The 144,179-nt window shown below is 50.8% G+C and overlaps 1 protein-coding gene across 4 annotated transcripts; it reads right to left on the bottom strand.

The window, feature by feature from the left end:
* Positions 1–63,812: 63,812 nt before the first annotated feature.
* Positions 63,813–130,454, bottom strand: LOC119971992 (src substrate protein p85-like). Of its 4 annotated transcripts, none has more exons than XM_038808417.1 (14): positions 130,363–130,454; positions 127,299–127,428; positions 112,745–112,855; positions 109,467–109,521; positions 91,842–91,952; positions 90,556–90,666; positions 84,605–84,715; positions 83,084–83,139; positions 78,484–78,553; positions 78,040–78,188; positions 71,936–72,196; positions 65,858–66,020; positions 65,572–65,643; positions 63,813–64,589 (listed from the first exon to the last, which is right to left on the bottom strand). In XM_038808417.1, the coding sequence occupies exons 1-14, from the start codon at positions 130,437–130,439 to the stop codon at positions 64,453–64,455; spliced, it is 1,614 nt and encodes a 537-aa protein (XP_038664345.1). In that variant the 5' UTR covers positions 130,440–130,454; the 3' UTR covers positions 63,813–64,452. The 4 variants fall into 4 exon arrangements, with proteins under 4 accessions (XP_038664345.1, XP_038664346.1, XP_038664347.1 ...); XM_038808418.1 differs by having other exon boundaries at positions 71,936–72,193; XM_038808419.1 differs by lacking the exon at positions 130,363–130,454 and adding an exon at positions 127,603–127,628.
* Positions 130,455–144,179: the final 13,725 nt, after the last annotated feature.

Below are 144,179 nucleotides of genomic sequence, written 5' to 3'. Positions count from 1 at the left end.
GACCCCACTGACCTCACTGTCCCCACTGACCCCACTGACCCCACTGTACTGACCCCACTGACCTCACTGACCCCACTGCACTGACCCCACTGACCCCACTGCACTGACCCCACTGACCCACTGACCCCACTGACCCCACTGACCCCACTGCACTGACCCCACTGACCCCACTGACCCCACTGACCCCACTGACCCCACTGACCCCACTGACAGCACTGACCCCACTGCACTGACCCCACTGCACTGACCCCACTGTACTGACCCCACTGTCCCCACTGACCCCACTGCACTGACCCCACTGACCCCACTGACCCCACTGCACTGACCCCACTGACCCCACTGACCCCACTGACCCCACTGCACTGACCCCACTGCACTGACCCCACTGACCCCACTGCACTGACCCCACTGACCCCACTGCACTGACCCCACTGCACTGACCCCACTGACCCCACTGCACTGACCCCACTGTCCCACTGCACTACCCCACTGACCCCACTGACCCCACTGACCCCACTGCACTGATCCCACTGACCCCACTGACCCCACTGCACTGACCCCACTGACCCCACTGACCCCACTGCACTGACCCCACTGACCCCACTGCACTGACCCCACTGACCCCACTGCACTGACCCCACTGACCCCACTGCACTGACCCACTGACCCCACTGACCCCACTGCACTGACCCCACTGACCCCACTGACCCCACTGCACTGACCCCACTGCACTGACCCCACTGACCCTCACTGACCCCACTGCACTGACCCCACTGACCCCACTGACCCCACTGCACTGACCCCACTGACCCCACTGCACTGACCCACTGCACTGACCCGTTGACCCCACTGCACTGACCCCACTGACCCCACTGACCCACTGACCCCACTGACCCCACTGCACTGACCCCACTGCACTGACCCCACTGACCCCACTGCACTGACCCCAGACCCCACTGACCCACTGCACTGACCCCACTGCACTGACCCACTGCCACTGACCCCACTGCCCCACTGCACTGCCCCCACTGACCCCACTGACCCCACTGCCCCCACTGACCCCACTGACCCACTGCACTGACCCCACTGCACTGACCCCACTGCACTGTCCCCACTGCACTGACCCCACTGACCCCACTGCACTGACCCCACTGACCCCACTGACCCACTGCACTGACCCCACTGCACTGACCCCACTGACCCCACTGACCCCACTGACCCCACTGACCCCACTGACCCCACTGCACTGACCCCACTGCACTGACCCCACTGCACTGTCCCCACTGCACTGACCCCACTGACCCCACTGCACTGACCCCACTGACCCCACTGACAGCACTGACCCCACTGCACTGACCCCACTGACCCCACTGCACTGACCCCACTGACCCCACTGACCCCACTGACCCCACTGACCCCACTGACCCCACTGCACTGACCCCACTGCACTGACCCCACTGACAGCACTGACCCCACTGCACTGACCCCACTGACCCCACTGACCCCACTGCACTGACCCCACTGACCCCACTGACCCCACTGACCCCACTGACCCCACTGACCCCACTGACCCCACTGCACTGACCCCACTGCACTGACCCCACTGCACTGACCCCACTGCACTGACCCACTGCACTGACCCCACTGACCCCACTGACCCCACTGACCCCACTGACCCCACTGCACTGACCCCACTGACCCCACTGCACTGACCCCACTGACCCCACTGCACTGACCCCACTGCACTGACCCCACTGACCCCACTGACCCCACTGACCCCACTGCACTGACCCCACTGACCCCACTGACCCCACTGACCCCACTGCACTGACACCACTGCACTGACCCCACTGCACTGACCCCACTGACCCCACTGACCCCACTGACAGCACTGACCCCACTGACCCCACTGACCCCACTGACAGCACTGACCCCACTGACCCCACTGACCCCACTGCACTGACCCCACTGGCCCCACTGACCCCATTGCACTGACTCCACTGCACTGACCCCACTGCACTGACCCCACTGACCCCACTGCACTGACCCCACTGACCCCACTGACCCCACTGCACTGACCCCACTGACCCCACTGCACTGACCCCACTGCACTGACCCCACTGACCCCACTGCACTGACCCCACTGCACTGACCCCACTGCTCTGACCCCACTGACCCCACTGACCCCACTGACCCCCACTGCACTGACCCCACTGCACTGACCCCACTGCACTGACCCCACTGACCCCACTGACCCCACTGACCCCACTGCACTGACCCCACTGGCCCCACTGACCCCACTGCACTGACCCCACTGACCCCACTGACCCCACTGCACTGACCCCACTGACCCCACTGACCCCACTGACAGCACTGACCCCACTGACCCCACTGACCCCACTGACCCCACTGCAGTGACCCCACTGCACTGACCCCACTGACCCCACTGACCCCACTGCACTGACCCCACTGCACTGACCCACTGACCCCACTGACCCCACTGCACTGACCCCACTGCACTGACCCCACTGACCCCACTGCACTGACCCACTGACCCCACTGCAACTGACCCCACTGACCCCACTGCACTGACCCCACTGACCCCACTGCGCTGACCCCACTGCACTGACCCCACTGACCCCACTGCACTGACCCCACTGCACTGACCCCACTGACCCCACTGCACTGACCCCACTGCACTGACCCCACTGACAGCACTGACCCCACTGACCCCACTGACCCCACTGACCCCACTGACCCCACTGACCGCACTGACCCCACTGACCCCACTGACCCCACTGACAGCACTGACCCCACTGACCCCACTGCACTGACCCCACTGACCCCACTGCACTGACCCCACTGACCCCACTGCACTGACCCCACTGCACTGACCCCACTGACCCCACTGCACTGACCCCACTGCACTGACCCCACTGCTCTGACCCCACTGACCCCACTGACCCCACTGACCCCACTGCACTGATCCCACTGCACTGACCCCACTGACCCCACTGCACTGACCCCACTGCACTGACCCCACTGACCCCACTGACCCCACTGACCCCACTGCACTGACCAACTGCACTGACCCACTGCACTGACCCACTGCACTGACCCATTGCACTGACCCCACTGCACTGACCCCACTGACCCCACTGACCCCACTGACCCACTGCACTGACCCCACTGCACTGACCCCACTGACCCACTGCACTGACCAACTGCACTGACCCCACTGACCCACTGCACTGACCCCACTGACCCCACTGCACTGACCCCACTGACCCCACTGCACTGACCCCACTGACCCCACTGCACTGACCCCACTGACCCCACTGCACTGACCCCACTGCACTGACCCCACTGCACTGACCCCACTGACCCCACTGCACTGACCCACTGAGTAACCCATTGTAATAACATTTACGTGGTGTCTATAATGTTGGAAACCATCCTAAAGCGCTTTACAGTAACTGATCCAACAAAAATGGTCAGCGATCCAAAGAAAGAAACATTAGCACAGGTGACAGAAAAGGTGTTTGAAAGCATTAGGTGTTCAGGAGGGTCTGAAAGGAGCAGAAGGAGGTGGTGGATTGGCTTCAGGTAAGAAATTCCAAAGCTGGATACGGTCTAGCTGTTGGCATGATAGCCAACAGCGTGGCACGTGTGCAACGCTCTGGAGTCTAGAATCGGAAGGATTCTGATTTAAATCTACATTCAATTGAAAAAATCTGAGTATCAATTGCTCTACTGTGTCAGTTCACATTGCACCCTTGACATATTTAATATGTTAATACAAGAAGTTATGAACAGGAAGCAGCTGTTACAAATTGGAGTGGAGCTTTGTGCCATCTATAGTTATTATTAAGTTCATAGGATGCAATTAATTGTTGAAAAATCTATTGAGAAACAATTTAACTAAAAAGCAAAACATTGCTGGAAACCTCAAAATGGAAAGAGAACTTACAGAACCCCTGCACAGGGAGGCTCAGTGCCGACTGACCCACTCTGTGTATCCTGCTGTTCTTAATAGTGTAACAAAAGGTATTGAAAAGTGTTGATACTTGACAATAAGTAGACAGACTTTAATTTACAAGACAGCAAAAAAGTTGTCCACAAAACCAATCCAGAAAATTATAACCAGCCGAATTTATTCTTCATGTGAGCCTATACAATAAAGTGAAACTTGTTGGCACGTGGAGGAGTTAAGGCAAATGGCACAGAGACAAAACCAGGCAAGTACATGAAGGAGAAAGTAATAGAAGGGGATGTTTCATGGATTTAGAAGATGGGATAGGATATGGAGCAAAAACAGCAACTCAAAATTTGGATTGGATTTGTTTTATTGTCACATGTACTGAGGTACAATGAAGGGTATTGTTCCACATTGAGTCCAGACAGATCGTTCCATACATGAAAAAACATAGGACATACATAAAGACACAATGTGAATAGATAGACACAGGAATCAGGTGAGTATTTGATAAAGCTTCCCATGGTAGGTTGATGGAAAAAGTGAAGTCGTATGGGGTTCAGGGTGTACTAGCTAGATGGATAAAGAACTGGCTGGGCAACAGGAGACAGAGAGTAGTGGTGGAAGGGAGTGTCTTAAAATGGAGAAAGGTGACTAGTGGTGTTCCACAGGGATCCGTGCTCAGACCACTGTTGTTTGTGATATACATAAATGATCTGGACAAAGGTATAGGTGGTCTGATTAGCAAGTTTGCAGATGATACTAAGATTGGTGGAGTTGCAGATAGCGAGGAGGACTGTCAGAGAATACAGCAAAATATAGATAGATTGGAGAGTTGGGCAGAGAAATGGCAGATGGAGTTCAATCCAGGAAAATGCGAGGTGATGCATTTTGGAAGAACCAATTCAAGAGCGGACTATACGGTCAATGGAAGAGTCCTGGGGAAAATTGATGTACAGAGAGATCTGGGAGTTCAGGTCCATTGTACCCTGAAGGTGACAACGCAGGTCGATAGAGTGGTCAAGAAGGCATACAGCGTGCTTGCCTTCATCGGACGAGGTATTGAGTACAAGAGTCGGCAGGCCATGTTACAGTTGTATAGGACTTTGGTTAGGCCACATTTGGAATACTGCGTGCAGTTCTGGTCGCCACATTACCAGAAGGATGTGGATGCTTTAGAGAGGGTGCAGAGGAGGTTCACCAGGATGTTGCCTGGTATGGAGGGTGCTAGCTATGAAGAAAGGTTGAGTAGATTAGGATTGTTTTTGTTGGAAAGACGGAGGTTGAGGGGGGACCTGATTGAGGTATACAAAATTATGAGCGGTATGGACAGGGTGGGTAGCAACAAGCTTTTTCCAAGAGTGGGGGTGTCAATTACAAGGGGTCACGATTTCAAGGTGAGAGGGGAAAAGTTTAAGGGAGATGTGCGTGGAAAGTGTTACACGCAGAGGGTGGTGGGTGCCTGGAACGCTTTGCCAGCGGAGGTGGTAGAGGCGGGCACGATAGCATCATTTAAGATGCATCTGGACAGATATATGAACGGGTGGGGAACAGAGGGAAGTAGGCCTTGGAAAATAGGCGACTGATTTAGATAAAGGATCTGGATCGGCGCAGGCTGGGAGGGCCGAAGGGCCTGTTCCTGTGCTGTAATTTTCTTTGTTTTTTGTTCTTTGTTCATACAGAGTGTAGTACTACTCAGTAGAGAAGATGTGTGAAGAGATCAGTTTAGTCCATGAGAGAGTCATTCAGGAGTTTGGTAACAGCGGGGAAGAAGCTGTTTTCTAACCTGTTGGTGCGTTTTTTCAGACTATTGTATCTCCTGCCCGATGGAAAAGTTTGGAAGAGAGAATAACCTGGGTGGGAGCAGTCTTTGATTATGCTGCCTGTTTTCCCAAGGCAGCGGGAGGTATCGACAGAGTCAATGAATGGGCAACGGGTTGGCAAGATGGACTGGGCGGTGTTCACGACTCTCTGTAGTTTCTTACGGTCTTGGGCCGAGCAGTTGCCATACCAGGCTGTGATGCAGCCCGATAGGATGCTTTTAATGATGCATCTGAAATGTTGGTAACAGTCAATGTGAACATGCCAAATTTCCTTAGTTTCCTGAGGAAGAATGGGCTATTATGCTTTCTTAGTCAGAGCATCGATGTGGGTGGACCAGGACAGATTGTTGGTGATGTGCACACCGAGAAATTTGAAGCTGTCAACCACCTCAACCTCAGCCCCATTGATGCAGACGGGCTGGTATGATGCTTTGCTTTTTAGGTTTGCAGACATGGAGGGAGAGATTTTTGTTGTTACACCACTCCACTATGTTCTCTATCTCCCTCCTGTACTCTGACTCATCGTTGTTCGAGATCTGACACACTACAGTCGTGTCATCAGCAAACTTGTAGATGGATTGGAGCCAATTTTTGCCACACAATAGTGTGTGTACAGGGAGTAGAGTAGGGGGCTAAGTACGCAGCCTTGCGGGGCCCCGGTATTGAGGACTATCGTGGAGGAAGTGTTGTTGTTTATCCTTACTGATTGTGGTCTATGGGTCAGGAAGTTGAGGATCCAGTTGCATGGGGAGGAGCCAAGCCCTAGGTTTTGGAGCTAAATTCTATGATTCTATGACCCGAGGGTTCCCTTTCAAGAAGGCTGTTACGACTTTGGAAGCTGTGACGGGGAGTATGCGTGTGACCGGTGTTGCTGGGGCAGTTCACAGCGGTTTGATGGTTTCCTGCTTAAACTGAGCATAGAATGCATTGAGTTCAATGGGGAGGGATATGCTGCTGCTGGAAATTCTACTTGTGATGAATGTATAATATAAATTCACACTGTATATCACTGTGTCCTTGTGGGCTCCATCTGTGAGCCATTGCATGGCTCTGCCCACAGGGGGAGATGAGGAGCATGTACAGGGCATTGACACTGTATAACACTGTGTCCCTGTGGGCTCTACCCAAGTACAGGGCTCCGCCCTTGGCTCCGCCCATGGCTCCACCCACAACCGGAAGTATAAAGTGCTGCGGTCTTGCGAGCCTGCTGTCAGTTCAGCTAGTCGCAGGCAGGCTCAATTGTAAGTCGATTAAAGCCACAGTTTACTTCTACTCGTGTCCTTGAGTGAATTGATGGTCGCATCAATTTAATCGACTTAAAAAACTACCATGGAATCAGCCCTCAAACCTGATCGACTGGAACTTGATCCACAGGCCGCAGAAGCGAAGGAAATATTTCTACATTGGCTTCAGTGCATCAAGGCCTACCTGGCTGCGTCGACTACCTCCGCTGTTACTGAAGAGCAGAAACTCAGTCTTCTACACGCACGGGTGAGCCATCGTATTTCTACTCAACTTGATAGTACCGACTCGTACACCGAGGCCCTCGCGATATTCGACCGCCTGTACGTGCGGCCTGTAAATGAAGTTTACGCGCGGCATATCTTTACTACCCACTGCCAGCGTCCCGCAGAGTCGCTAGAGAACTACCTGCGCGATCTAAAAGCTCTTGCATGGCAATGTAACTTCCAGGCTGTAACTGCCTCCCAGCATATGGAACTCGCTGTCCGTGATGTGTATGTTGCAGGGGTCTGGTCCAACTACATGCGCCAGCGTCTCCTCGAAAAAGGGGCCCAGAACCTGGAGGACACGGTAACGCTAGCAACCTCGCTGGAGGTCGCTTTTCAAAGTTTAAACTCGTTCCCAGCCGACCACGCGACCCCATCGTGGACCCCCGACCAGAGACTACCCCGGGCCTGCGCCGCGCAGCCACCCGCCCACCACGGAGGGCTATCGTGCCACTTTTGCGGCCAGCCAACGCGACCTGCAGCAGCTGCGGGCGGAACGGACACTTTGCTAAGGTATGCCTGGCTAAAACTAAACCCTCAAACTTTACCGCTATCCAGAATAATCGCCCCTCCAACTCACAGGCCCGCAGACCCCACAATGTGGCAGTGTGTCTGCCGACTCCACCTCCGCACGACATGTGCGACTCATGGGGGCCGCCATCTTGGCAACCCTCCCCCATGCGGCTGGCCACGTGCGATCCATGGGGGCTGCCATCTTGGGCGCCATCTTCCTCGCTGCCCGCCACATGCGATCAACGGGGGCCGCCATCTTGGCCATCACCCGATATGCAAATCGACGACTACAACCTCCGCGGACAGTGATCACGGGACCGCTCCAGCACCGCTGACCACGCCACCGACTACCCGCAGCTCAGCGCAGTCACTTTGGACCAGTCGCGGCCAAAGCACCTCAGAAGCTCCATGATGTCCGTTCAAGTCAACGGATACAAGACACCGTGCCTCTTCGACTCCGGGAGCATCGAGAGCTTCGTTCACCCAGACCTGGTAAAACGATGCTCGCTCCCGATATTTCAGCACGGCAAACTATCTCCCTCGCCTCGGGGTCGCACTCTGTCCAGATACAAGGGCGCACTGTTGCAACACTAACGATACAGGCGGCAACTACTCTAACTTCCAATTATATGTACTCCCAGACCTCTGCGCCCCTCTCCTACTCGGACTTGATGCGTACCCCCTCCCCCGGATTGCAGACATGGTAAATCAGGTCGCCCAGTACGGCATCTTCTCCACGGTGGATCTGAAGTCTGCATACCACCAGCTCCCAATCCGCCCGGACGACCGCCACTACACGGCGTTTGAGGCAGACGGCCGCCTCTTCCATTTCCTCCGGGTCCCCTTTGGCGTCACGAATGGGGTCTCGGTGTTCCAACGAGCAATGGACTGAATGGTGGACCAGTACGGGCTGCGGGCCACGTTTCCATACTTGGATAACATCACCATCTGCGGCTATGACCAGTGGGACCACGACGCCAACCTCCACCGATTTCTCCAAACCGCCCAAAAACACAACCTCACATACAATAAGGAGAAATACGTTTTCCGCACAACCAGACTAGCCATCCTCGGCTACGTCGTGGAAAACGGGGTCCTAGGACCTGACCCTGACCGTATGCGCCCCCTCTTACAACTCCCTCTCCCTCACTGTTCCAGGGCCCTCAAGAGGTGCCTCGGATTTTTCTCCTACTACACCCAGTGGGTCCCCCAGTATGCGGACAAAGCCCGCCCACTATTTAAGACCACACTCTTCCCACCGTGAGCCGAGGCCCGCCGGGCCTTCAACTGCATCAAGGAGGACATTGCCAAAGCTGCCATGGGGGCGGTGGATGAATCCGTCCCCTTCCAAGTAGAGAGCGACGCCTCAGAGGTCGCTCTCGCCGCCACTCTGAACCAGGCAGGCAGGCCAGTAGCGTTCGTCTCCCGAACCCTCTCTGCTTCGGAACTTCGACACTCCTCAGTCAAAAAGGAAGCCCAAGCCATTGTGGAAGCCGTACGGCACTGGAGGCACTACCTCGCAGGTAGGAGGTTTACCCTCATCACCGACCAGAGATTGGTGGCCTTTATGTTCGATAACTCGCAGCGGGGCAAAATTAAAAATGACAAAATCTTGAGGTGGAGGATCGAACTCTCCATCTATAATTATGATATTGTATACCGTCCTAGGAAACTCAACGAGCCCCCAGATGCCCTGTCCCGCGGCACATGCGCTAGAGCGCAAGACGACCGATTACAGGCAATCCACAATGACCTCTGCCACCCGGGAGTCACCCGGCTCACCCACTACATCAAGGCCCGCAATCTGCCTTTCTCCACTGAGGAGGTTAAAGCCATCACCAGGAATTGCCCGATCTGCGCAGAGTGTAAACCACACTTCTATAGACCAGACAAGGCCAACCTGGTAAAGGCATCCCAGCCCTCTGAACGACTGAGTATCGATTTCAAAGGGCACCTTCCCTCGACCAACCGTAATGTTTATTTCCTTAACATTATAGACGAATTCTCCCGCTTCCCCTTTGCCATCCTGTGCCCCGATATGACCTCCCATACAGTCATCAGAGCCCTGCACAGTGTCTTCACCCTGTTCGCTTTCCCCAGCGACAGGGGTTCGTCCTTCATAAGCAACGAGCTGCGTCAATACCTGCTCGACAAGGGCATCGCCTCGAGCAGGACTACCAGCTATAACCCCAGGGGGAACGGGCAGGTGGAGAGGGAGAACGCGATGGTCTGGAAGACCGGCCTACTGACCCTATGGTCCAGGAAATGAATGAAAAATGAAATGAAAATCGCTTATTGTCATGAGTAGGCTTCAATGAAGTTACTGTGAAAAGCCCCTAGTCGCCACATTCCAGCGCCTGTCCGGGGGGAATCTCCTGACCTCCCACTGGCAGGAGGTCCTCCCCGACGCGCTCCATGCAATTAGATCCCTCCTGTGTACGGCCACGAATCAGACTCCTCACGAGCGATTATTTGTTTTCCCTAGGGGCACTACCACGGGGGCCTCGCTTCCATCTTGGTTGAGGACACCGGGCCCTGTCCTCCTTCGGAAGCACGTCCGGACACATAAAACAGACCCGCTGGTAGAGAGGGTCCTACTACTACATTCAAACCACCACTACGCATTTATCGAGCACCCTGACGGCCAACAGGACACCGTTTCCCTCCGGTTCGTGGCGCCTGCAGGATCTACCACCACCACTACCACTACCGCCGAGGTACCCCTCACACCACACCCCACCCGACCCCCCACGCCCTGCGCCCCTGCACCTACAGGTTTCCTGCGCTCCCTTTCACCCGTCATACCGGTCAGGAACGAAGCTCGGAATGGACCGCCCCCCCCGGAGTCCACCCTCAGATTCACACCGGACATCAGCACACAGCCATCCGAAGTGGCTGCAACCCCGGTGCTCCGCCGGTCCCAGCGAACGATTCGAGCACCGGACCGACTCAACTTATAGACCCGTCACCCCCACCGGACTTGATTTTTTAACAGGGGGTGAATGTGGTGAATGTATAATATAAATTCACACTGTATATCACTGTGTCCCTGTGGGCTCTGTGGGCTCTGCCCATGTACAGGGCTCCGCCCTTGGCTCCGCCCATGGCTCCACCCACAACCGGAAGTATAAAGTGCTGCGGTCTTGCGAGCCTGCCGTCAGTTCAGCTAGTCGCAGGCAGGCTCAATTGTAAGTCGATTAAAGCCACAGTTTACTTCTACTCGTGTCCTTGAGTGAATTGATGGTCGCATCACTACTCAGCTTCGCTTTGTAGCTAGTTATGTTGTTCAAGCTTTGCTACAACTGTCGAGAGTCCACATTGTTAGTCTGTGACTCTATCTTAGCCTTGGCATCCCTGATGGCTTTGTGGCCAAATGGTTTGTTTCTATGCTATATATTCTGAGCTATATATTCTGAGCTATATAGTCTGTGTTATATATTCTGTGTGCTATACATTCTGTGCAATATATTCTGTGCTATACCACAAGATCATAAGAGCAGGAGCAGAATTAGGCCATTCAGCCCATTGAATCTGCTCCGCCATTCAATCATGGCTGATATTTTCTCATCACCATTCTCCTGCCTTCTCCCTACAACCCCTGATCCCCTTATGCATTCTTTGTGATATACATTCTTTGTGATATACATTCTATGTGCTGTATATTCTATGTGCTATATATTCTTCCATGTCAGATTTGAAAACAAAAGTGTCCTACATTCTGCAAACATTTTTTTTACACACATCAAAGATTTTTAAAATCACAAAATATGCATATCCTGACATTACAAATCCAGCTAAGTGTTGCTGGCGCCTCTAAAAGCATGTCAAAACATTTCCTCTTGGCACCTACCAAAGAGCAGACTGCAGCATCTTTAATGTTTCTGATGTGTTTATCAAAAGATGAAATGCTTTCACGGGTGAAGAGGATCTCTTCATCTACCGGACAACTAGTGGCAGGGTCGGACACACCCCGATCATTTCCATAATTGCTAGAAGATGCCATAAATCAGTCCGCGCCTCACACTCTATTGTTGTCAATGAGGCATTTCCTCTCTCCTGCGCTCGCCATCTTGTTCCCGTTATTCCTTCGCAGGATACGAGAGTAGGTGGGAAGGCCAGGCCTCACCCTCATTGCCCCTGAGAAGGTGGTGGGGAGCTGTGCCTCCTTGACCACTGCAATCCATGTCAGGTAGAAAATTCCAGAATTATGACGCATTGTCGGTGGAGGAACAACAAAATAGTTCCAAATTAGGATGATGCTTTGCCTGGAGGGAAAGGTGGAGTTGGTGGTGTTCCCATGGCTCTGCTGCTCCCATCCGTCCAGGTGGCAGAGATCCCAGGATTTGGAAAGTGCTGTTGAAGGAATCTTGATGAGTTGCTGCAGTGCACCTTGTGTATTCTCCGCACACTGCTGCCACTATGTACCGCTGGGGGTAAATCTTTAAGGTGATGGTTACGGTGCCAATTAAGTGCCCTGGATGGTATTGAGTTACTTGTTGGAATTGAACTGGTCCAGGCAGCTGGAGAGTATTCCATCACACTCATGCTTCTTGGCTGTGTGGGAATTACCAATCGAATGGCAGTTTGGGTGACAATATTGGCCCATGCCCAAGAGGAACAATAGTAAATTCAAACCGGCAAATTCATTTGATGCTGGACGTTAACAGCCAATAATGCCAACATTGTCCAGCCCCCTGTTTCTAATTATTTTGGCTAATGAGCTTGCCCATGCATCACCCTGGTTTTCAACCCCCCCCCCCCCCCCCCCCCCCCCCAGCCCCACCATGGCTCAGCCACTCCCCTTTCTCTGTAATCTATTCCATCCCAGGGCAGCACAGTGGCGCAGTGGTTAGCACTGCTGCCTCACGGCGCCGAGGTCCCAGGTTCGATCACGGCTCTGGGTTACTGTCCGTGTGGAGTTTGCACATTCTCCCCGTGTTTGCGTGGGTTTCGCCTCCACAACCCAAAGATGCGCAGGGTAGGTGGATTGGCCACGCTAAAATTGCCCCTTAATTGGAAAAAATGAATTGGGTACTCTAAATTTAAAAAAAATAAAAAAAATCTATTCCATCCCCACACAGGTAGCTCCACTCCCCCAATTCCAGCTGCTTGAGAATCCCTCATTTTAAGCGCTCCCCCATTGGTGGCAGGGTCTTCCACTATCCCGACACAAAACTCTGGCATTCCCTCCCGAATACGTTCTGCCCCTCTGTCTCCCTCTCTCCCTGTAAGACCCTTCTTAAAATCTATTTCACTGACCAAGTTCACGCTCCCCTGTCCCAACAACACCTTATGTGAGGCAGTAGTAAATTGTGTTCTGTAAGGCTCCTCTCGGATTATTTTACTACTTTAAGGGCTCTATATGAATACAAGCTTCTGTTATAATTGATGTTAGAATTGAGGGTGGCACGGTAGCACAATGGTTAGCACTGTTGCTTCGCAGCCCCAGGGTCCCAGGTTCGATTCCCAGCTTGGGTCACTATCTGTGCGGAGTCTGCACGGTCTCCCCGTGTCTACGTGGGTTTCCTCCGGGTGCTCCGGTTTCCTCCCACAAATCCCAAAAGACGTGCTGTTAGGTGAATTGGACATTCTGAATTCTCCCTCAGTGTACCCGAACAGGCGCCGGAATTGTGGCGACTAGGGGATTTTCAAAGTAACGGCAAAGTCAACGTTTGTGCCTGTGCTTGCGAGCCCCTGAAAAACTGGCATTTGCATTGATTTCAATATAATTAGTGGGGTTTGGACACAGTGGGGCTGGATTTGGAGGCTAGGTGCCGACGGCGGCGTGGGAACTGTGGCGTTTTACGGTGTCAAAATTGGCACTGAAGGCTAGTAGCCATGCCGAGTGAAACCCCCGGCTCCCACAACATAAACGGCTGGAGAATGGCCGGATCCGTGGCTGCGCATGTGCACGGCAACGACCTGAAGCCGTCGCGCCGTAAAACATGGCACCGGCCGTGCGCGGACCTGACCTGCCAAATAGTGACCCCCGGACACCTGCTGGCCGCCCTGACCTGCCAAATAGTGACCCCCGGACACCTGCTGGCCGCCCTGACCTGCCAAATAGTGCCCCACTGGACACCTGCTGGCCGCCCTGACCTGCCAAATAGTGCCCCACTGGACACCTGCTGGCCGCCCTGACCTGCCAAATAGTGACCCCCTGGACACCTGCTGGCCGCCCTGACCTGCCAAATAGTGCCCCACTGGACACCTGCTGGCCGACCTGACCTGCCAAATAGTGACCCCCCTGGACACCTGCTGGCCGCCCTCACCACTCCCACCCACCCTCGTGGAAGCCTCCGCCAGCCAGCAGCATGGTCCTGCCCAACTGTGGCGGCGCTGGACAGAGTCCGCAGCCGCCACCCCGCGTTCCTGACATCTGAGAACACACGTCCCCCACGAGGTCGGGAACGCGGAGCGTCGGGGGAGGGCCTTCAGGTGACGCACCCACGCTGTTCCAACGGTGAAATGAAATGAAAAAATGAAAATGGCTTATTGTCACGAGTAGGCTTCAATGAAGTTACTGTGAAAAGCCCCTAGTCGCCACATTCCGGCACCTGTCCGGGGAGGCTGGTACGGGAATCAAACCGTGCTGCTGGCCTGCTTGGTCTGCTTTAAAAGCCAGCGATTTAGCCCAGTGAGCTAAACCAGCCCCTATCTAAATGAGCTATTAGGCTGGACTCTCCCAGCGCCCGGGGAACTAGGCTGGACCCTCCCAGTGCCCGGGAACAAGGCTGGACCCTCCCAGCGCCCGGGAGCTAGGCTGGACCCTCCCAGCGCCCGGGAACTAGGCTGGACCCTCCCAGCGCCCGGGAACTAGGCTGGACACTCCCAGCGCCCGGGAACTAGGCTGGACCCTCCCAGCGCCTGGGAACTAGGCTGGACCCTCCCAGCGCCCGGGAACTAGGCTGGACCCTCCCAGCGCCCGGGAACTAGGCTGGACCCTCCCAGCGCCTGGGAACTAGGCTGGACCCTCCCAGCGCCTGGGAACTAGGCTGGACACTCCCAGCGCCCGGGAACTAGGCTGGACCCTCCCAGCGCCTGGGAACTAGGCTGGACCCTCCCAGCGCCCGGGAACTAGGCTGGACCCTCCCAGCGCCCGGGAACTAGGCTGGACCCTCCCAGCGCCCGGGAACTAGGCTGGACCCTCCCAGCGCCCGGGAACTAGGCTGGACTCTCCCAGCGCCCGGGAACTAGGCTGGACCCTCCCAGTGCCCGGGAACTAGGCTGGACCCTCCCAGCGCCCGGGAACTAGGCTGGACCCTCCCAGCGCCCGGGAACTAGGCTGGACCCTCCCAGCACCTGGGAACTAGGCTGGACCCTCCCAGCGCCTGGGAACTAGGCTGGACACTCCCAGCGCCCGGGAACTAATGACTGCTCTTGGGAGACCTCAGCAGGTCTACTGGGCCACACAAACGTGGACCTGGCATAACGGCACCTGGGGGGGGGGGGGGGGGGGGGGGGGGCGCGTCCCCAAGGCCATTTGTCAAAAGTCTTAAAAATGACAGCCCAATCTGGGAGTCATCATCCTGCATTAGCGAGCTGAGTTCGTCAGTGCAGGAAATTGAAATGAAAACGGCTTATTGTCACAGGTAAGCTTCAAATGAAGTTACTGTGAGAAGCCCCTAGTCGCCACATTCCGGCGCCTGTTTGGGGAGCCTGGTACAGGAATTGAACCGTGCTACTGGCCTGCCTTGGTCTGCTTTCAAAGCCAGCTATTTAGCCCTGTGCTAAACCAGCCCCTGTTATTGTAAGTGCCGCTTCGACGGCATTCCTCACTGAAGCCACAAGAAACAGCAAAGTGCCGTTGAAGAGCAGGGTCTGTCTCAGCGCTGCCAGGAATCACCCCACTATTCAACACGCCCAAAACGGGATTCGTTTCTGTCCCGTCCTTGGTCTCCGAACGGAGAATCCTGCCCAATGTGTATAATTATCCCCGAGAGCTTGGAGATTCATACTTGGAGAGAATCTTTTATAAATAATTCTCGGTATGTGATAGATTGGCCCGCCTTCTTTACCATTGTAGACCATGTGGTAAAGAATTCCCATACTTCTGAAAGGTACACAGTTTCAGCTCTCCCCGTGTGTGCGTGGGTTTCCTCCGGGTGCTCCAGTTTCCTCTCACAGTCCAAAGATGTGCAGGTTAGGTGGATTGGCCATGATCAATGCTCCTTGACGTGCAGGTTAGATTATGGGGTTATTTGCACAGGGCGGGGAGGGTGGGGGAGGGGAATGGGTGTAGGATGGGTCGGTGCAGACTCGATGGGCCAAGTGGCCTCATTCACTGTAGAAATTCTATGATCAGTATTTTCAAGCAATGACTAGAATGGAAGAGCAATATATTTCCAGGTAGCGATAGTGTGGGAGTTGAACGGGAGGGATGTTTAAATGTTAGTTATGTATTCATGAAGTACAGAATTAATTCAGATTAATTCTCCAAGGTTCCTTCATTGATCCACTTCAAGTTGTGTATAATATAATTGATTAAATGAAACCACTATTGTCCAGCCAGTTAAATTTATGTCGTTGTAATTTAAACTGCTTTTCAAAAGAATGCGCTTTCAGTATTGATTAATGGAAACTGCCTTAATTCTTCCTCTGAGGCAGTTTCAGCTGAAACTAATCTGGTTGCTGCTGCAATTCCTGTATCAAGGAAGAAGAGAACAAAGAACAAAGAAAAGTACAGCACAGCAACAGGCCCTTCGGCCCTCCAAGCCCGTGCCGACCATGCTGCCCGACTAAACTACAATCTTCTACACTTCCTGGGTCCGTATCCCTCTATTCCCATCCTATTCATGTATTTATCAAGATGCCCCTTAAATGTCACTATCGTCCCTGCTTCCACCATCTCCTCAGGCAGTGAGTTCCAGGGATCCTACTACCCTCTGTGTAAAAAACTTGCCTCGCACATCTCCTCTAAACCTTGCCCCTCACAACTTAGAACATAGAACATAGAACATTACAGCGCAGTACAGGCCCTTCGGCCCACGATGTTGCACCGTCCTGTGAAACCCTTCTAAAGTCCATCTACACTATTCCCTTATCGTCCATATGCCTATCCAATGACCATTTGAATGCGTTTAGTGTTGGCGAGTCCACTACTGTTGCAGGCAGGGCATTCCACGCCCTTACTACTCTCTGCATAAAGAACCTACCTCTGACATCTGTCCTATATCTATCTCCCCTCAATTTAAAGCTATGTCCCCTCGTGCTGGACATCACCATCAGAGGAAAAAGGCTCTCAATGTCCACCCTATCTAATCCTCTGATCATCTTGTATGCCTCAATTAAGTCACCTCTTAACCTTCTTCTCTCTAACGAAAACAGCCTCAAGTCCTTCAGCCTTTCCTCATATGATCTTCCCTCCATACCAGGCAACATTCTTGTAAATCTCCTCTGTACCCTTTCCAATGCTTCCACATCCTTCCTATAATGTGGCGACCAGAACTGCACACAATACTCCAAATGCGGCCGCACCAGAGTTTTGTACAACTGCAACATGACCTCATGGCTCCGAAACTCAATTCCTCTACCAATAAAAGCTAACACACCGTACGCCTTCTTAACAACCCTCTCAACCTGGGTGGCAACTTTCAGGGATCTATGGACATGGACACCGAGATCTCTCTGCTCGTCCACACTACCAAGAATCTTACCATTAGCCCAGTACTCTGCCTTCCTGTTATTCCTTCCAAAATGAATCACCTCACACGTTTCTGCATTAAACTCCATTTGCCACCTGTCAGCCCAGCTCTGCAGCTTATCTATGTCCCTCTGTAACTTGTAACATCCTTCTGCACTGTCCACAACTCCACCGACTAGAGTGTCATCTGTAAATTTACTCACCCATCCTTCTACGCCCTCCTCCAGGTCATTTATAAAAATGACAAACAGTAACGGCCCCAAAACAGATCCTTGTGGCACACCACTAGTAACTGGACACCAGTCAGAGCATTTCCCATCAACCACCACTCTTTCTCTTCTATCAGCTAGCCAATTTCTGATCCAAACTAAAAAATCACCCTGAATCCTATGCCTCTGTATTTTCTGCAATAGCCTACCATGGGGAACCTTATCAAATGCTTTACTGAAATCCATATACACCATACCAACTGCTTTACCCTCATCCACCTGTTTGGTCACCTTCTCGAAGAACTCAATGAGGTTTGTGAGGTACGACCTACCCTTCACAAAACCATGTTGACCATCTCTAATCAAATTATTCCTTTCCAGATGATTATACATCCTATCTCTTATAAACCTTTCCAAGACTTTTCCCACAACAGAAGTAAGGCTCACTGGTCTATAGTTACCGGGGTTATCTCTACCCCCCTTCTTGTACAAGGGGACAACATTTGCTATCCTCCAGTCCTCTGGCACTAGTCCTGTAGACATAGATGACTTAAAGATCAAAGCCAAAGGATCAGCAATCCCCTCCCTAGCTTCCCAGAGAATCCTAGGATAAATCCCATCCGGCCCAGGGGACTTATATATTTTCACACTTTCCAGAATGGCTAATACCTCCTCCTTATGAACCTCAAGCCCTTCTAGTCTAGTAGCCTGTATCTCAGAATTCTCCTCGACAACTTTGTCTTTTTCCTGTGTGAATACTGACGAAAAATACTCATTTAGCACCTCTCCTATCTCCTCGGACTCTACGCACAACTTCCCACTACTGTCCTTGACTGGCCCTACTCTTACCTTAGTCATTCTTTTATTCCTGACATACCTATAGAAAGCTTTAGGGTTATCCTTGATCCTACCTGCCAAAGACTTCTCATGTCCTCGCTTGGCTCTTCTTAGCTCTCTCTTTAGAGCCTTCCTAGCTAACTTGTAACTCTCAAGCGACCCAACTGAACCATCACGTCTCATCTTTACATAAGCCTCCTTCTTCCTCTTGACAAGTGTTTCAACTGCTTTAGTAACCCATGGTTCCCTCACTCGACCACTTCCTCTCTGCCTAACAGGTACATACTTATCAAGGACACGCAGTAGCTGTTCCTTGAACATGCTCCACATTTCCATTGTGTCTATCCCCTGCAGTTTTCCTCTCCAGGCGATGCATCCTAAGTCTTGCCTGATCGCATCATAATTGCCTTTCCCCCAGCAATAACTCTTGCCCTGCGGTTTATACCTATCCCTTTCCATCGCTAAAGTAAACGTAATCGAATTGTGGTCACTATCACCAAAATGCTCACCTACCTCCAAATCTAACACCTGTCCTGGTTCATTACCCAGTACCAAATCCAATATGGCCTCGCCTCTTGTTGGCCTATCTACATACTGCATCAGGAAACCCTCCTGCACACATTGGGCAAAAACGGATCTATCTAAAGTACTCGAACTATAGTTTTTCCAGTCAATATTTGGAAAGTTAAAGTCCCCCTTAAACCTATTCCCCCTAGTAATTGGCCCCTCTACCCTGGGGAAAACTCTCTGATGATCCACTCTGTCTATGCCCCTCATAATTTTGTAGACCTCTATCAGGTCGCCCCTCAACCTCCGTCATTCCAGTGAGAACAAACAGATTATTCAACCGCTCCTCATAGCTAATGCCCTCCATACCAGGCAACATCCTGGTAAATCTCTTCTGCACCCTCTCTGAATCCTCCTTGATTTCTGTCAAGGCCTCAGCAATTTCCTCTCTAGCCTCCTTCAGTATTCTGGGGTAGATCCCATCAGGCCCTGGGGAACTTATCTACCTTAATATTTTTCAAGACGCCCAACACCTCGTCTTTTTGGATCTCAATGTGACCCAGACTATCTACACACCCTTCTCCAGACTCAACATCCACCAATTCCTTCTCTTTGGTGAATACTGATGCAAAGTATTCATTTAGTACCTCGCCCATTTCCTCTGGCTCCACCCATAGATTCCCTTGCCTGTCCTCCAGTCGGCCAACCCTTTCCCTGGTTACCCTCTTGCTTTGTAAAAAGCCTTGGGATTTTCCTTAACCCTATTTACCAATGACTTTTCGTGACCCCGTCTAGCCCTCCTGACTCCTTGCTTAAGTTCCTTCCTACTTTCCTTATATTCCACACAGGCTTCATCTGTTCCCAGCCTTATAGCCCTGACAAATGCCTCCTTTTTCTTTTTGATGAGGCCTACAATATCTCTCTTTATCCAAGGTCCCCGAAATGTGCCGTATTTATCCTTCTTCCGTACAGGAACATGCCGGTCCTGAATTCCTTTCAACTGACATTTGAAAGCCTCCCACATGTCAGATGTTGATTTACCCTCAAACATCTGCCCCCAATCTAGGTTATTCAGTTCCCGCCTGATATTGTTATAATTAGCCTTCCCCCAATTAGCACATTCACCCTGAGTGCGGTTTATAACTTCGTCAATGACAGTAGTGCAGAAATTACATCTTGCGAAGCCAGAGATGTGGATGGAGCCAGACAAGACCCAAACCTCTTCATTGTTCACATGAAGCTGCCATACTCAGTTGAACCAGCAGAGAGAGTCTGCTTGTGTCTGAAGACACAGGAGGCGATTCAACAGAAACATTTCCAAGTCTGATTTTGGCTGTGTTTGGGCGGGGTGAATCGCGACCACAGCATTGGTGAGATCACGGCCCATATTCAATGGCACTTTGTGCCAAAAATGAGCCCTTTCGAGTGTCTCGCCATTACTGGCTGTCTCACCGTCTGATTGGCCAGACCCGTGCCTCAGCATCTCGCCGCTAACAAGGAGGAGCTGCGTTTAAACGCTCCCTCACCACTCACTCCCAATCAGCACACACGCACGGCAGCGCGCACATCTACTCCTTGTGTCAGGGATGCCGACCTAGACAAGCTTCTCGATACAGTTGATGTGAGACGGGACATCCTGTTCTCCCGAGGGGTCGGAGGACCAGCAGCAGGGTCAGCATTGCCACCTGGGAGGCAGGGGTAGCGGCGGTCAGTGTGGGCAGCGTGACCAGGAGGACCACCCTCCAATGAAGGGAGAAGACCAACGACCTCCACTGAGCTGCAAAGGTAAGTTACCACCTCTCCCCTGGCATCAGTCCCGTCTGCCACCCCCCAGATTCCCAAACACCCCTCCTCCCCCCAACAATCCACTGGCTGACACCTCGCACCCTCCCCACTTCCGATCTTCTGTTCCTCAGAACCTTTCGACACCCACCAACACAACCCCGTCATGTCCAGGTGCGGTGCCCACTCATGCCATTTGGTATAGATTCCCGCTTACCCGTCAAGCGTGCCGCTGACAATGCCCTCTCTTTGTTCCCGCAGGAGAAGATAGCCCATAATAATTGGGAAAGGGCCAAGATGGGTTGGAGTCCCAGAGATTCGAGTCCTGTCCTTCTGTGAGGAACGGGTTCTGGAAATCGCGGGGTTGACCGAGGAGAGAGCGGTCACCGACAGCGAGGTTGGCCGGCGAGGATCCACTGCACCTTCACCCAGGCGACCTGTCTCAAGTCAGTTGTTCATGCCAGGCAAAATGATCCTTCCCTCTCATTGGCCAAATATGTCACATTGGCGATGTGCCAGTTACCAACCCCACCGATGCACAGGCACACACCTCTGTGGGCAACAATAGTAGACAGGCTCCTGGGCACAATCTGGTGAGCAGTACACAGCTGCTGATGCACATCAGGTGGAGGCAAGAACATTCCAGGGAGTCGGAAGTCTGCTGGATTCCAGGATTCAGCTGGGTCCCAGTCAGATGCCGAGCCTCTGAACACAGTTCTCCCAGAGCTGATACAGAGGAGAGGCCAGATCTGTAAGATTCAGGAGGGGATGTCAGGTACATTCCTGCAACCCCCAAGGCCTATTGGAAGCGTCCCAAAGTAGGAGATTGTGCCAACAATGCATGGCACCCAAGCCAACACTGCTAGGGTGGCGACCACAGTGGAAAACCTGTTGCATGATGTCCACGTTTTGAGTGGTGGTGTCCAGGCCTGGCTCAGTCTGAGAGAATCATGGCTGAGGGCTTTGACATCATGTCCCAGTCGCTGAGGGACATGTCACAGACGCAGGTGGACATTGCCGACACTCCAGAGCGTTGTCCAATCACTGAGGGGCATCGCTGAGGGTGTCGACACATGGTGCACACAATGGGGAGCCACCAGGATTGGCAGCGCCAGCTGACTCAGACTTTTGGAGCTCATTCCAGCTGCCCATCTATCTCATGGAGTCTCCCAGGACCCCAAAGACACCGTCAGGAAGGAGGAAGCGCTGGAGGCCAACCAGGGGCCTGTCGCCAAGGAGACGATGGCGGTCTTCATTTTGTCCGAATCCACCAACCCCCACCCTCTTGTCACAGGCAAACCTCAAGGGCACTGGGCAGAACAGGGTGGCACAGCATCGGTTACACCGGTAAGTCGGCCAGGGGCTGTCGGCTCCAGGCCCTCCAGAGGACGTCTGCCAAGGACATCAAAGGTCACAGGGTCCACCACCTGGGGACACACCTAGATGTAGCAGCAGACCACAAAATATCAGGAAGAATGAGGATCACTGAGTGGGCACTGGGAGGGAGGGGGGGGGGGGTGATTGTAGCTAGTGGGAATAGAAATCTATCCGAGTGAAATGTTCACTTTTAAAACATGTCACACCTCATGTACGTCACTTTAATCTTCACAATGGGCCTGTCTCCACCCCCACCCACTGATGTCCTCTGCTCCCCACCCGGTGCAGACCCCGTTCAGAGGGTGGGTGTGAGCCGCTGTCAGCAGAGAAACAAGAGTCAGACTTTGGCAGAAACTGAGGAGCAGCAGAGCTTCTCTCACAGCGAGTGATCGTCACTCTGCTGCCTCCGATAGTGACCCACCCACAGCGAGTGATCGTCACTCTGCTGCCTCGGATAGTGACCCACCCACAGCGAGTGATCGTCACTCTGCTGCCTCCGATAGTGACCCACCCACAGCGAGTGATCGTCACTCTGCTGCCTCAGATAGTGACCCACCCACAGCGAGTGATCGTCACTCTGCTGCCTCTGATAGTGACCCACCCACAGCGAGTGATCGTCACTCTGCTGCCTCGGATAGTGACCCACCCACAGCGAGTGATCGTCACTCTGCTGCCTCAGATAGTGACCCACCCACAGCGAGTGATCGTCACTCTGCTGCCTCTGATAGTGACCCACCCACAGCGAGTGATCGTCACTCTGCTGCCTCGGATAGTGACCCACCCACAGCGAGTGATCGTCACTCTGCTGCCTCAGATAGTGACCCACCCACAGCGAGTGATCGTCACTCTGCTGCCTCGGATAGAGACCCACCCACAGCGAGTGATCGTCACTCTGCTGCCTCGGACAGTGACCCACCGACAGTGCAACACAGGCCCGTCACCCTGGAGTGACCCACCGACAGTGCGACACAGGCCCATCACCCTGGAGTGACCCACCGACAGTGTGACACAGGCCCATCACCCTGGAGTGACCCACCGACAATGTGACACAGGCCCATCACCCTGTGGGATGTTACACAGATCCTGGGAGGGGCGAAACACGATGGCTGGGGAGGGGGGTGGAGGGGGGGGGGGGGGGGGGGGGGGGGGTGGGGGGGGGGGAATGATTGGGAATGAGGAAGGGAAATCGGGGGGGGGCAGAGTTGAGCTAGCAGACACAATCTCGACCGAGGAGCATCAGAGATGACGAGGGCCTCTCCCATCATCCTCGTATATCAGACTATCATCATCCTCTCCATCTCCCTCTCCATCCTCCTCTCCATCCTCCTCTCCATCATCCTCTCCATCCCCCTCCCCATCCTCCTCTCCATCCCCCTCTCCATCCCCCTCTCCATCCTCTCCATCCCCTCCATCCCCCTCTCCATCCTCCTCTCCATCCCCCTCTCCATCTCCCTCTCCATCATCCTCTCCATCCTCCTCTCCATCCTCCTCTCCATCCCCCTCTCCATCCCCCTCTCCATCCCCCTCTCCATCCTCCTCTCCATCCTCCTCTCCATCCCCCTCTCCATCCCCCTCTCCATCCCCCTCTCCATCCTCCTCTCCATCCCCCTCTCCATCTCCCTCTCCATCCTCCTCTCCATCCTCCTCTCCATCCTCCTCTCCATCCTCCTCTCCATCCTCCTCTCCATCCACCTCTCCATCTCCCTCTCCATCCCCCACTCCATCCTCCTCTCCATCTCCCTCTCCATCCTCCTCTCCATCCTCCTCTCCATCCCCCACTCCATCCTCCTCTCCATCTCCCTCTCCATCCTCCTCTCCATCTCCCTCTCCATCCTCCTCTCCATCCCCCTCTCCATCTCCCTCTCCATCCTCCTCTCCATCCCCCTCTCCATCTCCCTCTCCATCCTCCTCTCCATCCTCCTCTCCATCCCCCTCTCCATCCCCGTCTCCATCCTCCTCTCCATCCCCCTCTCCATCCTCCTCCCAATCCCGCTCTCCATCCTCCTCTCCATCCTCCTCTCCATCCCCCTCTCCATCCCCCTATCCATCCTCCTCTCCATCCTCCTCTCCATCCTCCTCTCCATCCTCCTCTCCATCCTCTCCATCCTCCTCTGCATCCCCCTCTCCATCCCCCTCTCCATCCCCCTCTCCATCCCCCTCTCCATCCCCCTCTCCATCCCCCTCTCCATCCCCCTCTCCATCCTCCTCTCCATCCCCCTCTCCATCCCCCTCTCCATCCCCCTCTCCATCCTCCTCTCCCTCTCCATCCCCCTCTCCATCCTCCTCTCCATCCCCCTCTCCATCCCCCTCTCCATCCCCCTCTCCATCCCCCTCTCCATCCCCCTCTCCATCCTCCTCTCCATCCCCCTCTCCATCCTCCTCTCCATCCTCCTCTCCATCCCCCTCTCCATCCCCCTCTCCATCCCCCTCTCCCTCTCCATCCTCCTCTCCATCCCCCTCTCCATCCCCCTCTCCATCCCCCTCTCCATCCCCCTCTCCATCCTCCTCTCCATCCTCCTCTCCATCCCCCTCTCCATCCCCCTCTCCATCCTCCTCTCCATCCCCCTCTCCATCCCCCTCTCCATCCCCCTCTCCCTCTCCATCCTCCTCTCCATCCCCCTCTCCATCCCCCTCTCCATCCCCCTCTCCATCCCCCTCTCCATCCTCCTCTCCATCCGCCTCCCCATCCCCCTCTCACTCTCCATCCTCCTCTCCATCCCCCTCTCCATCCCCCTCTCCATCCCCCTCTCCATCCCCCTCTCCCTCTCCATCCTCCTCTCCATCCCCCTCTCCATCCCCCTCTCCATCCCCCTCTCCATCCCCCTCTCCATCCCCCTCTCCATCCTCCTCTCCATCTCCCTCTCCATCCTCCTCTCCATCCTCCTCTCCATCCCCCTCTCCATCCTCTCCATCCCCCTCTCCGTCCTCCTCTCCATCCCCCTCTCCATCCTCTCCATCCCCCTCTCCATCCTCCTCTCCATCCCCCTCTCCATCCCCCTCTCCATCCACCTCTCCATCCCCCTCTCCATCCCCCTCTCCCTCCTCCCCTCCATCCTCCTCTCCATCCCCCTCTCCATCCCCCTCTCCATCCCCCTCTCCATCCTCCTCTCCATCTCCCTCTCCATCCTCCTCTCCATCCTCCTCTCCATCCCCCTCTCCATCCTCTCCATCCCCCTCTCCATCCCCCTCTCCATCCTCCTCTCCATCCCCCTCTCCATCCTCTCCATCCCCCTCTCCATCCCCCTCTCCATCCCCCTCTCCATCCCCCTCTCCATCCTCCTCTCCATCCCCCTCTCCATCCCCTCTCCATCCCCCTCTCCATCCTCCTCTCCCTCTCCATCCTCCTCTCCATCCTCCTCTCCATCATCCTCTCCATCCCCCTCTCCATCCTCCTCTCCATCCTCCTCTCCATCCCCCTCTCCATCCTCCTCTGCATCCTCCTCTCCATCTCCCTCTCCATCCTCCTCTCCATCCTCCTCTCCATCCTCCTCTCCATCCCCCTCTCCCTCACCATCCTCCTCTCCATCCCCCTCTCCCTCTCCATCCCCCTCTCCATCCCCCTCTCCCTCTCCATCCACCTCTCCATCCCCCTCTCCCTCTCCATCCCCCTCTCCATCCCCCTCTCCCTCTCCATCCTCCTCTCCATCCTCCTCTCCCTCTCCATCCTCCTCTCCATCCCCCTCTCCATCCTCCTCTCCATCCCCCTCTCCATCCTCCTCTCCATCCCCCTCTCCATCCCCCTCTCCATCCCCTCTCCATCCCCCACTCAATCCCCGTCTCCATCCCCCTCTCCATCCTCCTCTCCATCCCCCTCTCCATCCTCCTCTCCATCCCCCTCTCCATCCCCCTCTCCCTCTCCATCCCCCTCTCCCTCTCCATCCTCCTCTCCATCCCCCTCTCCATCCCCCTGTCCATCCCCCTCTCCCTCTCCATCCTCCTCTCCATCCCCCTCTCCATCCCCCTCTCCATCCCCCTCTCCATCCTCCTCTCCATCCTCCTCTCCATCCCCCTCTCCATCCCCCTCTCCATCCCCCTCTCCATCATCCTCTCCATCCCCCTCTCCATCCTCCTCTCCATCCTCCTCTCCATCCCCCTCTCCATCCTCCTCTGCATCCTCCTCTCCATCTCCCTCTCCATCCTCCTCTCCATCCTCCTCTCCATCCTCCTCTCCATCCTCCTCTCCATCCCCCTCTCCATCCTCCTCTCCAGCCCCCTCTCCATCCCCCTCTCCCTCTCCATCCCCCTCTCCCTCTCCATCCTCCTCTCCATCCCCCTCTCCATCCCCCTCTCCATCCCCCTCTCCATCCTCCTCTCCATCCCCCTCTCCATCGTCTCCATCCTCCTCCCCATCCTCCTTTCGACTTTGGAGGGCAAGCAGACCACCGCTAAATGGGAGACACGGGGATGTGGCGGGGGGGCGGGGGGGGGGGGGGGGGGGGGGGGGGGGGGTACTCCACAGAGCAGCCCAGGGTCCAGACACCGGAACCGCATTTTCATCAGGACAATGCACTGCTCAATGGGAGCGCAGGTGGCAGTGTGGGCCTCATTGTAACAGGTCTCTGCCTCGATCTGAGCCCTCTGCACCGGCATCACCAGCCATGGCCTCACCAGGTATCTCTTGTCCACCACGAGCCAAGCTGTCATCCTGGGGTGGTCCTTGGATCTCCATGTTCCCCAGGATGTTGCCGTCTTGCACGCTCCCTGGGCGATGGCAGCAAATCCTGCAGGCCGGGCACCTTGGTGGGCCTGGCCCACCTAGAAGGTGATATGGTTGGTTGCCCAGGCATACAGAGCACCGTAACCTCCCGGATACACCTGCTCGGGCACTGGAATCGGTCCTGTGGCAGAAACGTTCAGGGCAGCAATTGCCCCCACTGCCACTGGGAGCGGGTGTCCTCCACCTCCATGATGGCATAGGACTGCGCAAAATGCGGATCTGATGCCTCGGCCGCTCCAGTGGGGCCGTGCAGGGCACCCCCCAGGAGGGTCGCCCACATTGCAGTGGTCCACTGTGCCCTCCACAACCTGGCACAGCAGTGGGGCAACATGCTGGAGCTGGAGGATGAGGAACATGTGGCCACCGAGGAGGAGGAAGAGGTGCCAGACCAGCAGGGGCTGGAGGAAGATCCCGGAAGGATCCGGAGAGCTAGTCTGATGCCCCGAGACGGGCAGCAACGATGTTCCAAATGCTTGACATTTTTTTCCCCTTTCGCTATTCCCATTCGATCAAGAATAGCCCATGTTAAATGATAGCACTGATTACTGGCAACTAGTTACAAATACCGTCTGATATATATGCTGCACAGGTTATAATATTCAGGGCAGCAATGGCATAATGTAGTTTGCAGGCACCCCATAGGTGACCCCTCTGCAGTCCGCAAAGAGATTGTTGATGCTAAAGACCTCCCTCCGGAGCCCACTGGGGTGGGAGAGGGGTAAGACTGAGGATGTTGCCAGTAAGTGTAGGACTTTGACCTAGCACTGCTTTCACATCCTGACCTAATTGGCGAGAATCTGGAATCCCGCCGAGAATCTTCAGGCTTTGCAAATAGGCCGTGGTTTAAAAACACCAACAGGTCCATTTCTGACCTGACACAGCACTGATTGAGAATGATCAATTTATTAATCTTTTTGGATTATTTCTTGAATTTTAAGATGAAGATTTGCTGCCAACATCTGCACAGAAAATGACCACTTTGTGGAAATTTAATGTTCTCGAGCTTTCCTCCTGAACTCAGAAAGCTCAAATATTCCCCCTACAGGCCATATACTGCATTACAGCACAGGCCATATTCACAATCTCCAACTATCTGAATCTCGCTGGAAATGTACATACACCTTCAGACATGAATATGTTTACTTTTGATTGTGGGTTATTTGAGGGATTCAATGCAGGATCTGATCACTCTCACAGCAAAGTCTCAACACTTGGACACCTAAAAATATATTAGTGTCACAAGTAGGCTTACATTAACACTGCAATGAAGTTACTGTGAAAACCCCCTAGTCGCCACACTCCGGTGCCTGTTCGGGTACATTGAGGGAGAATTCAGAATGTCCAATTCACATAACAGCACGTCTTTTGGGACTTGTGGGAGGAAACCGGGGCGCCCGGAGGAAACCCAGACAGTGACCCCGAGCCTGGAATTGTACCTGGGACCCTGCCGCTGTGAAGCAGCAGTGCTAACCACTGTGCTACCGTGCTGCCCATGCAGCACAGGATTTATGAAGGGTAAATAGTGTTTGACTAATTTGGTGCCGTTCTTCAAAGATGTAACAAGCCAAGTGGACAATGGAGATCCTGTAGATGTAGTAAATCTCAAGGCATTTGATAAAATGTTGCACAAAACGTTAATACACAAGTTAAGATCACATGGGGTTCAGGGTAATTGATGACCTTGGATAGAAGACTGGCTGACCAACAGAAAGCAGAGAGTCGGGATAAATTAGTCTTTTTCTGGGTGGCAAGATGTGACTTGTGGGGTGGGGGGGGGGGGGGGAGACGGGGGGGGACGGGGGGGGGGGGGGGGGCACAGGGTTCCGTCCTTCGGCCCCAATAGAAGGTTCAATAGCCAAATTTGCAAATGATACTAAAATAGCTGGGATGGTAAGTTGCAATCAAGAAATAAGAAATTTACAAATGGATATAGATATGATAGATGAGTGGGCCAAAATTTAGCAGATGGAGTTTAACGTGTGAGGTTATCCATTTTGGGTTGGAAAATTAGAAAGGCAACTTCTTATCTAAATGGAGAAAAGCTGTGGACAGCACGGTAGCACAGTGGTTAGCACAGTTGCTTCACAGCGCCAGGGTCCCAGGTTCGATTCCTGGCTTGGGTCACTGTGCGGAGTCTGCATGTTCTCCCCGTGTGTGCGTGGGTTTCCTCCGGGTGCTCTGGTTTCCTCCCACAGTCCAAAGATGTGCAGATTAGGTGCTTTGGCCATGATAAATTGCCCTTAGTGTCCAAAAATGTTAGGTGGGGTTACTGGGTTACGGGGAATAGGGTGGAGGTGTGGGCTTAAGTAGGGTGCTCTTTCCAAGAGCCAGTGCAGACTCGATGGGCTGAATAGCCTCCTGCACTGTAGATTCTATGATTCTAAGCTTCAGACTACTTCGGTGCAGAGGGATCTGGGTGTTCTTGTGCATAAATCACAGATTAGTATGCAGGTACAGTGGTAATAGGAACATAGAAAATAGGAGCAGGAGGAGGCCATTCAGCCCTTCGAGCCTGCTCTGCCATTCATTGTGATCATGGCTGATCATCCAAATTAGTAACCTAAACCCGTTTTCCTCTGCCCCCCCTTTGCCCTAAGTACTATATCTAACTGCTTCTTGAAACCATAGAATATTTTGGCTTCGGCTACTTCCTGTGTTAGCAAATTCCACAGGCCGACCACTCTCTGGGTGAAGAAATATCTCCTCATCTCTGTCCTAAATGGTCTGTCCCGTATCCTCAGACTGTGACCCCTGGTTCTGGACACACCCACCATCGGGAACAAGAAAGGCAACTGGAATTTCGGCATTTATTGCTAAAGGAATATATTAACCAGCCTTTCTGCCTTCAGAGACCAATGGACAAACACACTAAGGTCCCTTTGTTTCTCGGAACTTCCCAGTGTTAGGCCAAAGGCTTTGGTGAAATCCATGTAAACCACATCAACTGCACTACCCTCATCTACACACCTGATCACCTCCTCAAAAAAATCAATCAAATTTGTTCGGCATGACCTCGCTCTGACAAAGCCATGCTGAATATCCCTGATCAAACCTTGCATTTCCAAATGGAAAGAGATTCTCTCCTTCAGAATCTTCTCCAATTGTTTCCTTACCACTGACGTGAGACTCACTGGTCTGTAGTTCCCTGGCTTATGCCTACAACCCTTCTTAAATAGTGGAACCACATTAGCTGTTCTCCCCCGTGGCCAGAGAGGAATTAAAAATTTGGGTCAGAGTCCCTGAAATCTCCTCCCTCACTTCCCACAGCAGCCTGGGACACAATTCATCCAGACCTGGAGATTTGTCCACTTTTAAATCTTCCAACACCTCCAACACCTTACCACTCTCCATGTCAATTTCCTCAAGAAATTCTCAGTCTCTCTGCCGGAGTTCTGTACCTGCCTCCTCATCGTCTTGGGTGAAGACAGATGTGAAGTATTCATTCAACACCCTACCAATGTCCTCTGGCATCATCCACAGATTTCCCCCTTGGTCCCTAATTGCTCCTACTCTTTCCATGGTTATCCTCTTCCCAGTGATATACCTACAGAATATTTTGGGATTCTTCTACTTTACCAGCCAGAGTTTTCTCATATCCCCTCTTTGTCCTCCTAATCGCTTTCTGAAGCTCTATCCTGCACTTTCTGTTCTCCACTAATGCCTCCACTGATTTGCTCTCCTTGTACTTGCTCAAAGCCTGTCTTTCCTTCTCATTGTACCCTGAATGTCTCTAGTCATCTGGGCTTGTTACTCCTTCCTGTCACCCTAAAGGGAACATATTGGGCCATTACCCTTCCCTATTTCCTTTTTGAATGCCCCCCACTGTTCTTCTGTAGATTTCCCCATAAGTAACTCTTCCCAGTCTACCTTGGCCAGCTCCCGCCTTATTTTACTAAAACTTGCTCTCCCCCAATCCAAAACCTTCTTTTGCAAGTTGTTTATTTCTTTATCCATAACAAATTTAAATTGCACCATCTTGTGATCGCTATCACTGAAATGCTCCCCCCATCTTCACCTGTCTGGCTTCATTCCCCAGAATTCAGTCCAGCACTGCACCATCCCCTATTGGACCCTCCATATTGACCTAAAATATTCTCCTATATACATTTTAAGATCTCCACTCCATCCAAGCACCTTACAAGATGCCAATCTCAATGAAAGTTGTTATTATTTATGCACACATCTGCGAATTGCGCACATAATTGCTCCTCAATTTCTCACTGACTATCTGGGGGTCTATAATAAACACCTAGTAATGTGGCTGTACCTTTTATATTCCTAAGCTCTACCCACAAATCTTCATTTGATGCCCCCTCCAAGATCTCATCTCTCTTTACCGCAGTAACTGACTCCTTAACTAATAATGCAATGCCTCCTCCTCTTTTACCCCCTCCTCTATACCCTTGGATGTTGAGCTGCCAAAACTGCCCCTCCCTCAACCACGTCTCTGTGATGGCCACTACATCACAATTCCATGTGCCCATCCTCGCCCATAACTCATCCGATTTACCTGTGACACTCCTGGCATTAAAGTACAGGCCATCCAGCCTTGCCTTCTGCCCTTGAAACTTAAGACAGCTGTATTGCCTCTGATTGCTTTACTGTATTATGGGGTGTCCCTATTCAGCTGACGGTCGGCGTCCCCTCCTCCCTGTCAAAAACTTCTCCCAACAGCACCGGCAAACCCACTGGAAAGGATGTTAGTCCCCCTCTGGTTCAGATGTAAACCGTCCAATGAAATGAGGAGAAATTACTTCCCTCAAAGGGTTCCGAATCTGTGGAATTCACTAACCCAGAAGGCAGTGGATGCCGGCAATTGAGTAAATTGAAGGAGGAGGTCGATGTTTAATTAGAAATGGGTTCAAAGGTGATGGAGAACGGCAGGAAAGTGGGATTGAGGGCCAGATGATATCAGTCATGATCACATTGAATGGTGGAACAGGCTCAAAGGGGTTGCATTGTCTACTCCTGTTCCTAGTTCTTTTGATCTACATCTTAAACTGCCTAAAGTCCTGAACTTTTCATACTTTTTTTATTAAATCATGGGATGTGGATATCGCTAGCACTTGTTGCCCATCCCAAATAGCCCTTCAACTGAGTGGCTCGCTAGGTCATTTCAGAGGGCATTTACATTGCTGTGGATCTGAAGCCATGTGTAGGCCAGGCCAGGTAAAGCCAGCAGATTTCCTCCTCAAAAGGATATTAGTGGTTTTTATAATAATTATTTCATGGTCATCATTTGACTTTTAGTTCCAGATTTTTTTACTGAATTCTAACTTCACCATCTGCTCTAGTGGGATTCAAACTGGGGTCCCAGAGCATTATATTGGCTTACTAATTCAGTGAGAATACCTCTGTACCATCACCTCCCTATACTCATACAGTGATGGAATATTCTTCACTAACCTGGATGAATGCAGCCCCAACAACCCTCAAGGTGCTCAACAGCACACAAAACAAAACAACCTAACCATCACCTTTAATATTCATTCCTTCACCACTGCCAACACAAGGTGGCAGCAGCACTGCGTACTATCTATCAGATGCCCCGCAGAAACACCACAAGATACACTGTAGAATCTCACAAAATTGGCTCGGTGGCAGACAACCTGCGGACTGAGATAAACCAGGGCCTTCTGAATCCCCGAGCCAAAGCGGAGATTCAGCTGCACTCTTCCAGAAGCGTGGGGGTGACGAGATCAGGAGCCATTTTACCCAGGCCCGGCAAGACTTCCTTTGGCCTCATGAAAATCTTTGTTGTGGTCACCACATTTCTGTACATGGGCACTCAGATCAGCAAGAGCTTCGCCTCGCTACTGGAGGAGCACGGCATCTTCGTTCCAATCGATCACGATGATCATTAATTGCTTGTTGATGGCTGTTTTTGTGATTGGAAGGCTGTTTCCAGTGGGGTTGTACAGGGCTCAGTACTGGGTCTCCTGCTCTTTGTTGTATATATTAACAATTTGGATGTAAATTGTCATAATATACACCAGTATATCATGGTGCAGACACACACTGATGGACACACACAGGGACCAATCAACATGTACAAACACCGCAGCCAATCACCAGTTAGAATACACACACTATAAAGGCAGAGGGCATCACGGTTCCCGCTCATTCTGGGTGCTGCCTCTGAGTGTAACAAGAACTCATCCAGCCCAGCACAGACTCACACCACGTGCTGAGAGAATCAACTGGTTCGGACAAGGCTTAGGTCTCTAGTTTAAGTTAGCATCATTTAGACCCGTGGTCATTGTGTGTTAGTTAGTTAGAAGTTAGTTAATAAAATTGAGTTGAACCTTCATCAGTGTTGGAAGTGTCTGTTCATCTCTCAAGTCTTCACTAGCCAACACTTTGGGGGGATGATCAAGACGTTTGCAGGTGACACTACAGTTGGCCAAGTGGTCGATAGCTGGGAGGATAGCTCTGGATGGAAGGGAGATTTCAATGGACTGGTCAATGGACAGAAAAGTAGCAAATGGAATTCAGCCCAGGGAAGTGTGAGGTAATGCATTTGGAGAGGTCAAACAAGGCAAAGGATTGCACAATAAATGGGAGGATTCTATGAGGTGTAAAGGAAGTGAGGGGACTTGGAATGGATGTTTACAGATTCCTGAAGGTAGCCGGGCAGGTCGATAAGGTGGTTAAGAAGGCAAATGAAATTCTATCAGAGGTATGGAATATAAGAGCAGGAAGGTTATGCTGAAATTATATAAACACGAGTTAGGCCACAACTTGAGTACTGTTTGCAGTTCAGTCACATCATTACAGAAAGGATGTAGCCATGATGTGGAGATGCCGGTGTTGGACTGGGGTGAGTCTCACAACACCAGGTTAAAGTCCAACAGGTTTGTTTCGAATCACTAGCTTTCGGAGCCCAGCTCCTTCATCAGGTAAGTGAAGGATGTCATTGCATTAGAAAGGATACAGAGGAGATTTCATAGAATCCGTACAGAATCATAGAAACCCGTGGCGGCATGGTGGCATAATGTTTGACACTGCTGCCTACGATGCAGAGGACCCCGGTTTGATCTCAGTCCTGGGTCACTGTCCGTGTGGAGTTTGTACATTATCCCTGTGTCTGCGTGGGTTTCACTCCCACAACCCAAAGATGCGCAGGGTAGATGTATTGGCCACCCTAAATTGCCCCTTAATTGGCAACAAAAATAATTGGGTACTCTTAATCTATTTTTTAAAGTCAGAGAATCCCTACAGGGTAGAAGGAGGCCATTCGGCCCATCGAGTCTGCACCGACCCTCTGAAAGAGCACCCTACCTATGCCCAATCCCATACCCTAACTCTGTAATCTGACCTGCGGCAATTTTTCACGAACAATGACCTAACCCGTACATCTTTGGACTGTGGGAGGAAACCAGAGGACCCGGAGGAATCCCACGCACACACGGGGAGAACGTGCAGTCTCCACACAGACAGTGGCCTGAGGTCGGAATCGAACCCGGATCCCTGGCGCAGTGAACCAGTAGTGCTCACCGGGGACCCAGGCACTGTGAAGAAGTAGTGCACAGCGGGGACCCTGGCAGTGTGAGGCAGCAGAGTTAACTCGGGACCCTGACACGCTGAGGCAGCAGTGCTAACCCAGGACGGTACCACTGTGAGACAGCAGTGATAACCTGGGTCCCTGGCACTGTGAGACAGCAGTGTTAACCCGAGTCCCTGGCACAGTGAGACAGCAGAGTTAACCCGGGTCCCTAGCACTGTGAGACAGCAGTGTTAACCCGGGTCTCTGGCACAGTGAGACAGCAGAGTTAACCCGGGTCCCTGGCACTGTGAGACAGCAGTGTTAACCCGGGTCTCTGGCACAGTGAGACAGCAGAGTTAACCCGGGTCCCTGGCACTGTGAGACAGCAGTGTTAACCAGGGTCCCTGGCTCTGTGAGACAGCAGTGTTAACCCGGGTCCCTGGCTCTGTGAGACAGCAGCGTTAACCCGGGTCCCTGGCTCTGTGAGACAGCAGTGTTAACCCGGGCCCCTGGCACTGTGAGACAGCAGTGTTAACCCGGGCCCCTGGCACAGTGAGACTGCAATGCTAACCCGGGTCCCTGGCACTGTGAGACAGCAGTGTTAACCCGGGTCCCTGGCACTGTGAGACAGCAGTGTTAACCTGGGTCCCTGGCACAGTGAGACAGCAGTGTTAACCCGGGTCCCTGGCACTGTGAGGCAGCAGTGTTAACCCGGGTCCCTGGCACTGTGAGACAGCAGTGTTAACCCGGGTCCCTGGCACTGTGAGACAGCAGTGTTAACCCGGGTCCCTGGCACTGTGAGACAGCAGTGTTAACCCGGGTCCCTGGCACTGTGAGGCAGCAGTGTTAACACGGGTCCCTGGCGCTGTGAGACAGCAGTGTTAACCCGGGTCCCTGGCACTGTGAGACAGCAGTGTTAACCCGGGACCCTGGCACTGTGAGACAGCAGTGTTAACCCGGGTCCCTGGCACTGTGAGACAGCAGTGCTAACCCGGGTCCCTGGCGCTGAGGGACAGCAGTGTTAACCCGGGTCCCTGGCACTGTGAGACAGCAGTGTTAACCCGGGTCCCTGGCACTGTGAGACAGCAGTGTTAACCCGGGTCCCTGGCACAGTGAGACAGCAGTGTTAACCCGGGACCCTGGCACTGTCAGACTGCAGTGTTAACCCGGGTTCCTGCCACTGTGAAACAGCAGTGTTAACCCGGGTCCCTGGCGCTGTGAGACAGCAGTGTTAATCCGGGTCCCTGGCACTGTGGGACAGCAGTGTTAATCCGGGTCCCTGGCACAGTGGGACAGCAGTGTTAACCCGGGTCCCTGGCACTGTGGGACAGCAGTGTTAACCCGGGTCCCTGGCACTGTGGGACAGCAGTGCTAACCCGGGTCCCTGGCACTGTGAGACAGCAGTGTTAACCCGGGTCCCTGGCACTGTGAGACAGCAGTGGTAACCCTGCTCCCTGGCACTGTGAGGTAGCAGTGTTAACCCGGGTCCCTGGCACTGTGAGGCAGCAGTGTTAACCGGGCCCCTGGCGCTGTGAGACAGCAGTGTTAACCCTGCTCCCTGGCACTGTGAGGCAGCAGTGTTAACACGGGTCCCAGGCACTGTGAGGCAGCAGTGTTAACCCGGGTCCCTGGCACTGTGAGACAGCAGTGTTAACCCGGGTCCCTGGCTCCGTGAGGCAGCAGTGTTAACCCGGGCCCCTGGAACAGTGAGACAGCAGTGTTAACCCGGGACCATGGCACTGTGAGACAGCAGTGTTAACCCGGGTCTCTGGCACAGTGAGACAGCAGAGTTAACCCGGGTCCCTGGCACTGTGAGACAGCAGTGTTAACCAGGGTCCCTGGCTCTGTGAGACATCAGTGTTAACCCGGCTCCCTGGCACTGTGAGACAGCAGTGTTAACCCGGCTCCCTGGCACTGTGAGACAGCAGGGCTAACCCAGGTCCCTGGCACAGTGAGACAGCAGCGTTAACCCGGGTCCCTGGCTCTGTGAGACAGCAGTGTTAACCCGGGTCCCTGGCACTGTGAGGCTGCAGTGTTAACCCGGGCCCCTGGCACTGTGAGACAGCAGTGTTAACCCGGGTCCCTGGCACTGTGAGACAGCAGTGTTAACCCGGGTCCCTGGCACAGTGAGACAGCAGTGTTAACCCGGGTCCCTGGCACTGTGAGACAGCAGTGTTAACCCGGGTCCCTGGCACTGTGAGACAGCAGTGTTAACCCGGGTCCCTGGCACTGGGAGGCAGCAGTGTTAACACGGGTCCCTGGCGCTGTGAGACAGCAGTGTTAACCCGGGTCCCTGGCGCTGTGAGACAGCAGTGTTAACCCGGGCCCCTGGCACAGTGAGACTGCAATGCTAACCCGGGTCCTGGCACTGTGAGACAGCAGTGTTAACCCGGGTCCCTGGCACTGTGAGACAGCAGTGTTAACCCGGGTCCCTGGCACAGTGAGACAGCAGTGTTAACCCGGGTCCCTGGCACTGTGAGACAGCAGTGTTAACCCGGGTCCCTGGCACTGTGAGACAGCAGTGTTAACCCGGGTCCCTGGCACTGTGAGGCAGCAGTGTTAACACGGGTCCCTGGCGCTGTGAGACAGCAGTGTTAACCCGGGTCCCTGGCACTGTGAGACAGCAGTGTTAACCCGGGACCCTGGCACTGTGAGACAGCAGTGTTAACCCGGGTCCCTGGCACTGTGAGACAGCAGTGCTAACCCGGGTCCCTGGCGCTGAGGGACAGCAGTGTTAACCCGGGTCCCTGGCACTGTGAGACAGCAGTGTTAACCCGGGTCCCTGGCACTGTGAGACAGCAGTGTTAACCCGGGTCCCTGGCACTGTGAGACAGCAGTGTTAACCCGGGTCCCTGGCACAGTGAGACAGCAGTGTTAACCCGGGACGCTGGCACTGTCAGACTGCAGTGTTAACCCGGGTTCCTGCCACTGTGAAACAGCAGTGTTAACCCGGGTCCCTGGCGCTGTGAGACAGCAGTGTTAATCCGGGTCCCTGGCACTGTGGGACAGCAGTGTTAATCCGGGTCCCTGGCACTGTGGGACAGCAGTGTTAACCCGGGTCCCTGGCACAGTGGGACAGCAGTGTTAACCCGGGTCCCTGGCACTGTGAGACAGCAGTGCTAACCCGGGTCCCTGGCACTGTGAGACAGCAGTGTTAACCCGGGTCCCTGGCACTGTGATGCAGCAGTGTTAACCCGGGTCCCTGGCACTGTGAGACAGCAGTGTTAACCGGGCCCCTGGCGCTGTGAGACAGCAGTGTTAACCCTGCTCCCTGGCACTGTGAGGCAGCAGTGTTAACACGGGTCCCTGGCACTGTGAGGCAGCAGTGTTAACCCGGGTCCCTGGCACTGTGAGACAGCAGTGTTAACCCGGGTCCCTGGCACTGTGAGACAGCAGTGTTAACCTGGCTCCCTGGCACTGTGAGACAGCAGGGCTAACCCGGGTCCCTGGCACAGTGAGACAGCAGCGTTAACTCGGGTCCCTGGCTCTGTGAGACAGCAGTGTTAACCCGGATCCCTGGCTCTGTGAGACAGCAGTGTTAACCCGGGTCCCTGGCACTGTGAGACAGCAGTGTTAACCCGGGTCCCTGGCACTGTGAGACAGCAGTGTTAACCCAGGTCTCTGGCACTGTGAGGCAGCAGTGTTAACCCGGGTCCCTGGCACTGTGAGACAGCAGTGTTAACCCGGGTCCCTGGCACTGGGAGGCAGCAGTGTTAACACGGGTCCCTGGCGCTGTGAGACAGCAGTGTTAACCCGGGTCCCCGGCACTGTGAGACAGCAGTGTTAACCCGGGTCCCTGGCACTGTGAGACAGCAGTGTTAACCCGGGTCCCTGGCACTGTGAGACAGCAGTGTTAACCCGGCTCCCTGGCGCTGAGGGACAGCAGTGTTAACCCGGGTCCCTGGCACTGTGAGATAGCAGTGTTAACCCGGGTCCCTGGCACTGTGGGACAGCAGTGCTAACCCGGGACCCTGGCACTGTGAGACAGCAGTGTTAACCCGGGTCCCTGGCACTGTGAGACAGCAGTGGTAACCCTGCTCCCTGGCACTGTGAGGTAGCAGTGTTAACCCGGGTCCCTGGCACTGTGAGACAGCAGTGTTAACCCGGGACCCTGGCACTGAGGGAGCAGTGTTAACCCGGGTCCGAGGCACTGTGAGACAGCAGTGCTAACCCGGGTCCCTGACACAGTGAGACAGCAGTGCTAACCTGGGTCCCCGGCACTGTGAGACAGCAGTGCTAACACGGGACTCTGGCACTGTGAGGCAGCAGTGTTAACCCGGGTCCCTGGCACTGTGAGACAGCAGTGTTAACCCGGGTCCCTGGCACTGTGAGGCAGCAGTGCTAACCTGGGTACCTGGCAGTGTGAGACAGCAGTGTGAACCCGGGTCCCTGGCACTGTGAGACAGCAGTGTTAACCCGGGTCCCTGGCACTGTGAGGCAGCAGTGTTAACACGGGTCCCTGGCGCTGTGAGACAGCAGTGTTAACCCGGGTCCCGGGCACTGTGAGACAGCAGTGTTAACCCGGGACCCTGGCACTGTGAGACAGCAGTGTTAACCTGGGTCCCTGGCACTGTGAGACAGCAGTGCTAACCCGGGTCCCTGGCACTGTGAGACAGCAGTGTTAACCCGGGTCCCTGGCACTGTGAGACAGCAGTGTTAACCCGGGTCCCTGGCACTGTGAGACAGCAGTGTTAACCCGGGTCCCTGGCACTGTGAGACAGCAGTGTTAACCCGGGACCCTGGCACTGTGAGACTGCAGTGTTAACCCGGGTCCCTGGCACTGTGAGACAGCAGTGTTAACCCGGGTCCCTGGCACTGTGAGACAGCAGTGTTAACCCGGGTCCCTGGCACTGTGAGGCAGCAGTGTTAACCCGGGTCCCTGGCACTGTGAGACAGCAGTGTTAACCCGGGTCCCTGGCACTGTGAGACAGCAGTGTTAACCCGGGTCCCTGGCACTGTGAGACAGCAGTGTTAACCCGGGTCCCTGGCACTGTGAGACAGCAGTGTTAACCCGGGTCCCTGGCACTGTGAGACAGCAGTGTTAACCCTGGTCCCTGGCACTGTGAGACAGCAGTGTTAACCCGGGTCCCTGGCACTGTGAGGCAGCAGTGTTAACCGGGCCCCTGGCGCTGTGAGACAGCAGTGTTAAACCTGCTCCCTGGCACTGTGAGACAGCAGTGTTAGCCCGGGTCCCTGGCACTGTGAAACAGCATTGTTAACTCGGGTCCCTGGCACAGAGACAGCAGTGTTAACCCGGGTCCCTGGCACTGTGAGACACCAGTGTTCACCCGGGTCCCTGGCACTGTGAGACAGCAGTGTTAACCCGGGTCCCTGGCACTGTGAGGCAGCAGTGTTAACCCGGGTCCCTGACACTGTGAGATAGCAGTGTTAACCCGGGTCCCTGGCACTGTGAGACAGCAGTGCTAACCCGGGCCCCTGGCACTGTGAGACAGCAGTGTTAACCCGGGTCCCTGGCACTGTGAGACAGCAGTGTTAACCCGGGTCCCTGGCACTGTGAGACAGCAGTGTTAGCCCGGGTCCCTGGCACTGTGAGGCAGCAGTGTTAACCCGGGTCCCTGGCACTGTGAGATGGCAGTGTTAACCCGGGTCCCTGGCACTGTGAGACAGCAGTGTTAACCCGGGTCCATGGCACTGTGAGACAGCAGTGTTATCCCGGGTCCATGGCAGTGTGAGACAGCAGTGTGAACCCGGGTCCCTGGCACTGTGAGACAGCAGTGTTAACCCGCATCCCAGGCACTGTGAGACAGCAGTATTAACCGGGGTCCCTGGCACTGTGAGACAGCAGTGCTAACCCGGGTCCCTGACACAGTGAGACAGCAGTGCTAACCCGGGTCCCTGTCACTGTGAGACAGCAGTGTTAACCCTGGTCCCTGGCACTGTGAGGCAGCAGTGCTAACCTGGGTCCCTGGCACTGTGAGGCAGCAGTGTTAACACGGGTCCCTGGCGCTGTGAGACAGCAGTGTTAACCCGGGTCCCTGGCACTGTGAGACAGCAGTGTTAACCCGGGACCCTGGCACTGTGAGACAGCAGTGTTAACCCGGGTCCCTGGCACTGTGAGACAGCAGGGCTAACCCGGGTCCCTGGCACTGTGAGACAGCAGTGTTAACCCGGGTCCCTGGCGCTGAGGGACAGCAGTGTTAACCCGGGTCCCTGGCACTGTGAGACAGCAGTGTTAACCCGGGTCCCTGGCACAGTGAGACAGCAGTGTTAACCCGGGACCCTGGCACTGTCAGACTGCAGTGGTAACCATGCTCCCTGGCACTGTGAGGTAGCAGTGTTAACCCGGGTCCCTGGCGCTGAGGGACAGCAGTGTTAACCCGGGTCCCTGGCACTGTGAGACAGCAGTGTTAACCCGGGTCCCTGGCACTGTGAGACAGCAGTGTTAACCCGGGTCCCTGGCACTGTGATGCAGCAGTGTTAACCCGGGTCCCTGGCACTGTGAGACAGCAGTGTTAACCCTGCTCCCTGGCACTGTGAGGCAGCAGTGTTAACACGGGTCCCTGGCACTGTGAGGCAGCAGTGTTAACCCGGGTCCCTGGCACTGTGAGACAGCAGTGTTAACCCGGGTCCCTGGCACAGTGAGACAGCAGTGTTAAACTGGCTCCCTGGCACTGTGAGACAGCAGGGCTAACCCGGGTCCCTGGCACAGTGAGACAGCAGCGTTAACTCGGGTCCCTGGCTCTGTGAGGCAGCAGTGTTAACCCGGGTCCCTGGCACTGTGAGGCTGCAGTGTTAACCCGGGCCCCTGGCACTGTGAGACAGCAGTGTTAACCCGGGTCCCTGGCACTGTGAGACAGCAGTGTTAACCCGGGTCCCTGGCACAGTGAGACAGCAGTGTTAACCCGGGTCCCTGGCACTGTGAGACAGCAGTGTTAACCCGGGTCCCTGGCACTGTGAGACAGCAGTGTTAACCCGGGTCCCTGGCACTGGGAGGCAGCAGTGTTAACACGGGTCCCTGGCGCTGTGAGACAGCAGTGTTAACCCGGGTCCCTGGCACTGTGAGACAGCAGTGTTAACCCTGGACCCTGGCACTGTGAGACAGCAGTGTTAACCCGGGTCCCTGGCACTGTGAGACAGCAGTGTTAACCCGGCTCCCTGGCGCTGAGGGACAGCAGTGTTAACCCGGGTCCCTGGCACTGTGAGATAGCAGTGTTAACCCGGGTCCCTGGCACTGTGGGACAGCAGTGCTAACCCGGGTCCCTGGCACTGTGAGACAGCAGTGTTAACCCGGGTCCCTGGCACTGTGAGACAGCAGTGGTAACCCTTCTCCCTGGCACTGTGAGGTAGCAGTGTTAACCCGGGTCCCTGGCACTGTGAGACAGCAGTGTTAACCCGGGACCCTGGCACTGAGGCAGCAGTGTTAACCCGGGTCCCAGGCACTGTGAGACAGCAGTGCTAACCCGGGTCCCTGACACAGTGAGACAGCAGTGCTAACCTGGGTCCCCGGCACTGTGAGACAGCAGTGCTAACACGGGACTCTGGCACTGTGAGGCAGCAGTGTTAACCCGGGTCCCTGGCACTGTGAGACAGCAGTGTTAACCCGGGTCCCTGGCACTGTGAGGCAGCAGTGCTAACCTGGGTACCTGGCAGTGTGAGACAGCAGTGTTAACCCGGGTCCCTGGCACTGTGAGACAGCAGTGTTAGCCCGGGTCCCTGGCACTGTGAAACAGAATTGTTAACTCGGGTCCCTGGCACTGAGACAGCAGTGTTAACCCGGGTCCCTGGCACTGTGAGACACCAGTGTTCACCCGGGTCCCTGGCACTGTGAGACAGCAGTGTTAACCCGGGTCCCTGGCACTGTGAGGCAGCAGTGTTAACCCGGGTCCCTGGCACTGTGAGGCAGCAGTGTTAACCCGGGTCCCTGGCACTGTGAGATGGCAGTGTTAACCCGGGTCCCTGGCACTGTGAGACAGCAGTGTTAACCCGGGTCCATGGCACTGTGAGACAGCAGTGTTAACCCGGGTCCATGGCACTGTGAGACAGCAGTGTTAACCCGGGTCCCTGGCACTGTGAGGCAGCAGTGTTAACCCGGGTCCCAGGCACTGTGAGACAGCAGTGTTAACCCGGGTCCCTGGCACTGTGAGACAGCAGTGCTAACCCGGGTCCCTGGCACTGTGAGACAGCAGTGTTAACCCGGGTCCCTGGCACTGTGAGACAGCAGTGCTAACCTGGGTACCTGGCAGTGTGAGACAGCAGTGTTAACCCGGCATCCCATGGCACTGTGAGACAGCAGTGTTAACCCGGGTCCCTGGCACTGTGAGGACAGCAGTGTTAACCCGGGTCCCTGGCACTGTGAGACAAGCAGTGTTAACCCGGGTCCCTGGCACTGTGAGACAGCAGTGCTAACCCGGGTCCCTGCACAGTGAGACAGCAGTGCTAACCCGGGTCCCTGTCACTGTGAGACAGCAGTGTTAACCCTGGTCCCTGGCACTGTGAGGCAGCAGTGCTAACCTGGGTCCCTGGCACTGTGAGGCAGCAGTGTTAACCCGGGTCCCTGGCACTGTGAGACAGCAGTGTTAACCCGGGCCCCTGGCACTGTGAGACAGCAGTGTTAACCCGGGTCCCTAGGCACTGTGGGGCAGCAGTGTTAACCCTGGTCTCTGACACTGTGAGACAGCAGTGTTAACCCGGGTCCCTGGCACTGTGAGACAGCAGTGTTAACCCGGGACCCTGGCACTGAGGGAGCAGTGTTAACCCGGGTCCCTGGCACTGTGAGACAGCAGGGCTAACCCGGGTCCCTGGCACAGTGAGACAGCAGTGTTAACCCGGGTCCCTGGCACTGTGAGACAGCAGTGTTAACCCGGATCCCTGGCACAGTGAGACAGCAGTGTGAACCCGGGTCCCTGGCACTGTGAGGCAGCAGTGCTAACCCGGTTCCCTGGCTCTGTGAGACAGCAGTGTTAACCCTTCACCCTCGCACAGTGAGACAGCAGTGTTAACCCAGGTCCCTGGCACTGTGAGACAGCAGTGTTAACCCGGGTCCCTGGCACTGTGAGGCAGCAGTGTTCACCCGTGTCCCTGGCAGTGTGAGACAGCAGTGTTAACCGGTTCCCTGGCACTGTGAGGCAGCAGTGTTAACCCGGGTCCCTGGCACTGTGAGACAGCAGTGGTAACCCTTCTCCCTGGCACTGTGAGGTAGCAGTGTTAACCCGGGTCCCTGGCACTGTGAGGCAGCAGTGTTAACCCGGGTCCCTGGCACTGTGAGACAGCAGTGGTAACCCTTCTCCCTGGCACTGTGAGGTAGCAGTGTTAACCCGGGTCTCTGGCACTGTGAGACAGCAGTGTTAACCCGGGACCCTGGCACTGAGGGAGCAGTGTTAACCCGGGTCCCAGGCACTGTGAGACAGCAGTGCTAACCCGGGTCCCTGACACAGTGAGACAGCAGTGCTAACCTGGGTCCCCGGCACTGTGAGACAGCAGTGCTAACACGGGACTCTGGCACTGTGAGGCAGCAGTGTTAACCCGGGTCCCTGGCACTGTGAGACAGCAGTGTTAACCCGGGTCCCTGGCACTGTGAGGCAGCAGTGCTAACCTGGGTACCTGGCAGTGTGAGACAGCAGTGTTAACCCGGGTCCCTGGCACTGTGAGACAGCAGTGCTAACCCGGGTCCCTGGCACTGTGAAACAGCATTGTTAACTCGGGTCCCTGGCACTGAGACAGCAGTGTTAACCCGGGTCCCTGGCACTGTGAGACACCAGTGTTCACCCGGGTCCCTGGCACTGTGAGACAGCAGTGTTAACCCGGGTCCCTGGCACTGTGAGGCAGCAGTGTTAACCCGGGTCCCTGGCACTGTGAGGCAGCAGTGTTAACCCGGGTCCCTGGCACTGTGAGATGGCAGTGTTAACCCGGGTCCCTGGCACTGTGAGACAGCAGTGTTAACCCGGGTCCATGGCACTGTGAGACAGCAGTGTTAACCCGGGTCCATGGCACTGTAGACAGCAGTGTTAACCCGGGTCCCTGGCACTGTGAGGCAGCAGTGTTAACCCGGGTCCCAGGCACTGTGAGACAGCAGTGTTAAACCGGGTCCCTGGCACTGTGAGACAGCAGTGCTAACCCGGGTCCCTGGCACTGTGAGACAGCAGTGTTAACCCGGGTCCCTGGCACTGTGAGACAGCAGTGCTAACCTGGGTACCTGGCAGTGTGAGACAGCAGTGTTAACCCGCATCCCAGGCACTGTGAGACAGCAGTGTTAACCCGGGTCCCTGGCACTGTGAGGCAGCAGTGTTAACCCGGGTCCCTGGCACTGTGAGACAACAGTGTTAACCCGGGTCCCTGGCACTGTGAGACAGCAGTGCTAACCCGGGTCCCTGACACAGTGAGACAGCAGTGCTAACCCGGGTCCCTGTCACTGTGAGACAGCAGTGTTAACCCGGGTCCCTGGCACTGTGAGGCAGCAGTGCTAACCTGGGTCCCTGGCACTGTGAGGCAGCAGTGTTAACCCGGGTCCCTGGCACTGTGAGGCAGCAGTGCTAACCTGGGTCCCTGGCTCTGTGAGGCAGCAGTGTTAACCCAGGTCCCTGGCACTGTGAGGCAGCAGTGCTAACCTGGGTCCCTGGCACTGTGAGGCAGCAGTGTTAACCCGGGTCCCTGGCACTGTGAGACAGCAGTGTTAACCCGGGCCCCTGGCACTGTGAGACAGCAGTGTTAACCCGGGTCCCTAGCACTGTGGGGCAGCAGTGTTAACCCTGGTCCCTGACACTGTGAGACAGCAGTGTTAACCCGGGTCCCTGGCACTGTGAGACAGCAGTGTTAACCCGGGACCCTGGCACTGAGGGAGCAGTGTTAACCCGGGTCCCTGGCACTGTGAGACAGCAGGGCTAACCCGGGTCCCTGGCACAGTGAGACAGCAGTGTTAACCCGGGTCCCTGGCACTGTGAGACAGCAGTGTTAACCCGGGTCCCTGGCACAGTGAGACAGCAGTGTGAACCCGGGTCCCTGGCACTGTGAGGCAGCAGTGCTAACCCGGTTCCCTGGCTCTGTGAGACAGCAGTGTTAACCCTTCACCCTCGCACAGTGAGACAGCAGTGTTAACCCAGGTCCCTGGCACTGTGAGACAGCAGTGTTAACCCGGGTCCCTGGCGCTGTGAGGCAGCAGTGTTAACCGGTTCCCTGGCACTGTGAGACAGCAGTGTTAACCGGTCCCTGGCACTGTGAGGCAGCAGTGTTAACCCGGGTCCCTGGCACTGTGAGACAGCAGTGTTAACCCGGGTCCCTGGCACTGTGAGACAGCAGTGTTAACCCTGGTCCCTGGCACTGTGAGGCAGCAGTGTTAACCCGGGTCCCTGGCACTGTGAGGCAGCAGTGTTAACCCGGGTCCCTGGCACTGTGAGACAGCAGTGTTAACCCGGGTCCCTGGCACTGTGAGACAGCAGTGTTAACCCGGGTCCCTGGCACTGTGAGGCAGCAGTGTTAACCCGGGTCCCTGGCACTGTGAGACAGCAGTGTTAACCCGGGTCCCTGGCACAGTGAGACAGCAGTGTTAACCTGGGTCCCTGGCACTGTGAGACAGCAGTGTTAACCCGGGTCCCTGGCACTGTGAGACAGCAGTGTTAACCGGGTCCCTGGCACTGTGAGACAGCAGTGTTAACCCGGGTCCCTGGCACTGTGAGACAGCAGTGTTAACCCGGGTCCCTGGCACTGTGAGGCAGCAGTGTTAACCCGGGTCCCTGGCACTGTGAGACAGCAGTGTTAACCCGGGTCCCTGGCACTGTGAGACAGCAGTGTTAACCCGGGTCCCTGGCACTGTGAGACAGCAGTGTTAACCCGGGTCCCTGGCACTGTGAGACAGCAGTGTTAACCCGGGTCCCTGGCACTGTGAGACAGCAGTGTTAACCCGGGTCCCTGGCACTGTGAGACAGCAGTGTTAACCCGGGTCCCTGGCACTGTGAGACAGCAGTGTTAACCCGGGTCCCTGGCACTGTGAGACAGCAGTGTTAACCCGGGCCCCTGGCACTGTGAGGACAGCAGTGTTAACCCGGGTCCCTGGCACTGTGAGACAGCAGTGTTAACCCGGGTCCCTGGCACTGTGAGACAGCAGTGTTAACCCGGGTCCCTGGCACTGTGAGACAGCAGTGTTAACCCGGGTCCCTGGCACTGTGAGACAGCAGTGCTAACCCGGGTCCCTGGCACTGTGAGACAGCAGTGTTAACCCGGGTCCCTGGCACTGTGAGACAGCAGTGTTAACCCGGGTCCCTGGCACTGTGAGACAGCAGTGTGAACCCGGGTCCCTGGCACTGTGAGGCAGCAGTGTTAACCCGGGTCCCTGGCACTGTGAGACAGCAGTGTTAACCCGGGTCCCTGGCACTGTGAGACAGCAGTGTTAACCCAGGGTCCCTGGCACTGTGAGACAGCAGTGTTAACCCGGGTCCCTGGCACTGTGAGGCAGCAGTGTTAACCCGGGTCCCTGGCACTGTGAGACAGCAGTGTTAACCCGGGTCCCTGGCACTGTGAGACAGCAGTGTTAACCCGGGTCCCTGGCACTGTGAGACAGCAGTGTTAACCCGGGTCCCTGGCACTGTGAGACAGCAGTGTTAACCCGGGTCCCTGGCACTGTGAGGCAGCAGTGTTAACCCGGGTCCCAGGCACTGTGAGACAGCAGTGGTAACCCTGCTCCCTGGCACTGTGAGGTAGCAGTGTTAACCCGGGTCCCTGGCACTGTGAGACAGCAGTGTTAACCCGGGACCCTGGCACTGAGGGAGCAGTGTTAACCCGGGTCCCAGGCACTGTGAGACAGCAGTGCTAACCCGGGTCCCTGACACAGTGAGACAGCAGTGCTAACCTGGGTCCCCGGCACTGTGAGACAGCAGTGCTAACACGGGACTCTGGCACTGTGAGGCAGCAGTGTTAACCCGGGTCCCTGGCACTGTGAGACAGCAGTGTTAACCCGGGTCCCTGGCACTGTGAGGCAGCAGTGCTAACCTGGGTACCTGGCAGTGTGAGACAGCAGTGTTAACCCGGGTCCCTGGCACTGTGAGACAGCAGTGTTAACCCGGGTCCCTGGCACTGTGAAACAGCATTGTTAACTCGGGTCCCTGGCACTGAGACAGCAGTGTTAACCCGGGTCCCTGGCACTGTGAGACAGCAGTGTTCACCCGGGTCCCTGGCACTGTGAGACAGCAGTGTTAACCCGGGTCCCTGGCACTGTGAGGCAGCAGTGTTAACCCGGGTCCCTGGCACTGTGAGGCAGCAGTGTTAACCCGGGTCCCTGGCACTGTGAGATGGCAGTGTTAACCCGGGTCCCTGGCACTGTGAGACAGCAGTGTTAACCCGGGTCCATGGCACTGTGAGACAGCAGTGTTAACCCGGGTCCATGGCACTGTAGACAGCAGTGTTAACCCGGGTCCCTGGCACTGTGAGGCAGCAGTGTTAACCCGGGTCCCAGGCACTGTGAGACAGCAGTGTTAAACCGGGTCCCTGGCACTGTGAGACAGCAGTGCTAACCCGGGTCCCTGGCACTGTGAGACAGCAGTGTTAACCCGGGTCCCTGGCACTGTGAGACAGCAGTGCTAACCTGGGTACCTGGCAGTGTGAGACAGCAGTGTTAACCCGGCATCCCATGGCACTGTGAGACAGCAGTGTTAACCCGGGTCCCTGGCACTGTGAGGCAGCAGTGTTAACCCGGGTCCCTGGCACTGTGAGACAGCAGTGTTAACCCGGGTCCCTGGCACTGTGAGACAGCAGTGCTAACCCGGGTCCCTGACACAGTGAGACAGCAGTGCTAACCCGGGTCCCTGTCACTGTGAGACAGCAGTGTTAACCCGGGTCCCTGGCACTGTGAGGCAGCAGTGCTAACCTGGGTCCCTGGCACTGTGAGGCAGCAGTGTTAACCCGGGTCCCTGGCACTGTGAGGCAGCAGTGCTAACCTGGGTCCCTGGCTCTGTGAGGCAGCAGTGTTAACCCTGGTCCCTGGCACTGTGAGGCAGCAGTGCTAACCTGGGTCCCTGGCACTGTGAGGCAGCAGTGTTAACCCGGGTCCCTGGCACTGTGAGACAGCAGTGTTAACCCGGGCCCCTGGCACTGTGAGACAGCAGTGTTAACCCGGGTCCCTAGCACTGTGGGGCAGCAGTGTTAACCCTGGTCTCTGACACTGTGAGACAGCAGTGTTAACCCGGGTCCCTGGCACTGTGAGACAGCAGTGTTAACCCGGGACCCTGGCACTGAGGGAGCAGTGTTAACCCGGGTCCCTGGCACTGTGAGACAGCAGGGCTAACCCGGGTCCCTGGCACAGTGAGACAGCAGTGTTAACCCGGGTCCCTGGCACTGTGAGACAGCAGTGTTAACCCGGGTCCCTGGCACAGTGAGACAGCAGTGTGAACCCGGGTCCCTGGCACTGTGAGGCAGCAGTGCTAACCCGGTTCCCTGGCTCTGTGAGACAGCAGTGTTAACCCTTCACCCTCGCACAGTGAGACAGCAGTGTTAACCCAGGTCCCTGGCACTGTGAGACAGCAGTGTTAACCCGGGTCCCTGGCACTGTGAGGCAGCAGTGTTCACCCGTGTCCCTGGCAGTGTGAGACAGCAGTGTTAACCGGTTCCCTGGCACTGTGAGGCAGCAGTGTTAACCCGGGTCCCTGGCACTGTGAGACAGCAGTGTTAACCCGGGTCCCTGGCACGGTGAGACAGCAGTGTTAACCCTGCTCCCTGGCACTGTGAGGCAGCAGTGTTAACCCGGGTCCCTGGCACCGTGAGGCAGCAGTGTTAACCCTACTTCCTGGCTCTGTGAGACAGCAGTGTTAGCCCGGGTGCCTGGAGCTGTGAGGCAGCAGTGTTAACCCGGGTCCATGGCACTGTGAGGCAGCAGTGTTAACCCGGGTCCCAGGCACTGTGAGTCAGCAGTGCTAACCCGGGTCCCTGACACAGTAAGACAGCAGTGCTAACCTGGGTCCCCGGCACTGTGAGACAGCAGTGTTAACCCGGGTCCCTGGCACTGTGAGACAGCAGTGTTAACCCGGGTCCCTGGCACTGTGAGGCAGCAGTGTTAACCCGGGTCCCTGGCACTGTGAGACAGCAGTGTTAACCCGGGTCCCTGGCACTGTGAGGCAGCAGTGTTAACCCGGGTTCCATGGCGCGGTGAGGCAGCAGTGTTAACCCGGGTCCCTGGCACTGTCAGACAGCAGTGTTAACCCAGGTCCCTGGCACTGTGTGACAGCAGTGTTAACCCGGGTCCCTGGCACTGTGAGACAGCAGTGTTAACCTGGGTACCTGTGTCACACTGCTGTCTCACAGTGCCAGGGACCCGGGTGAACACTGCTGTCTCACAGTGCCAAGGAACCGGTTAGCACTGCTGCCTCACAGTGCCAGGGACCCGGGTTAGCACTGCTGCCTCACAGTGCCAGGGACCCAGGTTAACACTGCAATCTCACAGTGCCAGGGACTCAGGTTAACACTGCTGTCTCACAGGGCCAGGGACCCGGGTTAACACTGCTGTCTCACAGTGCCAGGGACCCGGGTTAACACTGCTGTCTCACAGTGTCAGGGACCCGGGTTAACACTGCTGTCTCACAGTGCCAGGGACCCGGGTTAACACTGCTGCCTCACAGTGCCAGGGACCCGGATTAACACTGCTGTCTCACACTGCCAGGTACCCAGGTTAGCACTGCTGTCTCACAGTGCCAGGGACCCGGGTTAACACTGCTGTCTCACAGTGCCAGGGACCCGAGTTAACACTGCTGTCTCACAGTGTCAGGGACCAGGGTTAACACTGCTGCCTCACAGTGCCAGGGACCCGAGTTAACGCTGCTGCCTCACAGTGCCAGGGACCCGAGTTAACACTGCTGTTTCACAGTGTCAGGGACCCGGGTTAATACTTCTGCCTCACTGTGAGGCAGCAGTGTTAACCCGGGACCCTGGCACAGTGAGACAGCAGGGCTAACCTGGGACCCTGGCTCCGTGAGACAGCAGTGTTAACCCGGGTCCGTGGCACTGTGAGGCAGCAGGGCTAACCCGGGTCCCTGGCACTGTGAGGCAGCAGGGCTAACCCGGGTCCATGGCACTGTGAGACAGCAGTGTTAACCCGGGTTCGCTGGCACAGTGAGACAGCAGTGTTAACCCGGTTCCCTGGCACTGTGAGACAGCAGTGCTAACCCGGTTCCCTGGCACTGTGAGGCAGCAGTGTTAACCCGGTTCCCTGGCACTGTGAGGCAGCAGTGTTAACCCGGGTCCCTGGCACTGTGAGGCAGCAGTGTTAACCTGAGTCCCTGGCACTGTGAGGCAGCAGTGCTAATGAGTGTGCTGCCGTAAGGATGCTGCCAGGACTGCGAGGAAAGATGTGATCGGCTGCGTTTGTTCTCATTGGAACAGTGAAGGCTGAGGGGAGGTTTGTTTGAGATGTGGGAAATAGTGAGGGGCCTGGATGGAGCGGATGGGAATGGCCTGTTTACCTTCACAGACAGGTCGGTGACGAGTAGGAATGGATTTAAAGTGGTTGATGGAAGATTCGAGGGGAAGATGAGGAACAACTTTTCACCGTCTGAAAGGGTAATAGAGGTCGAAATGCTCAGCTCATTTCAAAGGTGCCTTGATCAGACCTGAAGGGCTGTAATGTGCTGGGCTACATACCAAATTCTGCAGAGTGGGATCTGGTTGAGTGGCTCGTATTCTGACCAGTACAGACATGATGGGCCAAGTGGCCTCTTCCTGTGCCGTATACCTTCCATGATTCGATTGGCCTTGGCCATCCTCAGAATGAATTCAAATCCTTTTCAGATTTTAGAAGCAGGAATCTGAACCAGAGGAATTTCCAGGCCCATATTTAATTTTGCTCGGTGTCCCCTATTCTTGCGATTGAGCTGTCTTGGTTACGAACTGCAGAGGATCTCTCAATGAATCCATGAACTGGATGCAGCAATGAATTGTACTATTCATAATCAGAAGCTTAACTGAGGGAGGCGAGGTGGATCTGACCCTTACTATTGTCCATCAATCATTGACCAACACGCAAAGCAGTCCACGTACTGATCTCTGAGCGATGATATTTGCTGCAGTTTCCGTCTTGGGTGGTAACGGTGATTTGGGTGTATATTGTGTCCAGGATTGTGCCAGTTTTGCACATTTGCATATCCGGCGCTGAATGAAAATAATGCCACGTACCTGTGTAACTGGACCTCTTTTGGGAATGATTTTTTTTTAATGTTGCTTCAGAAATATTCCTTGATGTATTTAAGACTAGCAACTTGGTACAATTTGATTAACACGGCTGAAAATGATTTTGTCATCAGTATCTATTTATTTTAAACGACTGAATATGATTGGTAAAGCTCTACGTACCATTGATTAGCTATACTGGTATGCAGCAACCTTGGAGACACGGCAGTGCGATCCACACACCCCTCCACCACCCCCACCCCCACCCCCCCCCCCCCCCCCCCCACCCCCCGCACACGCACTCCCGTCCATCCCCAAGGACTTTGCCAGCTCCCTGCGGTGGTATAGTGTTGAGGATTAGCAAAGCTCTGGATATGAAATGAGGCAGTTCAAACAAGCCTATGAAGGTTTGAGCATGAAGTTCAAGCTGCTGTAGCTCCTCAATGCTGTCTTCCAGGATAGACCTCTGCACTACCCTGAGAGCTGAGGGGTGGAGGTAGGTAGAAGCTAGGCTTAGGGGATTGTGGAAGAGCTCCTTCTGATTCACAAGAAAATCCTCAAAACATTGAGCATTTGAACTTTCCTGAGCATTCCTCTTTAGCTCTGCTTCTTCAGCGATAAAACAAATAGAACATAGAACAATACAGCACAGAACAGGCCCTTCGGCCCACGATGTTGTGCCAAACCTTTGTCCTAGATTAATCATAGATTATCAGAATTTACAGTGCAGAAGGAGGCCATTCGGCCCATCGAATCTGCACCGGCTCTTGGAAAGAGCACCCTACCCAAGGTCAACACCTCCACCCTATCCCCATAATCCAGTAACCCACCCAACACTAAGGGAAATTTTGGACACTAAGGGCAATTTATCATGGCCAATCCACCCAACCTGCACATCTTTGGACTGTGGGAGGAAACCGGAGCACCCAGAGGAAACCCACGCACTCACGGGGAGGATGTGCAGACTCCGCACAGACAGTGACTCAAGCCGGAATCGAACCTGGGACCCTGGAGCTGTGAAGCAATTGTGCTATCCACAATGCTACCGTGCTGCCCTTAAGAACAAATTAATCTGCACTCCATTATTCTACCGTAATCCATGTACCTATCCAATAGCCGCTTGAAGGTCCCTAATGTTTCCGACTCAACTACTTCCACAGGCAGTGCATTCCATGCCCCCACTACTCTCTGGGTAAAGAACCTTAAATTTATGTCCTCTTGTAATGGTTTGTTACACCCGGGGAAAAAGTCTCTGACTGTCTACTTTATCTATTCCCCTGATCATCTTATAAACCTCTATCAAGTCGCCCCTCATCCTTCTCCGTTCTAATGAGAAAAGGCCTAGCACCCTCAACCCTTCCTTGGAAGACCTATTCTCCATTCCAGGCAACATCCTGGTAAATCTCCTTTGCACCTTTTCCAAAGCTTCCACATCCTTCCTAAAATGAGGCGACCAGAACTGCACACAGTACTCCAAAAGTGGCCTGACCAAGGTTTTGTACAGCTGCATCATCACCTCACGGCTCTTAAATGCAATCCCTCTGCTAATGAATGCTAGCACGCAATAGGCCTTCTTCACAGCTCTATCCAATTGAGTGGCAACTTTCAAAGATCTATGAACATAGACCTCAAGATCTCTCTGCTCCTCCATATTGCCAAGAACCCTACCGTTAACCCTGTATTCATATTTGTCCTTCCAAAATGGACAACCTCACACTTTTCAGGGTTAAATTCCATCTGCCACTTCTCAGCCCAGCTCTGCATCCTATCTATGTCTCTTTGCAGCCGACAACAGCCCTCCTCACTATCCACAACTTCGCCAATCTTCGTATCGTCTGCAAATTTACTGACCCACCCTTCAACTCCCTCATCCAAGTCATTAATGAAAATCACAAACAGAAGAGGACCCAGAACTCATCCCTGCAGTGCGCCACTGATAACTGGGCTCCAGGCTGAATATTTGCCTGTAAGGCAAGACCTACCCCTCACAAATCCGTGCTGACTATCCCTAATCAAGCAGTGTCTTTCCAGATGCTTAGAAATCCTATCCCTCAGTACCCTTTCCATTACTTTGCCTACCACCGAAGTAAGACTAACTGGCCTGTAATTCCCAGGGTTATCCCTATTCCCTTTTTTGAACAGGGGCACGATATTCGCAACTCTCGAATCCCCTGGTACCACCCCTGTTGTCAGTGAGGACGAAAAGATAATTGCCAACGGCTCTGCAATTTCATCTCTTGCTTCCCATAGAATCCTTGGATATATCCCGTCAGGCCTGGGGGATTTGTCTATCCTCAAGTTTTTCAAAATGCCCAACACATCTTCCTTCCTAACAAGTATCTCCTCGAGCTTACCAGTCTGTTTCACACTGTCCTCTCCAACAATATGGCCCCTCTCATTTATAATTACTGAAGAAAAATACTTGTTCAAGACCTCTCCTATCTCTTCAGCCTCAATACACAATCTCCCGCTACTGTCCTTGATCGGACCTACCCTCGCTCTAGTCATTCTCATATTTCTCACATATGTGTAAAAGGCCTTGGGGTTTTCCTTGATCCTACCCACCAAAGATTTTTCATGCCCTCTCTTAGCTCTCCTAATCCCTTTCTTCAGTTCCCTCCTGGCTATCTTGTATCCCTCCAGCGCCCTGTCTGAACCTTGTTTCCTCAGCCTTACATAAGTGTCCTTCTTCCTCTTAACAAGACATTCAACCTCTCTTGTCAACCATGGTTCCCTCACTCGACCATCTCTTCCCTGCCTGACAGGGACATACATATCAAGGACACGTAGTACCTGTTCCTTGAACAAGTTCCACATTTCACTTGTGTCCTTCCCTGACAGCCTATGTTCCCAACTTATGCACTTCAATTCTTGTCTGACAGCATTGTATTTACCCTTCCCCCAATTATAAACCTTGCCCTGTTGCACGCACCTATCCCTCTCCATTACTAAAGTGAAAGTCACAGAATTGTGGTCACTATTTCCAAAATGCTCCCCCACTAACAAATCTATCACATGCCCTGGTTCATACTGTGTTACAAATGGAGATTTATTAGTTAGCTGTTAGCACTTTTTTAAACGGTCATTTTTATTAATTACTTTTTTTTTAAATTAGCAATTTATTGCTTTGATATTGTTTTTTATTTTTTAGGTTTTCTTTGTACCTATATTTTTTTAATTCATATTTAATGTTGTGTCAAACTAGATCTCAGGCAGCTGCTGCTGGGTTTCTTGTTGAAGGGGAATTGGGAGGCTCACGTCTGCTTACTTTCTGGAGGACCAGCAAAAGGAGTTATTTTTGCTCCATTTGAGGCAGGAAGTGTTGGAAATGCTCGGCACGTCTGTCAGCGTCTGTGCCGAAACCGTTCATCACAACGAATGCAATCAATGAGTGTACCTGATGAAATAACTTGGTTTCTGACAGCCCCGTGGTAGGGATTGCCCCTTCTGTGTTTGGGGAGGATGATATCTGGGAGGGGGGGTGGCAAAGAGTGCTCCTGAGACTATGGTGGTTGTTGGGATGGGGGAGGGGGGGGTCCTAACGTGCACGTGGCCGGGGGCGGTTCAGCACCCGTGCTGATCGCAGCATCTTTTAATCAAAGCGCCCCATTCTCTGTGGAACCCGCCTCGCCTCCTCCATCAGGCCCATCCCACTAGACTGCTGGCGTTAACCCCACCCACTGATTTTGTTTTCTCAGAAAGGTTAAAGATCTGGAGTGAAAACTGGTCTGTACAGCTGCAGAGCCCGACACTTTGAAAAGAAACGGGTAAAATTCCGCCCCATTTCCAATGGCTGATGGATCAATAATTAGATGACCCAGATTTAAATTGGCTAAAGAACCAGAGGTGACATGAGGAAAAATTGGTTCCTGTGGTCAGGATTTGGAATGCACTCCCTCCCTACCTACTCTTGTGGTGGCGACAGACTCAAATTAGCGTCCAAAAAGAAAATTGGAGAAAGCAATCATGGGGAAGAGTGGGTTGGGGGCAGGGTTGGTGAGAGTGGCAGGATTTAACTTCCAAACTGGCACAGACTTGATGGGCCGAATGTCATTCTCCTGTGCAGCACAATGCTAATTTCTAGGGAGCCAAAGTGCATCACAAAGGGGCTGGGTGGAGGTTGTCGAGAGTTAAAGGTGGGGCGGGAGTGGGGAGGGGGGAACGGGCAGAAATAAAGGGCCTGGACACAGAGGCACCAAGGCCCATGGCTTCACACCCTGCCCCTGATTGTGTGTCACGCCAGCGATGACTTGCACTGAAGCAAGGCTCTGGGCCAATGTGTATTTGCTTTATTAGGTTGGGCCTCACTTTAGCAATCTGTTTGGCCTGAGCTGAGGCAATGTTACTCTTTCAAATGATGCAGTAATATTGGCATCAACTGACCGGGAAACTATTTTTGCTTGCACTGTAAATAGTGCAATCTTAAAGAGGGTGCAGAAACAGAGGGAGCGGAACATATAATCATCGCTGCAACTGACAGGCCAGGTTAACAATGCTTTTAAATAAACTATATGTGACCCTTGAGGGAAGCATAAAACATTGGTTATGGACCAGCCTGGCACTCGGGCACTCTTGTCCTGGCACCCTGGCAGTGCTCGTCAGCTTGGCATTGTCACCTGGGCCAGTTGGGCAGTGCCCACATTACAAGGGAGGGCCAGGAAGTCACCTTGCACTTACCCTGACCACCCTGGGGTCTCCTGTGGCCTGGGAGATCCCCTGGGTGCCATTCCGCCAGGTCCACGTTTGTGTGGCAGACACATCGCAAGTAGTTTTCTGAGCTACTTCTGCGGGCGGCGTTTAATCCCACCCCTTTTAGCCAGAGCTCCGACTCTGACGTCTCGCGGGTCTCCGATGTCTCGCTGTTGTGAGGTCCGCGGCTGGCCCCTCCCGGGATTCTCCCGCCGGGTTGTGATCTCGCTTGAGAATCACGCCCACGGCCATCAAGAAGGCACATGGGATACTATTCTTTATTAGCAGAAGCATAGAGTATAAGAGCAGGGAGCTTCTGATGGAGCTGTATGAAACGCTGGTTAGGCCCCAGCTGGAGTACTGTGTGCAGTTCTGGTCTTTCCAGGAAGGAAGTGATTGTACTGGAGAGGGTGCAGAGGAGATTCACCAGGATGTTGCCTGGCCTGGAGCGTTTCAGCTATGAAGAGAGACTCGTTTTCCTTGGAGCAGAGAAGGCTTAAAGGGACATGATTGTGGTGTACAAAATGATGTGGGGCATAGGGAGGGTGGATAGGAAGGAACTTAGTGGAGGGATCAATAACCAGGCGGCATCAATTTAAGGTGAGGGACAGGAGGTTTGGAGGGGATGCGAGGGGAAAACCTTTTCACCCAGAGGGTGGTGGGAGCCTGGAACTCGCTGCCTGAAAGGGGGGTGGAGGCAGAGACCCTCATAACATTGAAGAAGCATTGAGATGTGCAGTTGAAATGTCAAAGCAAACAAGGCAACGGACCAATGGAAAATGGAATTAGAGTAGATAAGTGATTGACGGCTGGCACGGACAGGATGGACTGCTTTTCGGGTTGTTAAAAACTCTTATTCTTGACCAAGGTTGTGGGACTGAATTGGATTTGACAGTGTAAATAGGGAGAAGGGTTGGGAAACAGCTGAGACAGACTTAGGGTTTTTTTTATTCTTCCGTAGGATGTTGCCATCGCTGGCTTGTCACCTGTCCCCATTTGCCCCTGAACTAAGTGACTTGCTGCACAATTTCAGAGGGCAGTTAGGAGTTAACCACACTGCTGTGGGTCTGGAGTCACGTGTAGGCCAGACCGGGTAAGGGCGGCAGATTTCCTTCCTTATTGAACCAGGTGGGTTTTTACGACAATCGCCAATGGTTTCATGGTCACAGTTACTGAAACCAGTTTTTCAATTCCAGATTATTAATGGAATTTAAATTCCACCAGCTGCCGTGATGGAATTTATAATAATTTTTTTAAATTTAAGAATGCCCAATTATTTATTTTTCCAAGTAAGGGGCAATTTAGCATGACCAATCCACCTACCCTGCACATCTTTGGGTTGTGTGTGGGGGAGGGGGGGGGGGGGGGGGGAGAGACCTATGCAGACACGGGGTGAATGTGCAAACTCCACACGGACAGTGACCCGGACTGGATCAAACCTGGGTCCTTGACTCCATGCGGCAACAGTGTTAACCACTGCACCACTGTGCTGCCTGCTGGAATTTATTATAATCTTTATTAGTTGAAGTTACTGTAAAAATACCCGAGTCGCCACATTCTGGCTCCTATTCAGGTACACAGAGGGAGAATTCAGAATGTCCAATTCACCTAACAGTAAGAGGAAACCGGAGCACCCGGAGGAAACCCACGCAGACTCGGGGAGAACATGCAGACTCCGCAGACAATGACCCCAGCCGGGAATCGAACCTGGGTCACTCGTGCAGTCATGTTACTGTGTTGCCACCACCCATCCCTGTTAAAAGAAACAATAGGAGGAGGCTTCTGTTTTACACACAGTGAATTATAATGACTTGGAAAGCACTGTCTGAAATGATGAAGGAAGCATATTAAAAAATAACTTACAAAGGGCTTTGGATTATACTTGAAGGGATCAAATTTGCAGAGCCAGAATTTTGTAGGTTTGGGGGGGGGGGGGGGGTGGAGTTGGAGGTATGCTGGAGGGAACGCTGCACTGTTCGATGCACTGTCTTTCAGATGAAACATTAAATCGAGGTCTGCTCTCGCTCGGGCGAGAGTAAAATTCCCACACCACTATTTCAGAGAGTGAAGGAGCTCTCCCCAGTGTCCCGGCTAATATTTACATACAATCAACATCACTGAAACAGCTTATCCAGTCATCATCAGATTGCCTTTGTTGGGAACCTGTGCAAATTAGCTGTCATTTCTTACTTTACAACAGTGACTACACTTCAGAAAGACCTTCGTTGGCTGTAAAGTGATTTGTGCAATGCCAAGGTCATGAAAGGAACTATACATAGATGCAAGTCTTTTCTCAAAACGAGAATCTGAGGTGAAGGCCTATTATACCGATGAATATAAAGTTTGAATAGTGGTTGAGAAAGTACTTCAACAGAAAGCACCGTGGAAATGTTCAACTTAAAACAGGGAGAGGCCAAGGAAGAGGTAAATTCTACTCATTAACCAGATTTCAGTGTTAACCTACATTCTACATAGAATTGCTGCATCTGGAACAAACTTCGCAAAATCAACGTGTCATCTTCCTCAAGATAAATGGTACCAAAGAAGAAGAAGCTTAGATTATGGCATTTCAGCAATGGATCAATAGACTTTTAAGACCAGAAATAGTCTTGCATCCTGGGTTATACAATGAAAGTTTGGATGTTCTTTGGCTCAGTAGTTCAAGGATATGAATTCAGTGATTCCAATATTCTAGTGTGCCAGCAGATATAAAAATGCAAAGCCCTTGGAAACTACAGCAACAGCAGCCACCATCACAGAATCGTACAACCATCATCAATCACTCTGCACATGCAGATGTAACCGCCTTGACAGATGGTAAAGGAATTATTAAAAGATCACAACTTCCCAGCTCTAATGTCAATTGACAGCAGGGCTGGCAAAGGTTTTGACTAAAAGTAGAGGCAGATTGTACCAATATTAGCACTAACAGAATAAGACTCATCCTACCTCTGGAGTCCACACATTAGCACAAAGCACTCAGTCTAGCTGCACGAATCTGTAGCAGAGATTGGCTTCCAATCACGTAGCAATTTCCTTCTTTCTGATGAATGTTTCCATTAAGTCCGTGAAATTAAAAAGGTTTAGTGGCCTCGAATCTAATTTTGAAAATGAGACTTTTATCTATAAATTTAAAATTTTAGATGTGTCTGGAATGATACTTGAGCCCAGCGAGAGAATGCAAAGGAAACGGGGCTTTATGGTAAAATAAACAATTGGAAATTTAAATTTAAAGTGCTTGGAGTGGAAATAATAATAATAATCCAAGCAGTAATAATGACTTATATTCATACCGTGCCTTTAATGTAGGAAAGCCAGCATTCACTGCCCAACCTGAATTGCCCTTCAACTTTCAGAGGGCATTGAAGAGTCAACCACATCGCTGTGGGTCTGGAGTCACATATAGGCCAGACCGGGTAAGGACGGCAGATTTCCTTAAGAGCATTAGTGAACCAGATGGTGTTTTTATGACAATCAACAATGGTTTCATGATCAACATTAGACTTTAGTTCCAGATTATTTTATTTTTAAAAATAAATTTAAGAGTACCCAATTAATTTTTTCCAATTAAAGGACTAGCGGGTCAAATCCACCTACCCTGCACATCTTTGGGTTGTGGGGGTGAAACCCACGCAGACACGGGGAGAATGTGCAAAACTCCACACGGACTGTGACCCAGAGCCAGGATCGAACCTGGGACCTTGGTGCCGTGAGGCAGCAGCGCTAACCCACTGCCCCACCGTGTTTCCCTAGTTCCAAATTTTTATTGAATTCAAATTTCACCAACTTCCATGGTGGGATTCAAACCCCAAGTCCCCAGAGAATTATCCTGGGTCTCTGGAGTGGTAGTCCTGTGACAATCAATGCCCACTAAAAGGCCTCATCCGTGCTCTACGGGTATGAGCCTGGAGGTGGGTAAGGGACTTGCCAAACAGAGAGCACAACAAATTATTGACCGGGGAGGTGGGGAAGGTCAACGGCAATTAGGTACCCAACATTTGAAGGTGGCAAATGGGATGGGGGGGCAGGGGCATATGCTTAGAGCCCCCCCTCCCTTGCTACTGACCCACTCTCCCAAAGTCCTCACCCTGCAACCCTCTTCCCAGCATCAACCGTTTGTACTACAGAGCCAAAGACTCAGGTTGGTGTAGTACCAACCAATGCCACCAACATCCCAGTGGCACTGCTAAGTACAAAAGAGTTGCCGGCCTCATATCAAAGAACAAAGAAAAATTACAGCACAGGAACAGGCCCTTCGGCCCTCCCAGCCTGCGCCAATCTAGATCCTTTATCTAATCCTATCGCTTCCACAAGATCCCGCCCATTAGGATCGATGACCAAAAGCTCAATCGAACAGGAGTATCTTCAGAAATTGAAAGGTGGTCGGGTTAAGGGACGAAAGTCCAGAGTTTAGAACTCGATTCTAATTTAGAAATAGTGACAATCATTGTCTAAGGTTTGTGTTTTCTCTACCAAGCAGTAACTCAAAAAATCCTCCGAATACTAAAGATTACTGAAAGGCAGGATTTCGGAGAAAGAGGTTTCCTACTTTAGATCAGTCCGAGTGAGCAGAGACCTTTTTTTCAGTTTTTAATCTGGCCACTGCTCAGTTTTCCAGGAGAGGGTGGAGGAATCCGAATTCAGCTGAAATCTTCAATAACGTGTCGATGAGAGCTACAATGGTGCCATTAAGCACCAGATTCAACACAGGTTTGCAAACAGTGACACTGCCAGAGTACCACAAGCAAATGAGTCATCACAGAATGCTTTTCAACTGAGACATTCCTCAAACATGTTTTTAGTATGTGCCTTCTCCGAACCCAAGGGATATGGGATACTGCAGGAAAATGGCATTGAGGAAGAAGGTCAGTCATAATCAAGTTGGAGCGGATTAGACTGAATCGCCTACACCTAGAATATATTTCCTCTATTCTCCGTTTCAATGCTTCCTGGTAAAAATAAATAGACAGTTTGGTCTCTCAGCTTTGAACTTGAGGCATGAACAGTAGGATTATAACGTTTCTGAATTACTACAATGACATCCAGTTCTGGGAGAGCAGAAATGTTTACTAACTATATATAAAGGGAAGACCAAAGTATTAGGAAAACAAAGGTAGTTTTAAGGGATTTATACTGGCAAACATTAGAAAGAAGGTATAGTTTTAAGTGGGTTTAATTTAATGTTTCTGTGCATGGAAGGGTAAAACCTATAGTAGATTTGTGTTAGACAAAAGTATGTGTGAGGGTTGTTTTTTAAAAATAAATTTAGAGTATCCAATTAATTTTTTCCAATTAAGGGGCAATTTAGCGTGGCCAATCCACCTACCCTGCACATCTTTGGGCTGTGGGGGCGAAACCCATGCAAACACGGGGAGAATGTGCAAACTCCACACGGACAGTGACCCAGAGCCGGGATCGAACCGGAGACCTTGGCGCCGTGAGGCAGCAGTGCTAACCACTGTGCCACCGCGCTGCCCCCATGTGAGGGTTGGTTAAGTTCCAACTGCGTCTCTATTGTGCTTAGAGAACTATGGTGTGAAGAATAAATAAAAGGCAAGCATGTGGTTGTTGCTTAACAACTGGGACCATGTCAGGTCAAGAAGCTTTTAAGTTTTAGCTGAATTTGTGGGCAGTTGAAATCGGTAGTGAGAGAAGGTATCTCTCACAGCTCTGCTAGAAACAGTTGGTTTGGAAGGTTGAGGGAACATGCTTCTCAGAGTTCCTAAGAGTAAAGCCATACTATAGAGTAATGGTTAAGAAAACAAGTGCAGAGATCTGAACGGCAGCTAGTTAAGGGAACTAAAATGCAGAGAAGTGTCCAAGAAGTCTGAAGTTAAGTGAACAAAGACCTAGGTATTGTTCAGAACAATTCAAAGAAGAGTAAACTAAGTGTTCTGTGTTAAAAAGACAATTGTGGCAAACAGATTTAAAGTGGGACAATAGCCTTCAAAAGTAAAAGTGTTTGCTACCATTTTAACACAGTCTGGGAATCAAGTGTTAAAGCAATTGTAAGCAGCTTGCACAGCAATCAAGGCAAAGAAATCCTAAAGGGGTTGGTGTAAAATCCTGGACTGGATTTATTGTACAAAGTGGAGCGGTAGCTTTGTTTAAAATGTCATTTGGAAAACCTGGTCTGGATTTCTGAATGCAGACCACCATGAAAAAGCATTGAGAGAGACATTTTTAAAGTGCATTTTTGGGAGTGGAGTTTGGAAACTCTCACATGACAATCATCTGGGGATGGGGGCATATTCTGAGAAAATATCCACAAAAATTCACTTGAGATTCAGAGTGAAGAGTGTATTTGTCCACATCATCTTGTGTGCTTAAAAGAGACTGTGTTAATGAAGCCATTGTAAATGAAGATGTACTTTATAATCCGTGTTAATCCTAAATCCAAATTTTTCATGTTTAATAAATGCTTTTTTCCTTGTTAAAACTAACCAGCAGTCCTGTGACTCTGTTCCTTAGTGTTTTATTTTTAAAGACAGTAAGAAGTCTTACAATACCAGGTTAAAGTCCAACATGTTTGTTTCAAACACGAACTTTCGGAGCACTGCTCCTTCCTCAGGTGAATGGAGAGAAATGTTCCAGAACATTATAAACAAAGTCAAAGATGCAAGTCGATACTTTGAATGCGAGCCGTTGCAGATCATTAAGTTGTTACAGATCCAGAGAGAGGGGTAACCCCAGGTTAAAGAGGTGTGAATTGTCTCAAACCAGGACAGTTGCGAGGATTTTGCAAGCCCAGGCCAGATGGTGGGGGGTGAATGTAATGCGACAAGAATCCCAGGTCCCGGTTGAGTCCGTACTCATGTGTGCGGAACTTGGCTCAAGGTTTCTGCTCGGCAATTGGTTCTGTAAAGACTTAATTCCCTGCAAATACTCACATTCAAAGTATCGTCTTGCATCTTTGACTTTGTCTATATATATGTTTCTTCATTCACCTGAGGAAGGAGTGATTTGAAACAAACCTGTTGGACTGTAACCTGGTGTTGTAAGACTTCTTACTGTGCTCACTCCAGTCCAACGCCAGCAGCTCCACATCATTATTTTGAGCCAGGGTTCCATTCTGGGATCTTCCCATCCAGATATAACATTAACTGGGAAAAGCCACTATTGCCATTCCCGAGTTACCAGCTCCATTTCTCTTCCGGTCAATCTGGAGGCTGAGCCAGACTGTTCACAACACTGGTCTCATGTTTCATCCAGATATGAGCTCCCATCCACATATCCAAGTCTACTTAATTGCCACGACTGTAACATCAGCAGATTTACGCGCGGGAGCTGAATTGTTGCACCAGCACCTAAAAGGGTGGTGAGTGCCTGGAGCTTGCTGCCAGGGGAGGTTGTGGAAGCAGATGCCTTTACATTAACGGCGTTCAAAAGGCATCTCGACAAATACATGTGTAAGATGGGTATTGAGGGATACAGGCTTGGAGGGCCGAAGGGCATGTTTTTGTGCTGTATTATTCTTTGTTCTGCACACAAAAACAAGCACAAGAGCACAGTGGATTAGTTAAATTAAAGTCAGGTTGATGAAAGCTAATAAATATTCTGCTTTGGGGCTTAACTGGCATCAGGCAAATTCCGGTATAATTAATTCAAAATGAAGGTCGCTCACAAATCAGCAATAAGGCAGATCTAGAGGGTAATGCAATAAAACCAGTTTAATGCTTGATTAACAAAGTACTGAAAAACGCAACTTTTATTATCAAAACCCAAACCCATTCATGATTCAGCAAATATAGTTTCAAGCAGAATATTGAGAGTATTGGAGGGAAAAATAACTAAAACAGAAACGCATTAATTGATTTTATCATTAGTAGGTGGCCAAAGTATCAGTGTTTCCAACTAACCATATGGCGGAGACTAAAGGATTAGACTGGGTAATGAACTACAACCAGTTCCATTTCAGTTAAAAGTTTAACTTGGTCAACAAGAAGTGATTGGTCTTATTTTGTAGGAAGCACCCACCCGTAAGAGTTAATCAGCCTTCCCACACACAATTGTCACATTGGTTCAAACTGCCAGGGGTTCTCTTCAATAAGAAAGTGCATTTTAATTTACATATGAAAGCACACCAACACACTCCTTTTCCATGGGGCATGTCAAATATCAACTTGAAGCTCTTTTCCCCGGTGCTTCTCGAGATTGGATATTATGCAATGTATAATTGCAACTCACAAGAGAGAAAGAAAACTTTATTCCCGGTACGGAACACAATTCATGCTGTATTAAACTGGAATTGCGCCGTTCTGTTTGAACCAGTAGTCGTGAGGATTTCACTGTCTCACTTCCACGTAGTTGGCTGGAAAGAGGCCATATCTGCCCCGGCACTCCCCTCGCCACCATCCTTCGTCAATCATTTCGATGTTGGTAATGGTGTCATCAGGATCAAATGAAATTTCGTCATCGCCACCTGAAAAATGTTTTTGCACAAAAGCAGTCCTTCCAGTTATACATAGTTTACAACACAGAAACAGGCCATCAGCTCAAATTCACAACCTCATCCCCATACTTCACCTTTCTCAACCACTGTTTTATACCTGGCCTCCCCTTTAAAGCATTTAAGCCATTCGCCTCAACCAATCTATATGTTAGCACTTTCTCCTCAATTCCTATTGGATTCATTTTTTAAACAACTGTCCAATATTTATCTTCCCTACATTTGGATTTCGTCAATAGTGGAAACATCTTTTCTATATCTACCCTATCAAATCCCTTCCTCCCTCAGCCTTCTCGTTTCCTGGTAAGAAGTCTTACAACACCAGGTTAAAGTCCAACAGGTTTGATTCAAACACGAGCTTTCGGAGCACGGCTCCTTCTTCAGGTGAATGGCGAGGTATGGCGAGCATACCTCGCCATTCACCTGAGGAAGGAGCTGCGCTCCGAAAGCTCGTGTTTGAATCAAACCTGTTGGACTTTAACCTGGTGTTGTAAGACTTCTTACTATGCTCACCCCAATCCAACGCCGGCATCTCCACTTCTCGTTTCTTGAGAGAATAAAAATGTCCAAGTCTATGCAGATTGCTTTAACCTCGCTGTTCTGGGATTATTTTCTGCTCCTTCTCCACTGTGTCCTTTCCCCCTCTCTGGAGGCCAGAACTATACGCAGTACATTAGGATTGCTTTAAAGAATGGCTCCAGTAACCACAATTTGGACTTCATTGAGGGAAGCTACTGAAGGCCAACGCCAAAGTTTACAGTAACCCTTCACTTACAGTAAGAAGTCTTACAACACCAGGTTAAAGTCCAACAGGTTTGATTCAAACACGAGCTTTCGGAGCGCCGCTCCGAAAGCTCGTGTTTGAATCAAACCTGTTGGACTTTAACCTGGTGTTGTAAGACTTCTTACTGTGCTCACCCCAGTCCAACGCCGGCATTTCCACACCTTCACTTACCAGCCTGGTAGTCATACAAAGCCACCGCTGTGATTCCATATTCATTCCCATATTCTGCATAAGTGGGTTCATCTGGAAAGGAAGGCGCAGGGCTAAATGGCAAGCGGTTTCAGTAAAAAAAAACTGTTCAAACATTTTTGAAATAAAGACCTCCTACTAAACAGATTCTCCTTTCTGTTAAAACAGAAAGCATTTAAATGGATCATCGTTTACAATTTTAACCATTGCCTTCCAAGTGGCTGGCCACAAAATAGCAATATATGTTCAGCTGCATTTTAGCCATTACCTCTTTGGTAATCTTGACTTTCTTCCGGCATCTGGTAAACCGCTTCTTGTTCATACTTTGCTTCCTGATAGTGTACCTCATCCGTGCCGTAGCTGGGCTCTGCTTCATAGATACCTGAATATTGGCTCTCTTGGTGATTTTCCACTTCAAGCACTGGTGGCTCCTACAAAATTGGGAATATTTGAAACTTCCTTCAACCAGTATCCCACATTCAATCCTTCCTATTGCTTTCACTACACAATTGCTTTTCATGGTTATAGATAATCACCCATCCAATCAGGAGATCTTCGACCCTTCCCTGTTACCCTGAAGTCTGAGGATTCATCAGCTGAACACTGCCGCTAATAACCAGGCAGAAATGTCAGAGTATCAACAAACGCGTGTATTTCAATTTTGTCTTTTAATTGTAAAAGTATTGGAGAATTTAGGGGAGAAAAAAAGCTGTTCTGACAGGGGAGGAAGCCAGGGGTTAAGAAAGTGTCTAGGAATAGGTCTACCAGAGTTAGCAACCCCTAATCTGCTCCAGTATTTATTCTTTGATTGAAGCACACCCTCCATACCAAATGAGTGTAGTCACACTTGGTAAGTCTCAAAGGAAAACAGGGTCAGAACAGTTAGACAAGAACATACAAAATTGCCCATTTTGTCATTGTTCAGGGACTAGGTCTAGAGAAAGCCTTTACAATCTATCGCTCAAATGGCCTTCCGAATATGGTGGACTACTTTCATCCATTTAACTTGAGCCCATTCCCTTGCAGATGCCAATTCAATCTTGAATATACTCAATAACTCAGCACCCATAGTTCTCTGGGGTAAAGAATTTCAAAGATTCTTAATCCTCTGAGTTAAGAAATTTCTTACCTCAACACCTAATGATGATAGACAAAAATAGGTTGGCAGGCTGTTATCTGAATGGCCATAAATTAGGAGAGAGGAATGAGCAATGAGATTTTGGTGTCCTCGTATACCAGTCACTGAAGGTAAGCATGCTGGTACAGCAGGCGGTACAGAAGGGGAATGGAATATTGGCCTTCATACCGGTTGGCAGACAGGAAAGAAGAGTAGGAATTAATGGGTCTTTTTCAAATTGGCATTGACTAGTGGGGTACCGCAGGGATCGGTGCTGGGACCCCAGCTAGTCACAATATACATTAATGATTTAGATGGGGCAACAAAATGTAATATCTCCAAATTTGGAGATGACACCAAGTTGGGTGGGAGGGTGAGCTGTGAGGAGGATGCAGAGATCCTTCAGTGTGATTTGGACAAGTATGAGGAGAGATTGAGTTTGTTAGGGCTGTATTCACTGGGGTTCAGAAGAATGAGAAACCTGTAAAATTCTATCAGGACTGGACAGGATAGACGCAAGAAGGATGTTCCCTATGGTGGGTGTTTCGAGAACCAGGGCTCACAATCTGAGGATACGGGGTAGACCATTTAGGACAGAGACGAGGAGAAATTTCTTCACCCAGAGAGTGGTCGGCCTGTGGAATTCGATACCACAGGAAGTAGTTGAGGCCAAAACATTGCATGTTTTCAAGAAGCAGTTAGATATAGCACTTGGGGCAAAGGGGATCAAAGGATATTGGGGGGGTGGGGGGGTGAAGGTGGGATTAGGCTATTGAGTTGGATGATCAGCCATGATCATAATGAATGGCACAGCAGGCTTGAAGGGCTGAATGGACTCCTCCTGCTCCTATTTTCTATGTTTCTATGTAATGGTTGACCCCTTATCCCAAGATTAGGATCCTAAATCTCCGCATTTACCCTGCCAAACCTCTCTGGCACAGAAATGGCTGCTAAAGGAAGATGCCATCCTGCGCTGAAGCATGGTCAATCCTTATTGGTTGGCAAAAGACCACTGGAATGAATAAGTCCCAGTAGAGTGGTCACGTTCTAAGGGTGCACTGGGAACCAAAAAAGACGTCAGCAGCCATTAGACTTCTGAAGTGACCTTTGACTGGGGTCGATTAACTTTTTTGTAAAAGAGCCGTTAGATCAGAGTAATGTCAACGCGTCAGAAGGCAGAAAGTAAGAAACGTCTTTTGGGTGGCGCAGCATAATGGCCCGTTCGCGATATTCGCCTCTGCTTGAGTTGCCGCTGGTTTCCTCACGATTGGACTTTGGATATTAGGTCCCACGAAAGGAACAAAATGCACCCAAACCCTGTGCTGGACAGGTCTGGTCACTTCACAGAATCATAGAATCGCTACAGTGCAGAAGGAGGCCATTCAGCCATCGGGTCTGCACTGACACTAAGCGAGCACTCTACCAAGGCCCATACCCCCCCGCCCTAACCCCGTAACCCCACACATTGATCATGGCCAAACCACCTAACCTGCACATCTTTGGACTATGGGAGGAAACCAGAGTAAACCCACGCATACACGGGTAGAACGTGCAACTCCACGCAGACTTTATAATACCTGCCAATCTAATCATACATTGGCTGGATATGCAAATTTAAAAACTTAGTGCATCCATTGTGCTCGAAATCTTATGGTCCTCCAATAATATGGGTTACCCAACCCACGAGAGGATCTGAAGTACAGCGTAGACTCAGTGCAAACTGCTTTATTTTATAACAGTGGGCCAGACTTTGTGATCTTCATTCACAAGAATCATGGCAATGAGGAACAGTGTTTAAACTGTCTAGTGTGCTCCATTTAAAACCCTTAGATCTGGCCCATCGAGGTACTGCTGGAGTCCCCTGTTAATTACTTCTATTGGCAGCTCTAATCTGACAATTTAAATTGTTAACCATCTCTACCGCCTCAGGAAACTGCTGCTCCCAATCACAAAGAGAGGTTCTGCACTTCCTGAACCACTATATTCTATTCTACAATTAATCACAATGAAGGAAAGCAAACTACGGCAAAGAGTGTTTGATACATAGATACATAGAAGATCGGAGCAGGAGGAGGCCTTTTGGCCCTTCGAGCCTGCTCTGCCATTTATCACGATCATGGCTGATCATCCAACTCGATAGCCTACGCCTGCTTTCTCCCCATAATCTTTGATTCCATTCGTCCCAAGTGTTATATCTAGCCACCTCTTGAATATATTCAATGTTTTAGCATCAACTACTTTGAGAGCAGAAACCTCTAGAGTCATCAAGAGAGGGCAAGCGAGAAAGAGAGCGAGAGAAAAATGAAACTTCAAGCCAGCTAGCCTATCAGTTGTTGGGAAAATACTGAAATCTGTTGTCAAAGAAACCTTAACAAAGCACTTGAAAAGCATGATTAGTACAAGTCAATTTGGTTTTATGAAAGACAAATTCTATTTGACAAATTTGTTAGAGCTTTTGAGGGCGTAACTAGTGGGGAAGATAAAAGGGATCCAGTAGATGAAATGAAATGAAAATCGCTTATTGTCACGAGTAGGCTTCAATGAAGTTACTGTGAAAAGCCCCTAGTCGCCACATTCCGGCGCCTGTTCGGGGAGGCTGGTACGGGAATGTAGCATCATTGGATTTCCAAAAGGCATTGTGGGCAGCACTGTAGCATAGTGGTTAGCACAGCTGCTTCAGAGCTCCAGGGCCCCGGGTTCGATTCTCGGCTTGGGTCACTGTCTGTGTGGACTCTGCACATTATCCCCGCGTCTGCGTGAGTTTCCTCCGGGTGCTCCAGTTTCCTTCCACAGTCCAAAGATGTGCGGGTTAGGTGGATTGGCCATGATAAATTGCCCTTAGTGTCCAAAAAGGTTAGGTTGGGTTGCAGGGATAAAGGGGATAGGGTGGAGGCGTGGGGCTAAGCAGGGTGCTCTTTCCAAGGGCCGGTGCAGACTCGATGGGCTGAATGGCCTCCTTCTGCACTGTAAATTCCATGACTCTATGATTCAACAAGGGGGCATACAAAACGGTGAAGAGGCAAGATAAGGGCTGATGGAGTGGAGGGTAATATATTAGTATGGATAAAGGATTAGTTAACAGGCAGGAAACAGAGAGTGGGCATTATCAGGGCTTTTCAAGTTGGCAGGAAGTGAACTCTGGAGTGCAGCAAGTGTCAGGGCCTCAGCTATTTGCAATTTATATTCATCACTGAGATGAAGAGATAGAGAGCAATGCATGAAAGTTTGCCAATGATACCAAGTGATGTGGAAAGTAAGCTGTGGGGAGGACACATTAAGGCTGCACAAAGAGATAAAGGCAGGTTAAGTGAGTGGGAAACAAGTTGACAAATGGAGTATGGTGTGGGAAAATGTGAAGTTATTCACTTTGGTCACAAGAAGAGAAAAGCAGAATATATTTGAAATGTGTGTAACTTGGGTATTCTCATGTAAGAAACACAAAGTTAGCATCCGGGTGCAGTAATAATTAGAAAGGCAAATGACATGTTGGCCCTTATTGCAAGGGGATTGGAGTACACAAATAAAGGAGTCTTGCTCCAACCTGCCACATGTTTTTTTGGAGGCCACATCTGGAATACCATATCGAATTTTGACCCCCACACATTAGAAAGGCTTTACTTGTGTTGGAGGAAGGACAGCAAAGTTTCAATAAATTCCTCTTGTGGATCGGGGGGTTGTCCCTTCTTCTTAAGGGCAGCACGGCAGCATTGTGGATAGCACAATTGCTTCACAGCTCCAGGGTCCCAAGTTCGATTTCGACTTGGGTCACTGTCTGTGCGGAGTCTGCACATCCTCCCCGTGTGTGCGTGGGTTTCCTCCGGGTACTCCGGTTTCCTCCCACAGTTCAAAGATGTGCAGGTTGGGTGGATTGGTCATGATAAATTGCCCTGAGTGTCCAAAATTCTATGATTAACCTAGGACAAAAGTTCGGCACAACATTGTGGGCCGAAGGGCCTGTTCTGTGCTGTATTTCTCTATCTATCTATCTATCTATCTATCTATCTATCTATCTATCTATCTATCTATCTATCATGAACGCTGGATAAAATAAGGTATAATCTCTGGAGTTTAGACCATCTTATTGAAACCTCCAAAATTCTCAAGGGGCTGGATCGGATGTTTCCGCTGGTTAGAGAATCTAAAACACTGGGTCACAGTTTCAGGATAAGGGTCGAATTGTGACTGAGATGAGGAGAAATTACTTCACGCAAATGTTAGTGAATCTTTGGAATTCTCTACCGCAGGGGATTATGGATGCTCCATTGTTGAATGTATATAACGCTGGGACCAACAGGTTTCTGGTCTCCCAGATAATGGAGGGATTTGGGGAGCGGGCAGGAAAAGATCAGCCATGATTGTACCGAATGACAGAGCAGGTCTACCCCTGCTCCTATTTTCCTATTTCTTGTTTTAACTTTGATGGGCTCAACACGTTGTCCAGATGGCCAGACAATGTCTCTTCTGCCATTCACCAACATTCCAGTGGGAGGACATACAAAATCCTTCAAAAACACTGACGTACTCCTTGACGCTGGTCAGCATTGAGCTTAATACCAATGGTTCAGAGTGACAGTAGCTTGTCCATCGAGCTGCGTCATCCTTCGGGTCCCACTAAAGCCGGGCAGCAGCAGAGAAACGAGAAATTATATACAGAACCAGAGGTCTGGATCCCACTACCTCGTGGGGCCTCCTGTCCCAAGTACCCAAAGATCTGCAGCGCGAGTGTTAGCCTGTTCAATCACAAGGCGATCCCCGGCAGAAAGCCGCAGTCCTGAGGGAACATCATTCGTGAATCGAGGCACACCCGGGGACAATAGGCCCAAGGTCACACCGATCAACATTAGAATTGTTTCATAACTAGGTGTTATCTGGGTGTTTCAAGGTGTTGTCTGGGCCCCGAGTTGAGGTTGTCCCGAGGGGGTTCAATGTCAGGAGATTTTAGTTACCTCCCTGGTGTACTCAGTCAGTCAATTTTGTTTTTTTTTTAAAAAGGAATTGAGTTTTTAAAAATTCATTCATGGAATGCAGGCGTTGCTGGATAAGCCAGCATTTATTGCCCATCCCCAATTGCCCTGGAGAAGGTGCCGGTGAGATGCCATCTCAAACTGCTGCAATCCCAGAATTACCCTGAATCAACTGATTGCAATGACTAGTCAGAAATTAGTTTAAATTTAGAAGTTACAACCCCCCCCCCCCCCCCCGACTATTGAACGTCAAAACACAACTTACCTCATAAACTGGGCTAGGAGATCTCTGTTCGTTAACAGGTGCTGGAGCAGGTTCACAAACTGGGGCAGCAACAGGTTCGTGAACTGGAGCAGGAGCGGGTTCACGAACTGGAGTGGGTTCACGAACTGGGGTGGGTTCACGAACTGGAGTGGGTTCACGAACTGGAGTGGGTTCACGAACTGGAGTGGGTTCTCGCACCGCAGCAGGCTCGTGAGCTGGCGTGGATGCAGCAGCCTGTTTCTTTGCCATGTCTTGTTCCTGCTTCCCCAAAATAAAAAAGATTTTGCATTAATTAAGAACCCATGATGCCTGGAATTCGCCACAAAATAAACTTATTTGGCTTACGAACAGCATTAAACAAAAATGCAGGATATCAAGCCCAATATGTCCCCATTCTCTCCCCTTTTTAAGTTGGCAAAGTTCTAGTGAGTGATTCGTTTGTCTTTCAGATTTAGTTCTGGAATCCTCCTTCACATATTGATGACATCTTCAACTCGGGTTAAGCTACAATCTAGGCCTCAGTCATCAGGAGGGATTTGGATAACCTCCATTTCACAACCAACCTGCAAATATTCCAAAACTAAATTTGCAGCCTGGCCCCTTTGGCAACACACACCCCCCAGTCAGCGGGTTGTAGGCTCCATATTCGCGATGCATTTCAACACAGACCGGAGGGTGACACATCAGAGAGCTGCTTCAGGATTGCTGCATCATCAGAGATGCTGTCCGTTTGAGTAGGACATGAAAGTGAGAGTCGGTCACTCTGTTCAGGGTGTAAAAAGCTCAGGTGACACTGCTGCAAGATGAAATCAGCAGGTATCCGACCGTGCATGGCTCCCTTAGCAACACAACCAATATAGAACATAGAACAGTACAGCACAGAACAGGCCCTTCGGCCCTCAATGTTGTGCCGAGCCATGATCACCCCACTTAAACCCACGTAACCCACATACCCGTAACCCAACAATCCCCCCATTAACCTTACACTACGGGCAATTTAGCATGGCCAATCCACCTAACCCGCACATCTTTGGACTGTGGGAGGAAACCGGAGCACCCGGAGGAAACCCACGCACACAGGGGGAGGACGTGCAGACTCCACACAGACAGTGACCCAGCCGGGAATCGAACCTGGGACCCTGGAGCTGTGAAGCATTGATGCTAACCACCATGCTACCGTGATATTCCGATTAGCCAAGTTACAGCGCTTGAGTTCAACAACTTTAGTCTGTGACCTTTCCCCTTCAATCTTTCCCAGCTACAGTTTAACATCCAACACATTTCTCCCTCTGCTTCTGAAGAAGAGTCAAACGAACCCAAAACATTAATTCTCATTTTCTCTCTTCCTCCAGATTCTGCCAGAGCTGCTGGGTTTTCCCCCCATTATCCCAGTTACCGATATCAGACTGTTCATCGGTTTATTATTTGTGAGACTTTACTTTGCACACATTTGACAATATACTTTCAAAAGTAATAACCTATTGATTATAGAGCAGCCTACAGTTACAATGTGCCCAATTTTTTTTCAATTAACTGAATGTATTACAGTGAAACAGCTAAATGTGAATCGAGAAAATGTCGATTGGAATGTTAAAAAAGCAGCGTTAATCCATTTGATATTACATCACTATTATGTGGCTCAAGCACGAACATTTATGCAACATCTTTCACACTCCAGGTGCTCCACAGACAGCAATATGCAATGAACAGCGAACAGGAGGAGGGGTCAGTCAATAAGAACTTGTGGTGAACAGCAGGCGGCCATTCTGACCCCCAACCCTCTTCTGCCATTCACCCGAGGAAGGAGTAGTGCTCCGAAAGCTAGTGATTTGAAACAAACCTGGTGCTGTAAGACTTCTTACTGTGCCCACCCCAGTCCAACGCCAGCATTTCCACATCTTCAGAGAGATCTTGGCGGGTCTGGGTCTCGACTCCATCCCCCCCCCCCGACTTGGTTCCACATCCTTTACACCCATGTCCTCTTTGTAGTGAAATGTTTGCAAACTTTTCTCCTGGAGATAGCCTGACTCAGGGTTCAGATCATGTCCCCCGCCCTTCACTTCCCCACTCGTGGTAAAACAATTTGCTCTTTCCCACATATCGATTTTTTTCTAATTCCTAGGAACCTGAACCTCATCAGCCTTTGATACTGCAGAGAATATCGGTTATGGATGATGGTTTAAGGAATATTGGCTGGAAGTAGTGCCACAGGATCCTTTCCATGCGTCTGAACAAGCAGGCGTCTCGAAGGAAAGCGGAGAAGAACAAAAGAATAAAAGTAGACGTTGTTCTATATTCCACATGATCAGTGACACTGGGCACATTAGGGGTCTGTGCTGTGCCAGCTAACATAACAGGCCACAAACTACCAATCCCTTTGGCCTCTGCCACCCAGAAGGCGCCTGGGAACAGATTTCTTTCCAAGTCACACACCGCATCCAGGCTGGGAATTACAACGTACAAAGGCATGGATCAAAATCCTGCAAACACCACTCCCTAACAGCACTGTAGGTGCACCTACATCACATGGACTGGAGTGGTGCAGACAGGACCGGACCTTCCTGTCGCTGCCATTTCAACTCACCAACCTGCGCTTATGTCCACGTATCTGTGGCCTGGTGCAATGTTCCAGTGAAGCCCAGTGCAAAGAACAAAGAACAATACAGCACAGGAACAGCCCTTCGGCCCTCCAAGCCTGTACCGGTCATGTGTCCTATCTCGACCAAGCACCTGTTCCCTTCTATACCCCGTCTGTTCATGTGCCTATCCAGATAAGTCTTAAGGGTCACTAACGTATCTGCCTCAATCACCTCACTTGGCAGTGCATTCCAGGCCATCACCACCCTCTGTGTAAAAGAACTTTCCCCGTACATCTCCACTGAACCTTTCCCCCTCACCTTGAACTTGTGCCCCCTTGTAATTGTCATTTCCACCCTGGGAAAAAGCCTCCAACTGTTCACCCTATCTATACCCCTAATAATTTTATGAACTTCTATCAGGTCGCCCCTCAGCCTCTGTCTCCCTCGGGAGAACAATCCCAGTTTATTCAATCTCACCTCATAGCTAAAACCCTCCATACCAGGCAACCTCCTGGTAAACCTTTTCTGTACTCTCTCCAAAGCCTCCACATCCTTCTGGTAGTGTGGTGACCAGAATTGGACACAGTATTCCAAATGGAGCCTCACCAACATTCTATATAACTGTAACATCATTTTCGAGCTTTTATACTGGATACCCCGCCCCATGAAGGCAAGCATGCCATATGCTTTCCTTACCACCATTTCCACCTGTGCTGCCACTTTTAAGGATCTGTGGACCTGCACGCCCAGATCTCTCTGTGTCTCTATGCTCCTGATAGTTCTGCCATTTATTTTATAGCTCCCACCTGAATTGGATCGACCAAAATGCATCAACTCGCATTTGTCCGGGTTAAATTCCATCTGCCAATTCTCTGCCCAATTTTGCAGCCTGTCGATATCCTGTTGTATACTCTGACAATCTTCATCACTATCCTCAACTCCTGCAATCTTAGTATCATTCTCAAACTTGCTAATCAGACCCGCTACGTTTTCTTCCAAGTCACATATATATTACAAAGAGCAGAGGTCCCAGTACTGATCCCTGCGGAACACCACTAGGTACAGACCTCCATTCGGAAAAACACCCTTCCACTGCTACCCTCTACCCTCTGTCTTCTATGGCCAAGCCAGTTCTGGATCCATCCAGCTAGTTCACCCCTGACCCCATGTGATCTAATCTTTTGTACCAGCCTGCCATGAGGGACCTTATAAAATGCTTTACTAAAGTCCACGTAGCCAACATCCACAGCACTTCCCATATCAATCATTTTTGTCACCTCCTCAAAAAATTCAATCAAATTATTGAGACATGACCTCCCTCATACAAAGCCATGCAGGCTATCACTAATAAGACCATTCACTTCCAAATGTGCATGAAAATGAAAATCACTTATTGTCACAAGTAGGCGTCAATGAAGTTACTGTGTAAAGCCCCTAGTCGCCACATTCCGGCACCTGTCCGGGGAGGCCGGTGCGGGAATCGAACCGTGCTGCTGGCCTGTTTGGTCTGCTTTAAAAGCCAGCGATTTAGCTCATTGAGCTAAACCAGCCCCTAAACCAGCATAGATCCTATCTCTGAGAATCTTTTCCAACAATTTCACCATCACTGACGACAAGCTCACTGGCCTATAATTACCCGGATTATCCTTGCAAACCTTCTTAAATAATGGGACAGCATTGGCTATCCTCTAATCCTCTGGGATCTCACCTGTGGAGGAACAGGACCTCATCTTCAAATTGGGCAGGTTACAGGCTTCCGCACTTATCATTGAGTTCAACAACTTCAGACTGAATTCTCTCCTCCACCTTCACCACATTTTATTTTCGGTTCATCCATCAATCAGTTTTCCCATCTTTCCATCACCATTGTCTCCCCCCCCCCCCCCCCCCCACCCCATCCCACTAGAACCACCTGTTCCCTGTTCCTAGTTGTCCTTTGACAAACTGCTTTCTTCTGTTCTGCCATTAACACATTCTGATCTGTTAATGTGCCACTATCAGCATCCTTGTGAGACATTATCAATACCAAAGAGTCACTGGACTCGCAACATTAGCTCTTTTCTCTCCCTACAGATGCTGCCAGACCTGCTGAGATTTTCCAGCATTTTCTCTTTCATTTCATATTCCAGCTTCCGCAGTAATTTGCTTTTATCACCACCATTTATATCCCTTTTGTCCATGACACCTTTGTCCAGGTACACCTATCGCTGGCCCCTGTCCAGCTCCACAATCCCCCCCCGCCGCCCACTACAGTATCAATCTGATCCTATTTCCAGTTCACTCCAGCTTTGATAAAGAATCATTCAGACTCGAAATGTTCGCTCCGTTCCGTCTCCACAGACACTGTCAGATCTGCTGACATTGTCCAGTATTTTCTGTTTTTGTGTCACTTTAGTTGTACTCCGTTACCAATTACAAAGCGGGAATGGTCAATGCTTTAATAATAATAATCTTTATTGTCACAAGTAGGCTCACATTAACACTGCAATGAAGTTACTGTGAAAAGCCCCTAGTCGCCACACTCTGGCGCCTGTTCAGGTACACTGAGGGAGAATGCAGAATGTCCAATTCACCTAACAGCACGTCTTTCGGGACTTGTGCGAGGAAACCGGAGCACCCGGAGGAAATCCATGCAGACACGGGGAGAACGTGCAGACTCTGCACAGACCCAAGCCGGCAGTTGAACCTGGGACCCTGGCGCTGTGAAGCAACGGTGCTAACCACTGTACTACCGTGCTGCCCCAATCTAGGCACAATCCCCCAGCCTATCCCTGTAATCTCACCTAACCTGCATATTTTTGGATTGTGGGAGGAAACCCACGCAGACACAGGGAGAACTTATTTTCTTAGTCCTATTTGAAGAACAGGGGAGATCGCCATCATCAATATTTGTCCCTCAATCGCCACCATCGAAGGTAAGCTGGTCACTGCCTCATTGCTACTTGTGGGGTTTTGCTGTGTGTAAACTGGCTGCGATGTTTCCGACATTGCTTCAAAAATACTTCACTTATTGCAAAGTGAAGCATTCTATGGCTGTGAAAAGTGTGATGTAAATACAAGTCTTTGTTTTAAATACCAGTCGATAAACAATTTGGTTCACAAGCAGGTGGACACTCCAAAAGCGGCAAGAGTAGACCAAGTGTGAGGCACCAAAACCCAAGCCACCAACGTGGCCCCACGATGCTTCACCCATCGACCACCTCCCTGAAACTCACTGTAGCCTGGGACACAGTCCACTCCCAGCTGCACTGGCAGAGAAACCCGCCTCTCTGCGGAAGGCACTGTCGTCCAATAAAGAGCAAATGCGCCAGAGTAGAGAAACACAGCTCATTGAACAGTGAGTTCACAAACAGGAAGTGTTGGCAACAACTCCTGGATATTAGAATGCTAGAACATCAGAGTCATTGATCAAGTGCCACTCCTGCATCAACAACAAGACTGACAATAGCACACCCTAAATTGTAAGTTTATGCTAGATTGTAACTTCGAAAGGCATGCCTTTAGCATTGAAGATTCTCCACCCACCTCCAATTTCCTCTTGGCTTCCTCCTGCTCTAGCTTCTCGCTGGCACGACGGCGAGCTCTCTCCTCTTCGGTCTTCTTTCTATCCTCCTCCTCTTTTGCTTTGGCAATGTTCTCAAACTTGGAACGGATGCTGCTTGCACTCCCACTGGCTGCAAAATGAAAAGGCTGGACTCAAAAAAAAAGTCATGAAGTTGTGGAAACCTCTCTCCCAGAGTGCCAATCCGCAGCAAGGAATTGGCACAGCGCAGCAAGTTCCAAATGTTTAAAAATAAAATTAATCGTTATACTGAAAATCAGTCACGTACCACAGAAGCTGGAGAGAGGCAAGCTTCACCACAGTCAGTATAAAGGAAATTTAGTAACTCGAGGGGACTAATAGACAAGGGTAACGTCACGAGCAGACCACACAAAATGGTTGAATTAAGCCTTGAAGGTCATACGTACCAGCTTCCACCGGCTTGGTTTTCTGATAAGCTGGTGCCAACCTATCAATATCATCAAAGGATGCTGCACTCTGTAATCAGAAAGTTTGGCATTAGGAACAGCTTTCTGCAACACCCGTCTATTATTGCCGCCTTCTCCATGACATTCTCTCCCCTGCTGTGCGTCAGCTAGGCAGTTAGTTTTTTTAATACTGTTGCAAGGCATCTTGTTTGAGGCTCTCAGTTGGAAAAAGCTTAACTCGTTAACTTATAGCAGACATAAAATTAATGCATATTTAGTATAAATGTTAGCAGGCTCGGATGTCAAACAGAAAACTGTTGCCTTGTTACAGAGGGCAGCATTCACCACAGCGCTCGGAACAACTTCTTGGCAAAGGCTGAGAAGCCAAATCAGGAACGAACATGAAAGCATGTATTGGAAGTCTAGGAAACAGGATTTTCATCTCTACGGGGATGAGCCCACGTCCAAAAAAAACCAGATACATTAAAGCAGTTTCCAAGAGCTCTCACTGGACAATAAAAGTGCGTGTTGCAGTCACTATTTTCCTGAATTCTGGTCACTGTTTAAAGTCCAGACAGTGAGGGAGCAGGGGGAATAGCAAAAGTGAAATGAAAGAAATGGGAGGAGAAGATCGACATACATTAAATCTACTATTGAGGACTTTCAAGGACAAAACGGAAATGCTTCCTTTTTTTGCTTTGCTAATCACTTCTGATTGTGCCATGGGCATTCAGAGAAAATAACAACTTTTAAATACAACTTTAACATAAAGCACCCCAGTTCACTTCACAGGGGAATATCAGGAGATTTTATTTCCTGAATGCTTCCAAGAAAGGGGATTTGAGTTACAGGCTTGGGTACGGTCAACAAGAGAAGATAACGGCTTAAGGACTAGAGGAGACGGATTTAAAGTATTGGGCAAGAAACGAAGGGGAAATGTGAGCGAGAACCTTTTGTTTTTGTAGATTTAGAGTATTCAATGATTGTGTTTTTCAATTAAGGGGAAACTTAGCGTGGCCAATCCACCTACCCTGCACACCTTTTGGGTTGTGGGGGGTGAGACCCACGCAGACACAGGGAGAATGGGCAAACTCCACACGGTCAGTGGCTCGGGGCGAGGATCAAACCCAGGTCCTCGATGCTGCGAGGCAGCAGTGCTACCCACTGCATCACCGTGCCACCCTAAGAACCTCTTTTTGCGCGGCAATTGGTAATAGCCTGGAACTTGGGGAGGAGGTGTCACGAGAGGAGTGGAAGCAGCAATGATCAGAGATTTCAGAAGGCAATTGGATGGACACTGGAAGGGAGTAAAGTTGCAGGGTCACAAGGCAGAGCGGGGGAATGGGGCATGACCCCCACGGAGTGCGGCATACTCAATGAGCCAAATGGCCTCCGAGAGATACTTGGGCAATGACTAGAAGCTTGGCCAATGGGTTAGGTTTTAAAGAACATAAAGGTGGAAAGCAAATAGAGGCGTGGAGTGGCTTTTATATTTTAATATCAAACTGAGGGAGAGAATGCGGCAGCCCTGGGATTGGGAGGATACGGGTCAAATGCGGTTTTATCTAAATAAAATAAAAAACAAATATAACAAAGCAAATGCGTGTACAATTTCCAATAGGACTTGGTTAGGTACAAATGGCATTTGGACATGTTTTGAGTGGCCTGTTATAGAAATAATGTGAGAGCCATTTGGAAAATAAGATTCTCTATGAAGGTAGCGGAGAGGAGGGATCTGAAAGGCTGTAGTTCAACGCACTGGAGTTGGTTATTAGAACATGAAAGCATTAAAAAGGGGAGATTGTGTCCCAATGGTGGGGTCTCGATGACTGAGGTTTAAACTCATCAATATCAAAGTGATATGGAATACGTTACCACAAGTTGCAATTGAAACCAAGTCGGTCACGATACTTGAAAAAGAGATTTAAAACGTTCTCGAGAAGACAAACTGTTAACAGGTAATGCACGGAAAATAGGACTAGAGATGACAACTCCAGGATATACTAGCATCAGCACGATGGGCCACATTGGGCAGCACGGTAGCATTGTGGATAGCACAATCGCTTCACAGCTCCAGGGTCCCAGGTTTGATTCTGGCTTGGGTCACTGTCTGTGCGGAGTCCCCGTGTTTGTGTGGGTTTCCTCCGGGTGCTCCGGTTTCCTCCCACAGTCCAAAGATGTGCAGGTTAGGTGGATTGGCCATGATAAATTGCCCTTAGTGTCCAGAATTGCCCTTAGTGTTGGGTGGGGTTACTGGGTTATGGGGATAGGGTGGAGGTGTTAACCTTGGGTAGGGTGCTCTTTCCAGGAGCCGGTGCAGACTCGATGGGCCGAATGGCCTCCTTCTGCACTGTAAATTCTATGATAATAATAGCCTGCTCCAAAGTTTTAAATTACTATGGTTCTATTAGGGTTCAACTCCACAGATCTTCACTTGAATCTTAAGGTTTACAATCTGTTTTTATTCTACAATCACCATCCATCCACAAATTCAGATGCGGGTGATGAACATATTAAAGTTAGATTTTAATTAAAGATGGATACAGCAAAACAAATGGCACCAGAGTAATCTCCACAATAGTTTTGACCATAGTGAGGAATTTCCCCAGAGTTTTCCGCCCCCAAACGGGCCGGTTTTTAAAAATAATTCACACAATCCTAAAGCGGATTCAGGTGGGAGGGAGCCCTGGGCGTATACACATCTATCTTTGAAGGTGGCTCGACAGAATTGAGTGTTCAGAAAATCTATGGCAGGACAGAGTCGAGATTACAAAAGCAAGTGGATTATGTTAAACTCGTATAGAACACTGGTTTGGCCTCCACTAGAGGATTATATTCAATTCTTGGCATCACCATCTAGGAATGACATGGAAGCAGTAGGTACAGTGTAGAAATGATTCACAAAAATGGTTCCACATTGAGGAACTTTAGTTGTGTAGACAGATTGGCGAGGTTGGAACCATGTTCCTTGGCAAAGATGGAGGGGAGCTTTAATAATAAAATGAGTCTTATAATTGATTCAAGGCAGCACGGTGGCACTGCAGCCTCACGGCACCGAGGTCCCAGGTTTGATCCCGGCTCTGGGTCACTGTCCGTGTGGAGTTTGCACATTCTCCCCGTGTCTGCGTGGGCATTCCACAACCCAAAGATGTGCAGTCTAGGCGGATTGGTCACAACAAATTGCCCCTTAATTGGAAAAAATTAATTGGGTACTCTAAATTTCAATTAAAAAAAATAATTGATTCAAAATCATGGACAGAGTAGATGGGGAGAAACTGCTCCCATTGGTGGAAGGATTAAGAACAGGGTCAGCACGGTGGCACAGTGGTTAGCATTGTTGCCTACGGCACTGAGGACTCGGGTTTGAATCCCGGCTCCGGGTCACTGTCCGTGTGGAGTTTGCACATTCTCCCCGTGTCTGCGTGGGTTTCATCCCCACAACCCAAAGATGTGCAGGTGGATTGGCCACGCTAAATTGCCCCTTAATTGGAAAAAATAATTGGGTACTCTAAATTTATTTTAAAAAACAACAAGAGGGCGAGATTTAATGTAATTGGTAAAAGAAGCAATGCAAACACAAGGACACAGTGAGTGATTGGGATCTAGAATACGCTGTCTGAAAGCGTGGTGGAGGCACGAGAGGCAAATGGATTATGTGAAAAAGGAAGAATGTGCAGGGCTGTAGGGAGGCGGCCAGGACCTGACACTCGGTAAATTGTTCCTTCAGAGAGCCAGCACAGGGGGTGTTCGGCCAAATGGCAGAAAGAGGCCATTCCGTTTTCTTCCCTTTCCCAGGCTATCTGGCTTTTTGATCGGACAGTCTATATGATGATGCACAAGTTATCATAATTTGTTTGGGACAGGCCTGCTCAACCAGAAGGTCTCATCCTGCATGTAATTGTTTGCATGCTTTTCTAGATTTGATGCAAAATTAGCTGGGTGGGTTTATAATATATATTTTTTTAATAGTTTCTTTAGTATTGTGGCTACAAGACCGGGTCAGAGGCTGGAAATTCTTCAGCGAGTAATTCACCTCCCGACTTCCCAAAGCATTTCCACAATATACAATGCCACAAGTCAGGGGTGTGATGGGATATTCTCCACTTGCCAGGATGAGTTCAGCTCCAACAACACTCAAGAGGCTCGATGCTATCCCGGCCAATGCAGCTCGCTTGATTGGCACCCCACCCAGCACATTCACTCCCTCCATTGCCCACACACTGTGGGGTATACTCGATCTAAAACTGTATTGCAGGAACTCACGCAAGGCTCCTTTGACAGCACCTTCCAAACACTCGACCTGCCCAGTTGAAAGTCAAGTACAGCAGATACCTGGGAACCCCACCACCTGTAGGTTCACCCCCAAGTCACTCACCACCCCTGACTTGGAAATATATTGTCGTTCCTTCACTGTCACTGAGGAAAAATCCTGGAACTCCCTCCCTAACAGCACTGTGGGTGTACCTACACCTCACGGACTGAAGTGGTTCAAGATAGCGACGCACCACCACCTTGTCAAGGGCAATTAGGGATGGGTAACAAATACTGCCCTAGCCAGAGACACCTACACCCCATGAATGAAAAGATTTTAAAAACTCACCTTATCCATCCGGTCTTTTTGGACACCGTACTTTCCTCCAAATCCCTTTGAATAGTCTGAAATAAAAGGTTCAGAGAGTAAGTTTCAGCTGAGTAAATGGTATTCAAGGGCAAGCAGAATGACCATGCGACATTTAGTGAAAGCAGCCAAATTGAATGCAAAAGGCTTCTCATTTTAATTGGCAGCCAAGGTTGGATTAGGCTCAAGTAGATTGGCCATGAGAAGGGGAAAAATTATACTGACGCAAGTTATCCATTTGGCATTTTGTTTGTCCGCCTTTTGAAATGGATAAGCAGAGTTTATAACAAGAAAGTAAATGAGATGTCGGAATGAATGACCTGACTATTCCAGGCATGCTAATGTCAGGCTTTCAGAAAGAAAGGTGGTGATAGCTTCGATTGAGGTAAATGTACAAGCAGAAATAAAGTCCATAGATCACAGGACAATAACAAATAAATGCACCAGTTTGCAGCACAGACCTTTGAGGCATTTAGCTGAAAAATTACTTTTATGCCCCATTTGCCCTGGGATCAGGAAATAAACTGGATGATACATGCCCACAATGATCTATCCCAGATTCAGAACTCTCTTCACCAGCCCCCCCCCCCCCCCCCCCCTCTCCCCGCCACACCCACACGCTCCCCCAAATAAAACTGGGTTTCTGTGGATCAATGTTACCACAATGGTCAATGGTGTTGTCTATAATCACCTCAATACCACCACTTCAATTGTAAAGGGCATTCAGTCCAGAGCACTGCTAGAAGCGGTTTCCCCAGGTCACGGAGAGGCAAATGCTCCTTAAAATATGGATATTTAGATTAACCACCTTGATTAGACTACGTACTGGCAGCCTGGCTACCTGGGGCACTCCAGCTAACATTTCGATGAACCTGATCACGAGGACGGTTTCACTCAAATGTTCCTGATGTATAACGTTGAACTGAGGGATTCAAACGAGAGCAACAAGTCTATTGGGGCAATCTTAAACATTTGGGGTTTAAGTAAACATTGACTGCTCATCGAAGAAAGATCCGAAGCACTAATGTTTCAGTGTGCTTTACTGGATCACAATGGAGGCAGCCGCAAGGTAGCACTTGCAGACTGGAGCTTGTATCGAATATTTGCTGCTGTAGGAGAAGCCATGTACCTACGCTGAGGAAGTCAGAATAAGGTATGGAAGATGGCGGGCTGCTTGCTGCTGCATCAACGTCCTTTCAGAGCTGTTGGGGGAACGTTATCTGGAAGTGATAACTGCACAGCTCTCACGGGCTTCTCACCAATGTATGTTTGGCACATCGACAGGGAGACCGTGTGGGGTAACAGGCAGCAGGCTCCGCTGCCGCTCAGGGACACCTCCGTGCGAGCCAGTGCTTCCAGGAGGGAAGGGAAGGAATGTGGGGAGAAATCCACTTCTAACACCCACTGCAAAATACTGGAGAAAAGAAAAAGCCGCTGAAAGGGTCTGTGCTTAAATCTAATGCATTTTAAGAAGCCAGAGTGTAGCCTGGCATCAGACTCTGCCTTGTTGAGATTCGTGCTTGGCCAGTTTTTCCTTGTAATCGAATCCCACCGCAGATTTGTCCTGGTTTTCTGTCTCAACACCATATTTCCCGCCGAAACCTCTCTTATAGTCTGTGAATACACATGCAACCAAGACAAGGACGACGACAACAAAAAAAAAGAAAACAAGCCAAATTAGGTCGGACATGTTATACAACAAAAAAAAACACAAAAAAAAAAGCGAACAGTACAATATTGTACAAAACTGTAAAAACAACCAGATTGGTTCAAAATGTTACACAATTTAGTGAGTTTTCTTTTGTTAAGAACAATTGGATTCTTGTTAAACACCATAATCTGCAAATGCCAGTTAGTTCTACCAAAGCTGTTTTGGGCTTAGCTTTAAGCCAGTGCCCATGGCAAAGGGCAAACACCACTGTTAGTGATCAGCAACACAAACAAGCTCCTTTAGCCCACAGCACAGAACGTTGCAGAAACCTTTTCAAATGCCAATGACAACCAAGCCTCAAAAATAAAAAAAATTGGTCTCCTACCCATTTAACTTTGAGGACTAAGCACTGACAAATCCTGATTTAACAGATGGAGATCACTGTTTGGAGCCTGTGCTTATGGCAACTGCACGGGATTTGGAGAAGTTCTTTATATCGGTCACAGAATAGCCATTGAACAAGTTAGTGACAATCTATTTTCCACTGGCTAATAAGCACCCCAAACTCAATTCATGACCCATTATCCCAAAGCTTATTTATCGATAACAAAAAACATTAACTAGTGTTTTTTTATTGATTCATTCATCGGATATGGGTGTCACTGGCATAGGTAGCATCTATTGTCCATCCCACAATCCCCCTAGACGATGCAGGTCACATGTTTGGGAGGTTCTGTCAAAGGCATGGTGCAAGTTCTTCAGTTCCAGATTCAAAGTCAAGACTCCACAAAGTGCTGTTTTCTCTGTAACTGAGACAATTTTGGATAGTATTGTGTCATCAAATATCAAACCATCCAAGTGCAGTAATGATGGCACACACACGCATGCACACATGCACAAAATAGACTTACGGCTGCTTAGTTAACAAAGGCAAAACAATTCTATTGTGATTATTGCTGAAGAAATATACAGACAGTGTTCGTTTCCAGGAAAGAATCGCAAGTCAAATGCCATAAAGTCGGAATGGATTTTCCATCGGATCCAATGATATAAATGGGGAATTGGTTCCTGAACTAATGCCAGAAATCGTACATGGGGCGCCCAGTGGTGTTAAATACTCTCAACTCTTGCCCTGTCAAATTGCTGAGGCGACTGTTGATGCCTGCATGCCTTAGCGCAAGTTCCTCGGTTAGTGTGGGAGATAAAATGAAGCCATCGATCACTGTCAGTTGCCTGTTTAAGCTTGAATTTCTGAGAGTCTGGGTGCTTATTAAATAAAATATAAGCATAAAATGCCGTAAAAAGTGCCCAGAAAAATCAACAGAATAACACAACTCATTTGCAACCTAATAAAGACGGTTCAACCTGTCCAGTCATACAGACGGGCAGCGCAGAACATCAATGCGCGTGTATGCACCGTACCAGCCCCCCCGGACAGGCGCTGGAATGTGGCGACTAGGGGCTTTTCACAGTAACTTCATTGAAGCCTACTCGTGACAATAAGCGATTTTCATTTCATTTTTCATGAACGTGCTGGCAAGGCATAGTACAGCCAAAGCAGATGTTGTAAAGTAGGAATGGGGTGCCAATTCATAAAAGCGAATGCCGTTCGTCGTAAATCGAATGCCACGAAGTTGAGGACTGTCTGTAGTCTAGAAGTTAGAGTCAGATATTTCAGCAGTGAAATTGGGAAATGTTGCTTCATACAGAGGGTGGTAGAAGTTTGGGACTCACTTCCTCATTTGGTCATCGATGTTAGATCAATTGTTAACTTTAAATCTGAAATTGAAAGGTGCTGAGGGATATGAGGCAAAGGTTAAATGACGGATCAGCCATAATCTCACTAATTGGCCTAACTCCGGTTCCTAACTTTCTCTTGGGAATAATGTGAAAATTGAACAATTAATGCAATAAGAGAGAGAACATGAAGAAGTAAACTTTGAGTGCTAAAATTTTCTTTAATCTGAAATCATTTAAATTGTACTTAATTAAACTGCAATAATAAAGCTACCTGATATTGGAGTCACATTACTGATATTTGCTTCAGAATGCCGACACCTATCTGTAAGCGGAAAATTCATCATTCAAGCTGAACCTGAGGTGAGGAGTGAAATTCCATTACATTTTCCAACTCCTTTACTCCCTCGTGAAGCAAAGATAAACCAGATTATGGCTCATGTTTAAGTACCGACACATTACCAGGTACCTGATCCACGACTTTAGCATTCACTTCCTCCAGCATTGGTGCACCGTGTACATCACCTCGAAGGTGATCTGAAGCAACTTGCCAAGACTTCATTGACAACACTTCTCAAACCCATGACTTCTACCCTCTGGAAGAATAGGAGCAGGGATTGGGAACACCACCACCTGCAAATCCACCCCCCCCCCCCTCCCCGGCAAATCCACCCCCTCCCCCTCCAAGTCAATTCCGATTTAGAAATATAATGGTCAGCGGGTCATAATCATGGAACTCCCATCCTTGCAAAACTGAGAGTGCACCTACAATACATGGACTGCAGTGGTTTCAGGGGCAATAATAGATGGGCAGTAGACGCTGGCCCTACCAACGATGCCCACATCTCTTGAACAAATCAGATAATATTTACAGAATTTGCTTTTGTGAAATAAACTCAAAAGAAATGAATTGTGGTGAAGTACATTGCTACAATATATTTTTACGTCCAGTTATTACTGCAAGGCATATCCTGCCAGATAGAGAAGTGGAAACAGAGTCCGTAATAGTTCAAAAGGGAGATGTTAATGTTTGAAATAGAAAGACTACAGGGCATAGGGAAGAAACAGAGCAGCATGACAGTGTAAATCTGAGAGCTGAGAGCTGGCACAAGTACGATGGGATGATTAGTGTGCAATTCTATATGCCTAGTTATCAAATCTAATGTGTTTAATAGAACGTTTTCCTAAAAAGGTCACCGAGACAGTGTTTGTGTGTGTGTTTTTTTTAAATGCAGATCTTGAGAACAGGACATGTGAGCAGTCAAAATGACATTGATAGTCTGATGAAATCTCCCTTTCCAGGAAGATGCGCAGGTATACCCTCGCGGAAATGCAACGTGCTTTCAAACTGAAGTTAACAACGCACCTTGTTCATTTATCTCCGTACAGAAGTCGCACTGCCCCCCTCACCCTCCCCAACATCGTGCCCCATCATTTTCCAGGGAGTGGGGTGGAATTTGTTCGAGCCCACCCAATGAAAAACAAGCGTGAGAACTGTGGCGTTGGCTTCTTTTGAAATGAAAGGAGCATCGCGTGTCTCTGCAGGGTGATTGAAAAGGCAGAATCACATGCATGCTTCTGGAACTGCTCAAAGAGACTGCAATTGATGCAGTTACACCATTGAAAAGATGAGGGGACAGCAGAGTTCTGTGTTTTTAATTGTCCCTGACTAATGCCGTTATTGTCAAATCACTGTGGGTTGCATTCCTGCCACCAGCTATTGACAACCTAAACCAGCTGCTTTATCTTCAATTGTCCACACAATCTGCAGCATCAACAATTGGGCAGGCATTGTCACTGGTGTGTTTTGTGTGAGGAATCCAATTTATCAGCATAGCGCAGGAAATCCTGACAACTGACAGAAGCTAAACTTGCTGACCACTGTAACAGTGGGCGTTTTAACCAAACAAAAAACAAAATTTCAATTGGACAATACTAAACTTGTTCTCCTGTTGAAAAACTTCCAACCAACTCGAACTATAATGAGTTTGTCAATAGCAGCTAATGCCAAAATATTGCACAGAACATTCTCATCATCGGCTCACATATCAGGTGGAGAATTACGCTTCAAAAAAAAATCTTACAGAGCCGGAGTCAGAATCCTTACACACAGGAAGTCCATTGAGTCCATGCTGCATGTGGGGAAATCCAGTTACCCCCACTGCACCCCCCAGCTCTGCACCTTTATTCCCCTTCCTGGCCACCCAATTAACTTTTGAAATCATCATCACCTGGGCTTCCATCACCGACCATCTCCCATGATGGTAGCCGAATTACGTCCCTATCTTCACTTTTGGGAGAGATGCGACAGTTTAGCGAAGGACCATCGCTTCTTTATCCAAAAAGAGTGGTTAGAATGTGAAACATCTTCCCCCACGGGGCAGTTGAGGTGAATAGCAGAAAGACGTTTAAAAGGAACCTTCCAACACCAGGTTAAAGTCCAACAGGTTTGTTTTGAATCACTAGCTTTCGGAGCACAGTTCGACTTCTTACTATCTTTTAAGGAGTCCATGGGCAGCACGGTAGCATTGTGGATAGCACAATCGCTTCACAGCTCCAGGGTCCCATGTTCGATTCCGGCTTGGGTCACTGTCTGCATATCCTCCCAGTGTGTGTGTGGGTTTCCTCCGGGTGCTCCGGTTTCCTCCCACAGTCCAAAGATATGCAGGTTAGGTGGATTGGCCATAATAAATTGCCCTTCGTGTCCAATATTGCCCTTAGTGTTGGGTGGGGTTACTGGGTTATGGGGATAGGGTGGAGGTGTTAACCTTGGGTAGGGTGCTCTTTCCAAGAGCCAGTGCAGACCCGATGGGCCGAATGGCCTCCTTCTGCACTGTAAATTCTATGATCTATGATACCCCTCAGGATCTTATACGCTTCAATCAAGTTGCTCCTTGTTCTTCTCAACTCCAGAGGATGCAAGCATCGCCTGACTAATCTTTCCTCATAAGACAACCCACCAATCCCAGGTATTAGTCAGGTAAACTTTCACTGAAATACATCCAATTTAAGGAAGGATGGAGACCAATACTGTACCCAGTGCTCCAGACGTGTTCTCACCAATGCCCAGTATAACTGAAACATTACCTCCCTAACTTTTGTAATCATTTCCCCTCACAATGAACAACTTTTTATTAGCTTTCCTATTTACTCATAGTAACTGCATACTAACCGTTGCAATTCATGCAGTAGAGCACACAGATCCCTTTGCATCTCAGAACTCTGCCATTTAGTTCATATTCTTTTTTTTTAAGCTTTCCTACCAAAAGGGACAATTTTCCCACATCATACGACAGATCTTTGCCCACTCACTTAACCTGTGTATATCCCTTTACTGCCTCGTTTTTTCCTTGTTGCATCTTACTTCCCTACCTACCTTTGTCCATTCAGTAAATTTAGCACCCATACTGTCATCCAACCATAGAAATCATAGAAATTACAGTGCAGAAGGAGGCCATTCGGCCCATCGAGTCCAGGCACCGGCTCCTGGAAAGAGCACTCTACCCAAGGTCCACACCTCCACCCTATCCCCATAACCCAGGAACCCCACCCAACACTTTTTGGTCACTAAGGGCAATTTATCATCACCAATCCACCTAACCTGCACATCTTTGGACTGTGGGAGGAAACCGGAGCACCCAGAAGAAACCCACGCAGACACGGGGAGGATGTGCAGACTCCGCACAGACAGTGACCCAAGCCGGAATCGAATCTGGGACCCTGGAGCTGTGAAGCGATTGTGCTATCCACAATCATTTGTGTAAATTGTAAAACATCGAGGCCCCAGCACTGATCCCTGTGGCACACCATTCATTACATCTTGCCAGCTTTACTTCAGTTTTGAGGGAGCAGACACACTCTTTCACTCCTTTCCCTTCGTTCCACATTCTAAGACTCTCCCTTTCTCACGCTCACACAAGTCTGCGCTTCTTGAGTCATAACTATTTTGTGCTGTTCCCAGCAAACTACCAGTCTCTGGCTGGAACCATCACCATCGACAACGCTCAATAATTCCTACAGATTTGCCACTTATCTCGAGTATATCAAAAAGTTACTGAACACTTACCTTTCTGAGATTCGTGAAGCTGTGTCGTCTCTTGGTGATCCCAGCCCAAGGCATTCTTGTCCTGTCGATCTGTCTGGACACCAAACTTTCCACCAAAACCTTTGACGTAGTCTAAGTAAATCAAACATCAATTTGTTTGGAAGTGAATAGTGGGACTATCCCAAAACATAGGCTAATAATAAAAACTACTGCAAGGGGAGGAGGACTAGGTGACAATGGAAGGGAAACAGGGATTTCAAATTGATCGGAGACAAGTGGTTAGCACTGCTGCCTCAACGCCAGGGACCTGGGTTCAATTTCAGCCTCGGGTAACTGTGTGGAGTTTGCACCCCCCCTCATTTCTGCAAAGGGTTTCCGCCGGGTGCTCCGGTTTCATCCCGCAGTCCAAAGATGTGCAGGTTAGGTAGATTGGTCATATTAAATTGCCCCTTAGTGTCCATAGCTCAGGTGGGATTGCAGGGATAGAGTGGGGAAGTGGGCCTAGCTAGGATATTCTTTTGGAGGGTCAGTGCAGAGTCGATGGGCTAAATGGCCTCCTTTTGCACAGTAGGGATTCCATGATTTCTATGAAATAGGATGAAAGCTCCCTGCACCAGGAGCCTAGGAGGAACCATTACATTAATGGAGTTGACACTTCCAACTCAATTCTAAGTGGATTTGGATCCATAATTCAAAATATTAATGAGCAATTAATAATATCATTCAGAAAATATTAAGAGATAGAATTAGCCATTCAGTCCCTTGAGCTTATTCCATTATTCACTTAAATCATGGCTGAGCTTTACCTTAATTCCAAATTTTAAACTTGGTTCCTTAACCTTTAAAACTCTAGCCAAACAAAACTATATTAAATAATCAGTGTTAATGATCTTACAGGAGATCATTAAGTTGGGAAAGAGAAATGTGACAACGGTTGGTTTAAAGCAGAGTGCGAACACAATGTAAACGGAGGGTATTATCCTGCACTCTCTCGTGTACTGCATTAGACCTCATTCGATACTGACCATAGGGAAGAACCTTTCAGTGATCAAGACCCACATCACTCACCTGGATAAGCACAAAAGAAAATACACCAGACAAAAGAACTCCCGTTAAAGCATGCCACGATTAACTGGAAGAGGCAGCCACTTTCAAAACTAGCATTGTAAATTCGTACACCATTACCAACATTCTTCAGATTCCTTACATTCTGTGCAGACAGTCAATACACGAGGAGCAATCGCACTTCAAGCTGCAAAACGCCAGTCACCACATTATCCAAATCAACACTACCTTTGGGGACCAACCTTTTTGTGATTCATGCTTTTCGGTTTTCCCTTGGTATTCAAAGCCAACAGCACTTTTGTCCACTTTATCCTTTTCCACTCCATATTTGCCACCAAATCCTTTGGAATAATCTGCAGCAAACCAAAGTGTAACTTTAAATTAAGGCTGAATAATTTTACTGGATAGAAAAGACACCTTCCGGCTTTCTTCAAAATAAAAGCTTGTTTGGGGTGTACCTGAAAAGTAAATCACCGTTGGTACGATTGTCCATTCACAGCTGGACACAAAAGGTTACCTGACCAACCCCCTCGGACCCGAATTGAAATTCAACCGACAGCCATGAATGGCTGATTAGGCCAAGTCACGTCTTCACATCCGCACATTTCTCTAGTTTACAAAATTATTTGAATTCACAAATGAAACGTGGCATCAGAATGGAAATTAAGTCATTCAGAAGCTACCCGAATGTTTTCAAACAATTCCGGGAGGTGCAGTGGGTGGCGGGGAAGGACTGACAATGAAGAGAATTTCTCGATCAGGAAACAGTTCCCTGGAACATGTATTTTCAGTTAAATAGTCTAAACTTGCAAGATCCAGATATGTGCTGTAATATCTTTGTTCATTGCACCCCATTCTAATGCAATGTCATTTGAAGTAGGAAAATAAAATGTCAAGCTCAGCCATTGCTTCATTTTGTGAACACATGAACTAAAATTTAGCAGTTTTTGCATAACTAGAACCAGATTATCTAACCAGCAACTGGAAAACCTTTGCAAGCATATGGGACAATTGCAAGATCAACCAAAAGATGTCAAGACTGATACAGGGAGAGAGGTATTAAAAAGAAGATGCAGTTGAATGAAGTTAAGTAATAATTTAAGTTATGAAGAGAGGTTGGAGAGGATTGGGCTGCTTTCTCAGGAGCAGAGAAGACTGAGGGGCGACCTGATTGAGATTATGAGGGGCATGGACAGAGTGGTTAGGGAGCAGCTGTTCCCCTTATTTGAAGGGTCAGTTACGAGGGGACACAAGCTCAAAGTGAGGGGTGATTTGAGGGAAAACCTTTTTACCCAGAGGGTGGTGACGGTCAGGAACACACTGCCTGGGAGGGTGGTGACGGTCAGGAACACACTGCCTGGGAGGGTGGTGACGGTCAGGAACACACTGCCTGGGAGGGTGGTGACGGTCAGGAAAACACTGCCTGGGAGGGTGGTGACGGTCAGGAACACACTGCCTGGGAGGGTGGGAGAGGCTGGAACACACTGCCTGGGAGGGTGGTGACGGTCAGGAACACACTGCCTGGGAGGGTGGTGACGGTCAGGAACACACTGCCTGGGAGGGTGGTGACGGTCAGGAACACACTGCCTGGGAGGGTGGTGACGGTCAGGAACACACTGCCTGGGAGGGTGGTGACGGTCAGGAACACACTGCCTGGGAGGGTGGTGACGGTCAGGAACACACTGCCTGGGAGGGTGGTGACGGTCAGGAACACACTGCCTGGGAGGGTGGTGACGGTCAGGAACACACTGCCTGGGGCCTGGGAGGGTGGTGACGGTCAGGAACACACTGCCTGGGGCCTGGGAGGGTGGTGACGGTCAGGAACACACTGCCTGGGAGGGTGGTGACGGTCAGGAACACACTGCCTGGGAGGGTGGTGACGGTCAGGAACACACTGCCTGGGAGGGTGGTGACGGTCAGGAACACACTGCCTGGGAGGGTGGTGACGGTCAGGAACACACTGCCTGGGAGGGTGGTGACGGTCAGGAAAACACTGCCTGGGAGGGTGGTGACGGTCAGGAACGCGCTGCTTGGGAGGGTGGTGACGGTCTGGAACACACTGCCTGGGAGGGTGGTGACGGTCAGGAACACACTGCCTGGGAGGGTGGTGATGGTCTGGAATGCACTGCCTGGGCGGGTGGTGACAGTCAGGAACACACTGCCTGGGAGGGGGGTGACGGTCAGGAACACACTGCCTGGGAGGGTGGGAGAGGCTGGAACACACTGCCTGGGAGGGTGGTGACGGTCAGGAACACACTGCCTGGGAGGGTGGTGACGGTCTGGAACACACTGCCTGGGAGGGTGGTGACGGTCTGGAACACACTGCCTGGGAGGGTGGTGACGGTCAGGAACACACTGCCTGGGAGGGGGGTGACGGTCAGGAACACTCTGCCTGGGAGGGTGGGAGAGGCTGCAACGCGCTGCCTGGGAGGGAGGTGACGGTCAGGAACACACTGCCTGGGAGGGGGGCGACGGTCAGGAACGCACTGCATGGGAGGGTGGTGACGGTCAGGAACACACTGCCTGGGAGGGTGGTGACGGTCAGGAACACACTGCCTGGGAGGGTGGTGACGGTCTGGAACACACTGCCTGGGAGGGTGGTGACAGTCAGGAACACACTGCCTGGGAGGGTGGTGACAGTCAGGAACACACTGCCTGGGAGGGTGGTGACGGTATGGAACACACCGCCTGGGAGGGTGGTGATGGTCAGGAACACACTGCCTGGGAGGGTGGTGACGGTCTGGAACACACCGCCTGGGAGGGTGGTGATGGTCAGGAACACACTGCCTGGGAGGGTGGTGACGGTCAGGAACACACTGCCTGGGAGGGTGGTGACGGTCAGGAACACACTGCCTGGGAGGGTGGTGAGGGTCTGGAACACACTGCCTGGGAGGGTGGTGACGGTCAGGAACACACTGCCTGGGAGGGGGGTGATGGTCAGGAACACACTGCCTGGGAGGGTGGGAGAGGCTGCAACGCGCTGCCTGGGAGGGAGGTGACGGTCAGGAACACACTGCCTGGGAGGGGGGCGACGGTCAGGAACGCACTGCCTGGGAGGGTGGGAGAGGGTCTGGAACACACTGCCTGGGAAGGTGGTGACGGTCAGGAACGCACTGCCTGGGAGGGGGGCGACGGTCAGGAACGCACTGCCTGGGAGGGGGGCGACGGTCAGGAACACACTGCCTGGGAGGGTGGTGACGGTCAGGAACGCACTGCCTGGGAGGGTGGTGACGGTCAGGAACACACTGCCTGGGAGGGTGGGAGAGGCAGGAACACACTGCCTGGGAGGGTGGTGACGGTCAGGAACACACTGCCTGGGAGGGTGGTGACGGTCAGGAACACACTGCCTGGGAGGGGGGCGACGGTCAGGAACGTGCTGCCTGGGAGGGTGGTGACGGTCAGGAACACACTGCCTGGGAGGGTGGTGACGGTCAGGAACACACTGCCTGGGAGGGTGGTGACGGTCAGGAACACACTGCCTGGGAGGGTGGTGACGGTCAGGAACGCACTGCCTGGGAGAGTGGTGACGGTCAGGAACACACTGCCTGGGAGGGTGGGAGAGGCAGGAACACACTGCCTGGGAGGGTGGTGACGGTCAGGAACACACTGCCTGGGAGGGTGGTGAGGGTCAGGAACACACTGCCTGGGAGGGTGGGAGAGGCTGGAACACACTGCCTGGGAGGGTGGTGATGGTCAGGAACACACTGCCTGGGAGGGTGGGAGAGGCTGGAACGCGCTGCCTGGGAGGGTGGTGACGGTCAGGAACACACTGCCTGGGAGGGTGGTGACGGTCAGGAACACACTGCCTGGGAGGGTGGTGATGGTCAGGAACACACTGCCTGGGAGGGTGGTGATGGTCAGGAACACACTGCCTGGGAGGGTGGTGACGGTCTGGAACACACTGTCTGGGAGGGTGGTGATGGTCAGGAACACACTGCCTGGGAGGGTGGTGACGGTCAGGAACACACTGCCTGGGAGGGTGGTGACGGTCAGGAACACACTGCCTGGGAGGGTGGTGACGGTCAGGAACACACTGCCTGGGAGGGTGGTGACGGTCAGGAACACACTGCCTGGGAGGGTGGTGACGGTCTGGAACACACTGCCTGGGAGGGTGGTGACGGTCTGGAACACACTGCCTGGGAGGGTGGTGACGGTCAGGAACACACTGCCTGGGAGGGTGGTGACGGTCAGGAACACATTGCCTGGGAGGGTGGGAGAGGGTCTGGAACACACTGCCTGGGAGGGGGGGTAGAGGCTGGAACACACTGCCTGGGAGGGTGGTGATGGTCTGGAACGCCCTGCCTGGGAGGGTGGGAGAGGGTCTGGAACACACTGCCTGGGAGGGTGGGAGAGGCTGGAACACACTGCCTGGGAGGGGGGTGATGGTCAGGAACACACTGCCTGGGAGGGTGGGAGAGGCTGGAACACACTGCCTGGGAGGGTGGGAGAGGCTGGAACACACTGCCTGGGAGGGTGGGAGAGGGTCAGGAACACACTGCCTGGGAGGGTGGTGACGGTCAGGAACACACTGCCTGGGAGGGTGGTGACGGTCTGGAACACACTGCCTGGGAGGGTGGTAGAGGCTGGAACGCGCTGCCTGGGAGGGTGGCGACGGTCTGGAACACACTGCCTGGGAGGGTGGTGACGGTCAGGAACACACTGCCTGGGAGGGTGGTGACGGTCTGGAACGCACTGCCTGGGAGGGTGGTGACGGTCAGGAACACACTGCCTGGGAGGGTGGTGACGGTCAGGAACACACTGCCTGGGAGGGTGGTGACGGTCTGGAACACACTGCCTGGGAGGGTGGTGACGGTCTGGAACACACTGCCTGGGAGGGTGGTGACGGTCAGGAACACACTGCCTGGGAGGGGGGTGACGGTCAGGAACACATTGCCTGGGAGGGTGGGAGAGGGTCTGGAACACACTGCCTGGGAGGGGGGGTAGAGGCTGGAACACACTGCCTGGGAGGGTGGTGATGGTCTGGAACGCCCTGCCTGGGAGGGTGGGAGAGGGTCTGGAACACACTGCCTGGGAGGGTGGGAGAGGCTGGAACACACTGCCTGGGAGGGTGGTGACGGTCAGGAACACACTGCCTGGGAGGGGGGTGATGGTCAGGAACACACTGCCTGGGAGGGTGGGAGAGGCTGGAACACACTGCCTGGGAGGGTGGGAGAGGCTGGAACACACTGCCTGGGAGGGTGGGAGAGGGTCAGGAACACACTGCCTGGGAGGGTGGTGACGGTCAGGAACACACTGCCTGGGAGGGTGGCGACGGTCTGGAACACACTGCCTGGGAGGGTGGTGACGGTCAGGAACACACTGCCTGGGAGGGTGGTGACGGTCTGGAACGCACTGCCTGGGAGGGTGGTGACGGTCAGGAACGCGCTGCCTGGGAGGGTGGTGACGGTCAGGAACGCACTGCCTGGGAGGGTGGTGACGGTCAGGAACACAATGCCTGGGAGGGTGGTGAGGGTCTGGAACGCACTGCCTGGGAGGGTAGGAGAGGCTGGAACGCACTGCCTGGGAGGGTGGTGACGGTCAGGAACACACTGCCTGGGAGGATGGTGACGGTCAGGAACACACTGCCTGGGAGGGTGGTGACGGTCAGGAACACACTGCCTGGGAGGGTGGTGATGGTCAGGAACACACTGCCTGGGAGGGTGGTGACGGTCAGGAACACACTGCCTGGGAGGGTGGTGACGGTCAGGAACACACTGCCTGGGAGGGTGTTGACGGTCAGGAACACACTGCCTGGGAGGGTGGTGACGGTCTGGAATGCATTGCCTGGGAGGGTGGTGACGGTCTGGAACACACTGCCTGGGAGGGTGGTGACGGTCAGGAACACACTGCCTGGGAGGGTGGTGACGGTCAGGAACACACTGCCTGGGAGGGGGGGAGAGGGTCAGGAACACACTGCCTGGGAGGGTGGTGACGGTCAGGAACACACTGCCTGGGAGGGTGGTGACGGTCTGGAACACACTGCCTGGGAGGGTGGTGACAGTCAGGAACACACTGCCTGGGAGGGTGGTAGAGGCTGGAACACACTGCCTGGGAGGGTGGTGACGGTCTGGAACACACTGCCTGGGAGGGTGGTGACAGTCTGGAACACACTGCCTGGGAGGGTGGTGAGGGTCTGGAACGCACTGCCTGGGAGGGTGGTGACGGTCAGGAACACACTGCCTGGGAGGGTGGTGAGGGTCTGGAACGCACTGCCTGGGAGGGTGGTGAGGGTCTGGAACACACTGCCTGGGAGGGTGGTGAGGGTCTGGAACGCACTGCCTGGGAGGGTGGTGAGGGTCTGGAACGCACTGCCTGGGAGGGTGGTGAGGGTCTGGAACGCACTGCCTGGGAGGGGGGTGACGGTCTGGAACACGCTCCCTAGAGGGTGGTGACAGTCAGGAACACACTGCCTGGGAGGGGGGTGACGGTCAGGAACACACTGCCTGGGAGGGGGGTGACGGTCAGGAACACACTGCCTGGGAGGGGGGTGAGGGTCAGGAACACACTGCCTGGGTGCGTGGTGATGGTCTGGAACACACTGCCTGGGAGGGTGGTGATGGTCTGGAACGCACTGCCTGGGAGGGTGGGAGAGGCTGGAACACACTGCCTGGGAGGGTGGTGATGGTCAGGAACACACTGCCTGGGAGGGTGGTGACGGTCTGGAATGCATTGCCTGGGAGGGTGGTGACGGTCTGGAACACACTGCCTGGGAGGGTGGTGACGGTCAGGAACACACTGCCTGGGAGGGTGGTGATGGTCAGGAACACACTGCCTGGGAGGGTGGGAGAGGGTCAGGAACACACTGCCTGGGAGGGTGGTGACGGTCAGGAACACACTGCCTGGGAGGGTGGTGACGGTCTGGAACACACTGCCTGGGAGGGTGGTGACGGTCAGGAACACACTGCCTGGGAGGGTGGTAGAGGCTGGAACACACTGCCTGGGAGGGTGGTGACGGTCTGGAACACACTGCCTGGGAGGGTGGTGACAGTCTGGAACACACTGCCTGGGAGGGTGGTGATGGTCTGGAACGCACTGCCTGGGAGGGTGGTGACGGTCAGGAACACACTGCCTGGGAGGGTGGTGAGGGTCTGGAACGCACTGCCTGGGAGGGTGGTGAGGGTCTGGAACACACTGCCTGGGAGGGTGGTGAGGGTCTGGAACGCACTGCCTGGGAGTGTGCTGAGGGTCTGGAACGCACTGCCTGGGAGGGTGGTGAGGGTCTGGAACGCACTGCCTGGGAGGGGGGTGACGGTCTGGAACACGCTCCCTAGAGGGTGGTGACAGTCAGGAACACACTGCCTGGGAGGGGGGTGACGGTCAGGAACACACTGCCTGGGAGGGGGGTGACGGTCAGGAACACACTGCCTGGGAGGGGGGTGAGGGTCAGGAACACACTGCCTGGGTGCGTGGTGATGGTCTGGAACACACTGCCTGGGAGGGTGGTGACGGTCTGGAACACACTGCCTGGGAGGGTGGTGACGGTCTGGAACACACTGTCTGGGAGGGTGGTGATGGTCTGGAACGCACTGCCTGGGAGGGTGGTGACGGTCAGGAACACACTGCCTGGGAGGGTGGTGATGGTCAGGAACACACTGCCTGGGAGGGGGGTGATGGTCAGGAACACACTGCCTGGGAGGGGGGTGATGGTCAGGAACACACTGCCTGGGAGGGTGGTGACGGTCAGGAACACACTGCCTGGGAGGGTGGTGACGGTCAGGAACACACTGCCTGGGAGGGTGGGAGAGGCTGGAACACACTGCCTGGGAGGGTGGTGATGGTCAGGAACACACTGCCTGGGAGGGTGGGAGAGGCTGGAACACACTGCCTGGGAGGGTGGTGATGGTCAGGAACACACTGCCTGGGAGGGTGGTGATGGTCAGGAACACACTGCCTGGGAGGGTGGTGACGGTCTGGAACACACTGTCTGGGAGGGTGGTGATGGTCTGGAACGCACTGCCTGGGAGGGTGGTGACGGTCAGGAACACACTGCCTGGGAGGGTGGGAGAGGCGGGTTGCCTCACATCCTTTAAAAAGTATCTGGATGAGCACTTGGCAGGTCTGGCAGACTCGATGGGCCGAAGGGTTCCTTCTGCATTGCAGTATTCTGTGAAGACAAGTCCGATAAGATACTGTCCTGAGCAAGAGACAGCAGCTTGATGTTGGAGAAGCAAACGATGAATTGTATATACTCAATAATCGAGATAATGGTTCCAGAAGGCAATCTAATCAGAAACAAAATAGATGACTGAGCAGTTTACTGTAAATAAATAAAATGGAAACTGGAAGCTAAAGTTGATGTCTGTAAAACTAGTGAATCATTTGGCAAAGCATCATAAACAAATAAGCACACAGAAGGAATTTTTTAAATTAATTTACCGGATGTGGGAGTCGCTGGCTAGGCCTGCATTTATTGCCCATCCCTAATTGCCCTCAATAAGTTGGTGATGAGCCACTATCTTGAATCACGGCAGCCCATGTGGTGTAGGTACACCCACAGCGCTGTTAGGAGAGGTTCCAGGAGCAACAGAGAAGATACGGCAATGTAGTTCCAAGTCAAGATGGTGAGCAATTTGGTAGGAGTACCTCCAGGTGCTGGTGTCCCCAGGTATCTACAGCCATTGTTCTCTGGATCTAATGACCATGGGTTTGGGAATGCAATATATAGCATGGATAAGGGAGAAGGTACCTCCAGATATGAAAAGCCAGTAAACTCACAGCTAAGGTCAGAATATGTGGAGCTCGGGACAAGTAACAGAAGGGGTAGCAAGCTGTCTACAAAACAGAAAACAAAGTAGGTGGGAAATGGTGTCCCACAGGGAGTGGTGCTGGGACCACTGTGTTCACCGTTTATATAAACGGTTTGAACATTGTTTTGCAATTTAGTTAATAGAGGACTGCAACAAAATACAGAATCATAGAATCATAGAATTTACAGTGCAGAAGGACGCCATTCAGCCCATCTATTATGGACGGGCTCCTGGATAGAGCACCCTACCCAAGGTTAACACCTCCTATCCCCATAACCCAGTAACCCCACCCAACACTAAGGGCAATTTTGGACACTATGGGCAATTTATCATGGCCAATCCACCTAACCTGCACATCTTTTGACTGTGGGAGGAAACCGGAGCACCCGGAGGAAACCCATGCAGACACAGGGAGGACGTGCAGACTCCGCACAGACAGTGACCCAAGCCGGAGTCGAACCTGGGACCCTGGAGCTGTGAAGAGATTGTGCTATCCACAATGCTACCATGCAGACATGAATAAACTTGCAGAATGGGTATTAATTAGCAAATTAACTTCAATATAGCCAAGTGTAAGACAACACTTTTCAGTAGATGAATAGGGTGGCTCAGATTTTCACAGTAAGAAGTCCCACAACACAAGGTTAAAGTCCTACATGTTTGCTTCAAACAATAGCTTTCGGAGCACTGCTCCTTCCTCAGATTTTCACAGAGGACCACTCAGCCCATCATGTCTGTACCAGCCCTCTGCAGTAACTTCTCATCTTACTCCTCCCACCGTTTCTCAATTGCCCTGCAAATATGGTTATCTCATTTTCTTGAAAGCCACAATCAAATCTGCCTCCATTGTGCTCTCAGGCAGCGCATTCCAGATCCTAACAACTCGCTGTGTTTAAAAACAACTTTTCCTTGTGTTACATTTGATTCCTTTGTCAACCATTTTAAACCCATGTCCTTGGGCTGTTGATCCCAAGACCAATGTTTCTCTCAATCTACTCTGCCCAGGCCCCTCATGACTTTGGGCACCCATGTCCAATCTCCTCTCAACCTCCCCAACAAACCTGAGCAATAAACGGCAGATAGAATCTTACAAGCAAGGAGGTGGACATTTAGACCATAATGCTTGTGCCAATATCTTGAATGAGCTAGCTATCCAATTAATTCCAATCCCCTGCTCCTTCCTCCCACCCCTGTTTTTCCCCCAGTCTACTCCCCCACTCCCAAATATCCTTGCAACCTTACTCGTTCAAATGTTTAGTCAATTCCCTTAGAAAGTTACCAATGAATCTGCTTCCACCATTCTTTGCACCAGTGCAATCTGGATCATAGTAACAGTATGTTTCAACGATCATGCTGGTCGAAGGAATCGTAATGAGCTGTCCGATTAAAAAGGGAACAATCAGTAACAACTAAGAACAGAGATTATTTCGAAAGGCCAGTGTATTCCGCATGAGTCTATTGCAGACAAGGAATCATTGTTTAACTCAAGCAACTTCGAACAGTTACACATCATACAAATGGTGGCACAGTGGTCAGCACTGCTGCGCAAGCCAGGGACCCAGGTTCAATTCCTCCCTTGGGTCACTGTCTGTGCGGAGTTTGTACGTTCTCCCTGTCTCTGCGAGGGTTTCTTCCGGATGCTCTGGTTTCCTCTCACACTCCAATGATCTGCAGATTAGGTGGATTGGCCATGATCAATTGCACCATTATTGGGTGGAACAATAAACCAATTGAGATACTGGACAGGTCACCAATACCAAGAACGTTTAGCAAAGTGAGGCGCTCATTCCACAACCATCTGCGAAACTGAGGCTAGTGAGTGAAGAGGAAGTGAGGCTGCACCCAGATCATAGTGGAGAAACTATATCACCTGATAGCCTCAATGAGAAGGAATGCTTTATGAAATATTCAGCATCCTGGACTCAGAATCAACTACTTCACTCCCCATATGGTCGCTTATCCCCAAGGGGTCTCACACAACTAGATTGCCAATGATTCCGTTGTTACACAGACCCAGCCTAGGATGGCCCGCTCTCCGAGTGAACAAAACTACAGAAAGCAGAGACAGCGGGCGTGATTTAACGGAAATGAAACACAGTCAGACGCATTTAACCAGGTGCTTCCTGGCACTTGCAGCACCAAGAACCACCCCGCTATTAAACAGAGCTCGGCTTCAGGACCACAGGGAAAAATATTGTAATGTTGAAAAGACAAGCTCAAAGGCTTTGTGTGCCTTAATGCCTGGAGTATTTGCAATAAAGCGGATGAACACATTGCGCAAATAAACATAAGCGGATATGATATCATCGGGATTAGGAAGACATGGCTGCAGGTTGATCAGGGATGGGAACTGAATATCCAGGGGTATTCAGTATTTAGGAAGGACAGACATGAAGGAAAAGACGAAGGAAAAGGAAAAGTGGCATTGCTGGTTACAGAGGAGATTAACACAATAGTGAGGGAGGATATTACCTCCAACAATGTGGAATCTGTATGGGTAGAGCAGAGTAACGGGGCAAAAATGTTAGTGGACATCATACATAAACTCCCAAATTTGGGTGGTGATGTTGGGAATGGCATTAAACAGGAAATTAGAGACGCATGCAAAAAAGGAACATCTGTAATTATGGGCGATTTTAATCTGCATATAGATTGAGCAAATCAAATTAGCTACAATACCATGGAGGAGGAATTCCTGGAATGTATAGGGGATGGTTTTCTGGGCCAATACGTTGAGGAACCAACCAGAGAACAGGCCATCCTAGACTGGGTACTGTGTAATGTGAATGGAATCATTGGCAATCTAGCTGAGTGAAGCCCCTTGGGGATGAGCAGCCATATGGAGAGTGAAGTAGTTGATTCTGAGACCAGGATCCTGAATATTTTATAAAGGAAACTACGATGATATGAGGTGTCGATTGGGGGACATTACTTAAAGGGGTGACAGTGGATCGACAATGGTAAACATTCAAGGAGCACATGGGTGAACTGCAACAAGTGTTTATTCCTGTCTGGCACAAAAATAAAACAGGAAAGGTGACCAATCCACAGCTTACAAGGGAAATTAGAGATAGTATTGGATCCAAGGAAGAGGCATACAAATTGGCCAAGAAAAATAACAGGTCTGAGGATTGGGAGCAGTTTAGAATTCAGCAAAGAAGGACCAAGGGATTGATTAAAACGGGGAATATAGAATACGAGTGTAAGCTTGCAGGGAATATAAAAACAGGCCGCAAAAGTTTATATAGGTACGTGAAGAGAAAATGCTGCTGTTGCTCATGTATTTGCTTTGTTTGGTCCCTTATTCCACACTGTAACCAATCACTTTGTCGATGTACCATTTGTCAATGTAGTCTGTCAATTATTCTGTTTTTGTCTACTATGCATGTACTGTGTACGTTCCCTTGGCTGCAGAAAAATACTTTTCACTGTACTTCGGTACATGTGACAATAAATCAAATCAAAAGATCGGTGAAGACAAATCAGTACAGTCAGTAAGAGGGGAAATGTATAATTGGCTGAGCAACTAAACACATACTTTGGTTCTGTCTTCACAAATTAGGACACAAATCAGATACTGGAAATGTTGGGGAATGCGGGGTTTCGTGAGAGGGAGAAACTGAAGGAGATCAATATTAGTAGAGAAATGGTGTTGGGGAAATCGATGGGATCAAAGGCTGATAAATCCCTAGGCCTGATAAACTACATCCCAGAATTCTTAAGGAGGTGGCTCCAGAAATAGTGGATGCATTGGTGGTCAGCTTCCAGGATTCTATAGACTCTGGAACAGTTTCTGCAGATTGGAGGGTGGCTAATAATATTCCACTATTTAAAAAGGGAGGTAGAGAGAAAGCAGAGAATTATAGATCAGTCAGCCTGACATCGGTAGTGGGGAAAATTCTAGAATCCATTTTTAAAGATTTTATAACAAGAGCATTTAGAAAACAGTGGCAGGATCAGACAGAGCCAGCATGGATTTATGACGGGGAAATCATGCCTGACATATCTACTGGAATTCTACAGGAAAGTAACTAATAGAATTGATGAAGGGGAGCCACTGGATGTTGCATTTTCAGAAGGTTTTTGACAAAGTCCCACCTAAGAGATTAGTGTGTAAAATTAAAGCGCATGGGATTAGGGGTAGTGTATTGAGGTGGATAGAAAACTGGTTGGCAGAGAGGAAACAAAGAGTAGGAATTAACGGGTCTTTATCAAATTGACAGGCAGTGACTCGTGGGGTACCACAGGGTTCGGTGCTGGGACCCCAGCTATTCACAATATATATTCATGGTTTAGATGAGGGAACAAAATGTAACATCTCAGATGACACCGAGTTGGGTGGGAGGGTGAGCTGTGAGGGGATGCAGAGATCCTTCAGTGTGATTTGGAAAAGTTGAGTGAGTGGCTAAATGAATGGCAAATGCAGTATAATTTGGAGAAATGCAAGGCTGTCCACTTTAAATAGCAAAAATGAGACGGTAGACTATTATCTGAATGGCCATAAATTAGGAAAGAGGAATATACAATGAGACCTGGATGTCCTCGTACACCAGTCGCTGAAGGTAAGCATGCAGGTACAGCAGGCAGTAAAGAAGGCTAATGGTATGTTGGCCTTCATTGCGAGAGGATTAGAGTACAGGAGCCGGGATGTGTTGCGGCAATTATACAGGGCCTTGGTGAGGTCACACCTAGGATTCTGTGCGCAGTTTTGGTCTCCTTATCCGAGGAAGGATGTTTTTGCGATAGCCTTGGAGACGTTATTAAACTTAACTTTTGGCAACAGTAGAGGACGGATGGCTACACCTTTCAAAATCCAATTCCTAGTTTCTGCAGTTATTGCAATGTTAGGAATTTTTACACGTGTAAACCATATCTGTCTGGGTGTGTTTACAATGTAAACTGCAGCTAGGTCTCGGAACTATAAGTCTAGAATCTGGGTCTGCCCGGCCTGCCAAGTGAAGGGAGATTCCAGGAATGTACAGGTAAAAATGCCACTGAAGCTGGAAATATAAAATTAAAAACAGGAAAGAGCAAAGCCATTTGGATGATGAGGTAACACCTGTGGAGGGGAAAACAGAGCTATGGGTTTGTGGTTGACAACCTATCATCATAACTGTATGGATTGCAAAGTCCATGAAGTCCTGTTCGACTGCATTCCAAAATTAGGTTGGGTTCTTCCCCAGGATTTACAATGCGGAACTCTGTCATCGTTGTGACTGGAACGGTTTCTACACAAACACCAAACATGGCCAGGTAAACATTGCTCTGATTTGCAAATTCATTCACATATTAGAGAAAACACACAGTCTTGAGTCCAAATTTCCCCCCCCCCCAAAGTTCATAAAGAAGCGACTGCAGATCAAATCAGTCGAGCCAGCTGCCTGAAATTTCGACGGATTGTAACAGGGAATGCTGAGGGTACAGCAAGAAAATAGCAAGTTTGAAGCAAACCCCCCCCAGGACACACCCACACTCACTCTCTTGGTGAGAGAAGTGATACCAAGGGAAAGTGAAAATGACACACCTCTCTGGGACCCATGCATCTCAGTTTTGCTGTGGTAATCGAAGCCCAGGGCACTCTCAGTCAGCTTGCACGCCATACTTCCCCCCCCCCCAAAAAACTAGTACTGTAGTCTGAATAATTCAAGATAGCAAAAAGCATCAACAAATGCAGCATGCAACCTCTTTGATGGTGGCAGAAATGCAGCAGAAATGCAAAGGCCCCATGATTTAGCAAACGTAAGCAGTCCAGTTATAAAGCAGTACCAGAGAAAACAAGAGAAAACTATTGACATAGAGGAGACTGCGGTGAAAATGCAATGAGCAGGAGGATGGGCTATAATGGCCTTAGAACAGTCTTAAAAAAAGGAGCTCGTGGAAGACACCTCCGCAGTGGGGGCTCCCTACCCAGGAATTGCTAAAGATTCAAATTCACTGGGTTAGGCTGTTATACCAGGCCCCACAGGCTAGTGTAAGGACAAACAGGACGACATCAGATTACTTCAGACTGCACCGCCGGACAAGATAGGGTTGCACTGTCTCCCCACTGCTGTTGGCACTGGCCATAGAGCCCCTGGCAATTGTACAGAGAGCTCCAAGGGACTGGTCCAGGAAGGTGGGGGGGGGGGGGGGGGGGGGGGGGCAGCATAAAGTCTCGTTATACGCAGATGACCTGCTGTTATATGTATCAGACCCAATGGCGGCGATGGACAATATCATGGAAACCCTGAGGGAATTTGGCAGGTTTTCAGGATATAAATTGAACATGGCTAAGAGCGAGTTGTTTGTAATTCAGGCGAGGGGGCAGGAGAGTAGGCTGAAGGGGTTGCCGTTCAGGCTGGAAGGAGAAAGCTTTAGATACTTGGGGGTACAGGTGGCTCGGGACTGGGGCAGGTTGCATAAGCTCAACCTGGCCCGACTGGTGGAACGAGTGAGGGAGGAGGTCCGGAGGTGGGATGCGCTCCCGCTGTCAATGGCGGGGAGGGTGCAGACTGTTAAGATGACAATTCTCCCGAGATTCTTGTTCATATTTCAGTGTCTCCCCATTTTCATCCCGAGGTCCTTCTGTAAGAGGCTGAATGAAATTATTCTGGGATTTGTATGGGCTGGGAAGCCCCCGCAGGTGAAGAGGGTGATGCTTGAAAGGAACAGAGGAGAATGGGGGCTGTGTTGCCGAACTTCAGCAACTATTACTGGGCGGCCAACATAGCGATGATAAGGAAATGGATGGTGGGTACGGGGTCGGTTTGGGAGCGGATGGAGGCTGCTTCGTGCGGGGGCACTAGCTTTGCAGCCCTGGTCACGGCGCCTCTGCCGCTCTCGCCGGCACGGTACTCCACCAGCCCGATAATGGTAGCACCTGTTCAGATCTGGGCCCAGTGGAGGAGGCATATAGGGGAAGTGAGAGTATCGGTGTGGACCCCAATCTGCGGCAATCACCGATTTGCCCCAGGGAACATGGGCAGTGGGGGAGGGCGGGGATTACGAGGGTGGGTGATCTGTTCCTGGATGGAAGCTTTCCGAGCATGAGGGCGTTGGAGAAGATGTTCGGGCTGGCGGGGGGGAATGACTTTAGATACTTGCAGGTGAGGGATTTTGTGCGCAGACTGGTGCCGTCCTTCCCACGCCTCCCGCCAAAGGGGAGGCAGGACAGGGTAGTTTCTAGGGGAGAGGTAGGTGAGGGTAGAGTCTCAGATATTTACAACGAACTAATGGGAGCAGAGGATACACAGACTGAGGGCCTGAAGCTTCAGTGGGAAGAGGAGCTCGAGGGGGGAGGGTGGGGGGGGGGGGGGAGGAGATGGAGGGGGGGTTATGGTATTTGGGCAGATGCCCTGAGCAGAGTAAACACGACCGCAACATGCGCCAGGTTCAGCCTGATCCAGTTTAAGGTCGTGCACCGGGCCCACATGACAGTGGCCCGGATGAGTAAATTTTTCGGGCTCGAGGATAGGTGTGCTAGATACGCGGTGGGCTGGCTAATCACGTGCACATGTTCTGGTCGTGCCCTAAACTGAGGGGGTACCGGCAGGGATTCGCGGACAACATGTCCCGGGTTTTGAAAACTGGTCTGATAATGAATCCTGAGGTGGCAATCTTTGGGGTGTTGGAGGTCCCGGGAGTCCAGGAGGAGAGGGAGGCCGACGTCGTGGCCTTTGCTTCCCTGGTAGCCCGGCGACGAATACTGTTGGCATAGAGGGACTCAAAGCCCCCGAAGTCCGAAGTATGGCTATCAGACATGGTCAGCTTTCTCGGTCTAGAGAAAGTTAAGTTCGCCTTGAGAGGTTCACTATCGGGTTCGCCCGGTGGTGGCAGCCATTCATTGACTTCTTCGCTGAGAATTAATCGTCCGGCGGGGGGGGGGGGGGGGGGGGGGGGGGGGGGGGGGGGGAAGAGGAAAGAGTAGAGTAGGGGGTGGTTTAGGCAGTAACTTGCAAGAATGGAGTTGTGGTTTGTACTATGTGTTATTTGCTTTTCTTTTTGTACAGTACTATACAATGTCATTGTTTCAGATGCCAAAAATACCTCAATAAAATTGTTCATTAAAAAAAGATTCAAATTCGCCTCTTGCTTTGATTTTCATTGCACTGCTTGCGGCAGTCAGGATCAATCAATACCCTCAATATCAATCAATACCCTCAATATCAATCAATGTCCTCAATATCAATCAATACCCTCAATATCAATCAATGTCCTCAATATCAATCAATACCCTCAATATCAATCAATACCCTCAATATCAATCAATGTCCTCAACGTCAATCAATGTCCTCAACGTCAATCAATATCCTCAACGTCAATCAATATCCTCAACGTCAATCAATATCCTCAACGTCAATCAATATCCTCAACATCAATCAATACCCTCAACATCAATCAATGTCCTCAACGTCAATCAATATCCTCAACGTCAATCAATATCCTCAACGTCAATCAATATCCTCAACATCAATCAATATCCTCAACATCAATCAATATCCTCAACATCAATCAATGTCCTCAACATCAATCAATATCCTCAACATCAATCAATATCCTCAACATCAATCAATATCCTCAACATCAATCAATATCCTCAACATCAATCAATATCCTCAACATCAATCAATATCCTCAACATCAATCAATATCCTCAACATCAATCAATATCCTTAACATCAATCAATATCCTCAAAATCAATCAATATTGATCAATATTCTCAATATAATTTTAAACAGTGGCCAACTGTCCACTGCTGGTACCCTTATTGAGTGAAAGGTGGCATTCATTTTATTACTAATCTCATTTAAAAATAATCAAAATACTGGGTTTGAGTGGAAAAGGGGAAACAGCTAACATTCCAATTAAGGGGTCTGCTATTGGTTCACTGGAGCTGCTACAAAACCCAGATGCAAACAGAGTTGGCTGAAGGTGAGCCACATGCGGTTAATCAAAGGGATAATTGGCGACAGATAATTGCAGAGGGAGGATGTCCAACTCATTCCCAACGAAGGAAGAGACTTTTTTAAAAAACAAAACATAATTCATCCACGTTTATACAAAATTCCACTTTGAACTTCCCATCCCCATCGTCATCATAAGTTATTCCTTCCGAATGTGAACTGCTGAGAGAACTGTACCTTTTTGTGATGCATGCTTGGCGGTCTTGCCTTCATATTCAAAGCCCACAGCAGACTGTAAGAATTAGAAAACACTTATTGGCACAACTTTCACATGGAGACAGTGCGTCTGCAAAAAGAAGCTGACAATTCTTGTTTGGGAATCAGCACTCAGGAATGTTTGGCAAAACACTGCTCAGATTATTCCTCGAGAAATACTCCGGAATTCTTTCGAAAAGTAGCTACAATTTATTCACCACTGCAAAGTCGTCTTCTGCAACTCTGGTCAGCAACTAGAGAAATTTATTATAAACCTTCATGGAGCAAGAATACAAGGGGATCAAAGCCTCAAGCTATGGTTCCTCGAGATTCAATACAGGGAGTAAACATTGCAAACTCAGTGGCATCACGTTGGAAACAAAAGTGCAGGCAACAAAGTATTAGAGACCCCCTCAGAGGAAATAGTGGACGTGTTTGGGAGAGGGAGAGAGGCTGAGAGAAAATAAATGGGACAGGTTGCGTTCACATATTGCGAATCAGTATCAATAGCAACAATAGCCACAGAAACAAGTCCTTAGACCTGCACTGAAAAAAACCAATAATTTTGCAATAGCACGAGTATAATATTCAAAAGAACAAAATACAATATTTAACAGTAACAAAATTAGCTATTTTCAATTAACACCTTCCAAAACAAAAGTCACTTTATCTAATCAAAGTTTTATTTCACAGATCACAGAATTTACAGTGCAGAAGGAGGCCATTCGGCCCATCGAGTCTGCAACGGCCCTTGGAAAGAGCACCCTACCCAATCCCACACCTCCACCTTATCCCCGTAACCCAGTAACCCCACCCAACCTTTTTGAACGCGAAGGGCAATTGATCATGGCCAATCCACCTAACCTGCACATTTTTGGACTGTGGGAGGAAACCGGAGCTCCCGGAGGAAACCCATGCACGCATGGGTAGAACGTGCAGACTCCGCGCGCACAGTGACCCAGCCGGGAATCGAACCTGGGACCCTGGAGCTGTGAAGCAATTGTGCTAACAACTGTGCTACCCAAATAAAAAATACAGGCAAGTTCAGCCAACACCCACCACAACCTGAACACAAGGGAAGGATGATGGTTTTATATTTCCTCCTTTCCAAGGTCAATATTTACAGACAATTCATGCACCAATACCGTGGCAAGTCCATTTCTGCCTCAGAACAATACAAAGTTCAAGAAAAGGGTGGAAATTCTGTGGGGGGCAAGGGTGCAGTTGGAGGGTATGGGCCAATCTTGCACTATAGATGAACCCAACGGAACAACTTCAAGGAAGCAGTTTTTCCCGAATGTTCCATATCATTCTGGTTTAGCTAGGGGCCGGTTTAGCTCACTCAGCTAAATCGCTGGCTTTTAAAGCAGACCAAGCAGGCCAGCAGCACGGTTCGATTCCCGTACCAGCCTCCCCGGACAGGCGCCGGAATGTGGTGACTAGGGGCTTTTCACAGTAACTTCATTGAAGCCTACTCGTGACAATAAGCGATTTTTATTTTTCATTTGATTTTCATTCTGTGTGTTAGACATTAACTGGGCACCTCAGGCCATTAATGCCCATAGAGAGAGAACGGCGCAATGGTTTGCACCAAAAGTGCATTAATTTAAAAGAAATAAAGAGTCCATTTGGGGGAATCGAGGGTAATTTAAAGAGCCAGTATAGTGTAGGTCAGATAGGCTTCAGATGGTTTCACAGGTCGGCGCAACATCGAGGGCCGAAGGGCCCGTACTGCGCTGTAGTGTTCTATGTTCTATGTAAAGTGAGGACCCAGTATAATTGTTTTATTTCGCTCCCACCTCTATGGTTTTGAATAGAGATCAGCTGCCAGATGTCCCAGTATCCAGCCTAGTATAGCACATGTCGAGAACACCACTCCAGGGTAGCTTCAGGCTAATATGCTGGAGGAGGTAAACTCAGGACAACCAATCCTATTTTCCCCCCATAGAACATAGTGCAGAAGGAGGCCATTCGGACCATCGAGTCTGCACCGACCCACCTAAGCCCTCACTTTCACCCTAACCCCATAACCCCTCCTAACCTTTTTGGTCACTAAGGGCAATTTATCATCACCAATCCACCTAACTTGCACATCTTTGGACTGTGGGAGGAAACCGGAGCACCCGGAGGAAACCCACGCAGACACAGGGAGAATGTGCAGACTCCGCACAGACAGTGACCCAGCGGGGAATCGAACATGGGACCCTGGCGCTGTGAAGCCACAGTGCTATCCATCTGTGCTACTGTGCGCTCCAACCTTTTGGATGTACCTCACTGATCTTTCCTTCCCATGGCCTGTTGATCTTGCACTATTTCACTCCTTTCAGAATAACTTTCACTCCCAAGCTCAGGCAAATATTTCCACTAAGATACTGAGCCATTTACACTGAACTTCACAGGGGAACCCGTTTTAAACAGGCTCCAACATTCTGAAGCTCATTTCGAAACCCAAACCTTTTTCGAAAATTTCACCAGTTCCCTGCAGCCTTGCATCGCCCTCGTGCACCTTGCTTAACTGCTCATTAATTATGTCCAGAGTTAGGGCGTCATGGTGGCGCAGTGGTTAGCACTCAGGGCGCTGAGGACCCGTTCCCGGGTCACTGTCCGCGTGCAGTTTTCACATTCTTCTCATATCTGCGTGAGTCTCGCCCCCGCAACACAAAGATGTGCAGGGTAGGTGGATTGGCCATGCTAAATTGCCCCTTAATTGGGAAAAAATAAATGAATGGTTATCCTAAAGTTAAATTTTAAATGTTACGTCTAGAATTTGGACAGCAAGTGCCGTCATTGTATTCGGAAATAGGGAGACATGGTCGGCACGTCTTCCACCTGACCCACTGACAGACCCGCGACTGGATTAACAATCCAGAGGTTTCAGCTGCTCAACGAATGAAATGAAATGAGAATGAAATGAAAATCGCTTATTGTCACGAGTAGGCTTCAATGAAGTTACTGTGAAAAGCCCCTAGTCGCCACATTCCGGCACCTGTTCGGGGAGGCTGGTACGGGAATCGAACCGTGCTGCTGGCCTGCCTTGGTCTGCTTTCAAAGCCAGCGATTTAGCCCAGTGAGATATCAGGGAAGCAAACAAACCCTCATACCCAAGGAATCCACTTGGGTAATTACACATTTCCTGCAAATTCATAAAGTGTATGAAATACAAGGTGGCGGTTTAGCAATTCTGTAACTTTTAATGGTGAGCTTCGGTTAACGCATGTGAGAAGGTAAAGTGGCTGGATTTCGACAGCATCAGTACTTGCCTTATCGACCCTGTCCTTCTGTACACCGAACTTTCCACCAAATCCCTTTACAGAGTCTGTTTGAGAGCAGTGTTTGGAGAGCTTAGCAACGTATTCGTGTCCAACAGCCGACTGAAAAGATGAGAGAATCACGCATTAATACGATTACACTTCAGAGCCACAGAGTCGGGTGCGTTCTTTCAAGAACCAACAAGTTTAAAGTCATTCACTCTCCGTCAGCATTCATCCGCTGTCAATAAAGAGATAGTTTGTGTTCTGGGGTTGCAAGAAGCTGGAGAGGTACTGGGAGGGGGTATTTGGGACGTTATCTAACATAGTGGGGGTGGAGGTCAAGCCAGTCCCCAACCCGCCGGTTTTTGGGGTCTTGGAAGTATCTGAGCTATTGGAGGGGAAGGGGGCCGATGTTGTGGCCTTCGCCTCTCTGATTGCCCGGCGAAGGATCCTGTTAAATTGGAGGTTGTAGATGCTGCCGGGCGTAAACACTGCCGAGCATGGCAGCCTAGCTGGGAAACCTGCCCAACTTTCTCCAGTCGGGGGAGATTAAGTTTGAGTTGAGGAGGTCAGCGGAGGGCTTTGAGTTGGGGTGGCGGTTGTTCATGGCGCTATTTGAGGAATTGTTAGTCATTGGGGGTGGGGGAAATTGTACAAAGGTAGTCTGTGATTGTATGGAGTGTGTAATTTCTATTGTGCTGTTGGTTTACATGTGTTTGGAATAAAATACCTTTTCAAAGAAAGAAAAGCTTTGGTGCTTTTTAAGATTACAGTACTTCCTCTAGACTACAGGGACATATCCAGATTATTCAGCAAAACCACAAGAAATTCAATCCTTATCAGCGGAATTTGAGAAACATTTTGGCATTATGTCAGAATTGCATCCCCACAACCTCAGAACTGGAATACAGATGCTGGTTTAAAAACAGTTGGAAAAGAGTCTTCCAATATATCGACAGTGTCTTAGAAAACAAACGCACACACCCACTTCAAACATTTAGGGTTCCAACTATAGGCTTGAGAGAGTTTGGCAATCAGATTATAACAGCAAAATACTCCTGCTGTTGTAAACGTCAAATTAAAATGGAAAATGTTGGCAATTCTCAGCAGTTCTAACACTTGAGTAGATAGCTGATGTTTCAGATCGATGAACCCTTAATCAGAAACGTTAACTCTTGTTTCTCTTTCCTCAGGAGCTCAAGAACAGCTGAACATTTCCAGCATTTTCCATCTTTCCTGGCAATCACATTTGTAGTTTCACAAAAAGTGAAATCAGAGGCAGTGCAGACAAACCGAACACGACTCATTTAAATCCTGCATCTGTTAGCAATGATCACGGCTCCGCTTTACCCACAACTGAGTCTTAGTAACTCCAGATGTGTTTCTGGTGTGTGTCATTCGCAAGGAAGTGAGCCACACATTACGCAGCATTTGCTGATGGCTTCATTCCCCCCCCCCCCCCCCCCCCCCCTTGTTGTGTTGAAGAGGGACACTGCGCTGCTAAAACAAGCTGCAGTTAGAACTTTCTCCAACTTTGAATAACAGCAGAGAAGGCGAGAATGTTTCTGCTACTTTGCACTTAAGATTAGAAAGGGGAATTTAAAAACGTACAAGGCTCCTTAAATTCACAACAGATACACCAACACAAAACGCAGGCCGAGTCTGGTTTATGAATCTTTTCGCAGTTGGCACATTTTGAGGATCGTTCATGAATCACCGGCATGCGAGGGATATCTGCTGGGTTACAAAAGAGGGCGTGTATCAGGCCTGCAATCTTTAAAACCTCCAAGAGTAACTCCAAGTTGCGTTGAGCCTATACCATAGGAACAGGCCATTTGGCCCAACTAATTGCATACTGGCACTTGTGCTCCATACGAGCCTGCTCCTGGCCATCTTCATCCAACTCCATTATCATTTCTTTCTCCCCGATGCGTTCATCTAGCCTCCCCTTAAATATTTGCCTCAACTACTTATTGTGGCAGTTCCATATTCTTACCACCCAAGTAAATACCCAATTGGATTTATTACCAACTAGTTTTGGTCTACAAATCATAGAATTTACAGTGCAGAAGGAGGCCATTCGGCCCATCAAGTCTGCACCAGCTCTTCGAAAGAGCACCCTATCCAAGGTCAACACCTCCACCCTATCCCCATAACCCCATTACCCAGTAACCCCACCCAACACTAAGGGCAATTTTGGACACTAAGGGCAATTTTTCATGGCCAATCCACCTAACCTGCACATCTTTGTGACTGTGGGAGGAAACCAGAGCACCCGGAGGAAACCCACGCACACACGGGGAGGATGTGCAGACTCCGCACAGACAGTGACCCAAGCCGGAATCGAACCTGGGACCCTGGAGCTGTGAAGCGATTGTGCTATCCACAATGCTACCGTGCTCAAAAACTGCAAGCCTCTTCCTAGCGACTCTCACCAATTCATCATCGGCTGTTCCTCAGTTAGAGGATGATATCTACTCAGGGTCTTCCTATCGTGAGTCTTCACGTGACTGATCCTCGACCTGCACATCTATAGGTGCCTGGGGCAGGATGCCCAGTGGGATCTTGGATCCGTAGCACGGGATTGACCATAAGACCATAAGACATAGGAGTGGAAGTAAGGCCATTCGGCCCATCGAGTCCACTCCACCATTCAATCATGGTTGATTTCAACTCCATTTACCCACTCTCTCACCATAGCCCTTAATTCCTCGAGAAATCAAGAATTTATCAATTTCTGTCTTAAAGACACTCAATGTCCCGGCCTCCACCGCCCTCTGTGGCAATGAATTCCACAGACCTACCACTCTCTGGCTGAAGAAATTTCTCCTCATCTCTGTTCTAAAGTGACTCCCTTTTATTCTAAGGCTGTGCCCCCGCGTCCTAGTCTCCCCTGCTAATGGAAACAACTTCCCTACGTCCATCCTATCCAAGCCATTCATTATCTTGTACGTTTCTATTAGATCTCCCCTCAACCTCCTAAACTCCAATGAATATAATCCCACGATCCTCAGACGTTCATCGTATGTTAGGCCTACCATTCCTGGGATCATCCGTGTGAATCTCCGCTGGACCCGCTCCAGTGCCAGTATGTCCTTCCTGAGGTATGGGGCCCAAAATTGCTCACAGTATTCTAAATGGGGCCTAACTAGTGCTTTATAAAGCCTCAGAAGTACATCCCTGCTTTTATATTCCAAGCCTCCTTTTGGCTTCCTTTTCCTTCCCTTTCTCTGCTGTTACTCTGCTTCATCATTGAGACTGGATGGGCAAGTTGTCGCCTTTCTGAATGAGTGGTAACAGGCTCCTCCCAGTCATTTATATCAATGCTGCCGTGCTTCCAGAGAGCTTCGGAATGCCGTTGAAATATTTTTTTTATTCTCCCCTCGAACACAGGCCATCGAGAATGGAGAAACAGGAGTTGGTGTGGAAGATGGCTTCAAGCATCCGGACAAGTGTCCACTCCATGGAAATGATTTTGTCGGAGTTTTGTAGCATTTCACAGTTTTGAAGAACAGACATATTGGACTCAAAACATTAATTCTCTCACCATAGACGCTGCAAGCCTTTTAAATGAAATAAAAATCGCTTGTCGTCACGAGTAGGCTTCAAATGAAGTTACTGTGAAAAGCCCCTAGTCGCCACATTCCAGCACCTGTTCGGGGAGGCTGGTACGGGAATGGAACCGTGCTGCTGGCCTGCCTTGGTCTGCTTTCAAAGCCAGCGATTTAGCCCTGTGCTAAACCATGGCCGTAAGCACTGGCTGACAATCCTGGAGTAGATGCGGGAAGGTTGGGGTGACACAGCTGATCCAGTGTTCTATCTCCTTCTCTTCTCAATGGTAGCCGGAAAGGTAGGGGAAATGCTGAACACATTCCAGAGTCTCCGCTTCTAATTATATGGGAGGTGATCAGGTGCAGGTTGACAGTTTTGTTTTGACTAAATTCAAGGAGTGGCCAATTTACAGGCCTCAACATTAGGACTGGAAAGGCGCTGCTACTGAGGGGTTACATCCAACAGGAAAGGCTGAACAGGCGGAAGCCCTTTGTCCTAGAAACGGGAAGGCTGAGGGGTGACCTGGCAGAGATTCTAATAGTTATGAAAGGGGTTCACAGGGTAGAAGTAGAGATGTTACCACTTGTCTGGTGGACCAGAACTCGGGGGTAAAAATGTCAGAGAGTTACTAACTAATCCGACCGAGAGCAAGGGAGAAGCAGCCTTGCCCCGAGAGTGGTGAGAATATGGAACCCACGACCAAAAGGATTAGTTGAGGCGAATAACAAACGCATTTAAGCAGCTGAATAGGTATGAGGGAGAATGGGACGAAAGACTTTGCTGATTGAGAAGTAATTGGAGGAGTTGGCGGAGGCTCGTGTGCAGCACAAATAGCAGCACTGAGCAATGAGGCCGAATGGCCTCTTTCTGTCCCTCAGGCTGTACATAACCGCGTTTTTTATATGAATAATTTGGCCCGTGATTTTGAACAGCACTTTGGCCCCTTCACCCCACTGGTTATAAAAGAGCGCGCAATATTCACTTCACCCTGAGCCAGATGATGCTGAAAGCACTCAGCAGCTCAGGCAGTATCTGTGGAGAGAGAAAAACAGAGGGTGCGGGACTCAGTGGTTAGCATTGCTGCCTCACAGTGCCGAGGACCCGGGTTCGATCCTGGCTCTGGGTCACTGTCCGTGTGGATTTTGCACATTCTCCCCGTGTCTGTGTGGGTCTCACCCCCACAACCCAAAGATGTGCAGGGTAGGTGGATTGGCCACATTAAATTGCCCCTTAATTGGAAAAACATTCTAAACACAAAGGGCGCATTCAACTGATTGGGATCAAAGTCCCGTAGCAAGTCCATTTAGCCGCGTGTTTCCTGGTGCTTACAGCGACTCGCATTGTATAAGGAGCCTCACTGAATAACTTGTGCTGAGGCCACACGTAGCCCCATTTTGTACATTGGGGAGCTCCACTCGCTGGGACTCCTCAGTTTTAAATGGCCTCCCAGACTCGAAGGCCCCCAATCTACCCGCACCTCCCCCCCTCCCCCATCATCCACACAGGCCCAATCAAACATGCAAAAAATACCAAAATACCAGTGTGGCACCTTGGCAGTGGCTATGCCAGTTAGTGCCACCTGGACACCTTGACAGTGCCTGCCTGGCACTCAGGTGGCACTGCCAGGGGGCACCACCCTGGCCAAAGGGCACACACCTGTGGGCCTCCGATCCCCTGGGAGACCCTACGCGTGCTGTTCAGTCTGGTCCCCGTTAGCGGGGTCCCGTAGCAAACGATGCTTGCCGGAGGTCTCCGAGGTGCAGGGGATGAATCCCAAAGCCTTGGGTAACTCGGGGATCTGCACATCAGAGTCAGACTAGTTGTCTCACTTTAATATGCAGATTTGCCAAAAAGTGATCCCGCCCACAATGGGCAGGATTTACATCGCAACATCTGATGAGATCGCGTCAGATCTTGCAAGGTGCTGCGAGCCAGGGAGATCCTGGGAGCGGCGTCACCCGGCTTCTATCGGCCACGCTGCGTCACGGTGAGCTGACTTTCAGACACGGGGAGCTGCAGAGTGGACAGGACGGAGACGGCCAAAGAAAGAAAGTCTGTGATAGGGTGATGGCTACGAGTGATTCAATGGCGAAAAGGCGGCAATGTCGAGCTTCTCTCCGGAAACGCTGGCTGACTTGCCAATTGTTTCCAGCATCTTTTCTTTTGTTTTAATCGTCTCTCGCTGGCTTTGGTGAACTATTCACGTGGATGTTTGAAGCTGGAGCAGCTGTTGCAACATCAAATTTAATCCATTCATTTGGAACCCACTGCTGGTACGGCTCTTCAGAAATACTCACTGCCTCACTCCCCAGACCCACAGCACACGCTTTATAAAAATCAGCAGAACAGCTAATCATTGCAAAGCTGCCTCTTGTTGATATTAATCATCTACTTAGTTCAAGCCCATGTAAACATTTAGCGATTTAGCGCAGGCAATTAATCACCTTTCTGCTCCATCAAGTTTAAAACAGTCATTTCCAACCATGAATCATGGAATCAGAGAAAGGCCATCCTGTCCATCCTTATTCTCTGCAAAAGCAACTCCGCTACTCCACTCTCCCACTTTTTCCCCATTCAATCATGGCTGATATTTTCTCATCCCCATTTCCTGCCTTCTCCCTATAACCCCCGATCCCCTTATTAATCAACAACCTATCTATCTCTGTATTTTTTTTCATTTTTTTGGTTAAAAATTTCCAATCAAGGGGCAATTTAGCGTGGCCAATCCACCTACCCTGCACATCCTTGGGTTGTGGGGGTGAGAATCATTCGGTCTTAAAGACACTCAGTGATTTGGCCTCCACCGCCCTCTGCAGTAATGAGTTCCACAGATTTACCACCCTCTCTGACTCAAAATTCCTCTTGATCTCTGTTTTAAAGGATCAATAAAGCTTACGGAATGCTTGCCTTCATTGGATGGGGCACTGAGTATGAAAACTGGCAAGTCATGTTGCAGTTGTATAGCCAGCATGTGGAGATGCCGGCGTTGGACTGGGGTGAGCACAGTAAGAAGTCTGACAACACCAGGTTAAAGTCCAACAGGTTTGTTTCAAATCACTAGCTTTCGATGAACAGACATTGTGCGACAATCACCAGGCAGGAATGTTCCCTTCCAGTCGGGGAACATTTCAGCAGTCAAGGGCATTCAGCCTCTGATCTCCGGGTAAGCGTTCTCCAAGGCGGCCTTCAGGACGCACGACAACGCAGAATTGCCGAGCAGAAACTTATAGCCAAGTTCCTCACACGAGTGCGGCCTCAACCGGGACCTGGGATTGATGTCGCATTACATTCACCCCCCACCATCTGGCCTGGGCTTGTGAAATCCTACCAACTGTCCTGGCTTGAGACAATTCACACCTCTTTAACCTGGGGTTACCCCTATCTCTGGATCTGTAAAGACTTAATTACCTGCAAATGCTCGCATTCTAAGCATTGTCTTGCATCTTTGACTTTGTCTATATATATGTTTCTGGAACATACCTCTTCATTCACCTGAGGAAGGAGCAGTGCTCCGAAAGCTAGTGTTTGAAACAAACATGTTGGACTTTAACCTGGGGTTGTAAGACTTCTGACAGTTGTATAGAACCTTGGTAAAGCCACACTTGAAATACTGCGCACAATTCTGGTCGCCACACTACCAGAAGGATGTGGAGACTTTGGAGAAGGTGCAGAGGAAGTTTATCAGGATGTTGCCTGGTATGGAGGGTGTCAGCTACGTGGAGAAGCTGAATAGACTCAGACTGTTTTCATTAGAAAGACGGAGGTTGAGAGGAAACCTGATGAGGTCTACAAGATTATGAGGGGCCATGGATAGAGTGGATGGGCAGGCACTCTTTCCCAGGCTGGAGGGGTCAGTCACCAGGGGGGAATAGGTTTAATGTCCATGGGGAAAAGTTTAGAGGAGACGGGCGAGGCAGGTTTTTTATGCAGAGGGTGGCGAGTGCCTGGAACGCGTTGCCAGGGGAGGTTGTGGAATCAGATACATTAACGGCATTCAAAAGGCATCTTGACAAACACATGGATAGGATGGGTATAGAGGGATATGGCACAAGGAAGTGCTGAGGGTTTTGGCCATGGGTGGTGTCATGACTGATACAGGCTTGGAGGGCTGAAGGGCCTGTTCCTGGGCTGTATTGTCCTTTGTTCTTTGTCCGTTCCGTCTGAGATCATGTCCTCTGGTTCTAGTCTCTCCTACTAATGGAAACATCTTCTCCACATCCACTCTATCCAGGCCTCTCACTATTCTTTAAGTTTCAATACGATCCCCCCTCATCCTTCTAAACTCCAATGAGTACAGACCCAGAGTCCTCAGCCGTTCCTCATACGACAAGCTCTTTATTCCCGGGATCATTCTTGTGAACCTCCTCTGGACTCTTTCCAAGGCCAGCACATCCTTCCTTAGATACCGGCCCCAAATTGTTCACAATACTCCAAATGGGGTCTGACCAGAGTCTTATACAGCCTCAGAAGTACATCCCTGCTCTTGTATTCTAGCCCTCTCAACCTGAATGCTAACATTGCATTTGCCTTCCTAACTGCCAACTGAAGCTATATGTTAACCTTAAGAGAATCCTGAACTGGGTCTCCAAAGTCCCTTTTTGCTTCAGATTTCCGAAGCCTTTCCCCATTTAGAAAATAGTCTATGCCTCCATTTCTCCTTCCAAAGTGCATAACCTCACACTTTTCCACATTGTATTTCATCTGCCACTTCTTTGCCCATTCTCATAGCCTGTCCACATCCTTCTACAGCCGCCCCCGCTTCCTCAATACTACCTGGCCCTCTACATATCTTTGTATTATCTGCAAACTTACCAACAGTGCCTTCTTCCAGATCATTTAACATATACTATGAATAGTGTGGTCTCAACACTGACCCCTGAGGTGCACCACTAGTCACCGGCTGCCACCCTGAAAAAGACCCCTTTATCCCCACTCTCTGCCTTCTACCAGTCAGCCAATCCTCTATCCATGCCAGGATTGTTGGGTTATGGGTATAATGGGTATAGGGTGGATACGTGGGTTTGAGTAGGGTGATCATGGCTCGGCACAACATTGAGGGCCGAAGGGCCTGTTCTGTGCTGTACTGTTCTATGTTCTATTCTATGTTCTATGACACCTAGTATCTGTTCCTTGAACAAGTTCCACATTTCAATTGTGTCCTTCCCTGACAGCCTATGTTCCCAACTTCTGCACTTCAGTTCTGCTCTGACAGCATCGTATTTACCCTTCCCCCAATTATAAACCTTGCCCTGTTGCTCGCACCTATCCCTCGCCATTACTAAAGTGAAAGTCACAGAATTGTGGTCACTACCTCCAAAATGATCCCCCACTAACAAATCTATCACCTGCCCTGGTTCATTACCAAGTACCAAATCCAATATGGCCTCCCCTCTGGTTGGACAATCTACATACTGTGTTAGAAAAGCTTCCTGGACACACTGCACAAACACCACCCCATCCAAACTATTTGATTGAAAGAGTTTCCACTCAATGTTTGGGAAGTTGAAGTCGCCCATGACTACTACCCTGTGACTTCTGCATCTTTCTAAAATCTGTTTCCCAATCTGATCCTCCACATCTCTGCTGCTATTGGGGGGCCTATAGAAAACTCCCAACAAGGTGACTGCTCCTTTCCTATTTCTGACTTCAACCCATATTACCTCAGTAGGCAGATCCTCCTCGAACTGCCTTTCTGCAGCTGTTATACTATCTCTAATTAACAATGCGCCCCCCACCTCTTTTACCACCCTCCCTAATCTTATTGAAATATCTATAACCAGGAACCTCCAACACCATTTCTGCCCCTCTTCTATCCAAGTTTCCGTTGAAGTATACACACTTCAACCCATCTCCTTGCCTGCAAGTACTCTCCTTTGTCGGTGTTACCTTCCCCACTGCCTCACTACACGCTTTGACGTCCTGAACATCGGCTACTTTAGTTGCTGGCTACAAATCCGGTTCCCATTCCCCTGACAAATTAGTTTAATCCCTCCCGAAGAGTACTAGAAAACCTCCCTCCCAGGATATTGGTACCCCTCTGGTTAGGATGCAACCCATCTTAAACAGCGGTATTACATTAGCAATTTTCCAATCCTCTGGGATCCTTCTTGCCTCCAGTGATTCCTGAAAGATCATCACAAATCCCTGCACCATCTCCTCAGCTATCTCTTTTAGGACCCTGGGCTGTACTCCATCCGGTCCAGGTGATTTATCCACCTTCAACTTTTACGTTTTCCCAGAACCTTCGCCTTAGTGATGGTCACTGCACTCACCTCTGTCCCGAGTCTCGAAGTTCTGCTATGCCACTGGTGTCTTCCACCATGAAGACTGATGCAAAGTAACTATTCAGTTCCTCTGCCTTATATTTTTCCCCATTACTACATCTCCTGCCTCATTTTCCAGTGGTCCAATGTCCATTCTTGCCCATCTCTTACCTTTTATATACCCTCTCTGGTAAATAGAAAATATTTCATGGCACTATTTCGAAGGGGAGGAGGGTAGTTATCCCTGGTGCCGTCGTCAATATTTCCCCCTTATTAAACATCACTAAAACCAGATGAGTTGGTCAATATCACATAGTGGTTTCTCCAGTCCAAACTGGCTGTTCCATTTCCCACATATAACAGTGACTACAGTTCGAAAGTACTTAGTTGTTTTGAGGACTTCCATGGGTGTGAAAGACGCCACTTAAATCATAGATCTGCCCATCAAGCCTGCACCGGCCCACACCTCCACCCTAACCCCGTAACCCCACATAACACTTTTTTTGGGCAATTTAGCATGGCCAATCCACCTAACCTGCACATCTTTGGACTGTGCGAGGAAACCGGAGCACCCGGAGGAAACCCACGCACACAGGGGGAGAACGTGTAGACTCCGCACAGACAGTGACCTAAGCCGGGAATCAAACCTGGGACCCTGGAGCTGTGATGCAACAGTGCTAACCACTGTGCTGCCCTGTGCAAGTCGTTCTTTCAAATACTAAGTTGAAACCAAGATCTGGCTTCCATGTTAAGTTATTAATCCAAGATCTTTTTTATATTACAGATTTTCTACGAAATATACGTTAAAAACTATGGACATAGAAATACATTCCCAATGTGCTTCAAACCATATTATACAGTTAGTCTTTGAAAGATAGCTGTTTAACCTCACAAACTAGTCTCAAGCTAAAAATGGAAGCATTTAGGAGTAAAAGTATGCAAAATCTTTATTTTTAAAAATTAATAATATAATAATATTATTATTAAGGGGCAGCAGGGTAGCATGGTGGTTAGCATAAATGCTTCACAGCTCCAGGGTCCCAGGTTCGATTCCCGGCTGGGTCACTGTCTGTGTGGAGTCTGCACGTCCTCCCCGTGTGTGCGTGGGTTTCCTCCGGGTGCTCCGGTTTCCTCCCACAGTCCAAAGATGTGCGGGTTAGGTGGATTGGCCATGCTAAATTGTCCGTAGTGTCCTAATAAAAAGTAAGGTTAGGGGGGGTTGTTGGGTTACGGGTATAGGGGGGATACGTGGGTTTGAGTAGGGTGATCATGGCTCGGCCCAAATTGAGGGCCGAAGGGCCTGTTCTGTGCTGTACTGTTCTATGTTCTATGTTCTAATAATGATATTTATTAATGTCACAAGTAGGCTTACATTAACACTGCAATGAAGTTACTGTGAAAATCCCCTAGTCGCCACACTCAGACGCCTGTTCAGCTACACAGAGGAAGGGGTGGCACAGTGGTTAGCACTGCTGCCTCACAACGCCAGGGACCCTGGTTCAATTCCAGCCGAGGCTGACTGTGCGCAGAATGTGCACGTTCTCCCTGTGTCTGCGTGCGTTTCCTCTGCATGCTCCGGTTTCCTTGCACAGTCCAACCATGTGCAGGTTCGGTGGATCAATCATGATCAATGTCCCAGGGTCACTGGGCTATGTGGATGGGGTGGGGCGTGGGCCTGGGCGGATTGCTCTTTCCAAGGGTCAGTGCAGATTCGATGGACTGAATGGCCTCCTTCTGCACTACAGGGGTTCTATAAAAAAAATCCATCTCAAGGACAGCACAGTGGCGCAGTGGGTTAGCCCTGCTGCCTCATGGCGCTGAGGTCCCAGGTTCGATCCCGGCTCTGGGTCACTGTCCGTGTGGAGTTTGCACATTCTCCCCCTGTTTGCGTGGGTTTCATCCCCACAACCCACCCCCCGTGTTTGCGTGGGTTTTGCCCCCACAACCCAAGGATGTGCAGGGTAGGTGGATTGGCCGTGCTAAACTGCCCCTCAATTGGAAAAAATGAATTGGGTACTCTAAATGTAAAAAAAAGAAAAATTCATCTTAACAGACACCTTTCTGTAGTAACTACTGGAGTGTGAAACAGTGGGACACAGACACACAATATTCTTTCTCTCATGAATCCTCCCTCATTAATGCTTATAGTCACTTACTGAACGCAACCTGATATTCAGAAACACTTAGTCATACTGGTGAAATGCTAACATTTATCAGGGCGATCGCCCCTCTCTGTTTCACTTCTGGCCTACTTTATACTGTCAGAAGATCCCTCTCCTGCCAATTCTGGTTCCACTTCAGATGAACAGGATTTAACCTGCATGTGTCTCATTATTCTTGTTGAAAAAAGTAAATGGGATCCAAAATAACACCATCTGTGACAACACAGTGCCCGGATTTATCAACACAGTGCCCGGATTTATCAAGAGGAAGCAGATTCAAGGTCAGTCCAGACACACCCCATGAGCAGCAACTATTGTGCGGGGGCCGAATCTTACACCGTCACTCTGTCAACAACCACCCCCCCCCATCACTCTGTACTTGGTCAACCCCTCCCCCCACCACCACCGTCACTCTGTACTCGGTAAACCCCCCCCCACCGTCACTCTGTCAACAAACCCCCCCCCCCCAATCACTCTGTACTTGGTCAACCTCTCCCCCCCCACCACCGTCACTCTGTACTCGGTCAACCCCCCTGCCCCCCCCACCGTCACTCTGTACTTGGTCAACCCCTCCCCCCCCACCGTCACTCTGTACTTGGTCAACCCCTCCCCCCCACCACCACCGTCACTCTGTACTCGGTCAACTCCCCCCCCCCCCCCCCCCCCCCCCCCGTCACTCTGTACTCGGTCAACCCCCCCACCGTCACTCTGTCAACAACCCCCCCCCCATCACTCTGTACTTGGTCAACCCCTCCCCCCCCCCCACCACCATCACTCTGTACTCGGTCAACCCCCCTGCCCCCCCCACCGTCACTCTGTACTTGGTCAACCCCTCCCCCCCCCACCGTCACTCTGTACTTGGTCAACCCCCCTGCCCCCCCCCACCGTCACTCTGTACTTGGTCAACTCCCCCGCCCCCGCCCCCCCACCGTCACTCTGTACTCTGCCAACGCTCCCCCCCCCCACCGTCTGTCAACTCAGTCACCCCCCTACCGTCACTCTGTCAACCCCCCCCACCGTCACTCTGTCAACCCACCCCCCCAACATCGTCACTCTGTCAACCCACCCCCCCACCGTCACTGTCAACCCACCCCCCCCACCACCCATCATCACTCTGTCAACCCCCCCCCACCCATCATCACTCTGTCAACCCCCCCCACCCAACGTCTGTCAACTCCCTCACCCCCCACCATCGCTCTATCAACCACCCACCGTCACTCTGTCAACCCACCCCCCCAACGTCACTCTGTCAACACCCCCCCCCATCATCACTCTGTCAACCCCCCCACCGTCTATCAACTCCCTCACCCACCCCCCCCCCCACCACCATCAGTCTGTCAACCCCCCATCACCGTCAACCAACCCCCCCCCCCCCCTTTCTTTCAGCTCTAATCTGGTTTATACAGCAGAGCGCTGTCCTGTTGGAGTGCGTTGGTGAGGAACAGTGACACCGGGCACGGCCATGCCCCCACCCCCCCTCCCCCGGAGACACCGGGCACGGCCATGAACCCCCCCCTCCCCGGAGACACCGGGCACGGCCATGAACCCCCCCCCCCTCCCCGGAGACACCGGGCACGGCCATGAACCCCCTCCTCCCCCCCTCCCCGGAGACACCGGGCACAGCCGTGCCCCTCCCCCAGAGACACCGGGCACGGCCATGAACCCCCCCCCCCTCCCCGGAGACACCGGGCACGGCCATGAACTCCCCCCCTCCCCAGAGACACTGGGCACGGCCATGAACCCCCCCCCCCCCCCTCCCCGGCGACACCGGGCACGGCCATGAACCCCCCCCTCCCCGGAGACACCGGGCACAGCCGTGCCCCTCCCCCAGAGACACCGGACACGGCCATGAACTCCCCCCCCCTCCCCCCGAGACACCGGGTACGGCCATGAACCCCCCCCCCCCTCCCCCCCTCCCCGGAGACACCGGGCACGGCTGTGCCCCCACCCCCCGGAGACACCGGGCACAGCAGGGCCCCTCATCAGCTCCCCTTCGTTCTTGCCTGAAATCCGCAGAATGGACAACAGGCCATGCAGCAGGAACTCAATCGCGCAGAGACGGGCTCCCAGCAGAGACGGTGCTCTCTCTGCAACAAGAACCTCTGTGTGCACCGCCAACACCTCCATAAAGACACCTCGCAACTCTTGACGTTGGACTTTAACGTTGCGCTCTGTAGAGCCAAGACTATTGGCCGGATCACCTTCATCGCTAGCAGCCATCTTGTGCACCATATCGTCACGGTGACAACCAAAAGCTAGATCCCACCCCAACACCCTCCAACTGTCACGAATCAATGAGGATTAAAGTATATTGTCGCGACTCAAAGGTGGCAAAATGCAGCCCCTCCCGCGCTCACATCACCTGACCTCCCCAATCCAAATTCTTAAAGTGGCAGCTGCGGCGGATGCATTAGCTTTTCAAAGTGTGACCATTTATCATTGATCCATGACCATAAGTCAGTGCAGGATTCTACAAAACAAACTAGAATGATCAAAATAACCACTACCGTCTTAGTTCTTCAATTTAAAACTTTTCCAAGCAATGGCAACTTTTTATGCTCGTTTAAAAATGGCATATTTTTTTACCTTATCCATACGATCATCTTGGACTCCAAACTTCCCTCCGTATCCATGGGATGCCTTTGGACCATCTGCTAATTCTTTCTGTTTGAGAGATTTATGCTCCTGTGACACATTTTCTCTCAGTTCACGCAAGCTGGATAAGCAAGATAGAGAAGCAAGAATAGTTCAGATATAAATATAACGAGACACAGGGGAGCCAATAAAAAAAGTCAAGCCTTTCAGCAATTTACACACGAGAAAATGCCTTGTTCCACTTTAAATATAGTGGATTACCATTTGAAATAACTAGGAATTCGAATTACCTAACCTCAGTCCCATCACGGGAGTGGCTCAATCCCGTGAACAAATAAAGGCTCCCTCTGCAATGCAACCCTTCATCCTCCCCCCTCCCAGTCTTCTGCCTCCCCTATCGGTTCCTCATAGTCAAATGGATCTTTCCCTGTGGAATATGAGAGGGTGATGTACAGATCAGAGATTTGGGGACGGCTTCCTCCCTCGTCCTGTCTCCGAGAGCAATCAACTGTTGGAGGACGTTGTGCTACTTCCCTTCCACCCCATCAAAAAAAACAAATTGTCCAATCATAGAACTGCACGTTCTCGCCGTGTCTGCGTGGGTTTCCTCCGGGTGCTCCAGTTTCTTCCCACGAATCCCAAAAGACATTCTTGTCAGGTGAATTAGACATTCTGAATTCTCCCTCTGTGTCCCCGAACAGGCGCCGGAATGTGGCGACTAGGGGATTTTCACAGTAACTTCATTGCAGTGTTAATGTAAGCCTTCTTGTGCCAATAATAAAGAATCATAGAAGTTATTTTTAGAATCATAGAATTTATAGTGCGGAAGGAGGCCATTCAGCCCATCGAGTCTACACCGGCCCTTGGAAAGAGCACCCTACCCAAGGTTAACACCTCCACCCTATCCCCATAGCCCAGTAACCCCACCTAACCTTTTTGAAATGAAATGAAATGAAAATCGCTTATTGTCACGAGTAGGCTTCAATGAAGGTACTGTGAAAAGCCCCTAGTCGCCACATTCTGGCACCTGTCTGGGGAGGCTGGTACGGGAATCGAACCGTGCTGCTGGCCTGCCTTGGTCTGGTTTTAAAAGCCAGCGATTTAGCCGAGTGAGCTAAACCAGCCCCTTTTGAGACACTAGGGGCAATTTATCATGGCCAATCCACCTAACCTGCACATCTTTGGACTGTGGGAGGAAACCGGAGCACCCGGAGGAAACCCACGCAGACACGGGGAGAAATTGCAGAATCCGCCTGGACAGTGACCCCAAGCCAGGAATCGAACCTGGAACCCTGGAGCTGTGAAGCTACTGTGGTACCCTTTTAAGATTATTATATTATTACAGCTCCAAAGTGTCCATGCAGCGTACTGCCTGTTCTTTGACTATATCACTTGTCCCATACTCCCACCCTTTCCCAGTTCACCTTCCAGTATTTATCCAGTTCTCTTCTGACAGTTACTATTGAGGCTGCTTCCATCAGCCTTTCAGACAGCTCCCAGTGTGCAAACATGCCGGCTCTTTTTCAATGACCTTCAATCTGTCTCCTCTCGTCACTGATCCCTCTGCCAGAGAGAACAAATTTTCTCTATCAAAACACTGCATGATTTCCAACTATTAATCTCCTTTAATACAACATTGAATACTTTCAGACATGGTATGGGTCAAACGTCTGCTTTCAGACCTGGGTAACATTTGTATTGTTATTGTTGATATTGTTCCAATCACCGTGGAGGTAGATAACTTTCAGGAGAAATTCAAATTTCCAGTTAATAGCCAAAAGGATGACACATCAAGGTTTCACATTTTGAAACTTGTACTGTAACAAATGACTACAACAATGACTATTGTCCAAACACTACTTTCTTTTAGCAGGCAACTTTAAACTACATAAATAAATGGTTTCTTTTTACGCATCACACAATGCACTCAACACAGATTTACGGTTTTTAATCGAATCAGCTCAGAGTTGCTCCCAGCTTCCAGAGTCGTTTCCTTTTCACATTCCAAACCAAGGAAGTTATAATCTCAGAACTCCCACTGTGAAGCTTACACTGAGGATTTCTTCCTCTAGATCTATGCTCAGCAGATTTCCCAGTGTCTTTTACAGGAATTTCGCATTCAATCCGAGCGCAGGTTTCCACTCGCATTCCGTGTGGTGAATGATACTCCCAGCATTTTATTATCCAATGGTGCAGTCCTGGCTGTTTGCAGATTCTACTCTCCCCAGCTCTCAGGTGGCTGCAGATCACCCCAAAAACCCTACAATGCTGTCTGTTTTATGCTGGCCTTTACAGGGAAGTCTGTAACCCAATCTCAGAATGGCTTCCCCTACTCCAGCAGGACGGGGAGGTGGTTAAGGCGGCATATGGGATACTTGCCTTTACTAGCTGAGGCAAAGAATATATAAGCAGCGAGGTTTTGATGGAGCTGTATAAAACGCTTGCTAGGTCACAGCTAGAGTACAGCGTACAGTTCTGGTCACCACACTATAGGAAGGAGGTAATTGTTCTAGAGAGGGTGCAGAGGAGATTCACCAGGATGTTGCCTGGGCTGGAATGTTACAGCTATGAAGAGAGACTGGATAGACTGGGGTTGTTTTCCTTGGAGCAGAGAAGGTGGAGGGGAGGGGAACCTGATTGAGGTGTCCAAAATTATGAGACACATAGATAGGGTAGATAAGAAAAAACATTTGCCCTTAGAATGGTTAATAACCAGGAGGGAAAGATTTAAGGTGAGAGGCAGGAGGTTTAGAGGGGATGTGAGGAAAAACCTTTTCACCCAGAGGGTGGTGGGAGTCCGGGACTCGCTGTCTGAAAGGCTGGTGGAGGCAGGAACCCTCACAAAATTTAAAAAACATTTAGATGAGCACTTGGAACACCACGAGGGGCAAGGCAACGGACCAAGTGCTGGAAAATGGGATTAGAATAGGTGTTTGATGGCCAGCATGGAGACAATGGGATGAATGGCATCTTTCTGTGTTCTAAAACACACTCCTTTCATCTACCTGACATTTAAAGTTACAATCCCAAAATATCTCGCTCTCTCTTCAGGTACCGAGTGAGTGGATGACCAGGGCCTTCCATCTGTTGGTCCATGGTTCCACTTGGCGAAGTACTGCCATAGTCTGCCATTTCCTTCTGCAGGTTCTGGTTGACTTGGAGAGTCTCCGTTCTTACCGCCTTCCAGATGTGTATTGGGAGGGTTTGCAAGTTGATAATCACCCCGTTTGTTCGGAACACACCTTCCACATCCATCGAGTGGGACAGTGACCTGGAGCGAGGGACACCACCCACTAGGCCACAAGATCTCCCCTGCTGGACTTCCGGTTGCGGTGATGGGGAGCTAAGCCGCACGTTCGGCAGCTCCCGCTACTAAAGGACTTTCAGGCCTGATTTAGGGCCCCAAACGGCGCTGTTTCGATGACTCCCGGTGGAGGAAGGTGTTTGGAGGAACATTTCCCGAAATTTATGGTGCGCACCCGGAGTGGGGCAAAGGAAAAGGCTGCAGCAGCTCCCCAGAAAAAGTGGGGGAAGGAGGACAAAATGGCGGCCGGCGGAGCACCCGAGGACTGGTGGAAGTGGGCGCAGGAGCAGCAAGCTGCTCTTCTGCGCTGTTTTGCGGAGCTGAAGGCTGAGTTGCTGGACTCCCTGAATGAGACTACCAGCAAGCTGCTTGAGACCCAGACGGCCCAGGGGGTGGCCATTCAGGAGTTGCAGCGGCAAGAGGAGGCCGTGGTCCTCGTGGGGAAGGTGGAGTTGCACGAGGCACTTCACAAAAAGTGGCAAGACCGCTTGGAGGAGCTGGACGTTCGCACGAGGCAAAAGAATTTGAGGATCCTGGGCCTGGCGGAGGGGCTGGAGGGATCAGATCTCCCGTCCTATGTGGCCGCGATGCTGAACTCGTTGATGGGAGCGGGGCCCTTCCATTTTCCCCTGGAGCTTGAGGGAGCCCACAGAGTGCTGGCCAGGAGGCCCAAGACGAATGAACCCCCGCGGGCGGTGATGGTGCGGTTCCATCGATTCAGTGACCGGGAGTGTGTGCTGCGCTGGGCCAAGAAAGAGAGGAGCAGCAAGTGGGAGAATTCGGTAGTGCGAATCTACCAGGACTGGAGTGCGGAGGTGGCTAAGCGGCGGGCTGGTTTCAACCGGACGAAGGCGGTGCTGCATGCCAAGCGGGTCAAATTTGGAATGCTGCAGCCTGCGCGTCTGTGGGTGACATACAAGGACCGGCACCACTACTTCGAGTCCCCGGAGGAGACGTGGGCCTTTGTACAGGTGGAGAAGCTGGACTCGAACTAGAGTCTGGGGGCTGCGGGGTCCTGTGTACTACGGTCGTTGCTGTTTTTGTAATTTTGACATGTGTTTTTTATGCTGGTTCTTGCTCTGTTTCCGGGTGGGTCTGTTGAGTATGGTTTTCTGTTATGTGGGGAATGTTGGGGGTTGGTTTTTTTTCTTCTGTACGGGGCTGGGGGATGGGTGGAGCTGGAATTTGGGGAGCTGCGTCAGAAGGGTGGGGTGGGGCAGTGTGAAAGCGCGGGCTTTCCTCTGGTTTCCCGCGCTGCGGGGCGGGGGGGGTGGAGCTGGCGGTGGGTGCGTGGCCTCTACTGGTTTTTTCCCGCGCTGAAGCGGTGCCAAGGAGGAGGTGTGGCAGGAGGGGGGATGACCCAATGTTGGGAGGGGTTGGGTTTTGGCGGCAGTTGCCGGGGTCAGCAGACGTCAGCTGACTCACGGAAGTACCATGGAGGGTGTGTCGCGGATGGAAGGGAGCTAGAAGGTGTGCTGGCCTGGAGCGAGCAGTCGATGAGCTATGGCTAGTCGGCGGGGGAGGGGGGGCGGGGTGCCCTCTGATCCGGCTGATCACCTGGAACGCGAGGGGGCTGAATGGGCCGGTTAAGCTTGCTCAGGTATTTTCTCATTTGAAGGGGCTGAAGGCGGACGTGGCCATGCTCCAGGAGACCCACTTGAAGGTGCCGGACCAGGTTCGTCTGAGGAAGGGGTGGGTAGGGCAGGTTTTCCACTCAGGATTAGACGCGAAAAACCGGGGGGGTGGCGATTCTGGTTGGGAAGAGGGTGGCGTTCGAGGCGTCTGAGGTGGTGGCGGACAAGGAGGGCAGATTTGTTACGGTGAAGGGTAGGCTGCAGGGAGAGAAGGTGGTGCTGGTTAATGTGTATGCCCCGAATTGGGATGATGCCGGCTTTATGAGGCGACTGTTGGGCCGCATCCCGGACCTGGAGGCAGGGGGCCTGATCATGGGGGGAGACTTTAACACGGTGCTGGATCCCCCACTGGACTGGTCCAGTTCAAGGACGGGTAGGAGGCCGGCGGCGGCCACGGTGCTGAGGGGGTTTATGAACCAGATGGGAGGGGTGGTTCCCTGGAGGTTTGGGAGGCCGAGGGCGCGGGAGTATTCCTTTTTCTCCCATGTGCATAGGGTTTACACCCGAATAGATTTTTTCGTCCTGAGCAGGGAATTGATCCCGAGGGTGCAGGATGCCGAGTATTCGGCCATAGCAATTTCGGACCATGCCCCGCACTGGGTTGATCTGGAGATGGGGGAGGCACGGGACCAGCGCCCGCTGTGGCGTCTGGACATGGGGTTGCTGGCTGATGAGGAGGTGTGTAGGAGGGTCCGGGGAAGTATTGAGGGGTATCTTGAGACCAACGACACGGGGGAGGTCCGGGTGGGGATGGTCTGGGAGGCTCTGAAAGCAGTGATCCGGGGGGAGCTGATCTCCATCCGGGCCCACAGGGAAAGGAGGGAGAGGAAGGAGAGGGAGAGACTGGTGGGGGAGCTCCTGGATGTGGATAGGAGGTACGCGGAGGCCCCGGAGGAGGGGTTGCTGGGGGAACGGCGTAGTTTGCAGGCCAAGTTCGACTTGCTGACCACCAGAAAGGCGGAGACACAGTGGAGGAGGGCGCAAGGCGCAGTATATGAGTATGGGGAGAAGGCGAGCAGAATGTTGGCGCATCAGCTCCGCATGCAAGATGCGGCTAGGGAAATTGGTGGAGTGACGGATAAGGGTAGGAATGTGGCGCAGAAGGAGGCAGAGGTGAACGGGGTCTTTAGGGTGGTGGCGCTGGATGCAGAGAAGGCGTTTGACAGAGTTGAGTGGGGGTACCTGTGGGAGGTGCTGGAGCGGTTCGGATTCGGGGAGGGGTTCATCAAATGGGTGAGGTTGCTCTACGAGGCCCCGATGGCGAGCGTAGTTACCAATGGAAGGAGATCAGAGTACTTCAGGCTCTACCGTGGGACCAGGCAGGGGTGCCCCCTGTCCCCCTTGCTTTTTGCACTGGCGATAGAACCTCTGGCTATGGCGTTGAGGGAGTCAGGGAGATGGAGGGGTCTGGTGCGGGGTGGGGAAGAACATAGGGTATCGCTGTATGCAGACGACCTGCTGTTGTATGTGGCGGACCCAGAAGGGGGAATGCCGGGAGTGATGGAGCTGTTGGCTGAGTTTGGGAGCTTCTCGGGCTAGAAGTTAAATCTGGGCAAGAGCGAGGTATTTGTAGTGCACCCGGGTGATCAGGAGGAGGGAATTGGGAGGCTCCCGTTTAAGAGGGCAGTGAAGAGTTTCAGATACCTGGGGGTGCAGGTGGCCAGGAGTTGGGGGACTCTCCATAAGCGTAATTTTACCAGGCTGGTGGAGCAGATGGAGGAGGAATTCAAAAGGTGGGACATGGTGCCGCTATCGCTGGCAGGTAGAGTGCAGTCCGTCAAAATGACGTTTCTCCCGAGGGTCTTGTTCCTTTTTCAGTGTTTGCCCATCTTTATCCCTAGGGCCTTTTTTAGAAGGGTGACCAGCAGCGTCATGTGCTTTGTTTGGGCGCATGGGACCCCGAGGGTGAAGAGGGTCTTCTTGGAGCGGGGTAGAGATGGTGCAGGGTTGGCGTTACCCAATCTCTTGGGGTATTTTTGGGCGGCCAATGTTTCGATGGTGCGCAAGTGGGTGATGGAGGGGGAGGGGGAGGGGGCAGCATGGAAACAGTTGGAGATGGCGTCCTGTTGAGGCACAAGCCTGGGGGCCCTGGTAACGGTGCCGTGGCCGCTCCCTCCTACGAGGTATCCGACGAGTCCGGTGGTGGCGGCTACCCTCAAGATTTGGGGGCAGTGGAGGTGACATAGGGGGGAAGTGGGGGGCTCGATGGAGGCTCCGTTAAGGGGGAACCATCGGTTCATCCCGGGGAACATTGATGGGGGGGTTCCAGGGTTGGCACAGAGCGGGCATCAGACAGCTGAGGGATCTGTTCATTGATGGGAGGTTTGCGAGCCTGGGGGAGTTGGAGGAGAAACTTGGGCTCCCCTCGGGGAACATGTTCAGGTATCTGCAGGTAAAGGCATTTGCTAGGCGGCAGGTGGAGGGATTCCCTTTGCTTCCCGCGAGGGGGGTGAGTGACAGGGCGCTTTCGGGGGTCGGGGATGGGAAGATATCCGATATCTACAAGGTAATGCAGGAGGTGGAGGAGGCGTCAGTAGAGGAGCTGAAAGCTAAGTGGGAGGGGGAACTGGGGGAACAGATCGAGGATGGGACATGGGCTGATGCCCTGGAGAGGGTTAACTCTTCCTCCTCATGTGCGCGGCTTGGCCTCATCCAATTCAAGGTGCTGCACCGGCCCACATGTCCGGGTCTAGGATGAGTAGGTTCTTTGGGGGCGAAGACAGGTGTGTCAGGTGTTCGGGTAGTCCAGCGAACCATGCCCATATGTTCTGGGCATGCCCGGCACTGGAGGAGTTCTGGAAGGGGGTGGCGAGGACGATGTCGAGGGTGGTAGGATCCAGGGTCAAGCCAGGCTGGGGACTTGCGATTTTTGGGGTTGGGGTGGAGCCGGGAGTGCAGGAGGCGAAAGAGGCCGGTGTTTTGGCCTTTGCGTCCCTAGTAGCCCGGCGGAGCATCTTGCTACAGTGGAAGGATGCGAGGCCCCCAAGCGTGGAGACCTGGATCAATGACATGGTGGGTTTTATTAAGCTGGAGAAGGTCAAATTCACCCTGAGAGGATCGGTGCAAGGGTTCTTTAGGCGGTGGCAACCTTTCCTCAACTTTCTGGCTCAACGATAGGGTACTGGGTCAGCAGCAGCAGCAACCCGGGGGGGGAGGGGGGAGGGGGGGGGGGGTTTGACTATGTTTATTTAATTTAAATTTATTTTTAAGTTCTCTTGTTGTATACTGGGTTGGGGGGGGGGGGGTGAGATACATGCGTTGATACGATCTTGGCGGTGTTGCAGTTACTATGGTGTTTTGTTGTTGCTTTTCATTGTTGTTATATTTTCTGTAAAAAATTTCAATAAAAACTATTTATTAAAAAAAGATCTCCCCTGCTCCCAAAATATAGTAATCTTACAGACCAAAAGATACAATCTGACAAACCTCACAATGGTAACTATATTCATCAATCAACTTGTGGCTCAACACACTGCAGCTATCTGTCCAGTTACTGCAGCTTGGGTCAGGGCACAATACCGTTGCACTGGAAAATCCATCACCTAAATCACTTTGTGGAGCAGTTTCTAATCCAGCATTTACAGGATATTTTCAGGAAGCACGTTAACAACTTTAGACTATACTGATTCAACTAGAATCTTTAAAACGTCCTGCTCAATATTGATTCCTCAATCAATATCCCAAATGGACAATCTGGTCATTGTTCTTCTGGCTGATTGAGGAAGCTTGCTGTTCAGAGATCGGCTACAGTGTTCTCTACAGTGACTACGCTTCAATTGACAATCTGATGTGTTGGGGCATCCGGAGATTGTGAACGGCGCTACAGAAATGAGAGTCTTTGTTTCTATCCCTTACCAGCTGGAAAGATTAACTGCAGTTTACACTGGAAAGCATCGGTAATATTGAAGATTCAACCTCGACCTCCCACTCAATACGCGGAACACTCACACAGCCATTTCCTGGCTGAGATTCCACAGACTTGGCACTGGTAGTGCTGGGCAAGTAGACAGCAGTTAGGGTGTGGAATAATAGGAAAACTCCGAGAGAGAGGGGGGAGGGAGAGAGAGAGGGGGAGGGAGGGAGAGAGAGAGGGGGAGGGAGGGAGAGAGGGAGAGAGGGAGGGGGAGGGAGGGAGAGAGAGAGGGGGAGGGAGGGAGAGAGAGAGGGGGAGGGAGGGAGAGAGAGAGGGGGAGGGAGGGAGAGAGGGGAGGGGAGAGGGAAGGTGAGAGAGGGAGGCCTGTCTAATGGACAGGAAAAACAAGCAGGCACAAAGGGCAGAGAGTCACTGCCAGAAGCCAAGTCCACAGCAGTTACTACAAAGGCCGAGAACAAGGCCCAGCACATTCTCACAATCAAACCACAGCTTTTGTTAACCCCAATTTAATTTATTGCGGAGGCATTTAAACCACCAGTTCAATCAGGACACTGGGAGCCCACACTGAGTTAAATAAGAACAAAGAAGCACGGACTGGGGCCCACAACCCACCGGAGTGAGGCTGGATCCCACCAGATTTAGTCGTTCCCCAGTATAAGTGGCCAGATAAGTGGGCAGCACTGTAGCACAGTGGTTAGCACTGCTGCTTCACAGCTCCAGGGTCCCAGGTTCGATTCCAGGCTTGGGTCACTGTCTGTGCGGAGTCTGCACGTTCTCCCTGCGTGGGTTTCCTCCGGGTGCTCCGGTTTCCTCCAACAGTCCAAAGACATGCAGGTTAGGTGGATTGGCCATGCTAAATTGTGACCAAAAAATTGTTAGGATGGGTTATTGGGTTATGGGGATAGGGTGGAAGTGAGGGCTTAAGTGGGTCGATGCAGACTCGATGGGCCGAATGACCTCCTTCTGCACTGTATGTTCTATGTTCTAACAATGGAAGGCAATTGTCCCTGGCTCATCACACTAATAGTAAACAATTATGTGGATCTCCAGATGTCCTGTTTAATCTTATGCATTTTTTTCACACCTTTTCCCATGGGCTTTGCAGGATTCACTGATTAAATGCACACGCTTACCATTTATTTAGTATGGTGAGGTACACAAAGAGCTCTTTGTAAGGATATTGCAGTGCTGGTTGTAATATCCTGCATGGAGCTTATGGTTGTCTTCCCGGTGCTCCCTGCGGAGTACGAGCCTCCCCTGCCAGGGGCGGGGTGTTTCAATGAACGGCTGTGTTTAAGGTCGTCCAGTAAGGCACAGAGCTGACAGGAACCCGATGGCCCCTGGTCGTGTTCCGATACGGGTGAATGATCATACGCTCCAAATGGAGCTGGATATGGGCGCGGCCGTTCATGTGGTGGCCAAAGCACTTTATTGAGCTCAGACCATAAGACATAGGAGCAGAATTAGGCCGCTCGGCCCACCGAGTCTTCCCCGCCATTCAATCATGGCCGATATTTTTCTCATCCCCATTCTCCTGCCTTCTCCCCATAACCCCTGATCCCCTTATTGACCAAGAACCTATCTATCTCTGTCTTAAAGACACTCAGTGAATTGGCCTCCACAGCCTTCTGCGGCAAAGAGTACCACAGATTCACCACCCTCTGGATGAAGAAATTCCTCCTCATTTCTGTTTTAAAGGATCATCCCTTCAGTCTGAGGCTGTGCCCTCTGGTTCTAGTTTTTTCTACAAGTGGAAACATCCTCTCCATGTCAACTCTATCCAGGCCTTGCAGTATCCTGTAAGTTTCAATAAGATCCCCCCTCATCCTTCTAAACTCCAATGAGTACAGACCCAGATTATCAAACAAGAAGTGCATACTTTGATTTTGGCTGACACGGCGGGTCATTTGAATCCCAGAATCACTACAGTGCAGAAGGGGGCCATTCAGTCATCCAGTCTGCACTGACACCCCCCCCCAACCAAACAGCACCATACTCCCAGGTTCGATCCCGGCTCTGGGTCACTGTCCGTGTGGAGTTTGCACATTCTCCCCGTGTCTGCGTGGGTTTTCACCCCCACAACCCAAAGATGTGCAGAGTAGGTGGATTGGCCAAAATTGAATTCAAATGCAACCAAGTGCAAGGAACAGCAGTAACTCATGGCATGAAACACGATTGCTCGGGCAAAGATACTTAGAGAAAGCCAAAAAGATCCAATGGTCACATAAAGAAAAACTGTTTTGCTGAAAGGAGAGGCATGTTGAAGCTTCTTATTTCTACTCATCAGGAAACGTCACAAGAATACCAGTATAACGGAGAAAACAACAATTTATATTGTATGAGAAGAGAATGCGGATTGGTTGGCGAGTGGATCGTTTTACTCTGAGCGTTAAGATCTGGAACATGCTGCCTGTAAGGATAGCCGATTCAATGTTACCTTTCAAACAGGAACTAGGAAGAGAACAAATTGTAAGTCTTTGAGGAACGCACAGGGGAGTGGAGCTAAATCAATAGTTCTTCCAGAGAGTTTGTACGGGCTTGATGGGCCAAATGGCCTTCTCCTACTACATTCTCCGTTTGTTGTTGATGCTTGCCCACCATGTGCTCCACCCTGTGATGCTCAAGATGCTTTTTTTCCAGTTTGTGCATTTTCAGGCACACACAATTCCCACCTATTGATGGGAACGTTGCATTTATTTAGGGAGGCTTTCAGAGTGTCCTTGCAGTGTTTCCTCGGCCCTCCTACTGATCGCTTGCCATTGCGGAGCTCGGAGTAGAGCACTTGTTTCGGGAGTCGTGTCGGGCATGTGGGCGGTGTGACCCGCCCATAGCAGCTGGGCGAGTGTGACCAGTGCCTCGATACTGGGGATAGAGTCGGCACCAACCGTCTAAAGAACACCCCCTCCCCAGGCCCCCCCCCCCCCCCCCCCCCGCCCAATCCCTGTAACCTCACCTAACCTTTCTGACTGTGGGAGGAAACCGGAGCTCTCAGTTTATGCAAAATGTGGCTATTGGGCTCAAGTGCCCTGTGAATTCTGGTCAGTGGAAGAGGGGGAGACACTCTTCAATAATTGGAAGCATTGTCAGTGTGGGGTCCGCACTCAGAATCTGCCTTCTTCACAGCAAAACATAAAATTAATTTTGTGAGCTGTTTTTACCATTACTCCCAAAACGTTCCTGTCCCATCAAAGCTGCCACATCAGGAGGTTTTCTGTCTAATGGCTCCAAGGCTGGAATTCACCCAGGGTCACAGCAACAACTTGGTGGCCGTACCAGAGAAGCCGATGGGCCGAATGGCCTCCTTCTGCACTGTATGTTCTATCTTCTATGTTCAAAGCCCTCCCACCATCAAAAGTCTAATTCCAGCAGCTCCCCGGTGGCGAGTGTGGTGACGAACGGGAGGAGGTCGGAGGACTTTCGGCTTTCCAAGGGGACGAGGCAGGGGTGCCCCTCGTCTCCCCTGCTCTTCGTGTTAGCGATTGAGCCCCTAGCCATGGCGCTGAGGGATTCGAAGATTTGGAGGGGGATTGTGCAAGGAGGGTGGGGGGGGGGGGCCACCAGTTGTCGCTGTACGCAGATGATCTACTGTTGTACGTCGCGGATCTGGCTGAGGGGATGCCAGAGGTGCTGAAGATACTTGAGGAGTTTGGGGACTTTTCGGGTTACAAGCTCAATGTGGGGAAAAGTGAGCTGTTTGTCCTGCACCTGGGGGATCAGGAGAGGGAGATAGGTGAGCTCCCGTTGAAGAGGGCTGAGAGGAGCTTTAGATATCTTGGGGTCCCGATAGCTAGGACCTTGGGGGCCATGCACAGGCTAAACTTTTCGAGGCTGGTGGAGCAGATGGAGGAAGAGGTCAGGAGGTGGGACGCACTGCCGCTCTCGTTGGCGGGCAGGGTCCAGTCGGTTAAGATGACGGTGCTCCCAAGGTTTTTGTTTCTTTTCCAGTGCCTCCCCATATTGATCCCAAAGGCTTTTTCAAAAGAGTGAATAAGTCTATTCTCGGGTTCGTGTGGGCGCGGAAGGCCCCGAGAGTAAGGAGAGTATTCTTGGAGCGAAGAAGGGAGGTAGGAGGGAGGTTTGGCGTTGCCCAACCTGTGTGGGTATTACTGGGCGGCGAATGTGGCAATGATCCGCAGGTGGGTGACGGAGGGGGAGGGTGACGCGCGGAAGAGATTGGAGGTGGCGTCCTTTGTGGGTACGAGTCTGGAAGCTTTGGTGACGGCCCCACTTCCACTCCCCCCGGCAAAGTACTCCACAAGTCCGGTAGTGGTGGTGTCCCTCAAAATCTGGGGGCAGTAGAGGCGGCACGAGGGGGGAGTGAAGGCCTCAGTCTGGGCCCCGATACAGGGCAATCACCGTTTTGCGCCGGGGAGAACGGGTGGGGGATTTGGGAGTTGGCACAGGGCAGGCATCAGACAGATTGAGGACCTCTTCCTTGATGGGAAGTTCGGGACTCTGGAGGAGCTGGTGGGGCAGTGGAACCTCCCCCCTGGGAACGCTTTCAGGTATATGCAGATGAGGGCATTTGTTAAGCGGCAGGTGGCGGATTTTCCGCAGCTGCCGCCAAGGGGGGTGCAGGATAGGGTGCCTTCGGGGACGTGGGTCGGTGAAGGAAAGATTGCGGCAATTTATCAGTTGATGCAGGAGGAGGAGGAGGCCTCAGTCGAGGAGCTCAAAGCGAAATGGGAGGAAGAGCTGGGGAAGAGATTGAGGATGGAACTTGGTCGGACGCCCTGGAGACGGTGAATTCCTCCTCCTCTTGCGCACGGCTCAGCCTAGTTCAGCTGAAGTTGCTGCATAGGGCTCACATGACAGGGGCAAGGATGAGCCGGTTCTTCGGAGGGGAAGACAGGTGCGGGAGGTGTTCGGGAGGCCCGGCGAACCACACCCATATGTTCTGGGCTTGTCCGACCTTGGAGAGGTTTTGGAAGGGGGTGGCGGGGACTTTATCGGAAGTGGTTGGGTCTAGGGTCAGGCCGGGCTGGGGGCTCGCAATCTTTGGGGTAGCTTCGGAGCCGGGAGTGCAGGAGGCGAGAGAGGCCGGCATTCTGGCCTTTGGGTCTCTGGTAGACCGGCCTGTATCAACGATATGGCTGGGTTTATCAAGCTGGAGAAGGTTAAGTTTTCACTGAGGGTTCTTTCGGCGGTGGCAGCCCTTTCTTGATTTCCTGGCGAAGGGGTAGAGGGTGGTCAGTCTCAACAGCAACCTGGGGGTGGTTCTTTTCTTGTTTCGGTGTAGAACCACACCTTGTCTACTTTAACTGTGGGGAGAAAATTTGTTGAAAAACTTGAATAAAATTTTTTTTTTTTTAAAAGTCTAATTCCAGGGCAGCACGGTGGCACAGTGGTTAGCACTGCTGCCTCACGGCTCTGAGGACCCGGGGTCAACTCCCGGCCCTGGGTCACTGTCCGTGTGGAGTTTGCACATTCTCCCGGTGTCTGTGTGGGTTTAACCCTCACAACCCAAAGATGTGGAGGGTAGATGGATTGGCCACGCTAAATTGCCCCTTAATTGGAAAAACATAATTGGGCATTCTAAATTTATTTTAAAAAAGGAAAACAGAGGGCAGCATGGTGGCCTAGTGGATAGCACAGCTGCCTCACGGCGCTGAGGTCCCAGGTTCGATCCCGGCTCTGGGTCACTGTCCGTGTGGAGTTTGCACATTCTCCCCGTGTCTGCGTGGGTTTCGCCCCCACAACCCAAAAATGTGCAGAGTAGGTGGATTGGCCACGCTAAATTGCCCCTTAATTGGAAAAAATAATTGGGTAATCTAACTTTTTTTTAAAAAAAAGGAAAACAAAACTAGTTTTAAGGGATTTATATTGGTAAACACGAGAAATAAAGTAAAGGTTTAAATGGGTTTAACTTAATGTTTTTGTGCCTGGAAGGATAAAACCTATGGTTAGATTAATGCTGGGCAAACGTGTTTATATGTGTGGGGATTGGTTAAGTTGCAACTGTCTTTTCTTATTGTGCTTAGAGTGTGTTAAGAAATGAAGAATAAATAAATCAGCAGTTGTTGCATAGCAACTGGGGCCTTGTAAGGCAGAGAGATTTTAAGTTTTAGTTTGCTGGAAAATAGTTTTAAGTTTTAACGTTTTAGTTTTGTTGATTTGATTGCAGGCGGAGATGTGTAATGAGAGAGAAGGCAGCTCTCACATCTCTGCTGGATGCTGTTGGTTTTAGAAGGCTCAAGAGCGAACAACTTGGGTGGCACAGTGGCTAGCACTACTGCCTCAGGGACCCGGGTTCGATTCTAGCCTTGGGTGACTGTCTGTGTGAAGTTTACACATCCTACCTGCTTCTCCGTTGGGTTTAATCTCGGTGCTCCAGTTACGGCACGGTAGCACAGTGGTTAGCACTGTTGCTTCACAGCGCCAGGGTCCCAGGTTCGATTCCCACTTGGGTCACCGTCTGTACGGAGTCTGCACATTCTCCCTGTGTCTCCGGGTGCTCCGGTTTCATCCCACAAGTCCCGAAAGACTTGTTAGGTGAATTGGCCATTCTGAATTCTCCCTCTGTGTACCCGAACAGGCGCCGGAGTGTCGCGACCAGGGGCATTTCACAGTAACTTCATTGCAGTGTTACTGTAAGCCTACTTGTGAAAATAAAGATTATTATTCGTCCCATAGTCACAAAGGTGTGCAGCTTAGGTGGATTGACCATGCTAAATTGCCCCTTATGTGTCCAAAGATTAGGTAGGGGTTACAGGGATAGGGTGCGATTGATGCTGGAAGGGGTCTTCTTTCGCAGGGTTGGTGCAGACTCGAACGGCAGAATGGCCTCCTTCAGCACTGTAGGGATTCAATGATCTGTCTTAACTTTGCTGGAAGAAAAGCCATACTATGGTAATGCTTACGAAAATAATGCCGGAAATCTGACATCCAGCTGGTTGAGGAACTAGAGAAATGAAGAGAAGTGTCCAAGAAGTCTGGAGTTAAGTGAACAGAGACCAAGGTATTGTTCGGAAGAATTCAAGGTAGAGTAAACAAAGTGTTACAAATTAAGGAAACAATTGGGTAACTAGATTTAAAGTGGGACAACAGAAAAGAAATGAAATAAAATGAAAATCGCTTATTGTCACAAGTAGGTTCAAATGAAGTTACTGGGAAAAGCCCCTAGTTGCCACATTCCGGCGCCTGTACGGGGAGTTCCTGTTCCGGCGCCTGGCCTGCCTTGGTCTGCTTTCAAAGCCAGCGATTTAGCCCTGTGCTAAACCAACCCCGAACAGTCGTCTAAAGGTAAAACAAACATCTGGTGCCATTTTCATACAATCTGGGAATTGAGAGTTAAGGCAATTGCGAGCAGTTTGCACAGCAGTCAAGTCAAAGAAATCCAAAATGAGTCGGTGTGAAATCCTGGACTGGATCCGCTGTTAAAAGTGGAGCAGAAGCTTTGTTTAAAAGTGTCACCTGAAAAACCTAGTCTGGTTTTCAAACCGCCGAGGGAAAACATATTTATGACAGAAGATTTTAAAGTGTGTTTTTGGGAGTGGTATTTGGAGTCTTTCACGTGACAATCAAACGAGGAAGGGGATTCTGAGGAGACATCCACAAGTATTCACATGGGGTACAGTGCAGAGAGTGTGTTTTTTAAAATAAATTTAGAGTACCCAATTGATTTTTACCAATTAAGGGGCAATTTAGCCTGGCCAATCCACCTACTCTGCACATCTTTGGGTTAGAACATAGAACGATACAGCGCAGTACAGGCCCTTCGGCCCACGATGTTGCACCGACATGGGAAGTCAAAAACTAAAGGCCATCTAACCTACACTATGCCCTTATCATCCATATGCTTATCCAATAAACTTTTAAATGCCCTCAATGTTGGCGAGTTCACTACTGTTGCAGGTAGGGCATTCCACGGCCTCACCACTCTTTGCGTAAAAAACCTACCTCTGACATCTGTCCTATATCTATTACCCCTCAATTTAAGGCTATGTCCCCTCATGCTAGCCACCTCCATCCGCGGGAGAAGGATCTCACTGTCCACCCTATCTAACCCGCTGATCATTTTGTATGCCTCTATTAAGTTACCTCTTAACCTTCTTCTCTCT

This window comes from Scyliorhinus canicula, chromosome 9 (assembly GCF_902713615.1).
Source record: "Scyliorhinus canicula chromosome 9, sScyCan1.1, whole genome shotgun sequence".
NCBI lineage: Eukaryota > Metazoa > Chordata > Chondrichthyes > Carcharhiniformes > Scyliorhinidae > Scyliorhinus > Scyliorhinus canicula.
The sequence above is the reverse complement of the archived record's forward strand: the minus strand, read 5'-3'. Positions and strand labels throughout refer to the sequence as shown.

What these genes read in the sequence shown, in the direction of transcription:
- LOC119971992 (XM_038808417.1), bottom strand. Translation starts at nt 130,439, where the DNA reads ATGGCAGACTATGGCAGTACTTCGCCAAGTGGAACCATGGACCAACAG. An exon ending in AGAAGGACAGGGTCGATAAG is followed by an intron (nt 109,522 to 112,744) that starts GCAAGTACTGAT and finishes TAATTCTTACAG; the next exon opens with TCTGCTGTGGGCTTTGAATA. An exon ending in CAAGCATGCATCACAAAAAG is followed by an intron (nt 91,953 to 109,466) that starts GTACAGTTCTCT and finishes GGTTTGCTGCAG; the next exon opens with ATTATTCCAAAGGATTTGGT.